The 144,179-nt window shown below is 38.7% G+C and overlaps 1 protein-coding gene across 4 annotated transcripts; it reads left to right on the plus strand.

Moving 5' to 3' along the window:
• The first annotated feature begins 5,364 nt into the window (after window positions 1-5,364).
• neurl4 (neuralized E3 ubiquitin protein ligase 4) lies at window positions 5,365-120,972 on the plus strand. Of its 4 annotated transcripts, none has more exons than XM_039747001.1 (29): window positions 5,365-5,535; window positions 53,524-53,941; window positions 54,113-54,178; window positions 54,548-54,885; window positions 65,295-65,406; window positions 75,937-76,025; window positions 78,589-78,661; window positions 78,752-79,025; window positions 83,247-83,428; window positions 83,833-83,918; window positions 84,290-84,452; window positions 86,136-86,337; window positions 86,750-86,826; window positions 86,972-87,050; window positions 96,627-96,802; window positions 97,357-97,485; window positions 97,908-98,053; window positions 104,742-104,957; window positions 107,235-107,333; window positions 107,898-108,044; window positions 109,486-109,650; window positions 110,057-110,215; window positions 112,300-112,479; window positions 112,888-112,981; window positions 113,834-113,941; window positions 114,131-114,275; window positions 114,651-114,763; window positions 115,231-115,390; window positions 117,957-120,972. In XM_039747001.1, exons 1-29 carry the CDS (start codon window positions 5,371-5,373, stop codon window positions 118,159-118,161), a joined length of 4,566 nt encoding a protein of 1,521 aa, XP_039602935.1. In that variant the 5' UTR covers window positions 5,365-5,370; the 3' UTR covers window positions 118,162-120,972. The 4 variants fall into 4 exon arrangements, with proteins under 4 accessions (XP_039602935.1, XP_039602936.1, XP_039602937.1 ...); XM_039747002.1 differs by having other exon boundaries at window positions 96,627-96,796; XM_039747003.1 differs by lacking the exon at window positions 97,357-97,485.
• The last annotated feature ends 23,207 nt before the right edge of the window (window positions 120,973-144,179 follow it).

Below are 144,179 nucleotides of genomic sequence, written 5' to 3' on the forward strand. Positions count from 1 at the left end.
CTTAAGCAGTCTTGAAATTTATAAAGGCACTTGATGTGGAACCTGGTGTATAAAAATACTGTTTTATAAATGCAATTTCTTGTGCATATGCTGTTCTTGCCTTTCCAATGTAAGCAAATTAGGAGAATGGAATCTATGCATGGCTTTATAAATGATGCCTCAGGATGTGAAGCAACCTGTGACAATGAAAAATGCATAATGAGTAATGAAATAATAGAACAAATAATAAAAACAGTCGAGTCACTGTGCAGCCACCTGTGATGCATGAATGAAGGCAAGTACCCCAGCTTTCCTACTGTGATGAATCCTTTGGGATAAAGCCTGGAATCAATGAGGAATGACTTAATGACATTCATGGTAGGTAAAATGTCCAGTGGGGGTTAGGCAGGCCTTTTGGCCTTGGAGACCCTGCAGATTTTTTTTTTCTCCAGCTTAACTGAAATTTTTATTTGTTTATTTGTTTTTTCTGCCCTCCCAGCCATCAGACCTTAAAATCTGACTCATCTTTAGAGTAGAATCTAATATATAATATAAGACAATATTATATATTAAACTCTACTTTTCTACTAATTATATACAGGGTGGTCCAGATCTAATTATGCAGATCCAGATCGTCTTTATGACTTTGATTTATGCGGGGGCGCCAGTTTGGCATGAAGACGATTCTTCATGTCATCAGTTCGCACACTTCTTGATGGTCTGGGATTTTTCAGGTGATTTTCTATGTAATAAACTTAATAAGTTATAACGTAATGAAAATTGCATAATTAGTTCTGCACCACCCTATATCTATGCTATGTAAGCTCATATTGATTTATTTTTAACTTATTTATTCATTATTTTTCATGCCTAATTTAATGTTTTTATTTTCTTGTAATTATTTCCCTGACATCTTGTAAAGCACTTTGCAAATTATGTTGATGCTATTATAATAAAAAATCATTAAAACAACAAAATGCAAAGTGTTTTTGGACAAAGATAAATTAAATATTGTCAGTCTGACATTCATTTTACAGTTTATTTTTCTTGTTTGCTTTAACCCAACCACAGGGGATGCACAAACCAGTGTGTTTCTTCATCCCAAGCCCAAATAAATGGGGAGGGTTATATCAGGAAGGGCATCCGGTGTAAAATTTTGCCAAATCAATATGCGGACAAAAATACAAATTTCCATACCGGATTGGTCGAGCCCCGGGTTAACAACGACATTTGGGCTACTGTTGGCTGAAGGAGAAGAAGAGGGGGGAGACGTGTCTGGAGGCAGGACGAGAGGAGGAAGGTAATGAGAGTGGAACAGAGGGTAGGAACTTTGAATGCTGGCAGTATGACTGGTAAGGGGAGAGAGTTAGCAGATATGATGGAGAGAAGGAAGGTTGATATATTGTGCGTGCAAGAGACTAAATGGAAGGAGAGTAAGGCCAGGTGGATTCAAATTGTTCTATCATGGTGTGGATGGGAGGAGAAATGGGGTAGGAGTTATTCTGAAGGAACAGTATGTCAAGAGTGTTTTGGAGGTGAAAAGAGTGTCAGACAGAGTAATGATTATGAAGCTGGAAATTGGAGGTGTGATGATGAATGTTGTTAGTGCATATGCACAGCAAGTTTGGTGTGCAATGGGTGAGAAAGAAGATTTCTGGAGTGAGTTGGGTGAAGTGACGGCAATGTACTCAAGGGACAGACAGAAAGTGGTGATTGGAGTGGATTTCAATGGACATGTTGGTGAAGGGAACTGTGGAGACAAGGAGGTGATGGGTAGGTATGGTGTTAAGGAGAGGAATGAAGAAAATCAGTTGATAGTGGGGTTTTTGTAAAGGATGGGCGTGGCTATGGTGAATACATGTTTTAAGAAGACATTCAAAAGTGGAGGAAGATGCACACAGGTAGATTATATCCTATGCATTAGAGTCAATCTTAAGGAGATTGAAGACCACAAAATGGTGGCAGGGGAAAGTGTAGTTAGACAGCATATGATGCTGGTCTGTAGGATGATGCTGGAGATCAAGAAGAGAAGGAGAGTAAGGATAAAATGGTGGAAAAATGAAGACTGCAAAGTTGAGTTTAGAGAGGAGGAGGTAAGTCATGCACTGGGTGGTAGTGAAGAGTTACCAGACAACTGGGCAATTACAGCAGAAGTAGTGAGAGTGACAGCAAGAAGGGTGCTTGGCATGACATCTGGAAAGAGGGGAAGGAGGAATAGGAAGCCTGGTGGTGGAATAGGGAAGTACAGGAGAGTATACAGAGGAAGAGGATGGTGAAGGAGAAGTGGGATAGTCAGAGAGATGCAGAAAGTAGACAAGAGTACAAGGAGATAAGAAGCAAGGTGAACAGAGAAGTGGCAAAGGTTAAAGAAAAGGCATATGATGAGTTGTATGAGAGGTTGGACACTAAGGAGGGAGAGAAGGACCTGTACTGATTGGCTAGACAGAGGGAACGAGCTGAGAAAGATGTGAAGCAGGTTAGGGTGATAAAAAGGATAAAGATGGAAACGTACTCACAAGTGAGGAGAGTGTGTTGAGCGGATGGAAAGAGTACTTTGAGAGGCTGATGAATGAAGAGAATGAGAAAGAGAAGAGGTTGGATGATGTGGAGATAGTAAATCAGGAAGTGGAACAGATTAGCAAGGAGGAAGTAAGGACAGCTATGAAGAGGATGAACAATGGAAAAGTCATTTTTAACCAGATTGTTTAATGGAATCTTGGAAAGTGAGAGGATGCCTGGGGAGTGGAGAAGAAGTGTACTGGTACCAATTTTTAAGAATAAGGGGGATGTGCAGAGCTGTAGTAACTACAGGGGAATAAAATTGATAAGTCACAGCATTAGGTTATGGGAAAGAGTAGTCGAAGCTAGGTTAAGAAGTGCAGTGATGATTAGTGAGCAGCAGTATGGTTTCATGCCAAGAAAGAGCACCACAGATGCGATGTTTTCTCTGAGGATGTTGATGGAGAAGTAAAAAGAAGACCAGAAGGAGTTGCATTGTGTCTTTGTGGACCTGGAGAAAGCATATGACAGGGTGCCTTGAGAGGAGCTGTGGTATTGTATGAGGAAGTCGGGAGTGGCAGAGAACTTTGTAAGAGTTGTACAGGATATTTACGAGGGAAGTGTGATAGTGGTGAGGTCTGTGGTAGGAGCGATGGATGCATTCAAGTTGGAGGTGGGATTACATCAGGGATCGGCTCTGAGCCCTTACTTATTTGCAATGGTGATGGACAGGTTGACAGACAAGATTAGACAGGAGTCCCTGTAGACTATGATGTTTGCTGATGACATTGTGATCTGTAGCGATACTAGGGAGCAGGTTGAGGAGACCCTGATGAGGTGGAGATATGCTCTATAGAGGAGAGGAATGAAGGTCAGTAGGAACAAGACAGAATACTTGTGTGTGAATGAGAAGGAGGTCAGTGGAATGGTGTGGATGCAAGGAGTAGAGTTGGCGAAGGTGGAGGAGTTTAAATACTTGGGATCAACAGTACAGAGTAATGGGGATTGTGGAAGAGAAGTGAAAAAGAGAGTGCAGGCAGGGTGGAATGTGTGGAGAAGAGCATCAGGAGTAATTTGTGATAGATATAGTACATGAAAAATCTTATATGCCAAGTACAAATTTGCATATAGACACTGTAACCAGTAGGGGGTGTTGCAGCACCCCAAACAACCTGCACCACCACACAAACAAACACAAGTCTCGAAAGCAAATAAGTAATTTGGTAACAATGATACCTTAATAAGGCTGCTTCCAAGACACACAATTCCTCTTTGTTTACCTATTTCCTCTCCTTCACAACTCCAGAGAAGCTTTGTACTCCTTCCACCTGATTCCAACTCGCCTGTATGAAGTTGAGTGGCTCCTTTTATCTTGGACCTGGGAGTACTTCCAGTGCCAGGGCATGGCCAGATGGAAGCACTTCTGGGTCAATCAGAAGTCCCAAAAACCAAAGAGCATATCTCCTAGTAAGCACCTCCTGGAGGTATTCAGGGACCCCAACAGAGTTGCTGTATGGCACTACAACTTCCAGCATGCCCTGCACATGTCCACTGGTGTGCCTAACTCAAGGGTTGCTGCAACCTAGCAGTTCAGGGGAGCATGTAGCTTGAGCAATTGAGCTTCCCCCGCCCTTCCTTCAAGCTGGCCTTCTAAGTGGGTAATGCTCCTCCATTTAATCCTGCAAGGCTGCTAGCATATTCAATCTTCAGATGGTCTCCTATGCCTAGATCATTGAGTAGGCAGGGAACCTCCTACCTGTTTTCATGCCTATTTGCCACCTGGACCTCCCGGCCAGGGATGGGAAGGTAGTCAATTCTGGCAGGGATGCCAGTATCTGCTTGCCATCCATTACAACACTGAAAAGCATAAGAAAAAAAAATGTTCTCAAAAGACTGAAACCAGAACACAAGTGTTGTGGGAATCTGGGAAACACCAATCAATTCATGTAGCTTAAGTAATAAACTTTAACATCCTTAAAAAACTATCTGGATGAGATATTGGGAGTTAGCTATTGGTACGAGGGAGTGACTTGTTTGTCAAATTTCAAAGTATTTTTATATTTGTATGCTGTTGGTGTCGGGCTGCATCAGTAGTGTACATGTCCAAAAGGGGAAAATAGATAAGGGTTATCTTCTCTATACTGAGAAATTTGAAAAACTGTTAGCAACACAAGACTTCAGCTATAAGACATTATAAATGGAGTCAAATAAATGTTCAAGAAGGGAAGTAGCATGAAAATTCATTTAACAATTACTAGACAAAACAAAATAATTTTAATTAAATTGTTGTTATTCCTTCCATTTCTTTGGCCTATGGTTTCTGTTCAGGGGTTTTGAACATGCATTCTGTGAAAAACTATTTAACAACACATTTAATAGTATTTATAATAACATGTTCTACAGAACATTTTCTCATACGCATGAATTTTGCCTTTTTGCTGTGCATGTTATGTATTTTTAAACTGAGGAATTTAATTCGTGTAAACACAAATGGACACCCGATCCCAAGAGTTCATGTATCGTCTAAAAACACTAAGCCGTTGTAGTAAATAATTCTATGCCCTGCTTGGAGTTTAGAAACAGAATGAACATCTACTTGGAAAACTGTTGCGCCCTCTGTATCTCTGCAAAAAACAAGCTAAGCCGCTGTATACTATAAAACAACGTACACTCCACCACCTTCTCCTCGCCCCGTTGCCAATTGTAGCATTTAGCACCTGCAATCGAACTAAGTCTGACACGCTATCGTAAAGTAGTTTACCTGTGACACCTCATTTCTCCATTTTGACCTTCTGCCGTCAAGCGCGGCGATTGCCATAACTGTCACTACGGCAACGAAAGGTAATTGTCGCAAATTCATAAAAGTGTCGCGAAGGGGGCGGTGGGGCGAAGATGGCGGCTGAGCTGCATCCGCGCAGCGGTAAGCTAATCGGTCTCTCAAACTCAAATCGGACTGCCCAACGGAACCAGCCGATACAGGAGTTTAACCATGGGCTAGTGTTGAGCCGGGAGCCACTGCGGGACCGAGATGTCTTTACGGTTCGAATTGACAAGAAGGTAAACATGGGGCAGGGGACAGAGGGAGGGGAACCGAGCCAAAGCGGGTGGGAATGGAGACGCGGGAGACCATGGGCAAGAGGTGAGCTTGTGAGGGGTGCGTAGCACGGGCCTGAAGGGTCAGTCGAAGCCGAAAACGGCGAAGGCTGGGCACGGGACATTACATCACGTAAAGCCAAGTTGCAGTGCGCATAAAGAGACAGGTGCTGAATTGAGAAAGTCACCATCCTGCCTTTACACGCTGCCTGTACAGCTTTGATACGCGTGCAAGGGGGTGCGAAGCTAATAAACTAGATGTACTGGAAACGTGGAATCCATCCCAAGTGTGCTTTACAAATGAACGAACAGATATGTGAAAGTGAATCGGGTTGTCGCACCCAGTTGTTATGGGAAACAAAGCGTCATTTGACTGGGTTAAATTCATTTTTGCAAGTGAAGATGAATAGGATGTTGGAATTGTCGGAGACTAATTTCTTCTTCTTGTCAGGCTTTGAGCAAGAAAGACCGTCCTTTTGTTGAAGCAGACTTGTCCATTTAATATGTCTTTATTATATACTGAACATTTCCTAATCCGTCTGTCCCCAGCACACTTCAAATTTACTGCACAATATAATTGTTGCGTAAAATGCTCATTTATGTATTATTCCAGTTATTGTGAATATTGAACATTAAGCTAATGATCGAAAAGAAACAATGTGTAAGAAATTGTTAAACTGAAAGCACCAAGAATGCAGTGCTCTAATCTTCAGTTTGTAAAGCAGTATGTAAAGCACTTTGAGCTACTGTTTGTATGAAAATGTGCTATATAAATAAATGTTGTTGTTGTTTTGGATTATAAAAGAAAAGATGAAGTCCTTTTAGGTACTCTTCCTGTAGAAAGAGGATTTTGAAAACTGAAACGTAGGCTCTCCAGATCCATTTCTTTAGTAACCTCTACTGCAGGACTTGCTTTGATAGTCTCTACTGAGGACATTATTTAAAGTCCAGTTGGACTTGCTTGCTTATTTTTTTCAAATGGGAAATCGAGAAATTGAGAAGAATAGTTCTTTGCATACTTATTTTCTACCAGCCACAGTACCTGTCGAAGAGAGGAAATTAAATAGTTACAAAATATTTGCTATCCCTTGTTCTATGTGTGCCTTTCTTCTGTATCTGCATGTGTGTGAACATCTCTTCACCATGTTCATATAAAGTCTGCTTCTCAGACTAATAACCTTGCCTTTAATGTGCCTCTCACCTCCTGTCCAGTTTTATACTTGCTGTCCTTGAAAGTGACACTTCTCAGTATGCCTTGTATGCCTTTACTCCTCCACGTGTGTCTCACACTTAAACTTCCTCATTCGATCGCATCACCAAAGCCAACCTAACCACTTCGACTGCTAAGAGAAATTGGACATACAAACCTTAGAATTTAATAATACATAGTAGGAAGATGCTTTGTCAATCTTTTTTCTGTTTTTTTTTTACTATCTAGTCTTTACAGGTCACATTTACAAGATTGTTTCTTAAAAGGCATTCAGTCTTTATTTTATTATTTTGCCCAGTACATATATTTCGGAATATATTTAGATGACTAAAATGGTCATTATGAAAAGAAACCCATAAAATTGGACCAACAAAATCTGTCAATTTGCGCACATGACAATAAGGTGTGTGGTGAAAGATAAAACACTCTCACAAAAATAGTTTTTTTCCATGTGCAGTTATTCCGACAAACCAGATCTGATTTTCCACTTTGTATCTATGTATTCCTACACACCTTGCAATTTATTCTCCTTCAGATTTTATCATATTTCAGTTTGTCTCATTATATTTGCGTTGCCCTTATGTACAGCATTATATTGTTTCTTTTTGAATTTTGTGCTGTCCTATAACACATCAATACTACCAAGACACATTCTTAGTACACATTAGTGTACCTGGCCAATAAAGTGAATTCTTATTCTGCAAAATTTGAACCTGAACTTCCTATCCTTTGGCAGATGTAGAAAGACACAAATTCTACATAACCATTACACTTAATATACAGCCTCAGGTCACGACTGTAATTAGTTCCAAAACTCTGGTCGCAACCCGATTTAGTTGTGACCTGAAGTAATTTCCCCCATAAGATTGTATGTAAATACAATTAATCTGTATGCATCCATCCATTTTCTAACCCGCTGAATCCGAATACAGGGTCACGGGGGTCTGCTGGAGCCAATCCCAGCCAACACAGGGCACAAGGCAGGAACCAATCCTGGGCAGGGTGCCAACCCACCGCAGGACACACACAAACACACCAAGCACACACCAGGACCAATTTAGAATCGCCAATCCACCTAACCTGCATGTCTTTGGATTGTGGGAGGAAACCGGAGTGCCCCCATGCAGACACGGGGAGAACATGCAAACTCCACGCAGGGAGGACCCAGGAAGCGAACCCTCCTAACTGCGAGGCAGCAGCGCTACCACTGCGCCACCGTGCCGCCCACAAACTGTATGTAAATATTTTTTTAAGATTTTTAAGCACAAAAATAGTTAATTATACCATAGAATGCACAGTGTAATGGTAAACTAAATGTAAAAACATTGAATAACACTGAGAAAACCTTGAACAGAGAAAACTAATATTGGAAGAGTTCACACTATAGCCTTACAAACCGCTTGCTGTAAACACTTTTTTTTAATGAGTTTTAAGCACAGGGAAAAAAATGAACATTTGAAAAATCCTTAATTTATACAAAAACTAACCACAACCAACCAAGAAAACTAACCTTGCATGAGTCGAGTTCTGGCATGAAGGAAGTGAGCAGGAAGCTGGGTGGAGAGGAGATTACAGTTTTGAGGTAAAGTCCCTCTGCACGATGCACGTCTGACCGAGAACAATGTACTGTACAAGGAGAGACTGAACTCGTGTGTAAATCACTGGCACGTACAAACTGGAAGGGAAACGAAATAGAGCACAAAGAGTTCACAGTGAATGCACAGGGAGAGACTGAACACATGCGGAAATCATCGCCACGTACGAACCACAGGGGAAACTCGCTTGTTCGTCACCCGAGTGTGTGGTCGTGAACAGATGCAAAGGTTTGGCGAACTTTTTGGTCGTAACCCGATTTGTACGTGCTCCGAGGCGTTCGTGACCCGAGGTTCCAATGTACTGCTACTTTGAATTTGACCTTTTTTTTCACATTCCCTGCTAAAAGAAAACTGCGCAGAATAAAGTCCAAATATCTCCTTAAGAATGGCCATAATAACTGATGAAGCTCAGAACTTTTACTGAAAACTCTCTCAAATCAAAATCATTCTTTTCAAAGTTTATTAAACTTTTTAATGTGTTGTTAGATTTTCAGCTTCTTATTCAGTTTTAAAATTATAAACTAAAAAAATATTAAGACCTCATGTCCCACGAGACGAGAGTTTATGCCAAGAGATTTAACCACACCAGGGGCCGGAAATAAGACAAAGAGTAGGACAGCTACTGTACAGGCTTTTAAATGTTTGAAGTGCCGTGCGAGATGCAGGTCACACGGCACGGCAGCAATCCAGCAGCTGATCGAGCAAAGAGGAGGATAAAAGGAGGGGGTGTTGGAAGAGCGTTCAGCCCCCCTCTTCACAACGCGAGCGGCAGAGATGTGAAGTGGCTGACGTGTAGCGCAGGCTGGGGGGTTAGTGAGAGAAGTGAGCAGAGAGGAAACCCCCTAGTTATTATTATAATTAACTATGGAAAGTATCTGCATGCCTACATTAAATCAAATCACAAACATATTTTCTTTTGGCATCACAGAATAACCGTCATTGACTGAATAATACTTTCTTTTCTAAATTGTTCATATCTGCTTAGTTGCTGTGCATGTATGAGCATTTTGCAGAAAACACATTAAATCTTCTTATGTAATACGCTACTGTGGCTGTCCATTTATCTTTCCAGGATTTTAAATCACCAGCTCGCAGACCGTTTGACCTATTGACCGGAAATTTGGTACAATAATACTATGTGAAGTCTGCTATTCACTTTCGGGGTGATGATTTTTATTACTATTTTTATTTTATTCTATCATAGAATTAACTCTCTGCAGCACGTAGCAGAGCCGCCGTACAGGTTCTGTTCTCATCCCTACCACCTTTTCCGTCACTTCCCCTACCTTTTCATATCTTAAATCATTCTTCAGGCAGAGTGAACACTTAAGTGCCAGCTTTAAAAAAAATTAAGAAAAACTTTCCAAATAATTGCAACACAAACATGGACTTAATTAGTTTTAACACGAAAAGATGCCGATGAAAGAAGACAAGAAGCCGGCTGCTAGGGTGGAGAAAAGAAGAGCTGCTCAGGAAACAGCAAGCGCATGAACCTCTGAGCAAACGAATGCTAAACTTACAGAGAAGAGTCTGAAGCTATAAGTCAAGTGTTTTCATTGCATGTTATCGTGCAGTGCGCCGTTATTGGTATGCAATAACTGCACATGAGGTTATACTGACCCCTTCAAAAATCAATAGTTTTAAGGTTTGAGGAAAAAAAATTGTCATCATATCATACAGCATACAAATTGTACTGCAACTGTCCGAGATACGGTGGAGGAAGGACTGACACACTGACATCAACAGCTGTTTAATAGTCCTTGAAAGGACTGTTTATTTTCCCTTTAAGAAAGGACCCTGATCAGCTCCCGCTGTTAACTTCTTTAGCAGCTGCCTCCTTTCCTTTGTGGAATCATAGTAAGACCATTCAAACTGCTGCGCTGCTCAAAGCACCTCCTTTTAAGCTCCATCAGTGTGCCTGGCATCACAGTATAGTAAGTTGAAGCCTGTGTGGACTGTCATCTCCACAGTTGTACCATCATATACAGAGCTGTCAGAAGGACGCATAACAAAGGTGTTTTCCTGATGTGTTCAGCTGCAGTAAAAATAATGTACATGAGTTTCTACCGGTTTAAAAAAAAAGTTAAACTGCGTGTGCTGTGCAGCACTAACCAGCAGTAACTGTTGCCTACCAGGGTCCAATTTTGAGACCCCTGTTGATGTACATTTTCCTGTAGCCCCACTTATGCTTACAAATCTGCGTTAACTTTTGTCTGTCATTGAAACACTTTTGTTTCATAATTTATTTTTTAAATCTGCTTACACCTTGTAGAGGTTCAAGGGATCTAGAGCCACATACTAAGGAGAAGTAGCATACACGGTATTCCAAGTGAATTTTTGAGTAACTGTTTCCTAACATCATGGTCTGCTGAAGACTTTAACAATAGAAAAGTTCCCTAATGCTAGGTAAATACCATGAAAATCATTACCAGGGCCCTTAAAAATGTGTGAAGCTCTCTCTCGTGCTTTGATAAATCAGATCAGCTTGCTACACAGACGATCTGTGAGTTAGTAGTTACTAGAATATCTTGCAAAAACTCCAGCCCTTCCCCAGACTTTATAATGGGATCTACAGTGATTGTTTATGTAACATGAATTGATTAAACTCGGCCGCTCAGGAGCATAATATTTTTGAAATTAAAGTAGGAAATGTATTGATAGACTGTTGAATACCTAGTTGAACTGCTACATAGAGCATTGTGGAATGTTTCCATATATTGATGGTACATTAACATTAATGCCAAATATTATTTGGCATTTCCCTGTCATGATATTTACTGCAGCAAACAAACATTAAATATTACATTTTGACCAAAACAAACTTTTTACCCTTTGTGACTTAGTAAACAGACCGATCTGAGGATGGCAAAAGAAAGGTTGGGGTGTGAACCAGGCAACCCTGTTTAATGTGAAGGGGGGAAAAATAAAAAATGTGCCCTTGATATTCTATTTGGTGGGCTTTCTTAATTTGTAGTTATGGCACTTCAGTCGGAGCTCTGCCTCCATTTAGGGCCTAGTCTAAACTGAACCAACTTCTGGGGACTACCTGTTTAAGTGTTTATGATGTCCTGGATAGAAGGGGTGGAGCCTTCTCTAGCAGTTGTGGGCGGGGATAGTCATCATCATCAGACACTTCATTAAAATTGTGGTGGAGAACGAAGTGGTTAGTGCCTGCGTCCCCCCGTGTCCCAAGGTGGTACTGCTTACCATCTCAAAGTCTTGAAGGTGCTCCCCTGGAACACATGCGTGACACCATGTAACTGTTACATTTTGCTATTTGTCATTCTCAAATACCAATTAATGTTCACTGTCTATGTGCTGCCCTCCAATGGAAACAGCATGTTAATAGAAATATGGGATGAATGTTTATATACATGTAAGCAATAATAGGTTCAATAAATTGGTCAAGTTGGAATGGTTCAGTTATTCACACACCCTGATAACTGACACATTATGCAATAACTTCATTTGTTTCTGGCGCACATTCTGGATGTAACACCACGCCTTAGCTCTGAGACAGCCCAGTACATATGAATAAACTGTGGAAGCATACATAAAGACAAACTTTGCAGATGTAACAAATTTCATTTAAATGTAACCTTGTGAAAAAGGTACGGTGATGTTATCTCTATGGATACTAGAACGTACTATTAGCTAAGTGAACTGAATTACTATTTTTACAGTCACTAATCGTGTAAAGAGAGGAAGTACCGGTATATGCAGACTTCCCCCTCCTTTGCGTATCGCCTTTGTAAAGTGAAGGTGTGATCAGAAATGCACAAAAAAAAAAAAAATCTTTCCTGTCATTTAACCCCAAACGTAACTCACTGGTATATGCGAAACACTACTGGAACTTTGATTTGAACCATGCTGTATGGTCAGACGAAGCAAAAATTCAGCCTTTTAACAGAAAACATTTGAAGTGGGATTGGCATAAAAAGGATGGCTATACAGAAAATAATCTGATCCTTGATATCATGTGTGGTAGAGGCTCTGTGATTATGTGGTGCCGTCTTTCCTCTAAAGGCTGTGGGAACCTTGTTAGGGTACGTGATAGATGGATACATAAATAAATCAAGGTAAATACCATTCGGTCTGGCTTTTATATATGTAACATATAAATGTTTTTATATAAAAGACATTCACAAAACATAATCACAAACTGGGCTTTGCACGATACGTTGGCAAGCTCTTTAAGCCCTGCTTTTTCTTTGAAGGACACATGTGGGTCAGACTGACTGGTAGGATGATGTCCGACCTGTTGCTGCAACCTAGCGGTGCCATCTTTTGCCTTTGCGTCTGGTGCAGCTGCATTGTTCTTATATGTGAGTGGACGTTTCTTGCCGGGAGGGCTTCTGTTCTCTTTCTCCGATGTAGAACCTTCATTGTCATCTGAGTTCACCTCAGTTATAGCACGTCTTTATTTGAAAATGGCAGTGTCAGAATGGGGGAGCGTTAACACGACTGAGAGAATAAAACTGAATAATAAAAAAAAAAGCTAACCTTTACAAGTACCATACATTTACACTGGCTGTTACAGACTCAAATCAGATGTATGGTTTTATTGTATAATAGTAACAATAAGAGCAGCTCACTACTCAAAATGTTTATTTTGTGATGTGGCATGGCTCGAACCTGTGATTGTGAGTTAGTAGTTCTTAGGGCTCATTTATACTTCACGATTAGAACGTGGACGGGCACGCATCATGGCTGCCACGCGTTTATTTGACGCGTCCTCTGGACAAGTCCTCAGAAATTAACATGATGCGTGCACGAGTTGCAGTCCCAACATAAAGTCGGGGGTGCAGTGTGATAAAAGTTGGAAAGTGTCGTCAAGAGCTTCTGTTTACTATCTACATGTTACAGAAAGCCGCTATGCGGATCCTACAGGATCGATGTAGCATGCAAATTCTGTCTTGGTGCTTTTATATTCAAGCGTCGCAAGTTTCCCATCATAATGACACGATACATTTTAAAAGTCTCACATACCATCTTCTGTGTCGTCTTTTTTTTATTTTTTTTGCACCTTTACAACAGCAACATAATGTACAGGGCTGTATTTGATCCACAGAGAAAAAAATTAAGGACGCAGTGAAAAGGTGTATTTTGTGATTAAAGTGGAAATTTCCGGTTTAGTCTTGAAATGGCCACTTTAATCTCGTAGTTTACTTTATCATTAAAGTAGACCGTCGTAAACAGAGTTGTTAATTGCTATGTGCTTCTGGGGCTTCTTCCGGACCTGACAGCAGTAGCAAGCAGCAATAGATCACCACACTGAACGCATTAAATGTATGATATTCCAGCTCTCTGCACATTTAGAATCCTTAGATTTATACTTGATACCAATTTCATGATGAAATGCATTAAAGTATGTATGTTACATTTTACAGATTAATCGTTAATTTCATTTAAATAATGAATATTGTTAATAATTACACACATGGGAGTGACACGGCGGTGGCACTGCTGTCTCACAGGGAGTTGCTGGTGTTCTCTGCCTGGAGTTTGCATGTTTTCCTGCTGGGTTTCCACAGTGTGGTCAGTTTTCCATCCAAAGACATGAAGGTTTTGGGATTTGGTGAAGCTACAGTGACGTCAGTGTATGTGAGTGCTTGTATTCACCTTGCGATGCGCTGATGCCCTGTCCAGGGACTGTTTCTGCCTCGTGCCCTATACTGGCTGTAATGGGCACGTCTCTGGACTGATGGATTTAATCATTAGACATCCTTTTCAGAGATATTGCGGCAAGGTGTTCTTGGAATTTAATTTATGTTTCAGACAGTTTACAGCACAGCAAAGCCGAACGTTTTCTCACCAGAATGATATCTCTCACTGCCACCTGGTGGAATCTTCCAGATTTACATAAGGTACATGCACAAGTATAAACAGTAAAGCGCTTGCGTAACAGGAGCATCTGCTGGAGAATGCGTCTCGTCAAGTATAGTATAAACCTGGCCTTACTGCAAAGCAGTCGTGATACCAAACTACTCTAACCTGATTTCTTTTTCTTCGGTTATAGTCTTGAATAAAAGCGTACTTGTTCTGTTATACTTGTACCTTTTGTGAAAGTGCTTATTTGATATTCGGACTTCAATCTTCACACATTATACACCTCATGTCAAAAATTTGTCATTAGTACTAAAACATGAAAAAAGTTTGTCTTTTAGGTATGTGTTCAACATTTCTGTCATGCCACACTTACACAGATCTTTGTAGACATGGAACATGTGTAAAATGCATGTGTTCCAAATGACGATATGTTCTTTACCCTATACAACTCCCGGTACCTGACTCCCCGATAAACAAGGCTTGAGCTGAGAGATTTTTTTGCTGCTTCTGCGGCGGTGTTGAGGATGGGATAGCAGGCTGCTTGATGCTTGCGCTTATCGACACATTCACAAAACAAAAGACACTGGGCCGGGTTTTCAAGTTTTTTCATAGGCTTTGGTAATTCTACTGTTAAGGTCTGGGGAGTTTCTTAGCCAGGGACCCAAAATGTTGATGTTTTGTTCCTGGGTCACTTAGTTATTACTTTTGCCTTATGGCCCGGTGTCCCTGGAATAGTCATTGTTTGTCACCAAACTGTTCTTGGATGGTTGGGAGAAGTTGCTCTCAGAGGATTTTTTGGTAGTATTCTTTATTCATGGCTGTGTTCTTAGGCAAAATTGTGAATGAGCCCACTCCCTTGGCTGAGAAGCAACCCCACACATTAATGTTCTCAGGATGCTTTACTGTTGGCAAGACACAAGACTGATGGTAGTACTCACCTTTTCTTCTCCAGACAATCTTTTTTCTAGATGCCCCAAACAATCGAAAATAGGATTCATCAGAGAAAATGACTTTACCCCAGTCATCAGCAGTCCAATCCCTGTACCTTTTTCAGAATATCAGTCTGTCCCTGATGTTCTTCTGGGAGAGAAGTGGCTTCTTTGCTGCCCTTCTTGACACCAGGCCATCCTTCAAAAGTCTTCGACTCACTGTGCATGCAGATGAACTCACACCTGCCTGCTGCCATTCCTGAGTGAGCTCTGCACTGGTGCTGCCCCGATCGCACAGCTGAATCAACTTTAGGAGACGGTCCTGGAGCTTGCTGGACTTTCTTGGGCACCCCGAAGCCTTATTCACAACAGCAGCTGAAATGTTTTTTTTGGGATTAAGTTAATTTTCATGCAAAAAAGGACTTTGCAGTTAATTGCAATTCATATGATCATTGTTCTGTGGTGGGCTGATGGGCTGGCGCCCTGCCTGTGGTTTGTTTCCTGCCTTGCGCCCTGTGTTGGCTGGGATTGGCTCCAGCAGACCCCCGTGACCCTGTAGTTAGGATATAGCAGGTTGGATAATGGATGGATGATCACTCTTCATAACATTCTGGAGTGCATGCAAATTGTCATCATAAAAACTTAGGCAGCAAACTTTTTGAAAATTAATATTTGTGTCATTCTCAAAACTTTTGACCATGACTGTAGACTGCCATATGTTGAGTATTGTTTATCCAGTTTAGGGTTACAGTGAGCTGGTGCCTATCCCAGTATTATTGAGTGCATAGCAATACTTGAGCAGCAAAAAAAATATTTACTGGCCAGTGAATAAAACTAGGACACCTTGCGGTAGCAGCATTCTGGCTTGAATTTTTTTATTATATATTAGGGATGCATAAAACCCCTCCACTATTTTTTCAGTTGAAGATAGCATTCCTGAATGTAATGTAATAGTGTGATTTGAGAGGATTGATATTAATGTCAAAGTGCTTTTTTAAATATAGCATTTCTCAATTAAAGGTTTTTTTGTGTGAAACAGTACATATACAGTACGTGTTATTACATTTACTTAATATTCTCCCTGGCTATTTATGTGTTGAGTTATAGCAGAATTCAATATGCTAAGAGAGAGCTTTCTTTTAACTTTATTACATATGACAATGCAAAGTTCCATCAAACTCCTTTAGGGGTGTGCGTCCATAGCTGACTTCTGTTTCCACTTTCAGTCAATTTTATTTTTCAGTATGGTTTCTTTTGTATGACAGGTGTGCTATTTGTTTTTAATATATTTTCATGTAAATAGTATAAAGTGACAAATGATGGGTTATTATTGTCTTTTGTGCTTTAGTTTGCAGTTTATAGAGAGATTAAAATGTACTTTATGCAGTGTTACAGCATCGAAATTCCTATCAACTGTAGTTAAACTTTAAACAACTATAAAGAATATACAAACTGTGAACAGTAAAATAAATGCCCTTAAGCAATTCATATTGACCGAGTGAGTGAGTGAATGAGCCTGTGATGGACTGGTATCCCAACCTCGAATTGGATTCAGTGGGTTTGAGATGTTATATTAATGTGGAAAATACATTGTTAAGACTTTAACTACACTTTATATTAATAACCATCTGTCATACTTTCTGGGATACTGTGGTAGAACTAGTCTTGTCTGGAAAGTGCTCTGCATGTCGACCAGGGTGTAATGCAAAAGGGAATAAAACAATTTTCATAATAGCTAGCAGCTTAGCTAAAATCTTTTTTGTATTCTTCTAAATCTAGAGGTTACAGGCTAGTCCTCAGAATTTTATTTCTGTACCGGCCAACATATCACTTTCTACACATTTGTAATCAAAGACTAAATGTTGATTTGGCACTTTATCTCCCATGGTTATTACACCCTAAATCATAATATTAATTGCTTGGTCTCATCTAACCTGTCAGCATTATAAGCAGGTGAGCTGAGATTTCCATATTCCAGCTCTTCCCTGGTGTTCCCAAGCCAGATGAGAGATTTAATCCCTCCAGTATATCCTGGGTCTGCCACAGTGTTTCCACCTAGTCGGTGGTTAGAGTAGGCCTGGTGTCATTATACAGTTGTGTTATTGTTTGAGTGGTGCTACAGTTTTATTCTTGTAAAGAAACTATTAAACTTTCTACAGAGAAGGAGGTGTAGCCAATATGACCTAAAGAATCTTTTGTTGAGAGGGCCTTGGCTTCAGGACACAGGGTGGGGCATGACCTGGGTCTGATATATATATGGAATTGGATTTTACAGATGTTACTGTACAAAACTAGGTGTTCACTGATTGACATGAAATAGGACACCTGATTATTAGCATTTAATGAGACCTATGCCTTTATTCTTGGGCAATAGGGGGAACTTCTCATATTTACTGCAGCGAGTGGTACTTGAAAAATCTGGAAAAGGATCTCATACTAGGTTAACTTGATGCCATACCAAATTTGCATAATCCAGCAGGCTACAAGCACATATTGCAGCGGAATTTTTTTTTTCTTGTTGCATTGCCTATTTTATTTATGTAGTTTAATTTGTTGTGTTCTGAATTCTGTTGCATTGCAGGCTTAATCAAATAAGTTTTTTTTTTTTTTTTTTAATTTTTTAAGGGTTTTAGAACAATTTTGATGTGACGAGTCCTTTTTTATTTAGTTGAAATACCTGAATATGCCATGCCTAGCATCAAAAAAACAGGAACGCAGAGCTGCCTGCTTGTGTTATACCAAATTGAACAGCCACTCAAAATCATTTTATAATTTAATTGATTCAGGTGGGCATTCCTGTTTTGCACCATCATCCATTTAATTAAAGCACTTTGTAGTGGATTTATTTGAACTGTAGTATTAACACTAGAATTACCAAAGCCTATGAAAAAACGTATAATTCCGATTAACTTTTTGGGATTGATACAAAAATAACACAAAATTGGGAAAAAAGCATTAACTTAATTACAGGAAGAGTCCAATTAAAATAAGATACAGTGGTGTGAAAAACTATTTGCCCCCTTCCTGATTTCTTATTCTTTTGCATGTTTGTCACACAAAATGTTTCTGATCATCAAACACATTTAACCATTAGTCAAATATAACACAAGTAAACACAAAATGCAGTTTTTAAATGATGGTTTTTATTATTTAGGGAGAAAAAAATCCAAACCTACATGGCCCTGTGTGAAAAAGTAATTGCCCCCTTGTTAAAAAATAACCTAACTGTGGTGTATCACACCTGAGTTCAATTTCCGTAGCCACCCCCAGGCCTGATTACTGCCACACCTGTTTCAATCAAGAAATCACTTAAATAGGAGCTGCCTGACACAGAGAAGTAGACCAAAAGCACCTCAAAAGCTAGACATCATGCCAAGAGCCAAAGAAATTCAGGAACAAATGAGAACAGAAGTAATTGAGATCTATCAGTCTGGTAAAGGTTATAAAGCCATTTCTAAAGCTTTGGGACTCCAGCGAACCACAGTGAGAGCCATTATCTACAAATGGCAAAAACATGGAACAGTGGTGAACCTTCCCAGGAGTGGCCGGCGACCAAAATTACCCCAAGAGCGCAGAGACGACTCATCCGAGAGGTCACAAAAGACCCCAGGACAACTTCTAAAGAACTGCAGGCCTCACTTGCCTCAATTAAGGTCAGTGTTCACGACTCCACCATAAGAGAGAGACTGGGCAAAAACGGCCTGCATGGCAGATTTCCAAGACGCAAACCACTGTTAAGCAAAAAGAACATTAGGGCTCGTCTCAATTTTGCTAAGAAACATCTCCATGATTACCAAGACTTTTGGGAAAATACCTTGTGGACTGATGAGACAAAAGTTGAACTTTTTGGAAGGCAAATGTCCCGTTACATCTGGCGTAAAAGGAACACAGCATTTCAGAAAAAGAACATCATACCAACAGTAAAATATGGTGGTGGTAGTGTGATGGTCTGGGGTTGTTTTGCTGCTTCAGGACCTGGAAGGCTTGCTGTGATAGATGGAACCATGAATTCTAATGTCTGCCAAAAAATCCTGAAGGAGAATGTCCGGCCATCTGTTCGTCAACTCAAGCTGAAGCGATCTTGGGTGCTGCAACAAGACAATGACCCAAAACACACCAGCAAATCTACCTCTGAATGGCTGAAGAAAAACAAAATGAAGACTTTGGAGTGGCCTAGTCAAAGTCCTGACCTGAATCCAATTGAGATGCTATGGCATGACCTTAAAAAGGTGGTTCATGCTAGAAAACCCTCAAATAAAGCTGAATTACAACAATTCTGCAAAGATGAGTGGGCCAAAATTCCTCCAGAGTGCTGTAAAAGACTCGTTGCAAGTTATCGCAAACGCTTGATTGCAGTTATTGCTGCTAAGGGTGGCCCAACCAGTTATTAGGTTCAGGGGGCAATGACTTTTTCACACAGGGCCATGTAGGTTTGGATTTTTTTTTCTCCCTAAATAATAAAAACCATCATTTAAAAACTGCATTTTGTGTTTACCTGTGTTATATTTGACTAATGGTTAAATGTGTTTGATGATCAGAAACATTTTGTGTTACAAACATGCAAAAGAATAAGAAATCAGGAAGGGGGCAAATAGTTTTTCACACCACTGTATTTGGTTGGGACAAAAATCTGCATGCATGTTTTTAGGGGCAGGACTGAACTTGGGAACCAGTGTGATACATGACTAGCAGAGGTAGTTACACAAAATATGCTGTTTTAAGATTTCACAAAAACTCAATACTAGAATTACCAAAGCCTACAAAAAAATCTTGTAATTCCAGCCCACCTTAAATCCCTTCACACTTCTCAGTCAGCTCTTTTGTCTTGTAAATGTATCGATCAACACAAGCAGCAAGCAGCCTGCTATACCATCCCTCTGCCACCGCATAAAGGAAAAGAAGTTCTCCTAGCTCAAACCTTGATTATCTTTGAGTGAAGTGCTGGAGTTGTAGAGGGTAAATAATATATTGTTATTTGGAACACATGCATTTCATGTGTGTTCCTTGTGTACAACAATCTATGTAAACACATCGTTAAAGCAGAAACGTTTTTCATGTTTTAGTAATAAATGACAAAATGTAGACATAAATTGTATAATGTATGAAGGCTGAAGTCCAAATATCAAATAAACATTTTTACAAGAGGTGCAAGTATAATTTGACAGCTTCCGCGGTGCAGCGGTAAGAACTGCTGTCTTATAATCAAGATGCTGCATGAATTTACTGTTTTGAGTGCTAAAATTCCAGCACTTCACTCAAAGATAATCAAGGCTTGAGCTTTGAGAACTTTTGCCTTTTCTGCGGCGGTGGGGAGGATAGTATAGCAGGCTGCTTGCTGCTTTTGTTGATTGACACATTTACAAGACAAAAGACTCTGACGGAGAGGTGCGAAAGGATTTAAGGTGGGCCGGAATTACGAGATTTTTCATAGGCTTTGGTAATTCTAGTGTTAATTGAGTTTTTGTGAAATCTTAAAATAGTATATTTTAACTAATATTTTAACTAATTTTGCTAGCCATGTACCACACTGGTTCTCAAGTTCAGTCCTACCCCTCCAACATGCATGCAGGTTTTTGTTCCAACCAAATATCTTATTTTAATTGGACACTTCCTACAATTAAGCTAATACTTATTTCTCAATTTGTGTTATTTTTGCATCAATCCCAAAACTGCACACTGGTTATGCAAAAGTTTTACAAAATTTAGCAAGAATTTTTATTTATTCTTTTTTAATGTTCTGGTCATTTATGGCATTATTTATTAACTAGTAACACTCAGGCCTCTTGTCCTTGAAAACCGATGGCTCATGAGTCTCTCACAAACCACAGTGTCCCAGGTCATTCTACCATGCTTGCAGCAAATCTGTTCACCATGCAAAGAACCATTGCACCTCCATTTTTTTGGTCTTATTTGACTTTCTGTTGAGCTCAGATAGGATTGTTGACACTTGCAGAAAACGATCAATTGGCCTATATAACGTGTTTCACTGTTAGTAGAGCACATAGTAGTTCTTTTCCTGTCAGCAGTGTTTTGTGCTGGCACCACTGTGCCTCTCCTTTCAGCCATGGCAAGTGGCTGCCATGAGAAGAGCCCAAAGCCTAATTTTGTGACTGTAGTTGCACACTCGTCCAATTAATGAGTTGCGTTATGTGTATCACAGCACAAACTCTCAACTGAGACCAAGATGGCCCAGTGCTTCACAACTAAAATAACATGATGAACCAGTCAACCAATGAGATCAATTAGAACTAAAATGATTTTGTAATTGTGAAACTAGTTGGAACCAAAAATTCAGAACTAAATTTGAGACCTCTTTTGCTGTAGGCTGTGTATGCTACTTGCATATCTATTGCAATCAGCCGACCAAAAGTATCAGGTTTAGAAGTGCATGATGGAAAAACTAGTCAGTCTAGTAATTTGCAAAATAATTTTTTTTTTATTTTGATTTTAGTGCTGCCAAATTATTCTTTTTTACTTTTGCTGTAGCTGACACAATCTTAGTGTTAGCATCCTTGTTTTGTTGATCTTTTTTTAAGCATCTTTTACAGGTTGAGTACATACTTTTTTTTTCCTGGGACACTCTTATAATCTTTTTTTTTTTTTTTTTTGGTTTTTGGTAGTTATATGCACCTTTTTTGCATGTGCATTCAACTCTATACTGCATATTGTCCTTCTACTAGGAGCAGAGAGAGTTTTTAAATAAATTAAGTAAGCCAGGACATCACTTCAGGCAAGCTTTCAGTTGCCATTTAAACCTAATGTCATTTTTTCCAGTTTTTATAGATATAGCCTGGCATGGAATTAGTTTCAGCCTCAGAGCATTTAAATTAGCTCTATATATAGCTGTAGCAAATTAATTGTAGCTTTTGATATATAGTCAAGTAATTTATATATACTGTATATATACTTGATTTCAATGCCTTTAGACAGATTACATACAAACCTTATATTTATGCTCAGTGTCCTGATGTACAGATTTCCTCTCTATTGTGTGAGTGCTTTCTCTGTTTATATATAACCTCGGTTCGCGAACGTCCCGGTACACGTACAACTCGGTTTACGACCAAAAAGTTTGCCAAACTTTTGCCTCGGTTCACGACCACACACTCGGTATACGAACAAGCCAGTTTCTCTTTCAGTTTGTACATGTTCAGTCTCTCCCTGTGCATTTCCTGTGCAGCGAGCAAGAGAGAGAGCGAGAGAGTGAGAGACACACACACACACAGGCAGCGAGAGAGGCGCACGTGCGCAGACACACAGGCAGTGCGAGAGACACACGTGCGCAGACACACAGGCAGTGCGAGAGACACACAGAGTCACGACAGAGAGAGCAGCGCACAATAGATTGCGACACACACAGGCAGCGCGAGAGAGAGCTGGACGCAGTTAAAGAATGCACTGGGCTTGATTTTGTTTTCACTTCTGTTTCCAGCGATCTGTTCGTAGCTTGCATTGTTGCAATGTTATTTTTCTTGGTGGTTTATTAAATTACAGATTTTTTCAAATGTTCATTTTTTTCCCTGCTCTTAAAACTCATTTAAAAAGTGCTTTTAGCCGGCAGTTGGTAGCGCTATAGCGCAAACTATTACAGTGTTAATTTTCTCAGTGTTATTCAATGTTTTTACATTTAGTTTACTATTATGCTGTGCATTCTATGGTTTAATTAACTATATTTGTGCTTAAAAACTTAAAAAAATATATATTTACATACAGTTCGTATGGTCTGGAACTGATTAATTGTATTTACATACAGTCCTATGGGGGCTTCGGTTCACGACAAAATCGGTTTACAACCAGAGTTTTGGAGCAATTATAGTGAACCGAGGTCCTACTGTATATAAGTATATATATATATATGTGTATGTATATATATATATATATATGTATGTATGTATGTATGTATGTGTGTATATATATATATATATATATATATATATATATATATATATATATATATATATATATATATATATATATATATATATATATATATATATACATACATACATACATACATACATATATATATATATATATATATATATATATATATATATACATACATACATATATATATATATATATATATACATATACATATATATATATATATATACACATACATACATATATATATATATATACATATATATGTATGTATATATATGTATGTGTATATATATATGTATGTATGTGTATATATATATGTATGTGTATATATATATATATGTATGTGTATATATATATATATGTATGTGTGTATATATATATATATGTATGTGTATATATATACAGTGGAGGAAATAATTATTTGACCCCTCACTGATTTTGTAAGTTTGTCCAATGACAAAGAAATGAAAAGTCTCAGAACAGTATCATTTCAATGGTAGGTTTATTTCAACAGTGGCAGATTGCACATCAAAAGGAAAATCGAAAAAATAACTTTAAATAAAAGATAGAAATTGATTTGCATTTCATTGAGGGAAATAAGTTTTGAACCCTCTAACAAAAAAAGACTTAATACTTAGTGGAAAAACCCTTGTTTGCAAGCACAGAGGTCAAACGTTTCTTGTAATTGATGACCAAGTTTGCGCACATTTTAGGAGGAATGTTGGTCCACTCCTCTTTGCAGATCATCTCTAAATCCCTAAGGTTTCGAGGCTGTCTCTGTGCTACTCTGAGCTTGAGCTCCCTCCATAGGTTTTCTATTGGATTAAGGTCCGGAGACTGACTAGGCCACTCCATGACCTTAATGTGCTTCTTCTTGAGCCACTCCTTTGTTGCCTTTGCTGTATGTTTTGGGTCATTGTCGGGCTGGAACACCCATCCACGACCCATTTTCAGTTTCCTGGCAGAGGGAAGGAGATTGTCGCTCAGGATTTCACGATACATGGCTCCGTCCATTTTCCGTTAATGCGATTAAGTTGTCCTGTGCCCTTAGCAGAAAAACACCCCCAAAGCAAAATGTTTCCACCCCCATGCTTGACGGTGGGGACGGTGTTTTGGGGTCATAGGCAGCATTTTCTTCCTCCAAACACAGCGAGTTGAGTTAATGCCAAAGAGCTCTATTTTGGTCTCATCAGACCACAGCACCTTCTCCCAGTCACTCTCTGAATCATTCAGGTGTTCATTGGCAAACTTCAGACGGGCCTGCACATGTGCCTTCTTGAGCAGGGGACCTTGCGAGCCCTGCAGGATTTTAATCCATTGCGGTGTAATGTGTTTCCAATGGTTTTCTTGGTGACTGTGGTCCCTGCTAATTTGAGGTCATTAACTAACTCCTCCCGTGTAGTTCTAGGATTCTTTTCACCTTTCTCAGAACCATTGACACCCACGAGGTGAGATCTTGCGTGGAGCCCCAGGCGAGGTCGATTGATGGTCATTTTGTGCTCCTTCCATTTTGAACAATCGCACCAACAGTTGTCACCTTCTCTCCCAGCTTCTTGCTAATGGTTTTGTAGCCCATTCCAGCCTTGTGCAGGTCTACAATTTTGTCTCTGACATCCTTGGACAGCTCTTTGGTCTTTCCCATGTTGTAGAGTGTGGAGTCTGCTTGATTGATTGATTCTGTGGACAGGTGTCTTTTATACAGGTGACTAGTTAAGACAGGTGTCCTTAATGAGGGTGACTAATTGAGTAGAAGTGTCTAACCACTCTGTGGGAGCCAGAACTCTTAATGGTTGGTAGGGGTTCAAAAACTTATTTCCCTCAATGAAATGCAAATCAATTTCTATCTTTTATTTAAAGTTATTTTTTCAATTTTCCTTTTGATGTGCAATCTGCCACTGTTGAAATAAACCTACCATTGAAATGATACTGTTCTGAGACTTTTCATTTCTTTGTCATTGGACAAACTTACAAAATCAGTGAGGGTCAAATAATTATTTCCTCCACTGTATATATGTATATATATATATATATATATATGTATATATATATATATATATATATATATATATATATATATATATATATATATATATATATATATATATATATATATATATATATATATATATATATATATATATATATATATATATGTATGTATATATATGTATATATATATATATATATATATATATATATATATGTATGTATATATATATGTATATATATATATATGTATGTATATATATATATATATGTATATATATGTATGTATGTGTATATATATATATATATATATGTATGTATGTGTATATATATATGTATATGTATGTATATATATATATATATATATATATATGTATGTATGTATGTATGTATGTATGTATGTATGTATGTATGTATATATATGTATGTATGTATGTATGTATGTGTATATATATGTATGTATGTATGTATGTATGTGTGTGTGTGTGTGTGTGTGTGTGTATATATATATATATATATATATATATATATATATATGTATACAGTGGTGTGAAAAACTATTTGCCCCCTTCCTGATTTCTTATTCTTTTGCATGTTTGTCACACAAAATGTTTCTGATCATCAAACACATTTAACCATTAGTCAAATATAACACAAGTAAACACAAAATGCAGTTTTAAAATGATGGTTTTTATTATTTAGGGAGAAAAAAAAAAGCCAACTTTGGCTCCCTGAAAAGAGGGAGGCAGCCCCTTTTATAGTGCACCCGGAAGTGCTCCAGGTGCTGCCCAATTAACCTCCGGCAGCACTTCTGGGTGTGGCAGAAGTGCTGCTCTTGAAACCAGCTCCTCTTCAGGCAGCATGCATGCCAAGGCTCCGGAGATGTCCAGGCGCCCCCTGGTGGTGGCCATGGACCCTGACAGGGATGACCCTCCAAGCTCCCAATCTGTGGCCCCTCTCCCGGTCCTTCCCTTCTCCAGGCATCCCGCTGGGGCAAGGTCCCTTTTCGTCTGCCACAATATTTATATCTATATATATCTCTATACATATCTATATACAGTGATGTGCTAGTCCCTGTATTGCACCCCAGAACACGAGGACGAATCTCAGTACTTTAGCAAAACCAACTTTATTCATCTTGAAACAGAAACAGCATGGTTATTTACTGTAGCAGGATCTACCATTCTCCTAAACACAGGCACAGCAATCAGGCAGGGTCATAGCCGGGTTAGTGGTCAAGTAATCATGTCCCCTGAATTTATAATGTTCCTTGCATCACCCATCGACAGCAAGTGCTTATACTGCGAACGGGATCGACTCAGATCTGCTTTAGCTGTGAGCTGCTTCCGTCTTGGGAGCCCGCGGTTGCCCCAGTAAATGATAAACTGTCTTCCATAGATTCAGCAATTGCACTTCAGGATGCTCTTTGGCAGGGAGTCCCAAATGAGTTTAGAAATCTTACTATATATATATATATATATATATATATATATATATATATATATATATATATATATATACATATATATACATACACATACATTGCTCTTTTGACAGGTTTGTGGGCAGATAATGTGCCCAATTTGAAGATTGTATATGTATTTTTAGTATGTTCATTTTACTATATAAGGAGAAGAATAACGTAACACAATTAGTAAGTTTATTTTTTAACTTCTGACATCATTTTGAGAACATTTCTGTGCCAATTCTGGTTGCCTCTGCATCATGTTTTTTTTCAAGTGCAACGTTTCTTTTTGCCAGAATTTCATTTTAAACTTAATGTTTATATCAGTTATCAGGAATAATAATAAACATGACATTTATTCATATATTTCGAGATTTCAGGTGAGTTTATTATTACAGTACAATCCCTCTTAACTGGCCTCGCATTAACTAGCTGATGGATTAACTGGCCTGTTAAAATAAAATACTTTTTTTTTTTTTTATTTATTTTGAGTTTTTCTTTATATTATATATTTTAATATAATAGTATTTTAAAACCAGCAAAAAACAAAACAGTGTTCAAATTATATAAATAAAGTACAGTGTATCAGGGTTGGATGATGAATGGATGGATGGATGGTATCAAAAGTCTTCTTTAAATAAATAATCCATTAAAATGAGTGAATTAGTGGAGGTTAAAATCCATTAGTATAAACAGCAAGTCCTTTAAAAACAAGCAAAACAAGGTTAAAACAATGGCTGGAAGCGGCCTCTTAAAATCCAAAGCACAGTGCCTTCTTCTTTCTACCTGGCGGCTCCCCTGCTTCTCCCATTGGGCTTCGCAACAGGGGAGTCGCCCTACCTGTAGGTGCAGCTGCCTTCCACACTGGTCCGGTAGCCCTCTAATCCCCAGCTACGTCGGGCTCCATGCGGACCGAGACTTGGGTTCTTTCCTCAGTGACCAGGGTGCTCATGCTGGGGCAAAACCTGCCCAAAGCCTCCATGACTGTCGCTGCTTTTCGACGCTGGAGTGACTGCTTTCTTCAGCTCCACCCAGTGTCGGCCAAACAATCATTTGCTAGGTGTTCACCACACAGCTGCCTGCCTCGAATCTGCTCTCCTGCACCGGCTTTCCTCTACCTGCTTCCTTTTCCATTAACTTCCTGTTCTTTCCTGTTCTCCCCTTAGCCGCCTCGCGCTTCTGTTTATCATGGGGACGTGGATCAGATGTGACAATTAGCAGCTCCCGGGAACAATTACGGATGCGGACGACTCCTCACCTGTGCACTTAAGCTAGGATTGCCCGCATCACGAATTCCCCAGGAACTGATTCCACACATACTCGCTAAGCCGTGAGTGCGGTGATTATTTATTTAAAAAGTGTTCATGTTGACTTGAGCTGTGGACCCACTACACCACACTGTCCAGTCGTTGTACGAGAAAAAAAACCAGTGTGTGAAATCGTGGATGAAGACTTGTGGATATGGTTTCTCCAGGAACGTCGAAGAGGTGCAGTACATACCTTAGAAATGTTTTTCTACATGAAAATAGGTATGCGTTGGATTAACCGGCCAAAACGGCAACCGGCCATGAGTCCAGTCCCGAGATGGCTGGTTAAGAGGGGTTGTACTGTACTGAGGAAAATGCTTGGTAATTCTTTTTGCCAGTGATCTAAATTCTGAAGCAACAATTAAAAACAAATAATAATAATAATAATAATAATAATAATAATGGTTTCTAAAATGTGTGTATGTCTGTATGCACAGTTGTCATTTATTTATGTGTGTGCGTTTTTTCCTTCTTTGGTTTATATGTGCTTGGAAACATGAACTTTTTCACTGACAGGCTTTTACAGCTTGAATGAAGAAGCAAACATGTCATTATTTCTTTGTTGCGGACATTAAATACATACAGTAACCATTTTGTAAGGTCTTGGAGTAGTTTTTGTTAATTTTTCAACTATTCTGCTGACTACCTTAATGTCTGGAACTTGGCAGATTTTTGAATGCAGTGAAAAATGTTGCACATCTATGCAGGTATCACTTCCTTTCTTACCCCAAACATCCCTGTTTCTTCTTCACCACAGTAAACACTCTTTCCTAATGTGGTGTAATTTGTCATGACATTTGAAATAAGATAAAGATTAAGATAGAAAGACAGAAACTGCACGGTAACAGTAGCAAGACAAAAGAGGTACAAATATACATATAACACGAATTACATAAAAGTAGATTATGTGTAGGCATTTAAAGTGATTACATTTAAAAGGCACTTAAAAGTTACAGTTTTATAGCACAGGATATCAGTCATTGGCACAGTGCACTCATCTCTTGCTATCCATGGGGAATTGGTTCCAGGACTCCCTGCAGATGCTCAAGTCCCTTGTAAAAATGGCTTTGTATTTGCTTAAAATCTATGCATGTCCTCCCATAAACTTCAAATCATCTTTAGATTACTTAGTGATGCTATTGCTATTATAACACTTCCACAAATTTCATCTTTATTGTGCAAATGCTTAATTCATTTGTACTGACCTTGTGGCCTACTTCAGCAAAAGACCTGGCACTTTTGTAAGATTTTTATTTTCTTGTTAAGAGACCGCATTTTTCGTGTCCTCTTAAGGCCAGTTTATACTCTGACGCAGTCAGCTGTTTAGCAGTCATGCACAGAGGATTTTTATCCTGGTCAGTTTATAGTTCAAGTGTTAGTTGTACAGAACAGAGCAATTCATAATCCCCCAGCTCCCCCTCACCCACAAATTTTTTCTTTACCTTTTATATATCGATCTGAGCAGATATTTCCATTTTTGCCTGAACAAACTTTCACATTTGCCCAAGGTCAGGGCAATTTCTCACCATGAATTGGTGGACATTGCCAATGTACTTTTAATGTTCAGTTTTTTATACGCGGGTAGTAACACTTCACACAACTATTCCTCCAACGAGTGCATGTTTTCTTGTCTAACACATGCATGGTTGACGCGCACTGGGCTGCGTGGTTAGAAAGTTCAGAAGGCAATTGGTTGCCATCATGAGGGTCCACATGCTAGGATCAATAATAATGTGTCAATTATGAAAGACACTTTAGCCTTTGAGTTTGCACTGATTAAGTCCCTGCACTATGTACACACTGGCCATCGCTATTACAGTAATCCCTCGCTATATCACGCTTCAACTTTCACGGCTTCGCTCTATGGCGGATTTTATATGTAAGCATATCTAAATATATATCACAGATTTTTCTCTGCTTCGCGGGTTTCTCCGGACAATGGGTCTTTTTACTTCTGGTACATGCTTTCTCAGTTGTTTTGCCCAGTTGATTTCATACAAGGGACGCTATTGGCAGATGGCTGAGAAACTACCCAACTAGAGCATGCAGTTACAGTAAGTTCCTGTGTGCTGATTGACTCAGCAACGGAGCGCTGAATTCAATTCTGCTGTGTTAACAAAGAAGTCTCGTCTCGCTCATTCAGCATCAACGTGTTTCACTGTGTAAAGAGTTAACTTTTGTGCTCTTTTGTGTTTATCTTTGTGCAAGCCCTTTGTTATGGCTCCAAAACGATCTGCTCCTGCTACTGCTTCAGGGGCCGTGCCCAGTCGCCAATGGAAGACGTTAACGATTGCCGAATAGGTAAAAGTTTTGGATATGTTGAAGGAAGGGAACAGCTACACCGCTGCAGGACGCCATTACGGCATCAATGAGTCCACGATTCTTTTTATTTAAAAAGGAAGAAAAGCATATAAGCTCTACGGCCGCAGTGTCCTTTAACCAGGGCGCAAAACGAGTTGTAAGTGGATGTAATAAGGCGGTAGTCCGGATGGAATCTGCTTTAGGGATTTGGATTGAAGACTGCCGGAAGAAGAATAACGGCGTTGCTACACAATCGCCTGAAGAGGCTCCTTTAGAAGAGCTGTAACGCTCTCCTTTGTTGTGCAGTAAAATTAAACTCATCGTTATTGGACAAGTCGTCGTGTCGTTGGTGAGTAACCATAATTTTCTACGTACAGTACTTAGTACATGTACAAACATTTAGTGTCCCTGTACACACATTTTACTGTATACAATTTTTCTTCCATTGTACGTATTTATTGCTGGTGTCCTGTCTGTCGTAATGGCTGTAACATATGTGATATCGGAGATGCTTGATATCTTTAAAATAATATTTAGGCTTTACTGTATATAAACAGTGTGTTTGCATACATAATTTCAATGAATCTTACCGATTATCTAAGAGAATACAAAGGGTTTATGCTATATAACTGTGTGGGAAATGTTTATAATAGTGTGGGAGAGTTTATAAGGGCTTAAAATATATAAAAATAACCATATGAACGTATGTTTTTTACTTCGCGGATTTTCACTTTTCGCGGCGGGTTCTGGAATGCAACCCCCGCGATCGTGGAGGGATTATTGTACCTATTAGGTAGTTTAATGAGGTCCTCAGACTTGCCCTACCACAGTCACTCCAGACCTTTGGTAGAATGCTAAGAAGATGTTCAAACTTGACGATAGAGGAAGTAAAAATCATAAGGTTTATGTAGGTGAAACAGTGAAAGGATCATTACATTGTGTACATCCTCTGTTTGGGTACTCCCCTCAGACCTGTCATTCAGATGCACCCTGAGGTCCTCGCCACTTCCACATCTTCACTCTCAATGAGAACAAGTGACAGAGTAAGCTTGACCCCCCTGAAGTCTACGATAGTCTCATTTGTCATACTAATGTTGAGGTGCAGGTGGTTCAATTTGCACCACTCAGTTGTCCAATTTTCATTCTCCTGCTCACCACTGATACTCCCAACTTTGGCTGTGTTGTTAGAAAATTTCATTAGATGACAATGATTCGGTATTGTATCTAAAGTCAGAGATGTACATGGTAAAGAGAAATGTAACTAGTATTGATCGAATAAAAATCTCATTTTATTTGTCACATACAATTTATACACACAGCACAATAAGTTGTGAAATGCTTAGTTGCTCAACTCTGATTGTTCCTCCAAGAAGAATATAAAGGGTCAATAACAATACATGACTTTAAATATTTAAAAAATTTTTAGAATTATAAATATGTGATAAATAATAAATAATAACTAAGTAAATAATGTTCGAGAGTTTGCAATAGGGCGTCTTATTCTAGATACTTATGTGGATGGACTGTGGGGGAAAACCTCCTTCTCTGCCTTCCTGAACTGGACTTTAGACAGCAGGAGTGTTTACCTGACTGCAGCACATAAGAGGTTATTGTTAAGATGGTTGGTATCATGGATCATTTTCTTTGCTCTTGTCTGATATTGTGTTAGGGAGCTTACACCCAGTGATGTGTCCAGCTGAGACAACCACTATTTGCAGAACCTTGTTGTCCTCCTGCATGCTGTTTCCAAACCAGTTGGTGATATTTCTAGTCAGAATACTTTTGATGGTGGATGTACTGTATTGATGTCCCTTAGTATCTGGGAGGGCAGTCTGAAATCTCTGAAGCATCTGAAATAGTGGAGATGCTCCCACGCCTTCTTCACAAAGGTGCCAGCATGCTTGGATCAGGTCATATCCTTCATGTTGTGGTCACCAAGGTATCTGAAACCGTATACCCTCTTGTGCAGTTAATACTGAGGTATTAGTAGTGCCTCTGCTGTTCTCTCGCAAAGTCTATAATCAGCTCCTGGAATAGGCAGAATTCAGGAAACAACGGTTGTCCTGCACCAATGTGACAGACTTCCCTGTGGAATACCTGTGCCTACTCATGAACATGTCAGATGCACAGCTCTTAAACCCCTCAAACTGTTGTCTAAAAGTAGTCCATTATCCAGGAATTAAACCTCATTGATTGGAAATGCTCCCCCAGCAGTTTGGGCTGTATGGTGTTAAATGCAATATAGAAGTCAATATCCTCATATGCTACCCTGTTTCTCCAGATGAGAGTAGGCTCTGTTCAGCCTTGTATACCCCATTTGGTCTTGTTAGTCATACTGCAGGGTGTCCAGTGCTGTTCTGTCCAGGGGTTGCAAGTGACCCAATATTCGCTTTTCCAAGGTCTTCATGATGTGCAAGATCACAGCCACCAGTCTAGTCTCTGCACAGTTGCATTGAGGTATTTCACAAGATGTTTTGCATTCAGCTGGAACCCATTGTAGGCTTAAGGTGGAAGGTTTTTATTTATTCATGTTTACACAGAAAGGTATTATGTTTCCCTTCTCAGTTGTATTCAATATCAGACAAATGTAGACAAGACAGGTTAAAACAACACAGAAATTGTGAAATATTTACATACACATAATTTGAAAAACAAAAATGATTATTATTTTTAGCAGTTGGGTAGTACGTATTTACTAAAATGGTTATGTGATGATACACATGAAATCTATACACTTCTGGAATTAAAAAAAAAATTTTATTTCTGATATACATTATTAAAAAGACATATGGCACTGGAAGAAAGGAATTTGTGTTAGTTTTTAAATTGACTGTCCTACCTCATTACTAAAGTTAGCTCTGCATTTAATGGGTGTCTGTTATCAGTTGAGATGATTTTCAGTTTTTTCAGCATTGCTCTCTGATGTGGAATTACCAAATCATCTACAGTATGTCAGCTCCAACTTTAGCTGAATATTTGGTAATCTGCTGCAGCTTTTTCAGATTTTGGTTAGTTAGACAACTAAACCAGGCCGTGAACCTGATGCTGATAATAAACTGGATGACACTGCAATAAACAGGACAACATGAGATTCTTCTCCACTTTAAATAGTCTGAGCTTACAGAGGAGAAATAAGACTCAATTGCATTTAGAGTGTATGTTTTTGTTATCTATATTATCTATAACAACACTTAAAAGCAGCAAACAGCTGCACCAAAGTGCTGTACAAATTCAAGCAGAAATAAAACTGCAACATGAACACAAAATAAGACTAAGACTAAACTAACGAAGACAATACAAATAAGGTCTCCATACCCCAAAGCATAAAATAAGTATTTATATTCACTATTCCTACATCCTCCCAGAGATCAATAATGGGTGAACATGCAGATGTCTGTCTCTTAAAATATCATTTCTTTGGTCGTTTTGACATTCAGATTAAGAGTTCTTATTGCACCAGTTTACCAAACAGTCCACTTGATTTATATAATAGCTTTCACTCTCCTGAGATATGTGTCCTCAGCATGTTGTCATCAGCATAATTGTTATTGGGACAGTTTTCATTGATCTCTCTTGGGTTACTTGTTTACAGTGTATTGAGTAATGGTGATCAAACACAGCCTTGTAGAGTCCCTGTATTTGAGTGAATGACATTTGAAATTAGGGCTGTTCGATATAACGATATATATCGGATGACAATATGAAAACGTCTATTGGTGCACAGTACGCTATCATTTGTTTCGTGGTGTCGCAAAATAAACTGTTTACGGCAATATTTTTTTCATTGTTTTGATGGCCACCACGTGGATGCAGACACACTAGCATGGCTGATGAAGACGAGGCAACACAAGGTAGCTCCACACAGAAGGACCTTGTTCCTAAACGAGGGGCTACCTCTGTAGTATGGAGATGGTTTGGATTTGAAGAGTCTGACACGGATCAGAAAATGGTACTGTGCAAATTATGCTGCAAACCGATCGCTACCACAGACTCCAACACGACAAACCTCTTCTACCACCTCCGCAAAAAGCACGTGAGCGAGCATGCAGAGAGTTTACAACTGAGAGGCAGGCCACGTAGGATATTACAGTTGTAAAGGTACTATTTAAACGAGCATGTTAAAAGCTTGGAAGATTAATTGCTACCAAAACAATTTGCTTAAGGCATAATTTTCCCTGCAGCGTTTGCTGTCAGCGTTAATCTTGTTAAAATTACGTTTACGCCACAACTGCATTAATCGACGGCAAATCTCTGTTAACGAGTTACGTGGATCGCCCGCTTGGGGCTGGACGGCATCAACACGTTAGCGCCGTCCAGTCCCACGCACGGGGCGATCAGCTGTAACTCATTAACGGAGATTTGCCACACTACGATGTGCAAATGAACATTTTACTAGAATGTAGCCTAAAAAATATTATATTTAATATATTTTTGTCGTAAGCCTTATTGCTGCTACAGTTTGAAGTACAATGTTTACATTTGGTTTTGACAGTTAATGTTAGACTTGTATTTATTTTGTTTAAAGGGTTTATTGGCCTTATATAGTTTAGTTGTTAGTGCTTTGATCCTTTTATATTTAATAAATGTTGTGAGAGTTATTGCTGCTACAGTTCACATTTTGTTTATGTCAGGCATTTTATATAGCAGTATTTTATATTGGGCCTTTAGTAATTTGTTTTTGAAAAGTGTTTTATATTTGATACATTAACATTTTATGTTTACATTCTGTGGGCGGCACGGTGGCGCAGTGGTAGCGCCGCTGCCTCGCAGTTAGGAGACCCGGGTTCGCTTCCCGGGTCCTCCCTGCGTGGAGTTTGTATGTTCTCCCCGTGTCTGCGTGGGTTACCTCCGGGCGCTCCGGTTTCCTCCCACAATCCTCCCACAAAGACATGCAGGTTAGGTGGATTGGCGATTCTAAATTGGCCCTAGTGTGTGCTTGGTGTGTGGGTGTGGGTGTGTTTGTGTGTGTCCTGTGGTGGGTTGGCACCCTGTGCCCTGTGTTGGCTGGGATTGGCTCCAGCAGACCCCCTGTATTCGGATTCAGCGGGTTAGAAGATGGTTGGTTGGTTGGTTGGTTGTTTACATTCTAAGTCAAACATTTGCTCAAATGTTCTAAATAAAAGAACAGAAATAATTACAAGTTGAGTACTTCTCATTTTTGATTTTTTTAATTTAAATGAAAAAAAAGGAGTGGTGATTATATAAACTATTCACTGAATACAAAGAAAATGTACTATATCGTGATATCGGGATATGAAATGAAATATCGGGATATAAGATTTTGGTCATATCGCACAGCCCTATTTGAAATGGTGTCTTATATTTTGAACTCTGTGAACAAGTTGAAAGACAAGTCCTGAATCCATAAAGTAATTAATGGGTTAACATTCATACTTCTCAATTTCTCAGTATGTGAGACTGGATGATATTCAGTGCTGAAGAAAAATCCAGAAGTAATGTTCTGACGTATGAACCAGGCTTAGTGAGAAAAGTGTAGATTTAATAATAATAATAATAATACTACTACATTTTATTTATTCATAGGTGCCTTTTTAAACACTCAAGAACACCGAACAATAGATAAAACACACATAATAAAACTAAAATACAAAAATTGAAAATCAGACAGAGCAATTGTAATTAAAGAGAAAAAGCAGTCTTAAACAAATGAGTTTTAATTTAGATTTGAAAAGTGAAAATGATTTAGTATTTATAAGCTCGGATGGTAGTGAGTTCCAGAGCTGGGGAGCAGAGCAGCTGAATGCTCTGCTCCCCACGATGGTAAGACAGACAAAATGGACAGTCAAGTGGATGGAGGAAGAGGATCTAAGGGTATGGGAGGGGATGGCAACATGGAGGAAGTCAGACAGATATGGAGGGGCAAGGTTGTGGATAGCCTTAAAAGTTAACAGAAGAATTTTGAATTGAACGCAGATCTTAACTGGAAGCCAGTGAAACTGCTGCAAGATGAGAGTGATATGCTGAATAGAGGGGTTTCTAGTAATGATACGGGCAGCTGAATTCTGGAACAGTTGAAGCTTATAAAGAGATTTGCAAGAAAGACCAAAGAAAAGGGAACTGCAATAATCCAGACAAAAAGTGACAAGGCTATGAATAAGGACAGCAGTGGTGTGGGGAGTGAGGGAGGGGCGAATACGATTAATGTTACGCAAGTAGAAATATGCAGACCAGGAGATGTTATTGATGTGGGACTGAAAGGATAAAGTGCTGTCCAGGATGACATCCAGACACTTAACCTTTGGGGAAGGGGAGACAGAGGAATTATCAATAACAAAGAAAAAATGATCAGTTTTGGATAATGTTGATTTTGTACCAATGAGAAGAACCTCAGTTTTACACTATTTAATTTAAGAAAATTTGAAGAAAACCAGGATTTCTGCTATGCAATCAATAAGCGAGGAGGGTGGAAAGGAAAAAGTAGGTTTGCTAGTGAGATAGAGCTGGGTGTCATCAGCATAACAGTGGAAGCTAATATTATATTTGCAATATTATATTTAATAATTTAATTTAATGTAGGGTAACCAGGAGAGCATCTTTTATGCTTCTGTTTGCTCTAAAAGTAAATTGGTAGTTATCTGGAAATGACTTTGTCTTTTGCAATAACATGCTTTTCACTAAGTGTTCAAAGTATTTGTTTGGAATAGACGCGAGTGACACTGGCCTATAGTCATTCAGACTGTTTGGCCTGGAAACCTTAGGCACTGAGGTAATTATTGACTGTTTACACAGCCCTAGCGTAATAGAACAGTTCAGGGACCTGATAAAGGACAAATTAAAAAATTGAGAGCTGTTGGAAACAGGGCTTCAGAAGCTGACTGGATATGCCATCCGGTCCCATCTCCCTATTGAATTTTATCCTGCTGCAAAGAGTTCTTCACTTAAGCTGTATAAAGCTCCATTCCAGCAGCATTTCTTGTATTTTTACAAAGCATCCTTACTCCTTACCAGTACATCTTGAGTACTAAAATCATTGGTTTCAAATCTCATAAAAAATTTAAGTTCATCTGCTTAAAGCTTGTGTTCCTTGTATATGTTCACACTTTTTTTTAGAATCCAGTCCTATGATTATATTCAAACCTTTCCAAAACCTGCTTTGGATTGTTCTCTATAAACCATCTTATCAACCAACCATTGATATTTTATTTTCCTATACATATATTTATTTTGTTTAATAACCCTGTTAGTCTATTAATGGAAAACTCAGTTTTCTTCTAACTTATTTTCCTGCTGACCATGTTGTATATCCAAAAGTACTGCTTTTATATCTTTAGTAGTCCAATGGCTTACTATTTGGGTACGCTTTGACGGTTCTTTCTTTAATGATCTTCATATGTTCACTAACAGTATAAGTGGCCTCATCAGTTGTCTGAGGGAATGTCAGCACAATCTAGTCAGTGCAATTCAGTGTTTTCCTTAAGGCTGTTTTTTTCTTGTTTCAGTTTCTGTAGTGCTTCGGTAGAAAATAACACAGCCAGAGCTGCTCTGCAACGGGATATGTACAGTAGGTGCCAAAGATGTTTCCATAGCACTTGTCCAGTGTGTTGTCCCCTCTAGTATTAATATTAACATACTGATGGTATTGTGGCAATACTGATACCAGAGTGCATAAATTGAAATCACCCATCTTGAATTTGAAAGAGTCAGGTGGTTCGTTTTACAGTTTCTGAAAAGTTTCAAAAATCGTTCCATCTGCAGCTCCCACATCAGCATGCAGCAGTACTTAAACTACTATAACAAATGTTTGATTAAACTCATGTGGTAGGTAATATGGATGAAGCCTGACAGTGATTAGTTCAATATTTAGCGTGTTTGTTTTGCTGTTCACATACAAATCCATCTATTTCAGTGTCTGTGTCTGAGTCGGTATTCTTGAACCAGATTTCAATAAAACACATTAGAAGGCTTTGGTGTAGCGGGTCCACAGCTCAAGTCAACTGGGCCACTTTTTAATTAAATAATCGGCGCACTCGCGGCTTAGAGAGAGGGGGCGTGTTAGTGTGGCCAGATGCGGTTCCCAGGGGAGTTTGTGATGTGGGCGGTCCTCGCTTAAGTGCACAGGTAAGGAGTTGTCTGCATCCATATTCGGTGCCGGAAGCTGTTAATTGCCACATTTGATCCACGTCCCTGTAATAAATAGAAGTGCGAGGCGGCTAGGGGGAATAAAGGAAAAGAAAAAACGGACGGAGGTTATGAGTGAGGAGGAGAAGGCTGGAAGCAGGTAGAGGAGGCTGGAAGCAGGTAGAGGAAAGCTGGTGCAAGAGAGCAAGAACGAGTGAGCATAGGCTCGCGGGCAGCTGAGTAGTGAGCCTAGGCATTTAGCTGGCTCCCCGGGAGCATTTTGTGAGGAGCAGGAGTGACCGGAAGGAGAATGGCTCGCCACATAAGGCCAAGAAGGCAGCGGGAGTTGGAACGCCCCAGTGACCAGGGCGTGAGTGCCCTGGTCACTGGGGAGCCCAAGTCACGGTTTGGTGAAACCTCCTGGAGCCAGGGATTGGTGAGGCAAACGAGTCAGCAGGAGAAGACGGAGAGAAGGTCAGCTGCAGGTAGGGTGGCTCCCCCGGTGCATAGCCTAGACGGGAGAAGCAGGGGAGTCACCAGTAGAAAGGCACCGGGCTGATTTTAAAAAGACAGCTTCCAGCCATTGTTTTAACCTTATTGTTTTTTAAAGGATTTTTTTCTAATGGATTTTAACCTCCACTTTTCACCTATTTTAATGGATTATTTATTTAATGACATATTTTTGAAACACTACACTTATTTATTTGAACACTGTTTTATTTGCTGGTTTTAATAAAAACACTTGGCACTTTTGCACCATCCCCTTGCTTTGTTGTGCCTCACTGTCTAGCTCATCGGTGACATTACTGACGGTGTCGTGTCCCAAGAAGCATCGTCACAAAGGCATTCAAGGAACTTGTGATGCTATCGTGCAGATGCCTTCAGTTTGTCAAGTTTATTCAGCAAGGAATGTGTGTTGCTCATAGTGATCATTGGCGATGGTGGTTTTGAACTTCTCTGTCTCAAACATAATTGAAGTTCACCTCCCTTTCCTCATTTTCTGTGTTTCAGAGCTTTTAATTTGTCTGGTGTATAGGTCAATAGGAACAAGACAGAATAGATGTGTGTAAATGAGAGGGAGGTCAGTGGAATGGTGAGGATGCAGGGACTAGAGATGGCGAAGGTGGAGGAGTTTAAATACTTGGGATCAACAGTACAGAGTAATGGGGAATGTGGAAGAGAGGTGAAGAAGAGAGTGCAGGCAGGGTGGAATGGGTGGAGAAGAGTGTCAGGAGTAATTTGTGATAGATGGGTATCAGCAAAGAGTGAAAGGAAAGGTCTACAGGACGGTAGTGAGACCAGTTATGTTATATGGGTTGGAGACGGTGGCACTGACCAGAAAGCAGGAGACAGAGCAGGAGGTGGCAGAGTTAAAGATGCTAAGATTTGCATTGGGTGCGACTAAGATGGACAGGATTAGAAATAAGTACATTAGAGAGACGGCTCTAGTTGGACGGTTGGGAGACAAGGTCAGAGAGGTGAGATTGCGTTTTTTTGGACGTGTGCAGAGGAGAAATGCTGGGTATATTGGGAAAAGGATGTTAATGATAGAGTTATCAGGCAAGAGGAAAAGTGGAAGGCCTAAATAAAGGTTTATGAATGTGGTGAGGAAGGACATGCAGGTGATGGGTGTAACAGAGCAAGATGTAGAGGACAGGAAAATGTGAAATCAAGATGATCCGTTGTGGCAACCCCTAAAGGAAGCAGCAAAAACAAGAAGAAGATTAACTGTACACGGGACATTCTGGGTAACAGGTTGATAGCATCATGTCCTGGAACAGAGCTGGTCAAGTACCTGGGATTTCCTGCGCAACCGTTGAATACCAAAGGTGATAACAGTCTTAATTAGAAATCTTTCCCAAACATTGTTAGTAGTGGTTCTTTTTTAAATGCTTTACAGACTGGTAATCGAAAACAAAAAAAAAAAAAACATGTGTAGAAAACATAAAAATGGGCACAGGGACAGGTGCTCTTAGAGGCCTGCTACAGTTCAGGCACCATCCTCTATCTTTACACCATACAGCCAGCTAAAATACACAGGTACAGCGTGGTAATGAGCAGTTCTGAAGTGTTTAAAATGGCTGGATGAAGTCCTCTACCGGCTGTTTGATTTTGTAATCATTGAACAACTGCTGTGTGTGCAGCTACAACTATGTGAGCTACTTTCTGACTTGAGCAAGTGACAAATTGCTGCAGAAGAATATCACAGAAGGTTCTTTAGTGCAGCTGGCAAAGTGAAGTAAGGGAGCAGCTAACAGCAGCTAGTGGTCATATCTGTAACACTGATGTAATGCTGGTTGCTTGTTGACAACATGTGATGACAGCATTGCTGTTTCTAATGATTGCGTGCAGGAAGCTCAAGGTATTGCTTGTGGCTATAGGCAATTATGCAACAGGAGCTTTGAAAATCTCTGTATGTATTGGTTTTAACAAGCAAAAACAATAAACAGTTTCATTGTTTATTGACAAGCTGAACGCTTCCCTGCATCCCTCATGCAGTGCTAAAATTAAATGCCAACATTCTTGTACTCAACTGACTATGTGTGAGATATCATCTCTGGACCTGCTTACAGTCAAGTCAGCTTTGCCCTTAAGTGATCTACAGAGTATGCCTGTCATTTTCTCTGGCAATGACTGCCATTGTGTGTGTGTGTGGTTCAGCTGTTTGTAGGTTGAATGAGGAGCACTTTTATAGTCCGTTAATCTGAAATAATAACATTATTTGTTCCACGATCAATTCACAACTAGGCTGATGTATTTTTAATTTTTGTCTGACAAAGAATTTGCATTTCGTAAATAACAGTGGTGCTGTTGATTATGTTCTGCCTATGGAAAAGATGATAAAGGTCCCGAGTGCACCATATTTACCATATTAGAAGTGTTCTGCATCACCTAATAGTTGAAACTTTTAACAGTTCATTAATGCACCAGTTACATCAACTGGCAGGCAGTATACACTTCCAAATGATGTGGGGAAATAAATCTGTGCATTGTTCAAACTCTTAATATACACATTGACTATTTTGACATAAAATACATATTTGAATTCACTGATCATCACCAGACAGAGAAGCAGCTTCAGTGACAGACTGCTGTCACTGTCCTGCTCCACTGACAGACTGAGGAGATAGTTCCTCCCCCACACTATGTGACTCTTCAATTCCACCCTTGGGTAAACGTTAACACTACACAAGATTATAGACTGTTATACCTGTCTCACATTCTCCACTTTGCATTTTTTTTAACTTGCACTGTGCTTTTATTGCTCTTTAATTTATATTGTCTTTATCAGTATGACGCTGCTGGAATATGTGAATTTCCCCTTGGGGATTAATAATAAAGTATCTGCCTGTCTGTCTGTCATTTTTACACTTGTACTACACAAGTTTTAGATTATACGTAGTATGCCCTTGTACTTTTCATTTCTCTTTGTAGTAAAACATGGCATGTTTGATACCTTAATAAATATATTGCATTTTCGAACTAGACCATACTCTTTCCCATGGTATAATTTTCTTTTATTGTAGACCATCAACTAGACCATCATGTTGGTTTGACTTTGTGTCGAATGAGCGGTTGCTCATGGAGTCCTGAATGAGGCACATTACCTGCATTGTGAGGGAGCGTCAGTTATGGCACTACAGCCATGTGGCGCATTTCCCTGAGGGTGATCTGGCTAATAAGATCCTCATTGTTGGAGAAATGAGTGGCTGGACCAGGCCAAAGGGTCGCCCATGTAACACCTGGCAGCGGCAGATAGAGGGTAATTTCCGGAGTTTGGGACTGGACCATGCATCCACCTGGGGGTTTGCAAACAGGGATCCCGAGTTGTTTCGTCGTGTAGTGGGTACAGCAACACGCTGTACCAGTGCATGCTTCCCGACTTGACTTGTAGACCATCATGCATGAGCAATATGCATTTGAAATATGCCTTATTATTGTAAAAGTTAAAGACGTCTCATACTAAAGAGCAATCCATGAAAAGTTTCATGCATATAGCAGTAACAGTCCAAAAGTTATGACTCCAAGAACATTATCATGTAGCACTCATTTCTGCAGTAAAATTATACTGCACCTCCTTTTTAAAACTTTCCTTTCTCATAAACTAATGAACATACAAGTCTAAAATTTGGCTCATTTAAAAGCCTGTACATCAGCTGTTCTACTCTCTTTTATTTCCAGCCCCGGGCATGGTTAAATCACTTGACACAAAGTCTCATCTCGTGGGATGTGAGTTCTTCAAATTTTTTTGTAGTATAATTTAAAAAATCTAACAACATCACATTAGAGTTCAATAAATTCTGAAAAGAACGATACCAAACATATATATGTAGGTTTTAATATAAGCCAGATTTAAAGCATGACAAAAACGTGACATAAAAAGTCACATAAAATCGTTGCACATATTTATTTATATATATATATATATATATATATATATATATATATATATATATATATATATATACCCACACATACAGAGAGAGAGAGAGAGTTCTCCCCGGAAATTTTTTCCAGCTGGGTGGGGCAGGGAAATTTGGTGGTGGGGAAAATTAAATGTGCACTATTTTTATTAGTTAATTATTATTAACTAGCGCGTATAATTATGCAATCCAGTAAATTGCGGTGAATGCTCGTAACAGTCAGTCTAGTGCCATTACAGAGACCTCTTGCTGGCATGAGGTTTCTGAGAAGCATGACGACTGAACCAATTTTAATTTTGAGTTTATGCAGAGGCATGCCAGTGGGAGTAAGACAGTTAAGAAATTTTTCGGGGAATGAAAGTTGATCTGCGGGATCGTCTGTGACGATGGAGTCAACGCTGGTGAAAGTTACTTCGTCAGTAGGGATAAGTTTCAGTACTTGTTCATTAAGGTGTAGCGAGTCTTCATTGGTGACGCTTAATATAGCTTGAATGCTGAGTTGTTCCAGAGTGACAGTTGAGAAGTCGATGTCGCCATATAGTTGTTGAACAGGATCAGAATTAAAAGGAAAAGAATATGAAGGTAATGTTACAGCTGTTCCGTTTTTCCCCATCTCCAACATCGAGGAGCCATTTTGCGAAATGTTCGTGAGGGAGAGCTCTCATATTTGTCGTAAGTTTAAGTACATGCTGTGGTGTTATGGGTCCACAGCTCGTTGAGCAAAAGGCCATTCATTTTAAATAAATAATCACCGCACCCGAGGCGGCTTCGTGAGGCGTTGTTTGTAGCGAGCAGCGGGGCAGTCGTCGATGTGGGCGTTTCTCACCGTGTGCACAGGTGAGGAACTGCCCACATTCGTGATTGCTCCCGTGGCTAATGCTACAGCTGTGATGGCCCCTCACGTTTTAAAAAGAAGCGAGTCGGTGTGGAGGGGGAAGAAAGAAACGTTCGGAGGGAAAAAGAAATGGAGAGAGAAAGAAGGAAAGGAGATTACGGAGGTTACCGGGAGCAGGAGAGGAAGCAGACGGTGCGTGAGTGTGGTGAGCGCGCGATCGAACGCTCGTGGACAGCTGCATGGAAGCTGGGTGTTAGGCCGACACCCTCGTGTTGGTGTTGATGTCGCTCCCGCTGAGCGATCAGGTAGCGGGAGTGACCAGGGAAGGCGACTGGCGCGGAGAGGCCATGGAAAGGCAGCGAAGTCGGGAGACTTGGTGGTGGGAATCCCCAACGTGAGCGACCTGGCCGTTGTGGGAAACCAAGTTCTCCGGGACTGGGATGAGTGCCATACCGAAGCCAGGGATCGGGAGGTCTCCAGTCTCGTGCGTGTGTTTCAGGAGGGCAGCTGCAGAGAGCGTCTTGCCTGCTGCGATGCCCAAACGGGATTAGCAGGTGAGACGCATACAGAAAATAGGCACCGGATTTTGTTAGTGTTTTAAGACTGCTTCCAAGAGAAGATTTTAACCTCCGATTTTTAAGGATGTGTTTTTTTTCTATTTATTGATTTTTAAACTCCTCGTTTTCATTTAATGGATTATTTATTTATTTATTGAAGAACTTGAAGATCTGCACTATTTATGGAACACTGTTTTTGATTTGTGGACTGTTTTAATAAAAGCACTGTTGCACTTTTTGTATACCTTCCCCTTGCTGGAATCATTTGCCTCCATTGACTAGCTCACTCGGCAACATTATCGACGGTGTTGGGTTCATGTGCTTCCAATATCAAAGGGAGTGTGGAGCCTGAACCCACATCGTCACACATGCATGTGACGCCACAAAGGTTGCTTGTTAATGCAACTGGCGACAGTAAGTGCTTGGGAGCCACACATAATGACGGGGAGTATTTGTTGGGAAATCTCCACCCAATAGTATTGTTTTTCCTCCAAATGGCTGCGTGTCACCCGTGAGGTCACGTAATAACCTGTCAACTGCCTGGAATGCGTATGCATGTGTCATTGGTTGGTAGTCAGCTTCAACGGTATTTTAAAAACGGAATGTGCAGTACGTCCACCCGGTAACAATGTTGCAGCTGTGGTTGTAGGAATGTCTCCCCTAGCTCTGATGGTATGAATCGGGGTTTTGTAGACAAAGGTTTTCCCTGTTCCTGCAGGACCATCTAAGAAGAAGCATGTTTGTCGCAGATGGGAATCGCTATATGCATCGTGTAAATATGTGTTTGGTGAGGTGTTGGGGGCGGGCACATGAGCAGGCAGCTGCGGGAGGAGGGTTAGAGTTGGAGGACGGGGCTCCGTCGTGCATACCCCATGGTCGTGCTTCCCATGGTTGGGCGACTTGATAAATTTTTTTATATATACTGTATATAGATTATTTTCCAAAGCTCAATATGACTTCCTTTTTTAAGGTTTGACACTTGTGCCAGAATATTTTTTATTACATTTAAGAAGTATCCAATTCAGGATCCTGCAACCCTAGCAAAAATTTTAAATAACAATTGTGATGACATAAACCAAGAGGCACAAGGATATTTTGAATTTCCGTTAAACCAGCCATCCTAACTGAAGAATTTTGAAAGAAATAGAATAACTGCCTTAAGATGTTCAGTTTTGTTAAGTAAGGTACAGCAGCTGCTGCTTTGGGCATTTATAAGGGCCAATCGGCGGTTTATACAGTGGCCGTTGACTTAGAGTCCAGGGGCCTCATGTATAAACGGTGCGTACGCACAGAAATGTTGCGTAAGAACTTTTCCACGTTCAAATCGCGATGTATAAAACCTACACTTGCCGTAAAGCCACGCACTTTTCCACGGTACCTCATGCCTTGTCGTACGCAAGTTCTCCGCTCGGTTTTGCGAACTGGCGGCACCCAGCGTCAAAGCAATGGTACTGTTCTTGTGTGATTACTCATTATTTTCATGACGCGGCTTTATAAATACACAGAAACTAACCGCATATTGTTTATTAGTGTAATGCATCTGATTGTAATCAGCCATAGTATTCCAAATACCATAACTGCTTTAGCGTTGTTACTCTCACTTCTTCTTCTTCTTCTTCTTTTTTCAGCTCCTCCTGTTAGGAGTTGCCACAGCGGATCATCTTTTCCCATATTGCTCTCACTGCACAACTCGGAGTATTTATATCACTGTATCTGAGTGTGAATCACAGCAGCAGCTGATCGGAAAGAGAATTATCGGTATACAGCTTTAAGGACACACTGTCTCAGCCACTGCAAAATGTTTTAAAGCCTTTCCTGTACAGACCTCGCGGTTCAGAAACAGTTTAATCCCAAGAACTTTAAATGCACTCAATCAATTGCTCCTTGTAGAACGGTTTTATCACCCCACTGTAAACTTGCACTACAGTTATAATATCTCACAACCTGGGCCACTTTATAAAGCGCGTATTTACATATGATGACGATATCATTTTAAGGTGAAATGCAGCAAAATATGTTTGTTAAATTATACAGATAAAACTTTAACTTCATTTAAATAATCTATATTCTTCACTGGGAGTGTCGTGAAGGATAGAATAATTAAACATGTACTACGAAGATATTTCAATGTTCTTTAAACGTTTTGAAGAATCGGCGCTAAGCTTACAGATGGCTTAACTTCTATTACAGAGCTTGTGTGGCGATCGGTTACTTGGGGAAAGAAAAGCAAGGACTCTTGGGGCGGCCACGGCAATATATATTGAATATAAAACAGAAAGAGAAAATAACAACACAGCTAAAAACACAGCGACAAATTTCGACAAAAGATAAATGCTTGTCATGAGCACGAGGCTCATGAAACACATGTTTAATAATGTGCTTTAGCTCCTATCATCATGAAAATGACATCACGTATACATCTCAGTATTTTAGTTATTCAGAGAGCTGTAATATCACAAATGTAATGGACTCTGTGTCCAGTTGGAGGAAGAGAGCCAGTTTAAGAAGCAAGTAGTGATTCACACACACAGATCACATACGAGTAGAAGATCAAATACAAAACAAAGCATTTAACGTGCTACTTTAATTACGATGTGATTTGAGAAACTGGTTAATTAAACGATTTTAAGATGAAGTTTATGATGTTCTATTTTAATGACAAAATAAACTACGTGATTAAAGTGGAAATGTCGAGATTAAAGTTGACATTTCGTGCTTTTTCCCTACCGTGTGCCTTTTTTCTCTGTACCCTAATAAGCTTTCATATGACACTCAGACAGTGGGCTACAACTCGCCTTTTCACGGCAACTTTGATATGTGACTTCTTTTTTATTTCCGGCACTGTGCAATTTTGTGAATGTGAGCTTTCAAGTTTCTCCAACACGCTATGTCACTCGATCAACTTCCTTTTGTTGATTAAACCACGGTTTATTTGAACACATAGTATGTTTTTCCTTTGCCTCCACTTGGTATTCGCTGAAATTCTTATATTTTCCCCGTGCTTTTCCCATTGTCTTTTCACAGAAGGCTGAGCTTAAGGGCGATTTATATTGATTTGCATATTCAAATAGGCGTAATTCTGGGAGGATTTGGGGCGTTACAAAATGCGCGTGCACGAGCGTTAGTTTTCACGCTGATCGGGATTTATGTAGCGGAAGAACGTGGAAGTTGGAGTACGCACAGATTCCTGCATCTGGATTTTTCTGTGCGTAAGCACATTTCGGCTTTTGTGCTTACGCCATGTTATAGTGCGAGTTCTACGCACGACGTTATACATGAGGCCCCAGATGTTTTATCTCTAAGCAGTTTTGCCACATCTTTCTGTTTCCCAATCATAACAGCCACTCCATCTAACCCTAGTCCAACCAGATTAGCAGTTTTCAAACCTAGAGTGTCCATAGTCTCACTCAGTGTGTTGGTTATAGTCTCCGCTTTGCCATCAATCATATTGCGGGGTGATACAAAACTAATTCTTACCTCTTTAGTGACCTGGCAAACATTTAATGTAAGTAATTAATTGTTTTACATCTGAGATATCTGCGGTTTCATCACACAGAATACTGAAAAACTTTTCTGTGTGTATATTTTTCAGTATGTTAGATTTTATTTCTGATGTTAAGACATCCATCAGCTCTTGCATTATTCTTTCAGAGGTGTAATGTGCATTTTTACCAATATTGAGATGGTGTAAAAAGGATCAACCTATTTCTTTACAGTGTTCCAACAGCTTTTCAAACAACGTATGTGGCAACTCATTTTTTGCCAAACAATGCATGGATCTTAAAGCTCCCACAAAGGCATCTCTCTGTAAGTTATTTAACACAGATACATATCTTTCAATTTGACCGGTTCCAGTTTGCTCTAGTACACGCTTTCCTAAAAGGTCAGCATTTTGCATGTTTTGAGCATATAGCTGGATATCTGATACATGGTTTATATGACATAATTAAGGTGTTTTGTATGGAAGCGTATTAGGGCCACGCTGAAGAAAAAAAAAAATATGGACAAAGTGAAGAAAAAAAACTATATGTCGAGAAGAAAGTCGAGATGTTGACTTTATTCTCAACATTTCCACTTTAATCTTGACGCTTGTGACGAGAAGTCGACATGTTGCTAGGTCTAAAATCATTAAACAGAACCTAATAATATCTGTCCATTAATATCATTGCTAAACTATGGAGTGTGCACATCCTTACCATTGCTATGGGGAGTGTTGCTCATTACGTTTACAAAGTTGATTAAATTACCATGATTGTTGAAACATTTTGATTTATTTTGATTATAATAAGTAGTATATGTTGACATATTTTCAGTAGAAAATGCATCGTTTATCTGCTATAAACTGGAATTACAACTTTCTAGGGTGTAGATGGTGTAGTAACACAGTCTGTTTCAACTCTTCTTTAAGACAGAGGGTTTTTAAGTAATCAACAGGGACACTTGTGCAGGTTGTTTGCTTCAAATTACAAGGCCTAATTTACTTTAATTGAAGCAGAACATCTGTAGTTTTTAACCTATTAGTTGTTCCCTGAAGAAGACCCATTTATAATATTCTGAAATTTCCTTTTTTCATTCAGATCATGCTCCCAACCTCCCCTTCCTCATTTTTTGCTAAGCTAAACTGTGATTAAAATCTCTGGTAGTTTATTCCTTACGTTTTCACCATTTTAGGTCATTCTTTGAATTTAAACTGATTAAATATGAATAAACACTGGAAAAACTGTGGTGTTTTTAAACTTTTGACAAGTAGTGTATACACACACGCACACAGTAGTCATCTGAAACTAGTTATTCATTTATAAAAAACATCCACAATAATCATGGCACTCAAGCAGTCAATTTTGTTTTAAATTATGCCTTTCACAGTGAGAACAATCTCAAGATAAAGTTCTAAATCAAGAAATACACTGTAATTAAACAAAATGTATTTTATTTATCTGATATAATGGAGTCCATTTGTATATTTAAAAAATCCTGTCTGCTTCTTTGAATTTACTAAAATGGTAAGTACCCACCACAATTTTTTTTTTTTATTACTTTGTCAAGTGTAAAAATATGTTGATTGCTCAGTCATGCTGGGTTATAAAAAGGTGCAAGGTGTTTATGTTTATTAGATTTGTAGAGCATTTAATTAGAAATAAATTGGTGCTCTTCACTAGGTTTAGGATCATGCTTAATAGGTATTGTTTAACCTTGGTGTGATAACAACAACATTTATTTATATAGCACATTTTCATACAAACAGTAGCTCAAAGTGCTTTACATAATAAAGAATAGAAAAATAAAACACACAATAAGAAAACAAAATAAATCAACATTAATTAACATCGAATACGAGTAAGGTCCAGTGGCCGGGGGGACAGAAAAAACAAAACAAAACTCCAGATGGCTGGAGAAAAAAATTAAATCTGTAGGGATTCCAGACCATGAGACCGCCCAGTCCCCTCTGGGCATTCTACCTAACATAAATGAAACAGTCCTCTTTGGATTTAGGGTTCTCACGGAAGGGCTTGATGATGATGGTAATGTAGAGTTCTGCCTTTTAATCCATCCATCATTGTTGGAGCATCATGAAGCTTTGAGTAGGTGGAGGTGGCGCAGGCCACCACCACAAAGAAACCGGAAAAAGAAACAGAAAAAGAGAGTAGGGGTCAGTACGGATTTTAGAGCCACCATGAGTAGTTATGAGGAAATTGAACATACAGAGTATCAGGATTAAGTTAAAAGGCCATGTTAAAGTAATGTGTTTTCAGCAGTGTTTTAAACTGCTCTACTGTATTAGCCTGGCGAATTCCTATTGGCAGGCTATTCCAGATTTTAGGTGCATAGCAGCAGAAGGCCGCCTCACCACTTTTTAAGTTTTGTTCTTGGAATTCTAAGGAGACACTCATTTGAGGATCTGAGGTTACGATTTGGAATATAAGGTGTCAGACATTCCGATATATAAGATGGGGCGAGATTATTTAAGGCTTTATAAACCATAAGCAGAATTTTAAAGTCAATCCTGAATGACACAGGTAACCAGTGTAGTGACATCAAAACTGGAGTAATGTGTTCAGATTTTCTTTTCCTAGTTAGGATTCTAGCTGCTGCATTCTGTACTAGTTGCAAACGATTTATGTCTTTCTTGGGTATTCCTGAGAGGAGTGCGTTACAGTAATCTAGTCGACTGAAAACAAATGCGTGAACTAATTTCTCAGCATCTTTCAGTGATATAAGAGGTCTAACTTTAGCTATGTTTCTTAAGTGAAAAAATGCTGTCCTAGTGATCTGATTAATATGCAATTTAAAATTAAGATTACAGTCAACAATTACCCCTAAGCTTTTTACCTCCGTCTTGACTTTTAATCCTAATGTATCCAGTTTATTTCTAATAGCCTCATTGTATCCATTATTGCTAATCACTAAGATTTCAATTTTCTCTTTATTTAACTTGAGAAAGTTACTATTCATCCATTCTGAGATACCAGTCAGACATTGTGTTAGTGAATCAAGAGAATCGGGGTCATCAGGTGCTATTGATAAGTACAGCTGTGTGTCATCAGCATAGCTGTGGTAGCTCACGATGTGCCCTGAGATAATCTGACCTAACGGAAGCATGTAGATAGAGAAGAGCAGCGGACCCAGGTTAGAGCCTTGTGGAACACCATATCGGATATCATGTGTCTTCGAGTTGTAATTACCACAACTAACAAAATATTTTCACCCTGTCTGATAGGATTCAAACCAATTTAAGACACTAACAGAGAGGCCCAGGATAAGATACTATTCTACTGCCTATGTTTGTTTTGTTTTTTTTTTAAATCTGAAGTTTATCACTTCACTGTAAGTCTTGTGAAATGTGCCCGTTTTGGTGTCAGTATAGTAGAAATCCAGTTTTTCTGGTCCATTTCAGAAACCTGCCTGCTCAAAATGAGAAAAGTGTAGCTTCAGCGATTTATACCATGAGTTTAGACTCTGCCATTACACTCAGGCAAAATTGCATTTTGCATTAAGATAATTCTGTAAAATAAAGCTATTCCTGGCGAAGACTACTGAAACATTACACACCTTGGATTAAGTGAATAATTGATAAGCTGATCCTTTCAGGTTAATGGTTGCATGCTCCCCAGAAAAAAAAATGTTTTCTTAGCCATTTGCAGGCAAGTTTTTGTAAAGGCTGTTTGGCTTTTGTATGAAGACATAAACTAACAGTTTAAACTCTTGTCCTAGCATCATTGGTTTCAGGGCAGGAACCAGCCCTTATGAGGTACATGCACATTCCTGGGCCAATTCACATGCACATTCACAAAGAGCCAATTCTGGAATTGCTTGTTAACCTAGCATATCTATCTTTGTGGATTTGGAAGAAAAATAAGAATACTGGGGTGGAACCCATGCTGACACAGGAAAAATTTACAAACTCCACACAGGAAGATCAGACCCATTGGATCCATGTGGCAGCAGTGTTAACCAGTGTACCTCCCTGCTCCCCATGAACACATGTGCCTCGTATCTTGCTGTAAAGGTTCTCTTACTATAAAGCTTTACAACTCCTTATGCGCTGTCATTGGGATTAAAAGAGCATGCAAATGACAGTCCAGGAGTCTGGCAGTTACTTATTGGTGCACAAAATCAAAATTAACTAATTGTGATTAAGTATCTCTGTTTTCCTGGGAAGCTGAACAGAGGTATTATGATTCATAGTAAAAATAGCTTTCTTATTGAAGCATAAGTAACCAAAGAGTCCAAACACAGACAAACCATGGTGTTTTATACGAAAGTGTACCCGCTAGTTTCATATTTTTCCCAGTAGACTTGGGTACTGTGAATCTGTTTGCTGCCATTTGAAAGCATTTTCCATTATTACATTTGATAGTGGAATGCTAAACCTCTTTTCTGCTGTGGTAGACATAATGAGATTTCAGATGTTCATTCTCTGTGTTCTTTACTTATGTTATAATATTATTGTGTAAAAATAGCAATAGTAGCAATATATTGTAGAAAATCGCTACTCATGTAGAGATGACCTCATCCGTGTAAGAAAATTGCACTGAGTACATTTACGTGCAGGCACAAAACCAGGATAAGATGAGTAACCTAGTTGAGTCAGAAACCGGGTTTCTTGAAAACCTTCATTTACATGCACAAGTATGATTCTGGAGAGGCAACAATGCTCCAATGTCATTAAACTGAGCAAAACAGAGTTAAATGTTAGTGGCCATGGTGAATCTGAAAACAAGCTTGAAGTCTGTGATCATTTTCTTGTGTTTTATAAATGAGTTTTGTCCATTATGTGCTATGCTGTAAATAACGTCCATCTCTTTTTCAAATCCTCGACCTGAGCCTTTGATGATTCTTGTTGTGAACACTGGTTGCTGTGATCACACCATATCAACACATTTATAGCAAATAGCTGGATTAAAACTAAACTAACACTGTTTTTAAATGTTCCTGTTACTTGATTGCAAGCAATACACTCTTTTCTGCTTGGCAGTGTGATTGAGCCCCGCAGAGGACCAGTATACCAGTATGTGTGCTTCTTGCCATACACCCAGTGCTGCTGAGATAATAATGATGCATGTTTTATTTTACTTCAATAAAACATGTACTGTATTGTGTGAAATTTCCCATTAATTTAAAAAGTAATGAGACTATATAACACATATTGCTTTTAATCTGATACCTCAAACACTCCCCCTGAGATTGTACCGCTTAGCTTAGCACTGTATGTTCAGCTCATCAAAATAAATTTAGGAATTAACTGTTAATAGCAAGACACTAGGTTATTGGTCTCTGAGAAACCAAGCTAGCACACACAGATTCTTCCTCAAGTAATCCAAATATTTGGCCATGTAAACCCTTCGCCTAGGTTACAATTAAGGATTGTTTAGTCTGCATGTGTTCGTTGCCCTCAGTTTGCTTGCACATGTGTTACCTTCGTACATGCTTTCAGCAGCCTCAGGTAGAAGTGTCCTCAAGATAAATTTCCTGAGGCAAATGCCTGGGCAATTACATTATTCCTTCTCTTGATTGAAATAATTTAGTTCATTATTTCAGAAATTGCTTTAGATGTATATATCAGAATGCAGAAGTCAGTGTTCATACCAAGAATCATCGTTGGCTCAGGTCAAGGATATGCAAAGCAGATTGATGTTCTTCACAGCACACGCAGGAATAAACATAGAGTGAAGCCTGTGATAATTTTCTTGTGTTTTATTAATGTTTTTTGGGTTCACAGAGGCCAATGATGAAATTTAACTCTTTTTTGCACAGTTTAATAAAATTCAAGTGTTTTGCCAAAGGAGAACTCCAGAGACGTTCTTGGGCATAAAAACAGAGGTTTGTAAGAAACCAGGTTTCTACTTTAACCAGATTACTGACCATATCCCGGTTTTAGTGTGTGCATGTAACCTCACTCATTGTTCTCAGTAAAAGAATCGCACGCTCTTCAGTATTGCTTTATTAAAACTATCTGTATTTCAAGGCTCAATGTTCTTCCATTGCATTGTCAGTGATGTAAAACAAGTATAGTTAACCATATGCTATTGTTTCCATTTTTCTAGGTAAACTCATGGAGTGGTTCAATAGAGATTGGGGTGACAGCACTGGACCCAGCTACACTGGATTTCCCAAGCAGTGCCACAGGGCTAAAAGGGGGCTCCTGGATTGTTTCAGGATACTCTGTCCTCCGTGATGGTCGATCAATTTTGGAGGAATACGGCAGAGACTTGGACCAGCTGGGCGAAGGGGACCTAGTTGGCATTCAGCGAGACACACAAGGCAACCTGCATCTCTGGGTTAATGGAGAAGACTGTGGTGTAGCTGCCACAGGACTTCCCCCACGACTCTGGGCAGTCATAGACTTATATGGAAAGTGCACACAAATCACAGTTGTATCTTCTGAACCACCTCCTTCAGACCAAGAAACTTGCGAGGACAGTGAAGAGCAGGCAGAAGCAGCAGCTCCTGTATCTCAGGAAGGTATAACACATCCATGACCTTAGAGTTTCTGTAACTTTAAAATGTTGTACTTGCTGTGTCTTTTTGTTGATACAGATATCGAAATATTCATGTCCTCTTAAATGTTAAAAACTGATGCATTGTTTTTTATATTCACAAATAGTCTTTTTATTACCATGTTCTGTCCTCTAGTTTCAGCTTTACCTCGAAGTCAAAGTCGGCCTGACAAGTTTCCAAACAGCCTTGGTACAGAGAATGGTGAGTTGACATTAGTCCTTGGTAGAATCTTGGTGTAAGTTGTGGCAGTAAACTTAAACTTGAACACCTGCAATAGGTAAGGTACACAGAATTATAGTAATCTACTATTTTAAGTTTGGCACTTAGATTTACTTTAGACTTTTGGATAAACTCATTTTAACTGTCATCTCATTCTTCTTAAATGATGTTTTTACACTAGAAATGAAGAATTTGGTAAGAATAGTTAAATATTCACTTTCAATTGTGATCTAGGAGCAGTTTAAGAAAATAGTCTTTGAGGCTATAATGAAGCCTTTATAAAAATAACCTTGATGTATAGTTTTATTTCTACCCTTTCCAAGCTAAAGGTTATCTACTTTTGCCCAACAGGTTTTGGTGAACAGGACCTCTCAGATTTTGTGAATAGTGCCATTTTATCTGCATATAGCAACAGTGTCAGTGAACCCATGGATGTACCCAGATGTTCTCAGGGAAGCAGCCCTCCAGAAGGTTTGGGTGCTTCACTTACAGTAGCAACCAATCTGGGTAGTGTCTCCCCAGTAGGTGGGGTTATGACAAACGATGCCCTGCTTTTTCATGAGAAATGTGGCACATTAATTAAGCTGAGCAACAACAACAAAACGGCTGAGAGACGAAGACCCCTTGATGAGTTCAACAATGGTGTAGTGATGACAAACCGACCACTGCGAGACAATGAAATGTTTGAGGTATTTCTTTGAACTACCTAATGATTATAACAAGCTGGTTCTGAATTTTTAAAAATATATGGTTATCTGGTCATTTTAAATTATTAATCTTTCTTATATTTTCTTCCATATTTTCAAGAATAAAATATTTTTGAGTTTGAAGCATATTAATTAGTTTAGCATTTTTGTATTAGTGTAATTCTTTCTTAACAGTAAAAGTTTTTTGGCCATCAGTAAAGTGGCCAACAGATTGCCACAACCTAAACTTTTTAAAATTTCCACAACATATCAGGCTGTATTCGGGATTACTTCTTGTTTCTCTGTGTGTGGCAGACGTCTGTCTGCTTATTCTTTCTCAGTCTTTGTCACTTAATAGTCTTCTGTGATGTGCTTATTGCACATTCATCTCTTTGTCATTCTTACATTCTGTATCCACACTTGACATCCTGCAGATGAAGTTGCTCTTCTTTTTTAGAACAACAAAAGACTAGATATAAGCAACAGTAAACTTCTTAGCCAGTTGTGTCTACATGTAAGAACTCGCACTTGCCTCTGAATTCTGAACACACATGTGACCATTGCATGCATTTCTTTGTCTTTCTCAGTCCTTCATCCTGTATTCCGCACTTAGCAGATGGTGTTGTTCTTGATGATCAGCACATGCTTTTGTTTTAGTTTTTTTTTTTGCCAAACCCTTTCAAATAATAAGCCCACAAGCACGGGTCATTTTCTAAGGATACTGTCTTCTCAATTTTTTTAAAATTCCAGTATGCGCCAGAGGCCTCATTTATAAAACTTTGTGTGAACTTGAGCATGAAATTATGTGCATTGCAAAAAAACAGAAAAATGCGTACACTATGGAAGAAAATCAGATTTATTCATCGTGACATAAATGCACATTTCTATGTAATTTACTCTTTATTAATCAGTCACCCTGTAAATGCTCGTACATCAATCAGTCTCAAATGCCTCCCTGAAATATCCGCATATTGGGCATGCTAATCAACCTCATGCATGTGCAATCAAGATGCTGCAGAACTTCATTGTCTGGTAGAGCAGCCTCCCACCTAATGCATCGAGACACTGCCACCTGTATTCAAGAGTATCTGGCTCCACTCCACACCTGTGAGCACAAGATCATGTATGGCATTTGTGGACCTCTAAGATGGGCACTGCCGCACCAACCCAGTACAAACAGACACAGAGGCACAACTCCAAGGCTCACACGGCTTTTATTTTCTTTTTCTCCCTTGAGGGAAACGTCTTTCCCGTCTCTCACAAGCACAACAACACAATTCCAAACACAACACTTTCTCTTTTCTTTCTTTTAATTTCTTCTTCTTCTCTCTTTTTCTCTCCTCTACTCCTCCCAGTCAAGCTTTGTCTTCCTCCTCCAAACTCTGGCTTACCGAGTAATGTCTGCTTGCCCCTCATATAAGGCACTTGGAAGTTCTCCAGGTGTTTGATGACCTACTTCCGGCCACACTCCTGGGTGTGGCGGAAGAACTGCCCATGAGAGCTCAGCAGTTGCTGCAGCACCCCCTGGCGGTGTCCACGGACCCCAACAGGGCTGTACCAATCTCCAAATCCCATGGAGCCCTGTTAGAGTCCTAGGCACCGCTGCAACCCAGGGGGGGCTGCCACCTAGTGCTCTGTGAAAGGTAAAACTCTGGCCACGCTTTCTCACCCGGTCCTCCCAGCCCCAGCCATCCACTACATGTTGTGACATTTCTCCACTGCACTCAGGTGTTATGAGAGTGTGGGGTACCCCTGGACACAGACAGGCAGACATGATGTTTTACCACATACACATTTATTTACAATTATAAGAAGTGCACAGACCCAGTGCCACAGCACCAATCACCCCTTTAAGTCCAGGCCTTCACACAATGCCTTTTTCTTCTCTGGTCCACCTCCACTCCTCTCCTCCGAGCTCTGTCCTCTTCCACCTGACTCCAGCCATCGAATTGGGTGAGGCGACCCCTTTTATGCAAGCCCGGATGGGCTCCAGGTGCTTCCCGACACTCCTCCGCGGACACTCCCCTATGTGGCGGAAGTGCCGGCTGTGCACCTGGAAACACTCCGGGTGTTCCCAGTCTTCTTCTCCCCAGCACTTCCGGGTGTGGCAGAAGTGCTGAGGTCCAGGGCTCCGAAGGCAGCGGGGTTCCCCCTGGCGACGACCACGTGCCCCTACAGGGTTGAGCTTCCAAGCTCCCTAACCATGGTCCCCAAAGCAACCAGGGAGGTCGCCCCCACATAGTCTGGGGAAGGTGCAAGCCCTCCTCCGGTCCTCCTGAGTGTCCCGGCCGGGTCGCCTCCCCAGACATCTTCGACAGGAGCGTGTAATTTGCCAGAGTATTTTCTGTTACTATAAAACCTACAGGCCATATGAAATACTGAGGGTTAAGCCAGTTACCTTACCAATAAGCCAGCAACCACATACAATACCATCATGTCTGTCAAAACTGCTTTCCCACAAAATAAATTAATCGTGAGCTGACCCATCCCAAGCCACAAAGTTTGTCAGTCTCATCTTGGCATCAAAGATGGCTTGAGCATTAATTAAATGTCAGTACTCATGGTTAACAAAGGCAGCTTCATTCTTGCAAGGTACCCTTATTACAATACTGTATGAGTGCTGGTTACATTAGGAGAAACAGACATTGCTGCAAATTTACTTTTTTGAGTTGTTTGATTTATATGCACATATGCCTTATGACTGGATGTAGCACCTCAGTTGTCAATTAGTGGCTTTCAGCTCTATGGACAAGACAAAGTTAAGCTTAGGTGAGATAGCCTTTACCTGTTAACCAGTTAGATTAGAAGTGACAACAGACAGCCTAGATAAACTGGCAAATTAAAAAAGGGGTTCTTCTGTGCAAATAGGCAGCAATGGTCCCCTTAAAAAGGGATCTAAAATGCACTTTGTACATCAGGCATGTCAAACTCACTACCATTGGTGGGCCGCTTCAACTGCCATACGTGCGTCAGCGGGCCGCACTGTAACAAATACTATTATACAAAGTTACTGTAGCTTTCTTTCCAATACTGAAAACTTTAAAAAATGTAACTTTAGAGAAAAGCAATTTATTTCCCTACAATCTCTGTATAACAGTGTACAATTAGAGTCTTAGCCTCTTAGCTAGGTCCTTATATTATTATATTATACTGTATTCATTATATTCATTGCTTATATAGAAGTCTTACAGTGTGAGATTTATTTCTTTTGTCCCGACACTTGGCACTTGATACTTGTTAGTAACCAGTTTGTCAATATCAGGCTTGAAATCTTGTGCAGCTGCAACTTTTATGAGGGATGACAGGTACTAGACAGTAAGTCTTGAGCGATGTAGGGTTTTGGTAGATTTCATTAACGAAAACAATTGCTCACAAAGGTAAGTGTTTCCAAACATAGACAGTACTCCCAATGCCAACTTATGGATCTGCACATACGAGGGTGGCAGGTAAGCATACAAGCCTGGCACACCAACTTCGTTGTATTTTGTCATCAGAATAGAATCTGACTGCAGTTCAATCAATTCCACTTGGATATCCTCAGGCTCATTCTTAACGTTTTAAGAGTATGGTGACATGAACAGCACAAAGTCCTGTTCGTGTGCACTGAAATCGCGAAAACGCTCACTGAATTCATTGCTCAGTAATACAAGTTGGAAAACAAATCCTCCAAAAATCTAATTTTACTTTACTAAGTTTACTTCAAAGTTTATATTGTAAAATAAGCCGATATGCAAAAAGCCCCCTGACCTACACTAATTATACAAACTCGAAATCACAAAAATCTGTTAATAAACAACTCACCAACCTCTTGCGTTCATTTCAGATCTTCACCTGTACAACAACAACAACAACATTTATTTATATAGCACATTTTCATACAAACAGTAGCTCAAAGTGCTTTACATATTAAAGAATAGAAAAATGAAAGACATAATTATAAAAAATAAATCAACATTAACATCAAATAAGAGTAAGAGTAGTCTGCACTATCTGTTTGTTACAATACTAGCACAAAATGACATAAAACTAGAGCAGAAAAATGTGAAAATATGCGAGCTATTACTAACTCGAGATGGTCAGTTCTGCCCAGTGGCCAGTCTCAGCAGCCCAGCCAGTAGTGTAGCCCAGTGGTCTGCAACCTGTTTGACACCAAGGACCGCTTTACTAGAAGCAAATTTTTCCGGGGATCGGTGGGTTGTTGGAGGTTGGAGTTTATGGGGTGATTATGGGCAGGTTCGTAGGGCAGTTTTATACACAATTTACATTACATTTCTATTATTGTTAAGTTATAATTTAGTATTAGAAATTATACAGCTTTCCATAATGCAGAATAAGTGAGAGCCCTGAGCTTGTTTTCCTGAAACCAGACAATCCCATCTGGGGAACATGGAAGACAGTGACATGCGAAGTGTGTTACTTATGTTCAGTATACTCCGTAATCTGACTTTGGCTGCTGTCACTGCAGAAAACGTGCATCACAAAGATAGGGTGTTGGACATGGAAGCAGCTTCAATAGCTTCTTTCGCGTTATTTTAATCTTCTCCTGTCTACAAGTTATGCTGACGAGAATTTTTCTCAGCATTTCCATGCGATTATAAATTTTCAGGGTGCAAATGATGCCCAAATCCAATGCCTGAAGCACTGCCGTGCAATTGGGCAGGAGGAATTCAATGTGAACATTATCTAAGTGCGGAAGCATGTTGTGGTCAGCACCGTTATCAGTAAGAAGCCAAATTATCCTTTTCTTCATTTTCATATTGTGAGGGTTCTGAACTCTTTTGGGATCCCCCCCACCCAACGAGAATGACACGCTGAAGTGCGTCCCGAAGCATATCTCTCTCTCTCTCTCCGTGTGAGATTGTTTGTCCTGGTCCCAAGGGAGTTTAAAAACCTCATATATTCTTGAATGAGTGCCGCATTAATATGAATGTTTCTTGAACAAGCATCACTGCAACCACATAAGAACGGCTTTTTCGGCATCTTCAAGTACAGCAGTTCGCATACGTTTGCAATCCGAGATTTTTCTTCTTTTTTGCATATAACAAGTGTGCCGTTTCTATAGGAGGGTGATAATGAGTTTAAGTCTAATGGATGTTTTTCAAATGTTGACGAGCAATAAAGAAAATGTATCACTTAAAACTACACAAAACAAAAACAGCAAAAAAACAGTACGAAGAGAGAACATTTTTTACAATGTTTCTGTTTAGTTATCGTTGTGCAAATGTCCACAACTGAGCTGTGACCGCAGAACTAACTGCTTTGTGGATGATTCATTCAAGCATTTCAAGGTCACTTCGTTGTAATGAAAGTATCTGCTGCTGAATGTACTTCGTAGTAACGAGATTTTTGTGGACTCGTGTCATATGGGGAAACTGTCAGAAACATAAAAATACTTTGTTATAATACTCTCTCACCGCGGTCTCTCCTCTTTCTGCGCCGCTGCAAAGCCCCGCCCGCCTAGCATTCTGAAAAGTGTCCTCAGTGAAGGGGGTAGTCTTTTTGCTGTAGCCCTTCACTGAGTGAGTCTCCGTTGCTGGCAGTTCTTTCGTTGCCCGATAGTGGGCCGCGGACCGCAGCCTAGCACTTCAGTTGCAGAATGATTCAATCACAAATGATAGTAATCATTTTGTACAAGTTTAGTGCTAACTAGGATTTGTCATGGGGGCCGCACAGATTTCTGTTGCGGGCCGCGTGTTTTTGAAATGCCTGTTGTACATCATATTCATAACTTTTAAAGTGTGATGTTTCTCACCTCAAGGTACATTATAATAATGGCTTTGTCATATAAATTATTATGCATGCAGGTTGTCATTTAGCTGGTTAAGGCTGCATTTCCCTGCTTGATCAAGGGTGTAGAAATTTCCCAGTATCTCCGAAATTACACGTGGGTTGGAGTTGCCGTAAATACACGCATGTTCCCCCGTCAAGTTTCTTTTCATAAATACTATTGTTTGTTTGGGTAATTATGTACAGTATACACATCTCAAGCCTCTCTTTGAGCATACGCAAGCTTTATAATTGATGCCCCAGGTTTTAAGATTCTATTCAAGAGCAATAGTTTGTGAGTAATTGTGTGACAGACAGATAGACTTTATATATATATATATATATATATATATATATATATATATATATATATATATTCACTAGACATTAAGCCCGTTACAATAATGGGTGCTAGAACAGTAGTGCATAAACATTAGTAGGAACAGTCTATATTAAATGGTATGTGTCTATAATATGCGTCCCTGTATTGTGTGCCTTTAATTTTCTCTCGCAGCAATACTGGTTTGTACTTCCATAAAATGCCTGTAATTTTGTCTGACAGTAATACAGTGGAACCTCGGTTCACGACCATAATTCGTTCCAAAACCCTGGTCGAAACCCGATTTGGTCGTGAACTGAAGTAATTTCCCCCATAGGATTGTATGTAAATACAATTAATCTGTTTCAGACCATACATACTGTATGTAAATATATATTTTTTAAGTTTTTAAGCACAAATATAGTTAATTATAAATGTAAAATTATGCTGCATCAATGCATGCCCCCAACCTATCTCTCACTCTCTTTGTTATATCCATTACATTGTCATTTTGTATAATGGTTGGCGTGAAGCTACAGGCTGCTATTATGCACAGTGTTTGAAATGTGTTAAAGGGTATCTGAACTATATTTATATAAAGGACAGATTCTGCTTGAGAAATCATTTATTTACTGAAATTTACTGAAATTCTTCAGATTGTAACTTCAGGTTTAGTGTTGCCTTTTAAATGACTTTGCTAACCTCTTTGTTTTAACTGTTATTTTACTACTTATTTTGGTTTGTCATCATATCTCTGCTGCTTTGATTTCAGGTCCAGATTGAATTGTTATGAGACTTCAGGGTTTAAGTGAGAAGTCTTGCTGTATACTTAATGCATGTTATACTCTTAGGCTGGGGATATACTTAACACTGTGCTACGTGACGCATGCACTTGAACACACTGCTGCTATGTAAGCAGTGTACTGACTAAAACTTACGTGCGTACTTTAAGTAAATCTGGAGGATTCCACCAGGTGTCAGTACGCAAAATCATCACAGTGAGAAAACAACATCCGTTTTCGCTGTGTTGTGAGTTGAGGCGAAGAAAGATTATTTGCATTCTGATGCTGTTGCGAAGGTGCAATAAAAAAAAAAGACGACACAGAATGTCGAGGCAGTATGTGATACCTTTAAATGTATCGCGTCATTGCAATGGGGAATATGCAATGCTTGTATTGCCTGTGGGAAAATCGATGAAGAAAAGCACCATGAAGACATTTGAATGTCAACATTTAAGATTGATTTGTTTCACTGCATTTGTTTCATTCAGCAAACATCAAAGCACCCAGATTAATCCTGTTGGAGCTGAAAACCTGCTGTCACATGTTGATTGTAAACAATAACACTTACGTCACATACCAGAACTTGCACACACATGCCACCCATATTTTTGCTGGTATTGCAACTCACGCATGCGTCATGTTAATTTCTGAGGACAGTTCAGAGGACGTGTCAAAAGAATGCTGCGAACATGTGATATGTACGCATACACGTTCTGAGTGTAAAATACAAACCTGATTTGGAAGTAATCAACACATCAGCCCCAATACCTATTTTTTTTTATTATCAATATCTGATATGATTCTTAGTTCACTGCATCCCCACTTGTTGCATTAGAAAAGTATAATGTATTTAATGTAGCTCATATTGACCCTGGAAGTTGGGTAAGTGGACGGTAAGCGTGCATATTGCTTTTTGGCACACAATCACTTTGGGTATTCATTTTTTTGTGTTTTTGTCATCTCTTCACTTGGATCCAAGTTTATATCAATTTTTTGACTGTCTTGTGTATGTAAAATACTGTATCGATAAAATAATTACATTACTTTTGGCCTAGCTATTTTAATTGATTTTGTGGGATTTTCTGAATTGTTTTATTAGTTTGCAAAATAAGAAAATGCGTTCATATGAAAAGAGAACTAATCTGTATGTATTTTTTTAGAGATATTAGCTTCTACTACAGTGCATGTTTGAGTTTAGTTTAGCTCTGGTGGTTTGTTTGACATATGTCTCAAGAAAAAAATGAATTCTTATTCACGCATTACCTTAGAAAAGTAACAAATGCATAGTACAGTATGGTAACTTACAAGAGTATGTTTCACAATAGCAGATCAACAAATGTAGAAACATTCAGGTAAGTTCTAAGAGCAATTTTCAGGCTCACTTGTGAATGTTAAAACCCTTTTTTGATTGAGATTGTCTGAGTGTGGACTGTAAAGCAGCCAGCCCACAATATCCATACAGATTAGAAGTATTTCAGAAGGATCTGAGAAAAATATGATTCATATTCACTTGATGAATGCTTTAAATATTGCATGCGCTTAATACTAAAATAAATTATCACATTATTTAGCATTATATTTTAAAACATATTTGGTCTCAATGCTTAACTGGGTTAGGTTGTAACGTAGGCTTTTCCCTGAAGGACAACTCTGAAGCCCTATTAGGTTCCTCAAGTCCACATATCAGAAGACTTCCAGGTATTAAGGCGTAGAAGTTGAATATGTGGTATGAACCCTAAGGTCCTGGCTGCTTTCATTTAACTCCTCCACCTGGGACGAAAGGGTCATATAATTCCCTGATTAATGGAGACAATCCATTAACAATTTCCTGACAAAACTGAGTAGAATGAAACCCATAAGTCACTGTGACATTCCAAGCCCAGGTATACCCACTGTTTTATTAAAGTACTGAAAAAAATCACTTCTCAGTTTAAAAGTATACTTCAAAGTACAGTAATCCCTCGCTATATCGCGCTTCGACTTTCGCGGATTCACTCTATCGCGGATTTTAAATGTAAGCATATCTAAATATATATCACGGATTTTCCGCTGGTTCGCGGATTTCTGCGGACAATGGGTCTTTTCATTTATGGTACATGCTTCCTCAGTTTGTTTGCCCAGTTGATTTCATACAAGGGACGCTATTGGCGGATGGCTTAGAAGCTGCCCAATCAGAGCATGTATTACATATTAACTAAAACTCCTAAATGCTGTAAGATATGCTTCCCGCACGGTGCTTGATTGTTTGCTTGTCTCTGCCTCTCTCTCACCCTCTCTGACATTCTCTGCACCTGACGGAGGGGGTGTGAGCAGAGGGGCTGTTTGCACAGAGGCTGTTTGACTAGTGGATACGGACGCTCCTCTAAGAAATGCCGCTTTATTGCGGTGCTTCTGCATACTTAAAAGCACAAAAGCACACGTATTGATTTTTTGATTGTTTGCTTTAATCTCGAGCTCTCTCTCTCTGACGTTCTCTGCGCCTGACGGAGGGGGTGTGAGCAGAGGGGCTGTTTGCACAGAGGCTGTTTGCTTAGAAGATACGGACGCTCCTCTAAAAAATACCGCTTTATTGCGGTGCTTCGGTATACTTAAAAGCACACGTATTGATTTTTTGATTGTTTGCTTTTCTTTGCGAGCGCTCTCTCTCTCTCTCTCTGAAATTCTCTGCTCCTGATGCGGGCACTCCTTTGAAGAGAAGATATATTTGCATTCTTTTAATTGTGAGAAAGAACTGTCATCTCTGTCTTGTCATGGAGCACAGTTTAAACTTTTGACTAAAGGGTGTTATTTCATGTCTAAAGGGCTCTAATAATGTTAACAGTGTGGGAGAATTTATAAGGGCTTAAAATATATAAAAATAACTATACAAACATATGGTTTCTACTTCACGGATTTTCATCTATCGCAGGGGGTTCTGGAACGCAACCCCGCGATCGAGGAGGGATTACTGTATATACATATATCAAGAAATGTACCTTTTTTTGCAAGTAATAGATTATTAATAAAAAGTAGTAAATTGTATTATTTATGAAGTACTGCCCAATCAGAGAGTCACCATCCTGGTTACTGGGAAACTAATTTAAAAGTCTTTGTATACTGAAACTAGCTTTGATAGGGTATTCATTTCTTTACATGTATTTTTTAGATGCTACTGTAACATACTGGTTATTGTTGCTGCCTCATGCTTCTGCTATCTTGCAACTGTCTTAGTGGGTTCATTGCCTTCTTTGCAAATATGACTCTTATGCGGTGAAAAAATAAAAATTCAGTGAACATTAGTAGACCAACATAGTTCAGTAGCCTAACATTTTTATGTAAGTTAATAGTAAATTATCCGAACTTCTTACTTTGATGACTGCATTACCTGTGCATTACAGATTGCTCCCACTAATGTTGGTGGTGGTCTTTTTCACATTGGATTTTAATGTGTGATATGCGGGTAGGATTTGTAGGTTAATTAGATAAGTAATTAAAATATTAAAATGCATGTGATATTTTAGTATTATTAAAATGCTGACGTGTCTTTTTTCCCCTTGTCATCTTAGATTCGTATTGATAAGCTTGTTGATAAGTGGTCCGGCTCAATTGAAATTGGAGTTACAACCCACAACCCAAATAATCTGGATTATCCTGCTACAATGACTAACCTTCGATCAGGTAAGGAGATACTAGTGAATGTATTTATGACAGAGAAAAGGATACGTCTCCAATCATTGGCTAATATCTGCAGTTTTCAAGTTTGAAGTTATTTTTTCACATTCCTATTATACAGGGAATTGCGTTCTTAAGTGAATATTTTTGTATAAATTAAAAAAAAATATGTATGGAGTCTGAGGGGAAACCTGTCCAAATATGAAAACAAAAGCTTTAAAACTTACAGAATATGTTCATTTGAAAGCAGCAAAGTTCTTGGTTTCAGAAAACGTGTCCTCCATGTTTTTGATGAATATTTATGCCAACAAAAGGAATTCAGGATTAATACATTTTATCACAGATCATTGCCACTATTTAAGGTTAGGGTACATGCATGGTCAATTAAGATCCTTGAGCATGAGAAAGTTGCTATGTAAATAAAATGTGTTGTTTTTATTACTTGTCTGTTCACAGCAACCATCTTTACGGAGTTCTCGTATAAATGTAAAAAAGAAAAATAAAATGAAGTGTGTACAGTTTCTGTTAAACTCCTTTTGGTAATTGTGTTAAATTTCCCTCTCTGGTTTGTCCAGAACTGCAGGTTACATATTTACCTCCTTTTGTCTTGCTTTTCCCCCCTTTTTTAATGTGTCTCAGACAGATGTATATTATGATGTCAGCAAGATAAAAAGAAGGTGTTGAGATTGAGAGATTACAATAAACAGAACAGGTAAAGTCAACGTAGCGTGCAGATGACTTGTGCTGGGAGGCAGGATAGTACAAATTGACTTTCTGAAAAACCATACCAAAGTCATAGTGAATGAAATGAGTAAGAGTCCTAGCACAAATGTTTTTTTGGAAGCTCCTTTTAGATATGTCTAAGGCTAAGGGAGGTGCCAAAAGGAAAAAAATGAGGAGAGATGAGATCAAGAACAAGCAAAATGGTCAGAATGCCAGAAAGAATTTAAAAATACCAATCATCAGAAGTACACAGAATCAAAAATTGAATTCCAAAAGAGTGATCAAAAGGTCCTTACACTATCTACACCTGTTTTACCCAAACTAAAGTGCACAGGTGAGAAAAGAGGATCCCAAAACGTACAAAACTGCAGTTTAACAATGAAGGTATATATAGTACATTGTCATATTCAGAGTCTGACATTTTTTTAATAAAATTGTTTATAATCCAGACATTTTGCTGCAAGTGCTCAAGTCACTCTCACAATAACAACAGCAACCATAGCACTAACAAAATTGGCTACAGGAAACCACATCCCTTAGGGTAAAATATTGCCATGGAGGAGAAACGGCCAATGAAATGAACAGCAAAAGCCAGAAATTCTTTTAAAATGGCAGAGTCATAAAAAAAAAATTCCCCAAGAACAAAATGGATATGCTGTTTTATAATGTGTATGCAACCACAACATGTGAATCAATATTCAAACTTTTAAACTGGAGCTTCATAAATGGCATTTAAACGTGTAATAACAAGTACCATATTTTTTAGTTTATTGAAAAAAAATGCTTCACTTATGAACTCAATTTTCCTTTGAAAATAATGTATATTATAATCTTTATTTAAGTACAGTTTACTTTTGTTATTCATCGGCTGAAATATATTATCAAAGAGGACATGCTCATGCACTGTTGTGACAATTCAATGGCTTTAAAGCGTAATTAATATATACGTAAAGTGCTGATAAATTGATGAAAAGCTGTTTCGGCTAGTAGATGGCAAGAAGGTCGTATGGCTTTCTGGAAGCACAAATACGGCTTAAATATCTAAAGTTTTGATTGGTTCTGGATTCTCTGTCATCTAGACTTTGACAGGGTCTTATATAAAGAAGTATATATTTCCTTGCGCACAGATCTGGCATGTCAAGCAGCATGGGATTTGTTGAGCTAACTCCTGAGCTTTATTTTACAACTAATATACAGAGCCTCCTTTTTAAAGAAATTTGTGCAAAGTTTTTCTTCTGTTTACAGTGTATAGATCTTGCATTCTCTCAAAAAATGTATTTTTGTTATCATTTCTGTAATAACATACCTTAGTTTCTACTAATGATCTGTCTGCTGTTGTCTATGTATTAATGCTCTTTGAAATTACGCAGTTGCCCCTTTTTAAAAATGTTAAAAATTTTGTTGTGTAATATGTGTAACCATTTATTGAGCTGCATTTAATTTCTCGTAGATGCTAAGTAATTCTTTTTATTGGTGTTGTTTGCATGTTGCTTTCAACACTTAAAACTGTGTTGTAAATGGTAATTGTGAATTGTTCTGATGCAGTAAATACCCCCATTATGTTTTTGATACTTTTAGTCATAGCATTCTACTTTACTTTTTCAATAATTTAGTTTGGAGAGTCAGACATTGTTCTTAATTTTTTTGCTTCGTACTTTAAAAGTAGTTTTCATTACATATAGAAGTCTATACACAGTGCTCCTTCATTTTACTCTGTAGTTAGAAAAAGGCTATTTGTGAAGGTGTTACAGGGATTATCATTTTTTTTTTCTTTCTACAACGCATTGCCATTAGGATACATAATTAACTTTCATTCATATGCTCATAACACATGGTTGCATTTATAGGTCAAACAAAATAATGTACTTTATGAACTGAGTACAATATCAAAGTAAAATTACCCATCAATCTATGCAGGCGTTAACATGCATGTTAGGGTAATTGGAATCTCTTAAATTTGTCCTATTTGTGTGGGTGTGCCCTCAGTGAGAGGCTGTTGCTCCAAATTGGATTGGTTACCATGTTAATCTCAGTGCTGCAGTGATGGACACCATCTCCCTTTTACTGGATTCTGTGTATGAATAAAAATTATTTGCTTAAATTCAGCAAAAAAAAAAAAATTGGTGGTAATTCTGCAGATAGACAATATTCCAGACGTTTTACCTCAAAATACTTGATCCCGTCATAGTTTAGGTGTTATTTTCTAAACTTGTAAATGGCTTTGCTTCTCCTAATCAAACTTAATGACTAATTTCTGTCCTCTAAAATGCTTTCTCAAAATGCAAACCTGTTTAAAAATCCCTTTTACATATAAAAGTGATGTTACAGGCAAAGCTTTTTTAAAAATAAAATTTTATACTTTTTGTACTCAGACCCCTTCTTCAGGCAAGATGGGCCTGTGTTGCCTCGAAAGCTTGCATATTGTAACCTTTTTAGTTAGCCAATAAAAGGTGTCCTTTTGCTTGGCTTTTCTTTACATTCATAATGGCTAACACGGTACAACACCCTAGTACTACTTTTTGTGGTAAGACTCTGTATATATTGGAGTAGAAATATCATTGTTGGGATGGACCCATGGTTAGGTTTTTGTGGTGTTCTGCTGTAGTTATTGTTCTTTGCTTTTGCTGTGATCCATTTATATATCAGCACCGCCCTTTAGTTATCTATCTAGTACTGACGACTGAGTGTGGAAGTCCTTGTCAGGACACCCAGTGATAAAAGCAACCATAAAAAGAAGCATGAAATCTTTACAAGCCACACACGCTGGCACCATGTTTCGCTAGATTATTATTATTAATATTTTTACTTTTTTTCGTCACAGTGCCTCTGCAACACATTAAGCTCTTATAATAATGTTGCGTCGGCCCTGTGTGCCGCACTCATCTGGTATCCTGTGCTACAGACATATTCTGTTGCTGCATGGACAGCTGTAAGGAATGAGATGGAGGATAGTGTGTTTGTGCCATACAGGCAGAGTGATTTAAGTTCAGGAGGATTATAGGTCTGTTAGTAAGATAGTGACCGTGTGAGAATAAATAAAGTAAAATAACTGGCGAGAAGCAGGCAGGTTGAAGACAAACTTGTTTAATTTGTTTTATCATTTTGGAGATGTCCAGCCGGCAGTGGCCTGGTACCGTCCGTATCATGGCACTGAGAATATAAAGTCCAATTGGCACCTATGGGCTCAACTTGGAAAAGCAGGACTTTAACAGTATGAAGCCATTGTCTGCACAATCTGTCTACTTTCTTCTCCTTTACAGATGCAGCATTATAAAAGTGGGCTGAATATTTTTAATTGCATCTTATTTTTTTAGGTATTGTGTGCCAAGCTAGCACCCTTGTGAGTGTTGGCTGACTCTAGTTTAAAGTTCAATTATGACAGTTATTTTCCATTTGCTTTAATAAAAAGTTCTTCACATTTAACAACAGTCCGAGATCTCAGGTTTAAGAGTGAATAGGACAAATTCAGAGAAAACTGCCCTGAGTACACCTGTAGGTCAAAGTGCAGTGTAGTAGGAGAAAAATAATAATAATTCTTTACATATATGTAATGCTTTAACAACAACAAAAACTACATTTTGAACGGACTGGCTGTTAATTTTAGTATTTAAGGTAGCAAGCTAATGAAAACAAGCTGATCATTCTAAATTATGAAAAGGCTATCATGAAAGTGATGTGCTAAAACAAATCTGCAAAATGTCACAGCACTGCACAGTGCCTGGAGTAACTTGATATCAACATTATTGTGGGTAAAACAAACAATTGCTCTTTTACAGTACAATCAAATGTCGGTTTTTATCTTTGAATGACACATTTGAAAATTAATGTGAATTATATTCAAATAGCGATGTTCGAGGTGACCGACCTAATACATAATATTAATTAATTGTCCACTTCTTATTCTTATATAGTGATTTTCTTGGCTGACTATACTAGGTAAATTACACAAATATATAAATTCAAAAGGGTAACAAGTAAAATGCAAAACACAATGCAAGATACACCGAGTGTCTACTTTATTAGGTTTACCTATCTACTAAACGAAAGAAATTACTATTCACGTTTTGTCTCAAGAACAGACTAAACTCTTTAAGGCATGGATTCAGAAAAGTGTTGGAACTATTATGCATGTTTGTCCATGTTGACTCAAACTTGCAGTAACTGCATAGTAATATTATCTGCCATACATTAATGCTACAAACTTCCTTTTCCACCACATCCCAAAGGCATTATGTGAGATTGATAGCTGGGGATTGTGCAGGCCATTGGAGTAATATGAAGTCATTTTCATGTTAATGGAACCATCCTTAGATGAAGTGAGCTTTATGACACATCATTCTACTGAAAGTAGCCTATTTGTCATAAAGGAATCTTAACAGGTCTAATGTGTGCCTGTAAGACACCCAGGCTGTATGTTTTGACACAAGGCATAATGTTTCAATTAAGTATTTGAGTACATTACACCAAATACAGATTGAAGCCTCAGAATGTTGCTAGTTGATTCTGCCCCTTCCCATTGTTGCCTCATTTTCCTTCTCTTAGCTGACAGAATTGGAACCTGGTGTATTCTTCTGCTTCTGTAGACCATCAGCTTCACTGTTTGAAGTATTATACATTAATACATACTGTCCTGCATAGCACTATTTTAAATAGCTTTTACATGAGCATATATTGTGTTCTTAAGAATTACTTATGAACACTTTGGAATCACTTCTGTTGTTTTTGTCTAGCACCTCCTCACTTCCCAGTATGATGATATAACGCATATGATATACCAGTACCACTCGACTCATCTCGATGTAGTCATGCAAGACATCAAGCTTTTTGGCCATCCACACCAACACTATTTTTGGCACAGTAGACCTGAAAATGCTCCTCTTTAGGCCATTTTTGAGAAACCGTAAAGCTGCTGCATTGAAGACTCCAAATAAATGCTCAGTTTGTGATATGTTAATTCTGAATGTGTACCATATTTTTGAAATAGAAAAAATGGCTGTAGAGTATCAGAGGATTAGACTAAGAGCTATGATTATTTTTAAAATGCCTATTGCTGTTATGTCAAGGTATCATGTCAGTTTTAGCTATAATTAGGATTAAAGCAAGATATTTAAGCAGAAGTGCTGTACGCTGAGACAAACGTGTCTTTATCACAGTTTATCAGTTGCTATGGACTACCCCTACATTACTAATAAGCAGAGCTTGCTATACCAAAAACTCATTGGCTGACCAAAACTGAAATATGAATGATAATAGAAAAGTCAAAAAAACAGATTCCTGAAATTCTGTATGCTTATTGTTGGTGGGGAACAACAGTGTGTGAACATTGTACCACATACATCATGTATAACTTAAAGGCTAATCTTTATGGAGGAATATTTTGGATATACATAAATAAAAGTACTATGAGATGTGCTCATAAATATGTCATGAAATGTGTCACAAAATGTGTTTTTGTTGCTTATGTAGTTTTTTTTTTAATTTTGTCCATAATATTCCTCCAAGAGCATCATGAAATATGACTTGAAATAAATCTGTCACTTTCACTCATCAAAGTTGAGAGGGTGGATTCTAGCACATACTGTGTTTTGATTAGTGAATCAAATAGATTATGTAGATTATGCCAATTCTATATATGTGTGTGCGAGAATTAGAGGTTTATGAAATAGCACAAGAATTCATTCTAAAAAATGCTTACTACTGCTAATGGAATGGATTCTGTTGAAGTTATTCATATTTTAGAGAGAAAATTTAAGATTTATCAGAGGAAATTACAATACTGCCGACCCTTTTAGACTACGATATCAAGGAAACTGTTTTTGGAAACATCAAAGAATTAGTACAGCGGATTAGGCTGCATGCCAGTTCAAATGATGAAGTTACCTGCCCTGGACACCCATCCTTTGACATTGCAGATGAGTCAATAGAATAATTTCTTTTATGCGGTTTAAAAGTTAGTCAGATTACAGTTCTATATGGTGTCCCAGAGAAGATGATTGCAAGGTGAATGATCCAGTGTGAGATACGGTGAGCTGCACCTGTATCAGTTAGACACTTTGACACAGAAAGCCCAAAGCAGCGCCAGCTATAAAGTTGTTTGAAAAAGTAGCTGCAAATATGCACATGACTTTAGACTCATAAAACAAGGGTCAAAACATTCAGTTCAGAATATTAGTTGGTGCAGCTTTGGACTTACCATGTTTGGAGAAATATTGCAGGAATATTACTGACAAAATTAAATAAGCAATAAAAAGCATATTTTATGACAAATTTATTTATGCTCACGTTTGATCACAGTTATTTATTTTTGCTCACATTTCACAGAACTTTAATATATTTGTACATTTATGTATTTAATTAATTTTGTCTGAAATATTCCTTCTTAAATCTGGGATTAATAAATTATTAACACAATGTAAGAAAAAAATGCTCTTAAAGGGAATTCCTTAAAACAACTTGATGCATAAGAACAACGTTTCAGGAATGTGAAAAATGGTCAAATGTTGCATTGTGAAAAGGCTGGTAGGATATTGCAGCTTTGGCTTAATTACGTGATTTCTAGTTGCGGTTAGTGTCAAACTAAATGACTCAAATTGCTGATTTCATCATTGGAGGATGTCTAGAAAACACGGGGGTGTGACATTGTAATGAATTTCCAGCACAATTTCACATTTCAAAGTATTGAAAGCGCATCCCTTTTTCTGACCATCAATAACAAGCTGCCTGAAGGAGTGGGTGCCCGAGCAAAGGTACCATCAGACAGACAAGTATCTCTTCTGTTTTTAGGTCCAAAAATACCCATGTTCCTTATTCTTTGTAGCTGCATTTATATGCATTGTACTTCTGGATGAGCACTCGTTGAATGTTAGCTCTCCTGTGCACACAAGCCCGCCCCTACGGCTTTATACAAAATTAGAGCTCATGGAGAGCCTCCAGTCCTGAACTAGCACATGTTCCTTGCAATAAACGATAAAGGAACATAAATTGCTAATAATAAATAAGTCTAAAGTATTAACTCGGTTTAGTTAATTTATTTCATGCATTTAGTTACCATTTCATACTTATGTTAAAAGATGTAGAATTTATAGGTTCCGTAAAACAGCTTCAGAGGAAAATGAATTTCTTTAATGTTTTTGAACTATTCAAGATATTTTTGACCTTTGAGGTAATAGAAAGAAACAGTGATTCAGTTGTTTAGTAAAGACCATAAACTATTTGTATATAATAGTTCTAAGCATTTTGCCTGAGTGAATTTTCCTCTGGGTTCTCTGAAATTTTTTAAATCTTGCTTTCCAAAGACTTGTATTTTAGGTTAATTGGTAACATTAAATTCACTCCATGACTGTGATAATAGATGTGTATGTGATGGAACCCGGTGTTAAAGTGGCATCACACCAGGGGATGCCTTCCACTTGAGTAAAGAGTTGGAAAGGTTGGCACTAGCACCCTCATGACCCTGAACTTGATAAGCAGGCAAAAATAATCGATGCATGGATTACTGTGTTTTGAAATTAGGCTTAGAACAGGGCCCAAGAATATTTGTTTGGGTGGTGAAAACGGATCAAGTGCATAGATAGAATAATGTCTGTAGTAGTTGGGTGTTAACACTGTGTTAGTTAGCCATTGTGGATACAATTAAAAGTCAAGCAAATTAACACTTTTTATTGGCTAACTAACCAGATTACAATATGCAAGCATCTCATTCACTGCCTCTCTGAAAGAGTTACTTAATTACTCCACTGAAATATTATTTGGTTTTGAAATAAATTAAGTGATTTTATTTTGCTTAATAATGTACAATATACAGGTATCTGTTTGTGATAAGTGGCAATTCTTATTAATCTTCTATTCATCTGGTATATAATTGCGGTCTTAACTCTGTGCTAGTCATGTAAAAATGTAATTCAATGAAACTTATTTGCCCACTTTCTAATTTCCTATATTTTTTAAGTTTTTGACACTGGATGTATTCATCAGAATGTATTAGGTGATAGGCAAATTATTCAAATTATGTAATTTATTAAATGAACAAAGTTATCTAGTACTAACTGGCATTGTGTTAAAAGTAATTGCCCACATGCCATCTTTAGCTGCAGTGACTCCAACCAGGACCAAACCGTAATTTAATATCTGTCTTCCACATTATTGTGGAGGAATTTTCACTCACTCTTGCTTACAGAACTCCTTTAATTTAGAAGTTTTAAGTTTTCAACCATAAACTACTCGTTTCAGGTCCTCCTACAATATCTATTGCGATGAGATCTGTCCTTTTAATAGATTCTACCTTGCTTTAGTTATTCATCTTTTCAGACATTCTGATGTGGACTTGCTTTTGTATTTGGATCAATGCCTTGCTTCGTGACCCTGCTCCAGCTTATGGATGTATAACTGGACATTCTCCTTAAGATGATTCTGATAAAGAGCAGAAGTCATAATTACTTCAGTTTGGGCAAGTTGCCCACATTATATGGCAGCAAAGCATTTCCACACAACTTTTATCTCTTCTCTCCATAGAACATTCTCCCAGATGGCTTGGGGGATTATCCAGATGCTTCCTGCAAAATGGGAGAAAAGCTTGTTTTTCTTAGTTGGGAGTAAATGGTAAATGGCCTGTATTTGATATAGCGCCTACTAGAGTCCAAGAACCTCCCTAGGCGCTTCACAACACAACAGTCATTCACCCATTCACACACACATTCCCACGCTGGTGATGATAAGCTACTTTGTAGCCACAGCTGCCCTGGGGCGCACTGACAGAGGCGAGGCTGCCGAACACTGGCGCCACCAATCCTTCCGACCACCACCAGCAGGCAAGGTAGGTTAAGTGTCTTGCCCAAGGACACAACAGCTGCATTCTCATGCCGGGAGCCAGGATCGAACCTGCGACCCTCCGATTGCTGGACAACCCGCTCTACCGACTGAGCTACTGCTGCCCCAGTGGCCCCAGGGAGTGGCTTCTGCTCCTTTTTATTCTCTAGTTAAGCTCATTTTTGCACATTTTCTTTCTGATCGTAGAGTCAGAAGCAACCTGCAGTTCTTTGGATTTTTTTTATTCTTTGTGACATCCTTAATTTTATGTTGCACTCTTAGAGTAATATTGGCAAGCTAGCCACTCTTGGTAAGATGCGCCATTGTTCTATGTGTTTTACTTTTCAAAATGATGGTTCGGGCACAGATGCAAAGTCTTGGATTGGTTTGTAGCATGTTCCAGACTGACAGATATCAACAACTTTTTTTCCAGTCCTTTCAAGAATTTCCTTTGATCGCAGCATTAAATCCTTGTTGAATCTTGTATAAGTTGGCTCTGATGGTAAGCATTAAATAAGTGAGGTTTATAAAGAGTGGAGCTGGCTGTAATCAAGCTCGGCTAGCTCTAATTATTCCTTTAATTGGGTTGATTTAACAATTTTTTCACACAGTACTGGCTGGTGTTAGATATCTTTGTTCATTAAATAAATAATTTTAAAAATGTGTTAATAATTTGTTTGAGTACCCTTTGTCTAATCATAGATTTTGATTAAAAACCCAAAAAAATCATTAATAGAGGAAATCAGGAAGGAGGAAAAATAATTTTCAAAACACACTTAATATTATTTAAAAAAAATGACAATATGAAACAGGTAGTGCATGTTTTTTACAATATTTAGTTTGCTGTGAAATTGGTTGTCCATTTTTCTTCCATTTTATCTTTTTTACAAACTTATGTGATTATCTTAAAAAAGGCAGAGAAAACAAGCATAACTATTTTGTGTGTAGCATAACATTTAAACTGAACTTCTAAAAAGGGTGTCACAGTGTTCTTGTGTCTAACTGTAGGTACCATCATGATGAGTGGCAGTGGCATTCTTACCAATGGAAAGGGAACACGCCGGGAGTACTGTGAGTTTAGCCTGGATGAGCTGCAGGTAAGGAGGGCAAATTCACTAATAAGAATCCTTTGTCATGCTTGCATACATTTTTCAAATTGCTCAGGTTGTTAAAAATATCAAGCTTGAAAAATTCAGGGGAAATGAAATTAAGGAAAATCTGACACAGTTTTGTACAGTTTAACAAAACTTAATTTCTGTATTTTACAGGTGTGTTTGACTACAAAATCTTGTTACAAGTATCTAGTTTTGTCTTCCAAATGCTGATGATATCTATTTTCAGATAAATACATAATAATTGCCTGGTTTATTCAGAACTAGCAAAATACCCACGCATCGCAGCGGAGAAGAAGTGTGTTAAAGAAGTTATGAAAAAGAAAAGGAAAGATTTTAAAAATAATGTAACATTGGCTTTCTATTTGTTTGCATAAGCACAGTCCTTCACCAGCAATTATTTAATGTTAGCTCAGACCCGGCACTTAAAAGTTTCTGTCGCACTTTTGCTGAGTTTGTGCCAAACACGTCCTCTCATTAAACTTGTATCTCGCAAATATCATATTCGTCTTAGGCATGACAAACACCAGCGGCAGCGTGTCTATGAACTTAATTTAAAGTTAAGCTTTACGCCTTGCTTTCCTATTCGTTTGCATAAGCACAGTCCTTCACCAGCAATTATTTAATGTTAGCTCAGACCAGGCACTTAAAAGTTTCTCTCGCACTTTTGCTGAGTTTGTGCCAAACACTATTCTATCTCTGATCATCTCATCTTCGTTTGCATAAGCACAGTCCTTCACCAGCAATTTTAACTTAATTACAAAGTGATCAAAAGTCTCATTTATACCCTGCATCCTCTCAGTAAACTTGTATCTCGCGAATATCGTATCCGTCTTAGGCATGACTAACGCCAGTGGCAGCGTGTCTATGAACTTAATTTAAAGTTGAGCTTTACACCTCGCTTTCCTATTCGTTTGCATAAGCACAGTCCTTCACCAGCAAGTTTAACTCCATTACAGCAATTTTAAATCCGTTACAAAGTGATGCAAAGTCTCGTTTATACCCCGCGTCTTCTCATTAAACTCGTATCTTGCGAATATCGTATTCGTCGTAGGCATGACAAACGCCAGCAGCAGCATGTCTATAAACTTAATTTAAACTTACGGTTTACAAAATGCTTTGTTTCCGCAGTAGCTGCACTTACGAATATGCTTGTATGCGCCACTCGCTTCATATTCTTTTGCTGCCTTCTCAATTGTGTAATGCGTTTTTTGTTCAGCGCTCTTTGGAGCTCTTCCTTGTCCTCTGCGTACTGCGTTCACAGTCAATTCACGTGAGCCGCTCGGAGTACATGCATCGAAGGTTCTCAGTTGTGCTTGTGCTATCTCGTGTGATGTCCACGGCTTTATTTAATGTTAGCTAAGACCCAGCACTTAAAAGTTTCTCTCGCACTTTCGCTGAGTTTGTGCCAAACACCGCCCTGACCATCTCATCTTCGTTTGCATAAGCACAGTCCTTCACCCACGAATATTTAGCAGCAGAGTGTTTCTATTGGATTGCCGCTGACGGACGGCCTTATATGGCCAGGCACTTAATTACGTGGGAGGCGTGACAATGAAGGACGCAACTCCGCCTCACACGGCGACCGAGCTGCAGGCTATGGCCGTATATATGTACATAAGTAGGTTCCAGTTATGACCGTTACACATAGAATTTTGAAATGAAACCTGCCTAACTTTTGTAAGTAAGCTGTAAGGAATGAGCCTGCCAAATTTCAGCCTTCTACCTACACAGGAAGTTGGAGAATTAGTGATGAGTGAGTCAGTCAGTCAGTGAGGGCTTTACCTTTTATTAGTATAGATGACTAACATAGTTTGATTTTTTTTTTTTGTAAACAAAAGTGCACATGATGTAATATCACTAAAAATCTAGAAATAAAATAAACCTACACCTCTTCAGCCTAAAATTGAACCTAAGTGCATTTACTATTTAATCTGTTAGGTCACAATATAACAGGTAGGTAGTAAGGTAATAACAACTGCAGGCAAACAAAATCAATAGGACACACTCTAATGAAAGCTCTCGTACTCCTAGCCTTGACCTTTTAAGTTTGATAAATGTAACACACATTCTAGTAATGCATGCTAGAAAGTGGTTGGAAACATGTTTACTTCGATAAAACAAATCATGACCTTGTGGGAGAAATCGCGAACAATTTTATCTTTTCATCCTCATTGGGCATTATTTAACATTTCCCTTATGTGGACAGTGAGTCACCAATCATCTTGAACCGTGCAGCCGCTATATACACTGTAACTTTTCTTTTGTTCATATCTTAAGTTCAACCTCCCTGTTTATTTTCTTGCTTTCTGCAGCTCTTCCTCATATCTGTGAGGCTCAGCTGTCAGAACAAAAATGTTGTTACTGCCAGTTTAGCAGTCATACCATATCAATGCTGTGACAAATTGTGTCTGAATCCTTGGAAAAATAAAATTAATGATCCAAGTAAAATTCAACCTTAAACAGTAAGGGAAGTAAGCAAGTGTTGGAGCAAAAGAAAACTTTATTGTGGCCTGTTGTTTAATGTGAAATTTGTTTCTGTTTGAAGGAGGGAGATCACATTGGACTAATGAGGAAATCAAATGGAGCACTGCATTTCTACATTAATGGCATTGACCAAGGTAAAGTGAGCATTGTAGTGCTGGATACAATGTAAAAGTGAATCCATGCTTCACATATTTATGAATTTTTTGCCTGTTGTCACCATTCAGGTGTTGCTGCCACGCAGACTCCCACCATAGTGTATGGGGTTGTTGATTTATATGGCATGGCTGTCAAGGTTACCATTGTCCACAATCATAATCATAGTGACCGCCTGAGACGAAACAATGCAATAATGAGGGCGTTATCCCCTGATGTGGGTCGGAGCCGTACTGCACTCCATCTGTCTACTGATTCGGATGTCCCTGAACGGCTCCTCTTCCATTCCAACTGTGGACAAAAGGCAGCCATTATCAATGATGGGAAGACTGCCTTGCGACCTCAGTGAGTACAAAGAGCAGTTATTTTTTTTCTTTCCATTTTAGCAGATGCAATAAAAGAAAAATTCTGAATAGAAAATTGCAAGAAATTTGAATGTGTTCATTAAATTTTAAGAAAATTGTTTATGGTTATTTGAAGACGTTTACATTATAGCATCATAAACAATTTGAAAAACCAAGAAGTGATTATTCAGTCCATCAATGTGTCTAATATAAGTTGTATCTCTTCTAGACACTGTACTTTTTAAAAGTTACCAAGGTTTAGCTTAAAGCTTTTTGCTTAAGCTAAATGTCTCATGGTAATTTGTTTCAGGCTCCCACAATGCTTTATGAGAAAAAAGTGTTTTCTGTTATCTGTCACAAATGAACTTGTTCTTACTTTACAGTGACGTCCCCATATCTAAGTTATATATTAAACAATTCTGTGAAAATATCTCGTTAAAGTCATTTAAATTGTGTCATGGAAAAATATGTTTTCTAAAAAAAAAAACCCACAAAGTACATGAAACAATCGGAAAAAATGAACCATAATGGGTTAACTACTGTTAAGAAACATTAAGAATTAACAGTTTGCAAATTACAAGTATAATGTTGCTGAATCCTGTGCAGCTAGGCTGCTTATATTTTATGTTTAGTTATTGTAAATACTTTGGTACTATCATTGGATTTCTTATAGTCAAGATAACAATTAGACTTTCAGTGGCTTATGATGCGTGTCTTACACTACTAAAAAGTTCAAGGTGTTCATCCTACAACTTAAGAGACTTGCAGACTGGTGGAATGCGTGTCTTAGGATTTTGAAGGTTGATCGGTAATGTGTGTGTGCTTAAAGGACATATAGATGATCCCACCTGTACAGGAAAGGACTGATTGATATCGGGCTGCATTGTGCTGGAAATGTCATATACAGTAATATACCAGGGTTTGTTCCTGCCTTGCACTGTGTGCTGGCTGAGGTAGGCGCCATTGTCCCTCCCCACCACCCTGTTCAGGACAAACACTGAAAATAACCGACTAAACACACTTATGTCACTATAGCGACAAATCCACACTTTGTGTTGACTTTTTAACAATACTAATCCGTGTAATTAAGCAGGCTTAATATTATGTTAAAGTTAATGAAATTACTGCTCTGAAAATAAGCACTGAACTCTTAAATTGTCCCTGCTGAAGTTATGCCCAAAAATCACTCTAAATAGTAAAAGCAGTGAAAGATGAGACAACACTACAGTTAAAAATGAGAGACAAAACTTTTAACTGTTTAAGACAAGTTAAATTTAGAATTTATCATACTTTAAAAGACATTTGCTACAGATCTTATAGAATAACAGTTGTCTTTTACCTGTGTTTTTGTAGTTCAATAATTTTTCTCTGAAATTTAAAATGATACATGTTGTTGGATAGTGCAAAGTATTTTTAATGATATTTGTGGAGAACTATTCAGAGGTCAATACAATCAATATAAGCTTAACAAGTATATATACTTAACAAGCTGAAAGGAAGCAGACTTGCACAGTACATCAGCTTTGCCATCCCACTTTCCGGTTGTGCTGATCTCCAATTATATAATCTTTTGGTTTTCAACTATGCCGCAAGACTTCAAGGCACAACTTGTGTATCTCTCATTAGCGTTCAGATGAGTAACGTAGCCATGGTGGGTGATCGCTCACCCACTCAGAGCCCCCGCCCAACCATTCAGTTTTCAATTTGCCTTTGTTTGGCCACTGATGGTCAAGTTCTATAAACCATCTTGTCTTGGTGAAATTTATTCACCCATTTAGTTTCATATATGCCCATCCACCAACAAATATTTGGCTATGCTTCTGGGTCAGATAGCATAACCTTACTGATAAGTACAAAATGCAGAGCCTGTCCAGCTTGAGTAATATTTAAATAATCTACCTTTAAAGATCAACTCGCATGAACAGATGTGCAAAGATATTTGTTTGGCAGGTTGCACGGGCACAACCAGTCCATCTTGTTTAAGCAGCAGCATATTAACAGTTTTTCCTTTCATTCATGCCTACAGCCTCTGAACTACAATGTGTTCAACATCAGCTGACTCTTTCAAACATAACATTCAACTGGCTTTCACCGATTTTAGAAAGTTATTTGACAAGAGAGCCCAGTCTGAAGTAGTTAATCTTATTTATTAAAGGATATGTTTGGTATTTTTAAATTCTGAGTTATTTATTCACAATAATAGTATACTTTAATTTGCTACATGAAATTGTGTTCTAAAGTAAAGCGTATTTTATGCAGTTGATAAAAATAATTCACCCGCTCTTGCCTTTTACGATGGGAGAGAAGACTATGCCATTGAGGTGGTTATAATAGATAACCTGGCACACTCCCATGTGGACGGCACAGGATTACATATTTAACAGGTACTGTGAAGGTTTAAAGGGGAAAAATGTCAACAAATTCGAAATGTAATATATGCCATTTTTTAGATTAAGCTTATACTGTATGACTGTCCTTTCAGCTGATCTGTAATAAAATTCAAAAGGGTGTCTTTTTTTCTTTTTCTCATCACTGTAAACATAACGTACATGGTAAGCTAGCCAGTTAACGTGTACCTGCGTTTGGCCTAAGCAATTATCACATGAAATTTACCTTGGGGATCCATCTGGTGAAAAACTTGTTAATAAAAACAGCCACAACACGATTTAATTGTCTGCTGTGCGCATACAATGATATTTGGTGCTCATTTGAATGTACATGCAATAATAGCTGGTGCAACCTGAAAGTAACTGGTGCGCAGGCTGTAGCAGGTGGTGGGTACATGATATATAAATAATGGGTACAAGATATATAAATGGTAGGCATGAGATAGTAAGTTGCATATGCACCAAATTGTTTCCCAGAAAGAAAAAATAGACCATATCCCCTCAAGGGCTCTGTATGAGTGTGCAGACTGATAACTGTAAACATAAAGCACATACCTAAACCATCCCGCACTCCTTTACTAAATAAAAGTCCACCAGTGTGCTTTTTACATTAACCACACTACAAGAGATGCAAGTGACGTCAAACTGGATTGCCATAGCCTTTGTAAAGTCGTATTTAGGTTGCCCCGAAGCTCACTTGAAATTTTTTAATCTAGCTGTATCTTGTATGTGCATGAAAGTATCTCACACATACATGAAAACATTTCGTACGAGATAAAGGTAGTACCGTACATTTTTTCACTGCAGTTCAGAGTTTCTGTAGCATTCAGAGTAAACCATCAACTGCCTTACATTACTCTCTGTTGCCAGTCTCCTTGGTGGGACACATCACAACATCTAGGGCAATTTGTAAAAAAAAAAAAAAAAAGAACAGTGCATGCTTTTCTGAGGCACCTGATAATAGGCACTACTTAAATTGATTGCAAATATTTATTATAGAGCATCTTAATGCAAATGGACAGTAATTCCGTTGTGTCATCTGCACACTAATTTGTAGAATTTAATTTAAACGTCGACATAAAGTGGTCTTCATCTAAATGCATAGATATGTAGTCAATCTTAACACGAAACTTCTTACCAGTATAGTCCAATAGAAGTTCTTACATTCTAAAGAAGATTTGCATGTTCTGGAGATGTTATTATTATTAAGCTACTACAGTTTGTTGCTTGAAAATGAAAATGCATTCTGTTTTGACAGCAGTTCTACATTACAAGTATACGGTTAATTTCTAAGTGTTGTACTTATTGCACTATATACAGCACATTGATATACAGTATACTGTTATATATTGTATTTAATCTCTTAGGTATAATAGTTAATTGTGTTTACTGTTATTACTTCTTTTCCATTTTTAAATTGTTAAATTCCTTTTTTAAAGTAATTTGCAAAAAAAAAAAAACTTAGAATTAGAATTTGTGTTTACTTTTTTAGAAAATATGTATAAAATTTTCTAATTTCTTTCTTGTACTTTCCTACTGGTTATCGTCTGCTACAGCAGATTGAGTGCCACAGGTTTGTTTAGTTTGAAATGCCTAAGGACCTTGTCCAATGCCAAAAGAGACAACCTGAATTTGATTTTAAATGAGCCGTTTTTATTTATTTAACAACTGCTGCTTTTTGTGTTTTTTGCACTCAGCTAGAAATGGTAATGGTTGGCAATTTGGTTAACATTTAATTAGTGGACATCTCACCTTTTATTGATCAGATGGTCATACCGTAATTTTAATATTTAAAACAAACAAAAACAAAAGGTATTTTGTTGTATTCTTCCCAGTGCCACAGATGATTTCAACCATGGCGTGGTTCTCAGTAGCCGCCCTTTGCGAAGTAATGAGGTATTCCAGGTACGCATTGACAAGATGGTGGATAAATGGGCTGGCTCAATTGAAATTGGTGTCACCACACACAATCCAGCCTATCTACAACTGCCTTCTACCATGACAAACCTCCGTTCTGGTGAGTAGCTAAAATAAGCATTATTTATCTTTAAAAAAAAAAAAATTCTGTCTTCCATGTTTTTAGGAGGTGACAGATTAAAATAATTTACAGTGAATTTAATAGCTAATAAAGTCCACACAGGACGTTACCCGAATAAAATAATAAAATTTATTCTGTGTGACAATCAGTGTTAACTTTTACCTGTTGCGATCCTTTGTGAAAAATTGGTTATTCATTAAATTTATGTATGTATGTATGTATGTAAGGCTACATTAATCACTTTCTTCTGTAAATGAAAAATAGTATTAAAAATATGTATGTAAAGATTTTTTCATGTGAGTTTTTGTGGCTTTTACTTTGGATATATGTAAATTAGGCTTATGAAAAAATGTCAGGGTATTTATGTGCGTATCTGGTGGCAGGAACCTGGATGATGACAGGCAATGGAGTCATGCACAATGGGACCACAATTCTGGATGAATATGGACATAATCTTGACCGTTTAAAGGCAAGTAGTGGGACATAGTCAAAACAAATATATTTTAGCTACATCACTCACTTTTACATGAAGAAATGGTGTAGCATCTCATTATTTTTATGTAGCAGTGTCTATTTTTTGTCAGTTTAGAAACACATTTATATTGGTTGTTGTGCTCCCCATAATTATTTTCTTCTGTGATAAATGCAGTAGTTATAGTTGTTAATTAAAAAGTGCTTTGTGTTATTGTACTGGGGTTCCTGAGTATTTTAAATTGTGCTTCTCAGAGTATTTTGTATATTCCTTTGATAGAAGACTTGTTCCAGTTTCTTTTGCTTATTTGCAGCATCATTTTCGTTTAGTTATCCTTAAGATTAATGTCATATAATTTACCCTTATAGGCCGGTGATACTGTTGGTGTGGTTAGGAAAGATGATGGCAGCCTACACTTTTTTGTGAATGGTGTGGCGCAGGGCCCAGCAGCATGGAATGTTCCTCCAAATGTCTATGCAGTAGTGGATCTTTATGGACAAGCAGCACAAGCCACCATCATGGATGACTTGGGTAAGCAACATTCAACTATATAAAGTGTTGGTCATATGTAAAACATTAGAATAGTGTTGACATTAGTAGACCATTCAGCCCAATAAAACTTGCCAATCCTCTCCTCCCAATTTCTCCAAATAAACATTGTCATGTTTTGATGGTCTCTGGGTCTACGGCTCTTGAGGCTGATCCTCCAATTAGTCACCCACTCTTACTGAGATTGTGCAGGTGGTGAACCAGCTGAGGGTAGGAAAGTCTGCAGGGATATGCAGTGTCCTGGGTGAACTTCTCCAGGCTTGTGGTAAGGCAGTCCTGCTGGCATTGTGAACAATCTTTGCTTCCATTTGGGCGATGGCGTTCATCCCAACTAGCTGGAAAACAGGACTAGTAATCCCTGTCTGCAAAGGGAAGGGTGATCGCCTTGATTATGGCAAGTACAAGGTGATAACACTGCTCTCTGTGGTGGATAAGGTCCTTGCTAGGGTCATCCTCAATAGGATCCATGATCATTTGCTCACCTTTCAGCGACTGGAGCAGTCTGGTTTTACACCTAAGAAGTCTATCATCGACTGCATCCTGGCACTGAGGGTTCTCATCAAGTGCTAGCATGAATAGCGGCAGAGTTTCATAAAGCCTTTGACGCGGTTGATTGAACTGCCCTGTAGGACATCCAGAGACTTTGTGGGATCCCCCCATAGTTGCTGGATGTCATGGCCGGCCTGTACAGTGGTACTGTGAGTGCGGGGCAGAGTGGAGGCAGAACCTTTGCATTTTTCCTAGTTGATTCTGAGGTTCGTCAGGGGTGTGTTCTTGCTCCTAACCTGTTCAATGCTTGCATGGACTGGGTGTTGGTGAAGAAATATTTGCTGATCTTTGCTTTGTCAACAATGCTATGATCTTCGCGGTGTCAATAGAGGCTCTGATTTGGGCTCTGGAGACACTGGCGAAACCTCACCCAGGGTGTTATAAAACTTAACACTAGAATTACCAAAGCCTATGAAAAAACTCATAAATCCGGCCCACCTTAAATCCGTCAGCGTCTTTTGTCCTGTAAATGTGCCGGTAAAGACAAGCAGCCTGCTATTCCATCCCCCCACCCCTGCAAAACATGCACAAGGTTCTCCCAGCTCATGCCTTGATTATCTGGGAGTGAAGTGCTGGAGTTTTAGAGTGGAAATAATAGATCGTTATTTGGAACACATGCATTTCATGTGTGTTCCGTTTCAACAATAATCTTTGTAAACACATTGTTAAAGCAGAAACATTTTTCATATTTTGGTAATAAATGACAAAATGTAGGCATAAACTATATAATTTGTGAAGCCTGAAGTCCAAAGATCAAATAAACACTTTCACAAAAGGTTCAAGGATGACACAACAGCTTCTGTGGTGTAGTGGTAGGAATTGCTGACTTGTAATCAGGAGTCCCCGGTTCAGATATCCCATTTTGTATTAAAATCTAAAATGTAATATTGTACATTTAATTATATTACATATATTACAGATTATAATATAATCTACCAAAGCCCATATGTTGCCCAATTCCCTCAGTGATTTTGTGATTGATTTCTAAATTATCGGCCATTCCACCTAGTTTTTGTATCGTCTGTAAAGTTAACCAGCTTTTTATTTATACACATTACTCTCATTACAACTGTGTGTTCCTGCCTAGACAAAATTCTTTGCATTTTCTTTCCATAGCTGATCTGCCTCCATTACCTGATGATGTCTCAGAGGGCAATAATCAACTTTCCCCTGTTAGCCCTTGTTCCGTAATGTCAGCCACTGACCTTCGTTTCCATCACCTGCATGGCAACAACGCAGTCATCACTAATGGTGGACGTACGGCCCTCAGACAGAATTGCCGAAGTGAATTTAATGATGCCATTGTCATTTCAAACAGGTGAGAGAGAATGTGATCATTTAATTACCAACAGCTAATATGGTGGAGTTTCTTGTTATAACCCAGCCTAGCAGAAAAAAAAACTCCTGCTGGAAACCTGTACTGTTTACATAGCATCTTTGTATTTACCCTTTGTCCTTATGACATATTTAGCTGTCTGTTAATGTTAATGGTTCTCCATTTTGTATGTTAGTGTATGTGGTATTATTCATTTAATGGAGATAGATGCTAGCTTAAGGCTTTTAAATTTATTTGGGGAGTTTTGAGCATGAGTGATCTTTTCTGAATTGAGTGAATGAAAAAATCCATGCTTGGCATTGTAGCTCCTATCATTTATCAAACCTGAAATAAGCTCTTATGCCTTGGCAAAAGAAACATAAAACATAACTGTTTTGAATTTTGTTTTCCTCAGGTGTCTGCGGGATGGAGAGCTATTTGAAATAGTTATTCAGAAAATGGTGGATCGCTGGTCAGGATCCATTGAAGCAGGTGTGTTTAGAAATGAAAAGCGTCTATGTTGCAAAATGCCCTTTAATTGCCTGGGAGAAAAGCATACGATCAACCAGGTGAAAATCTGTGTTATACTAACCTATCCTAATTACTAATGTTATGTGCATTATTTATTTGATATTAGGGGTGACTGCAATTCGCCCAGAAGACCTAGAGTTTCCCAACACAATGACTGATATTGACTATGATACCTGGATGCTCAGGTAAAACTTTGCACAAAAGGATTGTCATAGAAGAAGTGAAGGATAGTCTTGTCTATCTAAATCGAAACTCTCTATGGTGGTGGATGGGAGGTGCTAGCCTCCTAAAAATGTCTGACTTTACTGAAAATTTCAATAATTCCTAAAGTAGGTCATTTTGGTGAGATTTCAAAGTAACTGTCTATAACAAAACAGCAAATATTCTTAATTCTTTATATAATCATATATTAACTTTGTATGTCAAAGGGACAACAAGAAAAGAAGCATCTTGTCTTGACGTCATTATATAATAATGCCGACAGGATATAGTTCAGGGCAATTCAATTACAAATTCAATTGGGGCAGATTTTCAAACCAAGAAATTCAGCTGGTAATTAGCAGGAAGTAACACATTTTAAACCAACACAAATGAATGTATTGAAAAATAAGTAATGTTTATTCTTTGTTTCCCTTTTAAATTTGGTCACATCTTACACAGGCATATCAAAAAGTGTATAACAACAACATTTATTTATATAGAACATTTTCATAGAAATGATGTAGCTCAAAGTGCTTACCAAGATGAAAAAAGAAAAGTTTATTTAAAAAAAATACTTTTTAAAAACCACGCTTAAGTTAAAAAGTGTACTAAAAAGTTAAAAATAAGTTTCTCATACATCACTTGTAAAATAAAAGAGTGGGTGCTTTTCAACAATCAATAAAATCTTAGCAAAAGCACCCACGCTTTTATTTTACGAGTGTATATATATATATATGTGTGTGTGTATATAATTTTCAACTTTTTAGTCTTGGGTTTGTTTTAGTATGATTTTGTAATGAATATTTTAACACTTCCTTTAATGTTTCTATCCGTTAGTATCGCCATCTATTGGTGAAATCTTTTTTTATCTTTTTATCTATTTTTCATATGAAAATTTTATTTCTTCATTAACATGGATTAATTGATCAATTAGTGAAACTGATTAATGATTCATATATTGCCATCAGAAGTGAGTCAGTGTGCAACATTTCACGTCATTTGAACAGTAGGAAGTTGGTTAAATATTGATTACAAGATTTGTACTTGACAACAAACAGGTGAATTAAAAGAAGCGTGGTAAAAAATATAAAAATAAGATTAGGCAGTACTAAGTAACAAAGAATACAGTAAGGTCCAATTGCCTGGAGGACAGAAAAAAAAACAAATGGCTGGAGGAAATTAAACAAAATCTGCAGGGGTTCCAAGGCCATGAGACTGCCCAGCCCCCACAGAGCATTCTACCTAACATAAATGATCTAAATCAGCCCTCATGGTTTTCAGGCTTCACGTAGAAGAACTAGATGCAGATGGTCATGTGGACATGTGGCCTTCAATCCATCAATGTAGGGGCTGCATGGTGCCTTGATCAGGTGGTGGTGGCGGCACAGATCAGCAAAAAAAAATAGGAGTTAGTACAGATTGTGGAGCCATGATTAAAAACGGGAATTAAATGCATATACAGAATATCAGGGTTACACTAAAATGAAGCCATAAGAAAGCCATGTTAAAATAATGGGTTAAATTAAATAATGGGCATAAAAAACATTTTAAAAGCTATAATTAAACATAATTTGATGTACTGGCAATATTTTTTTCCACTTTTGAAATAAAAAAAGTATACGTCTCAAAGTGCATAAAAACAGAACCGTACACAGTACAATAACATTTGTTTACCTTTTGAAATAAAATAAATATTTTGGTCATGTATGACCCAGGGACATCACAAACTGCATTTAACAGAATATAAAAGAACTCTCAATGCTATCAATACTATTACTGCACAAATCTATAACAGTGACTAACACATATGAATACAAAATCTACTGCATACAAAGGGAACAGAGGTTTGTTTTTAATTATCACGTGTGATTAGTAGTGCCTTTTCTCATTAACAATACGTTGTATTGCATACGTTACGTTTGGTTCATGTTTGAGGTAATGTGAAGGTATGTGGCGGCAGAGAGTCCTAGCACTACATGTTTTATATGGTGAAAAAAACATATAACGTTTAAAATTTGAAACTGACATTGCCAAATATAATAATTCTTTACCTTTATAGCGTTTTACTCACTTCTCAAAGCACTCTGTAAACTCTAGGGAAGACCCAGAAAACAAACCTGTGATCTTATTGTGAGGCAGAGGCACTTCCTTTACGCCACCTGCACATGTGTACTGTACTGCATAATATTGTGCTTGTTAGTTTGAAATTAAAGATGTAGAATTTCTGAAATAGAAGAACATTAACAGCAGGTTAATAACAAGCTCTGCATTCTACAAAAAAGTTGGAATGCAGTCCCACATGCTTAATTTGAATGTTTTTTAAAAGAAAATTCCAAACTTTTTGCATTTTTCATCAAATGCAGTCATTTGAAGAGAAGTGGGATAATAGTGCTTGTCAGTAACAAGGCTCTCATTGGAGTAAGAGATTAATTTGCAAAAACCCACATTTACATGCACTTGATGAAATTGGAATACAAAAAAGAATTGCCATGTAATTTATTATAGAATCATTTAATGTGTAGTTGATGCCACGATAGCTGTCGTGGCCATGGTGCATACTGTCACAATAAAAAAAAATAAAAAAAAGACCACTGTATCATAGATTACTACCACTACTTCTACATATACAAAAACATACTGCATTGTGGGTTGAATGTTGCTAGGCTATGCAAAGTTTGCATTCATGATCTGTACTACTGTAGGAATTTCTGAAAGCTCCCAAAATGTGTTTTTCTCTTTTTTTTTCTCCATTTTTAACGGAACCACTGTTTGGGTCACTTGGAGTTTGCTTCTGTGTGGCATGTGACCCACAGACCGCCAACTGAATAGGCCAGATGTAGTATAAATAAGTTATTGGATGTTTAGTACCAGTCAGTAGAACAGAATAATTATTTAACAATGTAAACCAGCAAAAATTAAGTAAAAATTTTTTTAATTTAATTTCTAAATGTGAGAAAGTTCTAAGAGCAGAGTAATTTTATAAATGTGCATTAAATTGAGCATCATTTATGCTTTGAATTAGAATCATTAACAGATTTCCTCACTGAATGGGTAGGGAAATTAGAAAAAAAAAATTGAATAAAACGGTTGAAAGGAAAGAAATCTCAGCTGATAACTGTAGAATAATAATGTTTATAATTAAAGCCAGTAATTTAGCAGTATAAAAAGATAGTCTGCCACCACAATCATCACCAGGAGATGTGGTTTTAGATGATGAGATGAGAAAACTTTCAAACAGGGGGGGATCTGCGTTAAAAACAGCATTGGAGAGAACTACACTGCAAAAAAAAACAATTAAGGGAACACTTAAATCACACATCGGATCTCGATTAAAAAAATTTTCAAGTGGAATATCTTTACTGGATAATACTGTGTAATTGATTGAGAACAAAATTGATGCAACAATGGTCAATGGAAACCAAAATAACCAACCCACTGAGGGCTGGATTCAACATCACGCCAAAAAGTCTGATCCAGCTTGCATGAGTTTCAGCACAGCATCTCATAATGTGACTCGGTAGTGTGTATGGCCTCCACGTGCCTGTATTCACTCCTGACAACATCTGGGCAGGCTCCTGATGCGATGGTGGATGGTGTTCTGGGTTATCTCTTCCCAGACTTGGATCAGGGCATCAGTGAGCTCCTGGACAGTCTGTGACGCTACTTGGAGGCTTCGGATGCACTGATACATAATGTCCCAGAGGTTCTCAACTGGTGAATGTGCAGGCCTTGAGACTGTGCTGGGAGGTACAGCAAACTTTCTTGCAATGAAATGTATGGATTTGCCATCCTAGAGGAGCTGGATTACCTGTGCAACTTGACTCAGTTGCAGTTACCGCCTCATTCTACAAGTAGCAATAAGGACACTAGCAAAATGCAAAACTAGAGAAGAATCAGAGAGGGAGGATAAGGAGAGAGCAATTGTCTGTGACCACCTCTTCCAAATCCATTCCCTTTTTGGGGGTTGTCTTGCTGTTACATCTTCAGTGTACCTGTTGTCACTTTGATTTGCACCAAAGCAGGTGAAGTTGATTCACAATCACTTATGCTTCCTAACTGGACAGATTGATATCCCAGAAGGTTAATTGACTTGGTGTTAGACTGTGATGGTTAATTGTTCCCTTAATTTTTGTTCAGTGTAAAATATACTGAACAATGAAAAATGCCATATCTAATATTTGCTAAGGAATCAAGCTCTATTTAGTAGCCAAATCATTACAATATGATTCTCCAAGCTGTTGCAGCATAGTTTTGTGAAATATCTGAAACTTTGTTCATTCATTTGTATTACTGAGTGATGGCAAAAATATTTCTTATAATCATCACAACATTTCACATTAATCCACTTTAGACAAGTTGGTCATCATACTTTTTAGCCTTTGGTAATCTTTGCAAGATGTGAAATATATTATGAATTTCATAAACATTATGTTGGTTTAGCCAAACTTCAAGGCAAAGCAATTTCAAGGGGATTAGCTCATCACTATTGCTATCTTTTGTGAACTGTTAAAAAGAAAAAAAAAATTACAAACCAAGTGAAATTTGCTATCTGATCATCAAATTTTGAAGGGCTATAAAGTAAGAATATGTTTGATTTCAGAACATATAATTTAAAAAAAATCCTCATTTTATGTTGAGAAAGCCCTATTTTTTTAATCATTTAAATATTATTATTTCATCAGATGATCTTGAAAAGGCTATGAATGAACACATTGTGATGGCCACCTTCTTTGAAGTGGGCTAGTGAGGAGCAGGTGATGAAAAAAATTTAGATATTTTTTGTTATCAAGCAAACTCTATAAATAATCATTTTTTCAAAATCGTGTAGTCCACCACCTATGTACCTCCATAGAATGACCCAACCTATATTGTATGACTTGGTGCTTTGCAGAATAATAACTGTTGTATGTTAATCTATGGTTTTTTGGTGGAGCCACAAGCTGTGCTAGTGGTTACAGTTAAGACTATTTTTCTGCTAATATGCTTGATAATATGTGTGACTGTTTCACTTCAGTGAATTATCATTGAGTCTTTTCTGTGTCTGACCCTTAAATACCATTTTAGTACACATTTCTGTGGTTTTCTTAATATTTATTTTTGCACACATTGACACACCATTATACTCGTTCTAGTTACACTGCTTTTGCTTACACACATCAGCTCTTCCAGACCAACATCACTTGTGCCTTTAATTTATCAGCCTCTGACAGAACCCTTTATGTACATTAACCACATTACTGCAAAAACATTCCATCAAATTTCAGGAGTGACACCCTTCTCCTATGTGTAGTAACAATCGCCTCTCTTCTTTTTGGCAGTAATCTTAATATGTATTTTTTAATGCTTTTTTAATACTACTTTAAGTGCTAGATATTGTATCTTATATTGTGCTTATATGAGAAAGACAAGTATACCATCCATCCATCCATTTTCTAACCCGCTGATTCCGAACACAGGGTCACGGGGGTCTGCTGGAGCCAATCCCAGCCAACACAGGGCACAAGGCAGGAACCAATCCTGGGCAGGGTGCCAACCCAGAGGAAACCCACGCAGACACGGGGAGAACATGCAAACTCCACGCAGGGAGGACCCGGGAAGCGAACCCGGGTCACCTAACTGCAAGGCAGCAGCGCTACCACTGCGCCACCGTGCCGCCCACAAGTATACTCATCTCTCTGTTATAAAAAAAAAATTCTGTAGAATGAATGACTTAAGAGACGATACGTGATCTTCACGCTAAGATCACGAAAGACAAATAAAAGAACCACGAGACAAAAGAGAATGGGCAAAAAAAAAATCAGTAGTGTAAAGGGAAGTAGCACACATAGATACAGGTGTCTCAGTGCATATAAAGCGTATAAAGGACAATACATTATAAATAAAACATCAACGAATAAAAGATTAAAAAAAAAAAAGGAAATCGTGCTTTAAAAAGATTGAAGGGCATTGCGACAGCAGCGCTAGCCCCGGACCCCTGAGAACGCGAGCAGTGTTATACGTCCTGTATGAAAGAATTTAACCACACCCAGGGCCGGAATTAAAGGACAAGTATTGTTTTTACAACGTCACGCAAGACCAGGCAGTGAGCCATCATTTAAAACAAATTCACAGACATCTAACCTAACAGTAGTTAGATTGCATTTGGCAGACAAGCATCATGTGCTCCCAGCTCTTAAAACAACGACATGCGACAAGCAGAAGAAGCAGCTCGTAAGCACATATCCTTAGTGTGCGTTCAGCCGCACAACCCTTCAACACGAGCAGCATTATACGTCTGGCAAGAAAGAGATGTAACCACGCACGGGGCCGGAAATAAAGGACAAGTATTGTTTTTACAAATGTTTTTAAAGTAAAAGTGAAAATAATGCATATGTAACAATTCCCAAAAAAATAACAATCTCTTTAAATTGTATATTGCCTGCCAAAGGTAAAGTAATCCCAAATGGAGGATCACAGGAATCGTGGGAAAGAGGGGTGCTTTCATCGGATTAGCGCTATTTCAGATGTGGAATGCCCAAATGGGGGAGGCAGCTTAATGAATGAGGTCTCCAGGACTTAAAATAAATCCAAATCATATTATATGATATCATCTAATGTGAAATTCTACTCCGTACTTCTATAATTTTTGTATTTATACTATATTGAGGATTACTTGTGTTCTGTTCTGTGTATTGTACTGTATTGTATTGACCCCCTTCTTTTTGACACAAACTGCACGCCCAACCTACCTGGAAAGGGTTCTCTCTTTGAACTGCCGTTCCCAAGGTTTCTTTGATTTTTTGGGGGAGTTTTTTCTGGTCTTCTTATTGAGTCAAGGCTGGGGGGCTGTCAAGAGGCAGGGCCTGTTAAAGCCCATTGCAGCACTTCTTGTGAGATTTTGGGCTTTACAAAAAATAAATTGTATTATATTGTATATCCGGTAAATTATACACGGGAGTGAAGCGAGCATGGGGCGGAGCCCCCTAGTTTTTGTAAATTATTTTGTTGTTAAAATGTCAGTATCAGACCACTCCACCAGGAGTGTTCAACTCATATTACAGAGTTTGGAGAAGATGATTAGAAGACACATCAGCTTGATATGTGGAATATGCAGCATGAGTATTGTGAGATTTTTTTCATGTACACTTATGATGATAATTGCTGTTGTCCAGTATTGGTCAACATAGTCATGTATTATACCAGAAAGTTTATCTCCATTCTGCACAAAAACGTGTGATTAACAATTTTCTCTGCTTTCACAATATATAAAAGATTATATTCTATGAGTGGAATATTTCTATATGTGCATGTACGCTGAGACCACACTGTATTTGGTCATCATCCATTCATCACATTAAGATGTCCATTTTCAAAATGCCCACACATGATAATTACACAGCAGCAATTTTAAGATTTTTAAAAAAGGCCTTCTGGGATGTATTTCTCAGTATGCAATATATAAGAGAGGTTTTCTTTAAGTTGCATAATACACTTGTTAGGTCATGTAAGACAACCCTTGACATTCAGTTTGCTTCATTGTCTCAACATTTCAAAAATATTAAGACTTCTTTTCTCTCCGTGGTGCTAATTTAAGGTGTACTGTGTAATTTGTTCCTTTAGTCTTTTAATCTTTATATAGGTATTTACTAATCTTCTTCTTCTTTCGGCTGCTCCCGTTAGGGGTTACCACAGCGGATCATCTTGTCCACATATTTACTAATATTGCTGTAAAACTGATTTTAAAGTTAAAAACTAGTATATTGCCTCTTTGGTCATACCCTGATTCAGTAGAATAAGACATGTCCCTTGTCTCTGAGTGTTTGTATGTTGTTCTTATACTATGAAGACCAAAACTGCACACTGGGTTACATATGTGATCTCACAGTTGTATTAACATTTAAAAAATATCCTGTCTTGACTTGTATACCCTGCAGACTGTGTGCTATATAAGGGCCGGTTTATACTTCATGCTCAGAAGGCGCATGCATCATGGCTGCCACATGTTCCCAGTGTTCATTTGACGTGTCCTCTAAGCACGCCCTCAGAAATTAATGCGACGTGTGCGCGAGTTGGAGTACCAGTATATCGGGGGACACAGTTTGTTCAAGTTGAAACATGACATCAAGGTCTCTGTTTACTATCAACATGTGACAGAACAGAAAGCCGCTTTGCAGATCTTACAGGATCAATGTGCGTGCTTCGATGTTTGATGAATGATTTGATGTGGTAAAGCAAAATGCTGACATACAAATGCAGTGGGGTTGCTTTTATATTCAAGCGTCACATATTCCCCATCATAATGACGCGATTCATTACGGAAGCATATTTGAGCCACAAAGAAAAAAATTAGGGACACAGTGAAAAGGTCTGTTTTGTGATTGAAGTGGAAAGTTCAGCTATAATCTCGAAATTTCCATTTTAATCTCGCAGTTTATTTTGTCATTAAAGTAGACTGTCATAAACGTCATCTTAAAACCACCAGGTGTTACTTGCTACGTGCTTCTGGGACTTCCTCCTGAACTCACAGCAGCGGCAAGCAGCAATTGCCTAACGAAACACATTAAATGTATGATATTTCAGCTCTCTGCACATTTAGAATCTTTAGATTTATACTTGAGATCACTTTCATGATGAAATGTTTTAAAAGTATGTATATTATATTTTACAGATAAATTGTTAGTTTCATTTAAATAATGAATACTGTTAATAATTGTACATGTGGGAGCAGCAAGGCGGCAGAGTGGTAGCGCAGATGCCTTGCAGTAGGGAGTCACGTCCCAGGTGTTCCCTGCCTGGGGTTTGCATGTTTTCCTGGTGGGTTTCCACAGTGTGCTCCGGTTTCCTCCCAAGGGCATGCAGGTTTGGGGATTTTGTGATGCTAAAATAACACTAGTTTATGTGTATGCTTGTATTCACCTTAAGATGAGCTGATGCCCCATCGAGGGATTGTTTCTGCCGTGTGCCCAATGCTTGCTGGAATGGGTGCATCCCTGGATTGATGAATTATTAAACATCCATCCTTTTCAGCGATATTGTAGAAAGGTGTCCTGGGAATTTAATGGATGTTTCAGGCAATTCACAACTCGGGGAAGGTGAACGTTTTCTCACCATGACGATATCTCACACTGCCACCTGGTACAATCTTCCAGATTTATGTAAAATACACACGCAAGTATGTGTACAGTGCAGTACACTGCTTGCATAGCAGAAGCATCTGCAGGAGCATGTGTCTCATGAAGTATAAACCTGACCTAAGGCAACATTTGATTAGTCTTTTTAATCGCATGTGTACAGTGATGAGGTTGCTAGAATCTGAAAGTTGGTCCATTGTTATTTCTGTTACAACTCAGAGGCACAGATAAACCATAGTTAAGAGTAAATTTGCAAATGCTGCTTTTTTATATAAGTAAAAATATACTTTAAAGGCTATTAAGTAACATATTTAAAAATAATGCCTTAAAATCCTGTCATCATAAAATTTTCAACACATTAGTTGAATAATAACTGGTAAACACTCTTAGTCTGTATTACCTGTATTTCCCAAAATATTTCCTGTCTGCTAAACAAAATATTCCTTGTAGTGGCACTGCTATCATGCAGGATGGAAATACAATGAGAAATAACTATGGTTGTGACTTGGACTCTTTGACAACTGGTTCACGGATTGGAATGATGCGATCAGCCTCAGGAGACCTTCACTACTACATCAATGGTGTCGACCAAGGAGTGGCCTGTTCTGGGCTGCCACCAGGTAAAGGTGAATTGAACCAGTTTACTATCTCCCACCCAAATCCACTACCATCACCCCCACCCAAGCCACCTTACCTCTTCCTGTTGTTTCTCTCATGCATCTTTGAGGACGACCTTCAAGTGAAAGCAGATAAAACAAGGAAGGCTGCTATGATTAGGTGCAGGCTAAGTGACAAGACAGCACCATACTATTTATTCATCTGTTGCTACTCATATAATTAAGTTACTGCATAATTCCAACCACAGTCAGCTTTGCCTAAAAGTTAAAATTTTGATTAGCAAACTAGGTGGTAGCTAACAGTCCATAGTCACTACAGAACTCCAGTTTGGATATAATAGCTATGATCAGTTTCTTGTTAAGTGGAAGAAAAAACTTCAATTAAAATAGATAATGTTGTTGACTTACCCATCACTTCTCCTGGTGTGTGCGATACTATCTAGCATCTTCAGCTGTCCAGTTTAAATCATAGTACCACATTCTAATTAAGAGCTCGGCTTGTACTAGTTACAGCCATCCTCTTGACATGTTTGACAGGTTTTCTTTGTCTGTTCTTTGACCAGAGGTGTTTGCAGTGATTGATCTCTATGGTCAGTGTGTCCAGGTGTCCATCACTAGCTCCTCGGGCCCATTAGACAACAGCTTGTCTACCAGCAACAACACTGAGAAGAGCTTTCCAATCCAGTCACCAGGTAGTGTAATACTCTTCCCAGTCTGCCCCATCCAACCCCCGTATTCAATTATATTTTCAGATGAGAATCTGGCGTGCTTCCGTCAAAGTATAATTTGACAGAGGTGCATGGTGACCATCATCATTGTCTAATTATTGGCTTCATTATATTCCCTTTACTTTTATCTCTGTTCATCCAGGTGGTGTTATCTAGAATAAATCTAGTCATTTTGCCTTACCAAACTTTAATTATTCTCAGTTTTGTTCTAAGCATAGTAAATAATTTTATTTTTAAGATGAGACTTTCTTCTTTTTGTTCATTAATACATTAGGCTTGATGCTCTATACAAAAACTCTTCATTTGTAAATTTTGATCATTTTGAGTAACTGTTGTCTATGTGTGTTGTTTAGCCTTTCATATTGCTGATCATTTGTTATTTACAGTACCCGGAGTAGCGCATCGTTTTCATAGCAAGCATGGCAAGAACATATTGGTGCAGAATGATGGTTGCCAGGCCATTAGAGCTGGAGGCTTTTCTCATGGCATTGTTTTCAGCATGAAGGAGTTAAAATCAGATGAGCTTTTTGAAGTAAGTAATTTGTTTCTGTTCCATTTTCTGTCTGCTGCATCAAATAAAATGACTACCGCCTTTAGTTGAAAGCATTTATTTTTAGGAGGTGGAATCTGATAATGGGAAGCATAAACATTTTAACCATCACAAAGTTAGATAAAATAATGGTTCCTGTACTTTTAAATCTAGTTTAATCCCACTGTAAAGTATAGCTCTTACTAATTGGAAAGTACAAGCTCAGTAGTGTTATCGTTTATCAATATTCTGTACAGTGATCCCTCGCTATATCGCGCTTTGACTTTCGCGGCTTTACTCCATTGCAGATTTTATTTGTAAGCATATCTAAATATATATCACGGATTTTTTGCTGGTTCGCGAGAAGCTGAGAAGCTGCAAAATGAGCCAGACATTACCATCAGACCATTATTTAGAGAAAAAAAGTATATTTAAAGACTATTTCTCTTAATTATATATCAGCAGGGGCCCTTACCCTGTAGTCTGTGTGTGTATCCCAGTCCCCCAGGGCCAGAACGGAGACGTTGCGCTTTAAAAATAGCGTCGTCCTTCAAATGAGACATAAAACCAAGGTCTTTACTCTCTGTGGTCTTAAAAGATCCTTGGGCATCTTCAGAAAAGAGCAGGTGGTATCCTGATGTCCAGGCTGCATTGCCCTCCACGGCTTGGTCATTCTGGCCCCCTAATCATCCCTGTCTCTAACTGACTAACTATCTCTCACCCCTTCACCACCTAACAGCTAATGTGTGGTGAGTGTACTGGCACAAAAATGGCTGCTGTTTAATTATCCAGGTGGATGCTACACATTAGTGGTAGGTGAAGTGGCACCCCATTCACTATGAAAAGTGCTTTGAGTAGTGAGGAAAGCACTATGTAAATGTAAAGAATTATTATTATTAAGCCTGAATTTGCCACCACTTGTGATATAAACATTGAAGCGACTGGGATAAAAATAGGTTTAGTGTCTGACCTTTTGTGTCATAAGTGCAGCTGTCTAGCAAAAGACTATAGCACTGTGTTTCAGTAACATCAAGCGCATAGGCCCTGTTTACCTGAACTTGATACAAATTAATATTAAGGTGTTATGCTTCATATGTTCCTTTGTGTTTTAAAAAATGAGATCTTATTGATGTTCAAGGAATTCTACTTGGCAGCACTATGGACTATCTGGAAGTGCTCCTGCCTCACAGCTCCAGGAGAGTAAGTTTAAATACAGACCTGCGACCTCATGTATAATATACAGAAAAATCCAGATGCATAAATTTGCGCATACACTAACTTCCATGTTCTTCCACTACATAAATCCCAGTTTGCTTGGAATGTAGTGCACGTGCCTGCCGCACCAACCCGACTAATCCCAGAATTACACCTTTTTGAATTTGCAAATCAATATAATTGGCCCCTTAAGTTCAGCGTTGTGTGAAAAGATAATGGCAAAAGTACTGGGAAAATAGAAGAATTTCAGCGAATACCAAATAGAGGCAAAGAAAAACTTACTATTTGTTGCTTTATGCAGTGTTATAAACAACAAAAGGAAGTTGTTCGAGTGACATATAGTGGCAGAGAAACTTGAAAGTTCAAATTCAGAAAGTCACACAGTGCCTGAAATAAATAAGAATAAGAATAAAAATAAGTCGCCGTGAAAATGCGAGTTGTAGCGCACCAAAAGAGTGTCATATGGAAGTGTATTAGGATAGAGAGAAAAGAAAAATAATGGAGGAAAAAAAGGTTGAAATGTCAACTTAATTTAGAAATTTCCATTTTAATCATGTAGTTTATTTTGTCATTAAAGTCGAACGTCATAAACTTCATGTTAAAATGATTTCATTTACTAGATTCTCAAATCCCATTATAACTAAAGTAGCACGTTAAATTCTTCGTATTCTATGTGTTCTTCTATGTACTCTATGAGTGTAAATCACTACTTAAGCGAGTAAATCGCTTCTTAAACAGACTTTCTCTTATGCCGAAAGGACACAGAATACATTACATTCATGATATTACAGCTCTCTGAACAATTTAAATACTAACATGTATACTTGATACTTTCATGATGATAGGAATTAAAGCATGTATTAAACATGGGGGTGCAGTGATAGCGAGGACCTGGTGCCCTGTCCAGAGATTGATCCTACCTCCTGCAAAATGCTTGCTGTTCCTTGCACAGCCCTTGATGAGATAATTTATTGCAGCAGTACTCTCTTTCAAATGTACTAATCCCTAGTTCCTGTCCTTCCTTTTCTTTCTCTAAATAACCAGTCGCCACACAAGCACTGTAATAAATATCAAACCAACTGTAAACTTAGAATGCAGATTCTTCAAAGCTTTTAAAGGTCATTGAAATGTCTTTGTAGTACATGTTTAATTATTCCATCCATCTATCCATCCAGGGTCGCGCCAGTCCCAGCAAGCATATAGTGACAATCCCTGAACAGGGCACCAGCTCATCACTACTGCTGTGCCACAGTGCCTACACGTTTAATTATTAACAATATACATTATTTAAATGAAGTCCAACATTTCTTCTTATATAATACGCTACCATGGCTGTTTGTTTGTCTGTCCGGGATTTTAAATCACCTGTAGCTCACAAGCCGTTTAACTTATTGACCTGAAATTTGGAACAGATATACTACGTGATGTCTACTATCCGCTTTCAGGGTTATGATTGACCTCCAAGGTTATTCCTCTTTTTATTTTTAATTTATTGTAGAATCAACACTCTGCAGCGGCTAGCCGGGCGGCCATGCAGCACATGTTTACGGGTGCCCTTCTCATCATATCTTAAATCATTCTTAAGGCATATGAAGACTTAAGTGCCAGCTTAAGTTGTAAAGTAAAGAAAATGTACTAAGTAATTGTAAACAAACACTGACTTCATCAGTTTTAATGCAAAAAGATGCAGATGAAAGAAGAGAAGAAGCGGGCCGCCACAGTGGAGAAAAGAGGAGCTGCTCAGGAAGCAGCAAGCACATCAACCTCTGAGCAAACAAATGGTAAACGTACAGAGAAAGAAAGAGTCTGAAAACTAGGAATGCTCATGTCAAGTGTATTCACTGCATGTTATCGTGCATTGCGCCGGTAAATCTGTATAATGTAATATAATACTGCATTTCTTAAAAATGATATCAAGAGCTCCAAGAAGATAGCGCTTGGAAATCAAAATCAACTTAGAACTCAGTTGTCATCATCTGTAAATACACACTTTCTTCTATTGAATTGAATTCCTTTATTTTTTATTGTATGGTACAATGAGATTCAATATGCAAATCCTCCATAAACTTATTTTCCTATAAAATGATAAAATAACAGTAGTAATAATACTACGATAAAAAAACAATGAAAAATATACCATATAAAAGCACAAGTACAATATACATGTGCAGATCGTGAAATGGTTCATGACGTGACTCAGGTTGTGCAATATTACAACTGTATTGCATGTTTACAGTGAAGTAATTGTACTTGTATGTACAAACAATTCTACCAGGAGCACTTGATGTACTGATTAAGTGCATTTAGAGCTCTTGGAATGAAACTGTTGCTGAACCATGAGGTCTCTACAGGAAAGGCTCTGAAGCATTTGCTGTATGAGAGAAGTTCAAATAGATTGTGAGCTTGGCTGAGGCATTGTGTGCTAGATGCTCTATCCCAAAAATCCTCTTTCCAATTTCCTACTGTATATCTGCGATTCCACACTTAGATACAATGGGTTAAAATAGTCAAGAGTGGTGCAATGAGAGTAACAACGCTAAAGCAACTATGGTATTTGGAATAGTTTGGCCATTCTGTGGACAATTGTATTGTTACAGGTTAATTACAATCAGATGCCTTAAGCTAGTAAACAATATGCGATAAATCTCAGTGTATTTGATAAAGCGGACGTCAGGGATGTGAATCTAAATAAGAATAGGAAACCACACAGGAGCAGTAGCAGTGCTTTGACACTGGGTGCCGCCAGTTTGCAAAACTGAGCCGAAAACTTCCATACACAATGGATTGAGCTGCCGTTAAAATGTGTGTGGCTTTACACCAAGTTTAGTTTTTATATTTCGCAATGTGAGTGTGGAAACGGGTATACGCAACATTTTTGTGAGTATGCACCATTTATACATGAGGCCCCTGGTCATTGTCTATAAATATATTATGCATTTTCCTTCAACATCCCAAAGATTTTTTATGTGTTTAATTGATGATTCTAAATTGTTCCGTTATAGTTTTGTGTGTGAGTATACTCTACAATTTGCTGGCACCCTTCTGAATTCTGTGTTTTGTTGCTAGTGCTGTGTGCATATTCTTAGGCCCTCTGCCACTCGGTAATTTTGAATAGAGCTAGTTTGATAATGCATAGATGGATGTATCTTTCATTGCTGACACACAACCTTCAGGCTAATTTTTATTTTAGGATTCAGTGCTTGCAAATGTAGGAAAATATATACACATGCAGTTACCAGCAATGTAAGGAAAAGCAGGATGAGAAAACTGCACTTGGACATTTTATCATCTAAAATGTATTTTATATCTCTTTTTAAACCCACATGCCACAAAGTGGAAAGACTACTGCTTAATTTTACCATCCTGTATCCCTGGCCATTTTTTAAAAACTTACAAATTCAGTAAAAGTACGCTTTTGCAAAATCAGAGAAACATGCATATGTACACCCCTATAAATAGTTACAAGATTGATTTATAAACATTTGAAGTCGTTGCCTTGTATTGATTTGCACTGTTTTTTGTGTGCTTTGTAAAACACTTTGTAATGATGTCTTCTATGTAATGTGCTTTTTCAAAGTATTTCTGGGTCCTTTTACAAGGTGAGAGATTGTGTGTACTACCTATGGCTAACAGTTAATGCTTAGCAAATATCTTGTATTACAGTTACCACATTTATTTTATTAAATATATTAATATAAAAAGTCCTAACATTCATATGTAATGCTGCTTGATTATTTGTTGTTGTGTTTAGGTTTTGTCCATAATAGCAGGAGAGTACACAGATTAAATTTAAAAAAATATATGTCCAAATTAAGGAAGGACTAAAATTTTCCCACTTTTCTCTCACAAGGCTCGTAACTATATTTTATGGCACTGTATATGTTTTTAAGGGAGATTTTTATGTGAGCAAACAGTAGGCATGTTTGAAAACTGGTAAAGCTGGTTTACACGATAAACACAATGACTGACTCTTTAAAGGCCCACAAGTAATGCATGGATCACATGAAATAAAATTTGATTATGTCCTGGATGATGGTCAAAACAGGAACTAGAATTAGAACTAGAATTAGAACAATCTAGACGAGAACAGGCCATTCAGCCCAACAAAGCTCACCGGTCAGGAAGTCAGGTTGCAGTTATGCACGCCTAGATCTTTAAGAATATCTCAAAAAAGAAAAATTCACATGAAGTTTCAGCTCCCAGTAGATCTGTTCTGTATGAAATTTACAAAAAAGGCTGTTTCAAACTACATTTAGAGCTGAATGCATCAAGTGAGCAGGAATGCCACTGAAGTTCTGAAAAATCGTTTTTTGTATAAATATTTGAAATGTATTAAACACCTTCATATTTCTTACTGAGATCAACTGCAAGTAAATTTGTGATATGTCATTGGAAATCCCTTTAACTAAAGATTATAATGTTTGTATGTGTAGTAGTCATTCCTTTTTTGTGATTGAACTGCTTTAATGTTATCTGCATCCTCAAGATCTTTTTTAATTGGACCACTGTCCTCTCCTACAAGATTGCGTATAAGTGGTTTGTTTTATTTTGTTTTGGAGTTCCTGAAAACTGAAAAGACAGGTCAAATATGTTGTCTATATTTTTTGCATTTTGTGTGTGCTGTAATTTTCTTATGTGGGGAGTAGTTCTACAATGGCCTAGCAGATAATGAAACATAATATTTAATAATAAGCCGTGTTCATTCTTCCATGAGAAATCTTTATTACATTTCATTTTCTGAGAACGTCATCCATTTGTTTTGTGCTCTGGAACAGATTTGTACCTCTTGGTCCATTTCAAAACACTGTATTGACATGTTTAAATTGAAGCACCTTAGCCGGAGAGCTGCTGGTTTCTTTATTATTTGCACCTCATTATTAATTGATGGCTAGTTAAGAAATCAGGCAGCAATTAAAACCTTAACACATCTGTTTAAAATTAAAATAGGAAATTAAGGGTTCGGAATTCTAAGCCTCAAAAATCATATTGCTTTAGGAGTAAATAAATGGATTGTATTTAAAAATTTCAAAAGAAGGTGATTTTTTTTTTAACTTTGAAATATTTCACTTTCAGTAAATAAATAATTATCTTATTCTTTTGAGTAAAATATATTAACTTGAAATGTAATTTCAGACTATCCTAATATAGTAGTAGTGATAATGGTGTATATACAGTATATTTAGTAAATGTCTTGGTCTGGCTTGCTGCTGGAAGATGATTTGTGAAATAGTGGGTTGCTTTAGTTCTCCCCATTATAGTGGAAATGCACTTTTTGAATGCTCAGGAGTTTGTCTAAAATAATAAAGAAGATGATGATAATGGTGACATAGTATTACGCAACCTCATTCCACCTAGATTGAAATCCAGTGTCTCCAGGCACTGCCTATGTAAAGTTAGTATGTTTTTGCCACTGACATTTCTCAGATCCTGATTTTATTATTTTTATTATTTTGTTTTGTCTTTTCATTTACTACAGGTGAAAATTGACCAAGTGGATGACCAGTGGTCTGGGTCACTCCACATTGGTCTTACTACATTGCAGCCTTCTGACATTCCTTGCACTACTACTGGGCTCTCTGCCTCTCTGCTTGAACTGAGGTCAAAGGTTACCTGGCTAGTCACGGGTTCGGAGGTTAGGCGGAATGGTATTCTACAAAAACAGAACTATGGGTGCTCTCTTGATCGTCTTGGGGTATGTTTGACAAGATTTGTTTGAAAACTAATGTAATCTGTAAAAGAAATAACCATAGTCAAGCAAATTTTACTAGACGCTTTTAATTTAAAAATGAAGACTAAATGTGATGATTTTTTTCGATAATAAAATTACTTTAAAACTATAGTTATACTTTTTTTGTTGTGTGGACTAATTCGGTTGTTCTGTTATAGGCTTAGTTAATTTAAAATACAGTTTTATATAGTAGGGCTGTTCACATCTTTGTAAAGAATTGGGGTGTTTACTGTGTTTCCTTTGAGCTACAGTACAGTCATAGCCAAAACTTTTGAGAATGACACAAATGTTCATTTTTCACGAGTTTGCTGCCTCGGTTTTAATGATGGCAATTTGCATATACTCCAGAATGTTATAAAGAGTAATTAGATGAATTGCAATTAATTGCAAAGTCCCGTTTTGCCATGAAAAGGAACTTAATCCCAAAAAATCAATTTCCACTGCATTTCAGCCCTGCCACAAAAGGACCTGCTGACATCATTTCAGTGATCCTCTCGTTAACACAGGTGACAGTGTTGATGAGGACAAGGCTGGAGATGACTCTGTTATGCTGATTTGAGTTAGAATAAAGAGGTTCAGTTGTTGTGAAGAAGGTTTCAGGGCACCCAAGAAAGTCTAGCAAGCACCAGGACCATCTCCTAAAGTTGATTAAGCTGTGCGATCGGGGTAGCACCAGTGCAGAGCTTGCTCAGGAATGGCAGCAGGCAGGTGTAAGTGCATCTGTATGCACAGTGAGGCGAAGACTTTTGGAGGATGGCCTGGTGTCAAGTAGGGCAGCAAAGAAGCCATTCTCTCCAAGAAAAACATCAGGGACGGACTGATATTCTGCAAAAGATACAGGGATTGGACTGCTGAGGACTGGGGTGAAGTCGTTTTCTTTGATGAATCCCCTTTTCGATTGTTTGGAGCATCTGGAATAAAGATTGTCCAGAGAAGAAAAGGTGAGCACTACCATTAGTCCTGTGCCATGCCAATAGTAAAGCATCCTGAGAACATTCATGTGTGGTGTTGCTTCTCAGCCAAGGGAGGTGCTCACTCACATTTTGCCTAAGAACACAGCCTTGAATAAAGTACCAAAACATCCTCCAAGAGCAACTTCTCCCAACGATCCAAGAACAGTTTAGTAACGAACAATGCCTTTTCCAGCATGGTGGAGCACCATGCCATAAGGTAAAAGTGATAACTAAGTGGCTCGGGGAACAAAACATGAAAATTTTGTGTCCATGGCCAGGAAACACCCCAGACCTTAATCCCATTGAAAACTTGCAGTCAATCCTGAAGAGGCAGGTGGACAAACAAAAACCCACAAATTCTGACAAATTCCAAACATTGATTATGCAAGAATGGGCTGCCATTAGTCAGGATTTGGCCCAGAAGTTGATTGACAGCATGCCAGGGCAAATTGCAAATAAGTAATTGTCAAAAAAGCCTTTGAAATGCTTGTAATTATACTTCAGTATACCATAGAACATCTGACAAAAAGATCTAAAAACACTGAAGCAGCAAGCTTTGTGAAAACCAATACAAGGGGTCCTCATGTTACGACACAGTTCCGTTCCTACAACTGTGATGTAACCAGAATTTTTGTGTAAGTCGAAACACACCCTAGCCTAAGTCACTTACCTATCATAACACATTTGCAAAATCGTATTCTAGAGCATAAAAACACAGCTAAGCCACAGAAAAGGGCATAAATATACTGTACTGTACACTGTACTGCAGTAACAGAAAAAATGGCAAAACATGAGTGTAAAAAAATTCCTTACCTTTTATTTTTTTCTGATCTGTTTACAATGTCTAATTTTACTTCCATCGTGATGGCTTTCCTCTTCTTCAAAGCAATACCAGACTATGACTTTCGTTTAGGAGCCATGATAAGGGCCACTTCCTCCGCGCTCAACAAAACTAGTTTGCCAACTCCCTTACTCATACGCTGTGTTACTGCGTGTTCTTTCGCTGCTCGCAACCAAACTAGTTTACCCACGTAGTCTGTAAGTACGACGCTAATGACGTAAGCCAAAACACTCATATCTCAATTTTTTTTTTAAGTTTTTATGGGAGTAAGCATTGTAAACTTGAAGTGTTGTAACCCCAGGACTCCCTGTACTTGTGTCATTCTGAAAACTTGGATACGACTGTATATTAAGTTTTGGCAGCACTTCCTGGAGAATTTTGAGATATCTTTATGTTTACTGTAATTAAACAGAGAAGTCAGTCTCAGCGTAGTATTTGTGCCAGTAGGTTGGAAATCGTGTTGGGGTGAAGCGATGCAGTGATGACACAATGCACATCCTCATTGATGGAGAAGATATGGGACCAGCTGCCACCGCAGTTGCCAAGGTGCATATTGGTTTTTCATTTATTAGCACTTCATTAGCTTTTTAAGACATACTTGCTAATTATTTTGTAACATTTTACAGTTTTAACTAGTTCACTTTTTTTTTTATAAATTTCAAAATTTGTAGTTTAGAAACTGCATAATTATTTCAGCATACATTTAACAGATTTTACTTTTTTTCTCATAAATAAAGTCAAGAGAACCAAAAGCCTTAAAAAATGAAAGCTTGTGAACTGAGTACCTTGCTTCAGCATGGGTTAGTGTATAAACTTGCTATTATTCTTAGAAAACCTGGTTGACCTTCAAAGTATTCTTCAGAATAACTAAGTCATCATTTACGATTAGATAATTTAAGGATAGTTCAAAGTTTTTAAATAACAATTTGTGTTATTCACAGGACATCTGAGTCAACCATAAAAACATGTATTTTTAGACTGCCTTGTTTCACTTTTATTTGTGAAGAATATCCTCCAATATGTCAGTTTGTCATTATATAAGTGCAGAGAACAGGCCACACATACATCACCACTCTCTTAATACAATTGCATTTTTTTTCCCCCTTGTAGAATGTCTATGCCGTTCTGGACCTGTATGGTAAAATCACGTCCATATCTATTGTGAGCTCAACTGTTTTGGAGGAAACAGAAAGCACCAAAGCACCTTCTTTGTCATCTGACAGCTGCAGTGAAGAAGAGGAGGAGGAACCAACCCCAGTAAGACACGTGCAAATTCATTTTTGTATATTTTGGTTCTCTCTCCCCCACCACACACCTTATTATTAAAAGGCTTTATCTATAGTTTTCACGGATACTCCACCAAATATAAAATGAACAGTGTTTGACTTACAAGTCTTGTCACAATGCAGTGACAGCTTCCTGTGCGTCAAGCAAGTAATGGTAGTGAGGGTATGAAGGTTTGGTGTTAGTCCAACGTGGTGATTAATCCACTGGAGATGCAAAAGAAGAACCTGTCCTGTGTGTATGAATTTTAGTAGGAGCAAGTGTGACTTTCTTTGATACTAATATCAATGCATGCTGCTCGAGATACTGTTCTTCGTTAGCTCAACAAGTAACACTGCTTATGTTTATGCACAAAACTAATGTTACAACACAAGTCAAAGGTCAGTAAAGGAAAACAAATGATAAAATAATTTTAAGTTGAGGAGGAAAAACAAACTGCAAAAGACGTGATTTTTCTAAATTAGGCAATCTAGCTTTCCATATGTAGGCAAACAAACCTTTCATGCCATTTCAATTGCTGTAGGTGTAATATGTAATGCAGACACCTGATATCATTTGCTGTTAAGCCTTTTCATGCAGGTTTCCTGCTGTTAATGGAAAACTAGTAATTTAAAAAAAAATGGCAGTTACAAGTAGGATTTTACATTTTCTACAGTGGGCTGAAAAAACAAGAAAATATTGCAACCAAACTTTAAATGTAATCAGATATGCCTGACATCATATTACAGCATTAGAGTTTGCATAATTTGTAATTTATAATATTTTCTGTCCACCTTAATGCAGATGCTTTTTGTGAAGGGCATTATATATATATATATATATATATATATATATATGTTTGTTTACCTTAGAGAGCAAGTGGGAAGAAAAAAAACCCACTGTTTTTGTGACCCACAGCAGTAAAGAAACTTAACATTTGTAGGAATTTATTTTCCATATCCAGGCGTTTCTCCTTCCATAAAGTCCTCAACAAAATGTCTGTCTTGTCTTTTGCAGAGACTACAATAAAAATTATTTCATAGTTGGGTATGGTGGATAGAAACTTAAAGCTTTGCCACATTTTGAACCCTATTTGAGCAACTGAGTTGGGTCACTCCTAAAGATGGCATCCGTAATATGTATGGTGTATTTTAGTAGTCTGAAATACAGATTAGGACATAGGTGAATGTAGTTCAATTCATCATATTTAAAAACATCTTGTAATCTGTTGCTTGTTAAGTTTGTACTTTTTAATAGAAGGTTTCTGCTAACTAATGAATTGTAATTGTAAATTATTTGCTATTCAAATTCTCTGTAGTAATAAAACTGCTACATATAATGTTCAGTTCAGCTGCCTTTAAAGTGTTCTGTTTTGAATTTGAGTAAAGTAGAAATGTCTTGTGGGCAAATAGAAAGTTAATCTTTTTGTCTCTAGTGTGAGATGGAGTCCTCCTTGGCTGTAAAGACTATGGAATTTCTGGAGAACCATGGAAAGAATATCCTCCTCTCCAATCAAAACTTCACAGCCACCCGTGTCTCCAGTTATAATCAGGGCCTTTTAGTCACATCTCAGCCTCTTCCTCGACAGCACCTTTTCCAGGTTGGGTTTACATTGAAATATATGGAAATTGGCCAAGTGTCATCTCACTTTAAGCAGTTACAGCTTGCTTAAATCAATAAATGAATTTGAATTTCCTTTGTATTGTTTCTAATATGTACAGCACTGTGAGCTCATAAATGAGAAGTTCTTACAGAATCTTTCCATAGCCTTAGAATCTAATGAGTCAAATGAGCTTTACTTTATATAAAAAGTGGAGTATCACATTTTAAAACTGTCAAAGCTTTTTATTTTATATCTTTTCTGTTTGTAACATTATTTGAATTTCAGACCAAGTTGTAATTTACTTAGACAGAAACGGTTAAAAGAAGTTATCTTCTGAATTTTAATTTTGTCTTGCTTTACTTTGTTGGGTTTTGCTCATATCTCTACCAATTTAACCCAATAGGTGCAAATTGACCGTCTCAATCCAACCTGGACTTCTTCTCTGTCTCTTGGAGTAATTGGGAATTGTCCTGAGAGGTTTAATTTTCCTTCTACAGCTTGCTGTCTTAAGCGTTCCACCTGGCTGGTACAGCGGGATTCAGTTTTTCATAATTCTCTCAAGGTTTGTAAGATCTGCCACCTCAAATTTAGTTTGGCATTTTCATATACTCTTTGGGTTTTCTGAAGTACAGGTGGCAGACAAAATAACAAAAATGTCTAACAATACATTAATATCAACACCCTAATAAGAAGTAAGCCACCAGTAAGCCTTTAGATCAGCTTCAGTCCTTCTAGGAAAGTTGTTGTAAAAGTACTGAACTATGTGTAGAGAGTTAGCGAACAATTCCTTAATAAAAAAAGCTTTCTGTTCTTTGAGGGACTAGAAAGGTGGAAATGTACAGGTAGTCCCCAGGTTACGGACATCAGACCTACGACTTACAAACGAGGCCATAGCTGCAACACATGCGCCTCAGTAACTGCCGCTCCATCATCTTCGGCCTGGGGATGCTGCGAGCGGTGGCTGGAGGGGGCGATTTTGCTGTTCACGCAGTGTAGTGTCCCTCAGGCAGCTCCCAGCAGCAAGCGGTGACCTGTGGTCCATAGTCACCAGGGCCACAGCTATCGCTCGTGTGTAGGACGATAGTTCACTGCCTGCCCACTACGCCACCGCAGCTACTGCTCCTGACTGGACGTAGACTGGATGGAGCGGACGGGGGCATTTCACTGCCCGCCCAACACACACAGCTGGTAATGCTGCAAGCGTTGATCTGGTTGTGGCTGAACTGAGGCCATTGAGGGTGAACGGGGCGGCGGGGGTAGCATTGTAGTGTGTCTCGGATGGCTGTCTGTTGAATTGGGGTTGGGCGATTCACTACCTGCCTTTGGCCACACCGTGTTCGTTCTCGATGGGCGGACGCTGCAGGCAGCATACTGTAGTGGATGTGACTATGTGGTGGGCGAGTGATGAACCCCCCCTCGCTGCCCCAAGTCATTCTTAATAGCAAGCCTGCTTGTACTGTTACGCACATAGCAGGAAGTTATCTCTTGTCAGTACATCAGACGTGTCGATGGGTGCCTTCCTGCTGTGATAGTGTGGACAGTGCTGTGCAGAAGAGCTCATCTTAACCTTTTGTCTTCACCTTTCAAGAATGTCTCTGAAACACAAATCTGATGGAAGTGCTGTGGTGATACAGTAAAAAAGAGAAAAACCATCACCATTGAAAATAAAGTAGAAATAATGAAAAGGTCAAAGAGAGTGAAACTCGCATCATTCATTGGCAGAGCACTTGGTCACAGTCGGTCAACTTTAGCAGTTATTAAAATAATGTACCTGTTCTGACTTACATACAAATTCAACTTAAGTGCAAACCTACAGTCACTATCTCGTACATAACCCAGGGACTGCCTGTACTTCCCATTCTGCACTTCAGAACTTCCCATAAAGCTGTAGTGTTAAATGTGATGACTGGAGACGCCATTTGAGTTTAAGTATTGTTTTAATTTTCATTATGAAACAAGATGTAAGCTGAACTGTAACTTGTAACCTGACATACATTATTAACAATGAAATCTGTAAATCAATAATCCCCAAATTTCTCAGCATAAGGACTCATTTACATTTTTCTGTCTGTGTCACTGAGTTGTGCCCAGGAGATTAAATATTCTATTATTACTTGTCTTTAATTCTTTCCTGCCCTGTCTGTTTTTTTCCTCGTTTTTCTGAGTCATACTTTTCCAGTTTGTGTGTTTTTTTTAATCTTCATTTTATATCTTCTGAGGATGTTTGTAATAATTAATTTTTTGTCCATCTTTTGCATGCCATTTGTCAGATCATTCGCTAACTTACTGATTCCAAATTAGTAGATTCTGTTCTCTATGATCTCTCAAATATCTTCTCAGTATGCTATTATTCAGTTAGTTGAAATGCTCTACATTTGATGAGTATAGTCATGTTATTTCCTTTTCCATCTTTCAAACAATACAATAAAGAGAAATTGAGATGCTTTACTGAAGCAGACCAGGCTTTTGTAGACTACAGAGGGAAGGTTTTATGATGAAGAAATTTTAAGAGGGTAATTGCCAACAGTTCACCTTTAAATGGAGGATATAGCCTGTAGTGTTTCTTGCTTAATTCTGTTTCAGAATTTATATCTACTCTTTTCTGTCTTACTCAGTTCTTCTCAATGTGTGTGTATATATTTGCAGATCTGTGAAAATTATGGGCCCAATCTTGACACATGCCCAGAAGGAACATTGTTGGGGATATTGGTGGATGGAAATAACTGTTTGCACCTCTATGTCAATGGTATTGACCAAGGCCTGGCTGCACAAGACATTCCTAATCCATGCTTCCCTTTAGTGGACCTTTATGGCCAATGTGAGCAGGTAAGGTATTTACTTGTAAACATATTTTATTATGCCTCAGGATCTACTGTTGTTCATCCTCATCGTCAATAAATATTTGGTCTGTGTTGATGCTAAATATGCTCTGAAATGTGGACTTTCCAAAGCCAGTCAGGGACCACTTGGGTTTTTTGATTTAAACAATTAGCTTCTAAAACATTCATTATATAGTTCCTAAGACGTATTTAATTTAACATTAAGCTCGATGGTGTCCATTCTGAGACTTTTGCATACTGTAAGTGGCATTAGGTCATTTGGCATCCTCACATTTACTAAGTTGCTGGCTCGGGTTTGAGAGCCACTGATGAAAATAAATAAATAAAGTAAATAATTGACCCCAGTGATCATATTGATGTGAAACATACCTGTCTTCTATGTTCTGACACTCAGGTTACAATAATTACAAATCATGTGCAGGCTGTGGGAGCAGAACCTGTTGATACACGTTGCCAGGCAGACATGGAGAAAGCAGACATGGTGGATGGTATGTTTGTTTTGTATTCTGTGGAATAGCGGACAGTATTTCAAACTGTTTAAATGTGTGCATATGATTCTACAGACATACATGTATTCTAAAGCCGTATTTTAATGCTTTCAGTATATGTCTATAAAGGGCTCTGAGGCTTTTGTGCTCACTCATGGCTAAATGCTCTTCGTCTGTGTTTGTGCTTCTCACTGGTGATATCACAGGTTACTTGTGAAGAAAATTGGACACATCTGTGTAAAGTAGTCTAGAGCAGGCACAAACCACCAGAATGAAAATTGTAATCCATCTTTATATTGTACAAAACTGCCAAACATTACAAAAATTACACTTGATAAAAATGTTTTGAATAGAGTAACAGCTCTGTTCAAATGTAAAATGGTTGTTAAAGCTGGATATTTGCTGGCAAACTGAGGTGCTGTAAACTTCAATCTCTACAGTCTGTATGTCAGATCACTTCTATTACCATGTGTAGGGAAAATTGTACAGTGATCGTAGACCTATAATGCACTTAAGCTCCCTCCCCTCCATGTATCTACAACTATATTCTATTTTCATTTTCCAAAATCGTTGTTTGATAGCTACTCATGATCTGCATGCTATCTAATTCAGAAACTGTTTCAAATTGGAGGCTTTGTTCTTTATCCTAAACACATCCCCAGTTTTATACAACATGAAGGTACTCATATACTATACAAGGCCAGTTGTACAGTGGTTATTGTGATTGGAAATATGTTCCTGCGAGAAGTTCATTTAGACGGTAGAAAAAATTTCAGGTGCTATGTCAGCAGCTTGAAACAGTGGCACATCATTTTCTTGAATTGCTTGGAAATCTAAACTGTTATGTCACAGGCATCAAGGAAAGCGTGTGCTGGACTCCACCTCCAGAGGTGAACCCGATGAAAACTTGTGAATACCAAGCCCTGTGCACACGATTCAAAGACCTTCTCACCTTACCAGGTAAGAACTGAAAATGTGTTTTTTAATCTAAATGGTATGCTCTTACAACCAAGCACTAAACTACTGTAAATAGTCACATCTGCTCTAGGAGTTATTTATATAGTGGTATGCAGAGAGGAAATATGTTGCATTTTGGCATGAACTAGCGAGAGCTGAAAGCTAATGAATTGAGTCCTTTTCTTGGAATAGATGGATACTTCAATGAAGATGCCAAACTGAATCTCTGCTACTGTGAATCTTGCCATAAACTGCGTGGAGATGAGGCTTACTACAAACGTGGCGAACCACCACGTGATTATGCTCTGCCTTTTGGCTGGTGTCGATTTGCTTTGAGGTATGAAAATTTAAACTTTATATATATATATATATATATATATATATATATATATATAGATAGATAGATATAGACAGATAGATATAGATAGATATAGATAGATAGATATAGATATAGATAGATAGATATATATAGACATATATATATATATATATATATATATGTCTATATATATCTATATATATATATATATATATATATATAGACATACATTTAACATATCTGTTTCCTCTGTTTTTACTAGGTAATTCATATTTTAATGTTTTGGGGTTTTTTTCTTTAAGTTTTCTGCACCTTTGCCCAAGTGGCACAGGTGACCATCTGCTATTTAATAATAATCTTATATCCAGTGATGTAATCTGTTTGCCTCTCTAGGATCAATCCACGGAGCGACATGGCCAACACCTTTAAAAAATGGCATATTGCCTATCATGGCTGCTCTGTGGGAACACTGAGAACAACTCTAGATCAGGGTGAACTTGTCTCAGGTGAGGAATAAGTCATTTTTTGTTTTGGTGAATAAAAAAACTGATAGCTGTTAAGACAGGTCACAAACACACAAATATTACTGTCCAGCATTTCTGGTCTTGGTACCACTTATGAAAAAGTACTTTATAAATAGGATATCTTTATTTTGAATCAAAACCTATTCTCCTCCTTTTACAATAGCTATTTTTTGGCAGCCTGTAGAGCTTTAACCTGTAAAATAAGATGTTAAAATAGAATTTTTTTTCCCTCTCTCTTTTATTCTGCTAACAGTATGGCCCTCTACCTGTCAAGATACAGGACTGTTATCTGTAATTTTAAACCACTGACTCACTGTCTGACCCTAAACCAGTCACATCTATTTTTCAGTATTATACATGTATTACACATGTGAAGAAGGTTATAGATATATCAAGTAGTTTTGTACATTAAATTTTAGAAATGCATTTTCTTTGCTGCTTTTTTGCAGGTAGCTTGTCAATTTTCTCAGTGGCACCAACCAAAGTAGATGTCCAAAATGAGTACACAGAGACAGAGGAAAATAGCGCTCCTGAGAGAGAAGCTGTTAAAGTGAAACTATCTCCAACCATGCGCTATTCAGGCTTGGAAGCCTTTGCCCCAAAAGTGCAGTAAGTTTCAAGCATTTAAATTTACAATTGGCAAGTAAGCTCATATACCGCAGTAGCATGTTATTACTTACAAGTATTCTTCACTTCTGGCAACAGGGATTCAGCTTTTGTGAGCCCTTCTTTCAAACTTGCTTATCATGTGATTTGTTTTGAGCATTCACATTAAATAGTAAAACTGTATGTTAATAGTGGAGCTAAATAAATAAATAAATACACTAAATGAGCTGGGGAGTCTTCTACAGTGCATCTTCAATCTGTGCCTGGAGCAGAGGAGAGTCCCGAGGCTTTGGAAAACATCTTGCATCACCCCAGTCCCAAAGGTATCACGTGCTAGAGAGCTGAATGACTTCCGGCCTGTCACTCTGACGTCACATGTGATGAAGACCATGGAGCAGCTACTGCTTCACCACCTGAGGCCACAGGTCTGCCACACCCTCGACCCCCTGCAGTTTGCATACCAGGAGAAGATGGGAGCGGAAGATCCCATCATCTGTTTGCTACACCGATCCCTCTCCCACTTGGACAGAGGCAGTGGTGATGTAAAAATTATGTTTCTGGACTTCTCTAGCGCCTTCAACACCACCCAACCTCTGCTCCTTAGGGACAGGCTGACAGAGATGGGAGTAGATTCATACCTGGTGGCATGGATCATGAACTATCTTACAGACAGACCTCAGTATGTGCGTCTCAGGAACTGCAGGTCTGATATTGTGGTCAGCAACACAGGAGCGCCGCAGGGGACTATACTTTCTCCGGTCCTGTTCAGCCTATATACATTGGACTTCCAATACAACTCGGAGTCCTGCCATGTGCAAAAGTTCGCTGACAACATTGCTATTGTGGGCTGCGTTAGGAGTGGGCAGGAGGAGTATAGGAACCTAATCAAGGACTTTGTTAAATGGTGCGACTCAAACCACTTACACCAAGGTGTACTATGTGACTGTGAAGACAATTGAGAGTTAACACTAGTAGTGTGCATTTGAAAATCATGTCAGAGCTATTCAGTGTATACACGAAAATGTGTCTTCATGCTGACATAATACAAAAAAAGATATTAAAAACTAATGTTTACACAACTTTTGGAGCCTTTATTCTAAATAATGAGGAATTATTTGTCAATTGATTGTACTGTAGCCTTTGTAATGCTATGTTTACCCCTGGAAAAATTATCCAAAAGTATAGCATTTTTTCCAACATGAAAGAATGATATATGTGAATTTAGTGCATGTCCTTCGTGTGATATGTTTTGAAACAGTCACCACACACACCCCATTGTTGCAATCAGAACAGCAGAAGCATGTTTGTTTGCACACGTAAAACATTTTTTTTGTTACTTGTTCATGATAGGGAAGAATGTGTTATTCTAGGTTACCACACCGCAAGGCTTTGACTGCCACATTTCCCCTCAAATGAACATTTCCAGTTGCTACATTATGATGAATGCTTAGGATACTAACGTCTTGCTTGCAGACATTTGTCCTTTTTTGCTCCAAAGCTACTTGTGTCATTGTGATCCTTAACGGGACCAAATTCACCACACGTTTCATTATGGTTCAATTATACTGTGCCGTATGCATCAGTTCCACTATCCATGTCAACATCTGATGACTAATTCACATTGCCACCACTGTTGTTTGATTTAACTATTGATTCAGTTTCAGTTTTTGTTCTAAAACTGGCTTTACAGCTTCTCGTTTAAACAGCACTGTGATTTGGTTGAAGGCTCTGGCCTACTCATGAATATTGATGAGTTACCTTAGACTGGCAAAACGCATAGAAATAACCATGATTTTTTTGTAGCATAATTTTATTTTATCTTTATGATGGCAGCAGAATGCTGTCCTGAGAGTTATTTTGGGCGTTACACTGTAAAGGGAATCATATAAGCGTCACCCTGAGTTTGACACTGGTGAGTCGTGCTCAGAGATAATGCCAAGGAGGTTAATGATTAATTTTTTTCTTCATAGCACACGTCCAGCCTGAAACTTCAGGCAACTGGAACATACAGAAGAAGACACTTGGACATTAATCCAGTGTCTTCTGGGTTCTCATGATCTTGAAGTTGTGCTTTTTTTTCAGGCCTAGTGCACATGAGAGGGCACATATTTTGTAACCAAAAGTGTTCAATTTTGTTTCAGTCCAAATGCAGTGGCATGGTTGAAAAGACTAATTGCGATATCATATCGAACTGGGTTTAATATCCATTTTGTGCAGTCATTCCTGTATTTTCAAAGAGCAATGGGCTTGTATTAAATATCAACCAAAGGACATCATTTAAGTCTTATAGTATAGAGGCTACAGTTCTAATATCCATTAAAGGTTTTTTTATTTGTTTTACAAATGATGTGCTACAACTCAGAATAGTTTCCTGTTAGAGTATTAAGTTGGAAAACATTGAGAAATAATGTAGGTAGTAGGATGACATTTATAGTTAAGGCTGATGGTGTGATTAAGACTCATAGCAGCAGCAGGATAGTTGTTAAGACCTATGTGCTCAGAGTTGTTACACCCATATTTGTTTTCTGTAGTACTGATGCATAATTGTGTTCATATTCCTCTTTTTTAGATTTAGAGACCCTCGCTCACACCGCTGTCATCAGGCTCAAGTGGCATTCCAAGTGTGTGTTCATCCTGGTTCTTATAAGGTGGGATCGCAAAGCCTTGGAATAGTGGAAGCATTGGACCCTCGTTTCAGCAACAGTGAAATTGAGTGGATTACTAAGGAAAAAGGTGGCACTCTCCTATATGGACTTCTTATCCGAGTTGAGTGATAAATACAAATGCGACCTGTCCCACTTTGAGAGCGTTTGAAATTGTTGTTCTTTAATGGCACTTCTCATGTAGACTAAAATGTTGAAGTTAGCCAAGCTTTTCATCTAAGTTGTTAGAGCACAACTTGGCACATCTCTGGAGATATGGATGGAGGAAGCAAATCAGAATCCTTGGCTAAGTGCAAAAGCTTTGAGAAGTTGACCAAATTTTTTTTTTTTTTTGGTGGAAAGGACATAAGAGGCTGGCACAGAACACCTTGAAGGTGACCTGATATGGACAAAATAATTAATATTGAGATTTTCACACCTGCTTAGCAGATCCTTAAATTCTTAAGAGTTGAGGCAGCAAAAATATTTTTTTATTTTGTGTTACAATGTGAAATGTAGTATGGCAGAAATCTACACCAGATTTACATCTGTTTTCAATTGGTCTTCTGAATAGACCAGTTGGTCTGATTTCTCTCAGACATACCAGGTATGTTTTTTAAATAGTTACAAGAAGAATCCAAAGCACTTTATAATGGCATTTCTGGAGCCCAACATCCATAGCCTGCTTAAGACTGCTACGAAATGTAAACTGGGAAAAATTACTCCCCGGAGGATTTGTAGATGTCCTCAAGTTCGTATGCAGCTATCACTTCTAGAAAATCTTTTTCCCTGTAATCAACATCAATGTCTAGGTAAAGCAGAGAGAATAAAATCAAGCCATCTAGGTGTTACAGCTACTGCTTCCATCAAACTGGCAACCACATTTTTTCCCTTTAATTAAAAGTTTTTATTGGGACATCAGTGACTAACAATCAAAACTACTTTCTCTTCAATGGAACATTTTTTATATTTACTTTTTCCCTTTAAAATCAGTGTATATACAGATATGCTACCCTAGCTTCACAGATATTACTGCAGTTTAACCAGTTCACTTACATTCAGGATACTCTGTTACCTGCACTGTTTACACTACAAACTGACTTTTGTTCTTTGGGATTACTTCATACTGGAAATAAAAAAAAAAAAAAACAAAAGAAAAAGAAACATCAATGAGCATGATCAGTCCAACCAAATGGTGACTACAAAACTTGAAATGAAGGAGCACAATTGCAAAAGCTGAATGTGTTGTCTGAAACTTCTTGGTGACGATCTTTTCAGTTTTCTTTGTTCTCTTTGTTTTTTCCAGTGTTCACTTCCCTGAAGTACCTCAGTTTCTTGAGGTTGCCTTTCTGCTCATGTGAGGTATAATGATGTTAAAGGATTGTTGAACCACTGTCACACACATTGCTTTTTTGGGTTTGTTGAATACCTATGGTACAGAAGTTCTAAAGGAGTTTTGTGCTTAATGAAGAGTTTGCAGAAGGTTCCATAATTAATGTTGCATGATTCCGGTAGAAAGCAGGGTTGTGAACCTCATATCTCCATCATGTCCAAGAATGATGAGAGAACATTCTTAGTTATAGAATGTTTAGCAAGTTCACATCTGAGTGGTATGCTTGAAATAGTTACAAACAACTGGGTGACTGACTGTTCACCTGTTAGGCGCGTGAATCTTTGACAAAATCCTAGTTATCAGGAATTAATTTCAAAACACACCTTGTTCCTTGTTGAGGATTCTTGACAGATTTGTAGGTGATGCCACTTCTGAAGACTGCCCTTTGTCAAATTGAATACTAGGAGTTTACGCACCAATGTAAGCATTTTGCAGTAAATCTTCCTATGCTGTTGTAAAAGTGCACTCTCCTAACAATTACTAAAATTCCTCCCATCTGTCAAATACTTTGTTGGACATGCCCTCTTATTTACTGGTGTGTGAAATTCTAAAGCCTTACCTGCTACATGTAAAGCTGTTTGTTTAGACCACTAGAATAAGGGGGTACCAAGTAGATTTCTTTATTTAAAAAAAATTGAACTGGCCAGATTAGAATTAAAAAGTAAAATCTAATGGTAAAGGTGTTAAGATTTTGGATTTTACTTTACAGATGACACCATTATATTTTGACACTAGTGGTGTAGTCTGATAATATGCGTATATATTTGCATGAATGACCGCAAAGCTTCCTTTATGTGTTGCTGCGTTGCAGATAGCACATCTAACATTTGTCTTTACATCTATAACTACAGTTCATTTATTTGTGGGGAAAATATGCAAGATTTTTCTGTTAGTAGCCAGATTTAATTATACAATATGCAACGTCAATTGCATTTCCCGCCATACAGCTCCCATATAACTTGTCATCTTTATGTGCTGAATGGGGGACCCAACACCAGTTGCCATTCATTATGTAATCATTTTTATAAATGTAGGAGGCCTGCTGTGTTCTTTGGCAGTGATCAGCTAGCCTTCTCAATTTCTCCTTTTGTCTACTTAGAATACTACAGACTATTACAATGCACTGAAATATGTCTTTCTTTTTGTTTGTTTTTATTACCAAACCTTGAAGGAGTTTCTAGGAAATAAACTTTAATCTTTGTATGGCTTTTATATAGCACACAAGTCCATATGTCGTCCCTGGCAGCTTCAGACTCGCTGTGCTATATGAAATCCATCGTTGCCTTTTGAATGATGGAGTCCATTTTCTTTGAGGCTCCTGGGTAAAGGTGTTTGCCAATCAATGTCATTTATTTATTCAAAGAAGAAAAGACTTGTTTAAAAAAAATATATAATTAAAAAATGTGAATATTTGAGCTCTTCGGCCCTGAAGATGGCATTTTGTTTTACTTATTTATTTTTTCCATATATTTTGTTGTACAGACTGTTACATATATCATATCTTCCTGATTTGTACAGAACAAAAAATAATGCACATTGTATGAAACAAATTGCCTGCCTGTTTTGTTTTTTAAATCTTGCAAAAATGTATAACTGGTGGTCTGCAAATTGAAGCTATAATTTTTGTACCCTGACTCATTTTCAGGGCAAGAAAGTAGTATTGCCTTGATAAACCATGCCAGAAATGATTGTGCTGTGTTAAGCTGATGTCACATTACACGACTTCTAGTTGGAGGGCATGTCACACTTGACAACTGCAGTTGCTGATCTCATCAGCTGAATATGTCATATTGCAGAACTAGAAATCACAGGATATATCAAATTTGATAACTGCGTAATGGGTTTCTAGCAGAGTTTTGCATTCCAAAGTATCCTGAGCTTGCCCCTTTATCCTGACAGCCAATAGACGGCTTTACACATACAATGAGTTGAGTTCAGCCGCAATCTCTGCCTCTCTGCCCCCATTCTGCTGTGTGGAACATAAAACATGCAACATCACACAAAAAAAGTCTCTCTTCTGTTTGTCAGGTCCAAAACATCTGCGTTCCTGATTCTTCCAAGCTGCATTATATGCATTGTATGTACATAATGGGTGAGGTCTCGTTTGATTGTAAACTGTCATGCCCACAGAGCCCGCCTCTACAACTTAAGACAAAATCAACCATCTTGGAAAGCCTGTTTGATTTTGTTTCAGTGAGTAACCGACTGTTTTGGAGGAGTTGCTGGGTACGTCAAACTACATGGCTGGAGATCACAGAAGTGTGCCTCACTGCTCCCGACTCACTAAGATTATGTAAGTGAAGTCTACAACTGAAAATTGCTGGTAAAGTCGTGTAGTGTGACATAGACTTCACTGTAAGTTTTAAGCAGACAGGTTTTCAACAGTTAGTCAGATTTTGTTATGGAATGGCATACATGTAGCCGCATCTGTATATACTTTGTTAAATGAGAGCAAAACTCTGATAAGCGAGAGGAGATCATTCTGTTAATCTAGTATTAACCATGTACTTAATGTTAAACGTTAAACTTACAATGGGGAACATTTTTCCAACTTAAGCAAAAATTTCTCCTCCAAACTAATATTTTTTAAATGAATCTGCGAAACATTTAATTAAAAAAAAGTCATAGAAAGTGGTTTACAGGAAAAGTATACTGGCCTGGTTAAATTTAGTTAACATGCCATCATATATGTGGCTGGCTCCTGTTTTAAAAATCTGTTATCAGAATAAGCTTTTTAACAGGAAAGTGGGTAAAGAAATAGTAGTTGTCTGAAATACTGCACTTCTCTGAATCCAGTAAACAAGTGTTAACTGTAGCGTTGGAAGCCAGAGAATTGCGATAGACCACTTAAGTTGTGTGTGTGTGTACGTGTGCGTGCGCGTGCCCAGGTCTTCGATTTCACTTTTGCTCTTCACAATAAAGCGTAACTGGCCTGAATGGAGCTTTTCGTTTACTAAATATGTAGAATTATCAAAACAACAGCTAAAGATAGAAAAGTATCCAGTTAGCAGTTAATGTTTTCTGAGCCCCAGTGTAGGTGAGTCAGTTGTTTTCTAACCTGCTTTGTCTTTATCGGGATGTTTTGTGCTGATTCCTATCTCAGCCAGCAATGTAGCGCAAGGCAAGAACAATTCCTGAAAAGGGCACCAGTCCATCACAGTGTAAGCACACGCACACCCACCCACTAGAGCCAATTTAGTGTTGCCATTCCAACTAATCTGATTGTGGAAGGAAACCTACACAAACGCAGGGTGAACATGCAAATTCCATGCAGGGAAGACCCAGGATGCTACCACTGCGTCGCCGTGCTGCCCTCCCAATTTAGGTAGGTAAGTTTAATAAAGTATGAGTAGAACATTTTTGTTTTAGAGAAGTATTCCCTTAAAGCCACTGTGTCAAAAGCAGAAAATACTTCAACTTCTTATGAGATGTAGCATCATTGAAAATGAATCAGTCATAAAACCCATGGATGACAACATCTACTCGCCTGTGATTCCACTGAGAGTGTCTACCGAAGCATGTGTGTGAAACTTTAACTTTTGAAAAAACAGTCAGTCAGTCATTTTCCAACCTGCTATAACCTAACACAGGGTCGGGCGGGTGTCTGTGGCGGTCCTGCAGTCCTGCAAGGCAGGAACAAACCCTGGGCAGGGCGCCAGCCCACTGCAGGGCTCACACACCAAGCACAATTTAGGATTGCCAATCCACCTAACCTGCATGTCTTTGGACTGTAGGAGGAAACCCATGCAGACATGGAGAGAACATGCAAACTCCACACAGGGAGGACCTGGGAAGCGAACCCAGGTCTCCTAACTGCGAGGCAGCAGTTCTACCGCTGCACCACCATGCCACCCTTTGAAAAAACAGTTTATTTCAAAAAGAATACATAAAGGTCTGACAAATGGAGACACTTTTTTATTCTTGAACAGTAAAAGGTACAAAAAACAATGTTTAGCATGTCCAGTTTGGGTGGATTCTTTAACACACTTTATAATGGATTTTATACTAACAAACTATACATTTGGTGTATCTTTTAAGACATCTGCTTTGTGCTAGGCAAAAGTAATTTTTTTCCAAAAATGTTCACAGATTTCCGTTTTTAATGACTATATCACAATCCCAGTGAGTCACAAGTTTACATGCACTTTGTTAACTGCACCTTTAAACAGCTTGGAAAATTCCAGAAAATGTCCACCCTTTAGGCAATTAGACAATCACCTTCTGATAGCCAGTTATCCTAATTGGGAGTCAGCATATGGATGTATGTTAAGGCCTACCATCACACTCACTGCCCTTTGCTTGACATAATGTGAAAATCAAAAGGAAACACCATGGGATCACACAGCTGTGTTAGAAACAATCTGAAACTTCCCCCCAGCATTAGCATTTATTCACTGTTTAAACAATCTTGCATGATACCTGCACCTGGGGCTTTGACTTTATGAACTTTGTCCACCTGTAAAATTAAGGGATTCTTTTATAATGTTGGTCAGACGTGTGTAAGAAGTTCACTGTACTCTGTACTGGTGACACTAACTTTTTCCCCTTAAGATTTCAAGGATATAGTGACTTCATAAATCAAATATATATATAGTATAGTATATAGTGACTTCAAAATCAATTAATTGAATGGCAGTTTAATTTTAAAAAATGGAAACCGGGTAAGTTAAATGAAGCTATGTATATTAATATATTGTTATTTGTCATGGTGTTAGTGAATGGTGACATGTTGCATGTTGATCAGGATCATGTAAGAAAGAATTTCCGTGCACTCTGTACGTGTGACCTAACGACTACTCCTGCTACTTTTAAATGTGAACAAGGGAGTCCTGGACAATTCCTAGTAGAAGAAAAGTGATCCCAGTGTAAAAGACCTTCATGGTTAATATCAGTGTTATAGTAAATTATTTAATGCTTGAAAATGACAGATGACACCATTTATGGTTTAAAAAAATAGTTTGTGGTTGGAAAATTGTTTGTTACTTGGCCTGTGTTCGTATTTGTTATATTTGCACTTGAGAAGCTGACTCCAAAGTTGAACAGGGGATAACTGTGCACAAGAATTGTCAAGTGCCAAAGCCTATACTGTTTCTAAAATATAAATATTGATCTGTCAATTGCAGAACTATTTTAGACAGTGTGCTGCAGCATCTCTGACCTGATATGTGTACAGCATTTGTCCATAGTGAACCATACAGTGCTGTAGAATACTTTGCTATGCGTGTGAGGTATAATCCCATAGAGCAGTGCCAGTAATATAATACCAACAGTAGTCAATACATCATGTACAGAAATTGTTAGAAAAAAATTGATTATATGTGTTATCAGAATCTAATAAAGTTTCATCATCCTTAGTCCTGCAGGGACCATATGTGATTCTCCAATAAGAATACACATCTGGGGATGACCCACTAAAAGTGTGTCGTGAGTAACAGTGAAACCACGCACTGCAAAGTCTGCTCCCACACCCACAGCCCGTGAAGTCTGAACTGCTGCTACTGAGTTTCAGGTTGAGAGCAAAATATACTAAAGAACAGGCTTGACACTGAGAGAAAATAAAAAGCTAATATAATCGCTTTTTATCCAATCAGGGGCTCAGTAGCACAAGGTACCTGAAGATTAATAATTTGCAGGTTATAATGAGAACAGCAACAGCTGAGACAGACACACACATGGAGACTACCACAGCTACTGGACTTCTTGCTTTGAGAAGTGCCTCTGGCTGCTATGGTATCTTTCTGTCATTTTAACTATTGCATCACTATGTAATATAACAATAGCAAATACAGTTTAGGTAAGCATTGTGGTCTATGGATATACGTGTAGCAACGCTGCAGCTATTTTGTTATGGCATGTTTGTTAGACATTAATGTTAAATTTCTTTAGTTGTTCACTTGGACGTGCAATCAGAAGGTGAATGTTGTATAGCCTCATCTGTGCATGCATCCATCCATCCATCCATCCTCTTCCGCTTATCCGAGGTCGGGTCACGGGGGCAGCAGCTTAAGCAGAGAGGCCCAGACTTCCCTCTCCCCGGCCACTTCTTCCAGCTCTTCCGGAGAATCCCATGCTCCCAGGCCAGCCGGAGACATAGTCCCTCCAGCGTGTCCTGGGTCTTCCCCGGGGCCTCCTCCTGGTTGGACGTGCCCGGAACACCTCACCAGGGAGGCGTCCAGGAGGCATCCTGATCAGATGCCCGAGCCACCTCATCTGACTCCTCTCGATGCGGAGGAGCAGCGGCTCTACTCTGACCCCCTCCCAGATGACTGAGCTTCTCACCCTATCTTTAAGGAAAAGCCCAGACACCCTGCGGAGGAAACTCATTTCAGCCGCTTGTATTCACGATCTCGTTCTTTCGGTCACTACCCATAGCTCATGACCATAGGTGAGGGTAGGAGCGTAGATCGACTGGTAAATTGAGAGCTTTGCCTTACGGCTCAGCTCCTTTTCACCACGACAGACCGATGCAGAGCCCATCACTGCGGATGCCGCACCGATCCGCCTGTCGATCTCACGCTCCATTCTTCCCTCACTCGTGAACAAGACCCCGAGATACTTGAACTCCTCCACTTGGGGCAGGATCTCTCCCCCAACCCTGAGAGGGCACTCCACCCTTTTCCGCTGAGGACCATGCTCTCGGATTTGGAGGTGCTGATTCTCATCCCAGCCGCTTCACACTCAGCTGCGAACCGATCCAGAGAGAGCTGAAGATCACGGCCTGATGAAGCAAACAGGACAACATCATCTGCAAAAGCAGTGACCCAATCCTGAGTCCACCAAACCGACCCCTTCAACACCCTGGTTGCGCTTAGAAATTCTGTCCATAAAAGTTATGAACAGAATCGGTGACAAAGGGCAGCCCTGGCGGAGTCCAACTCTCACTGGAAACGGGCTCGACTTACTGCCGCAATGCGGACCAAGCTCTGACACCGGTTGTACAGAGACCAACAGCTCTTATCAGGGGTCCGTACCCCATACTCCCGAGCACCCCCACAGGATTCCCGAGGGACACGGTGAATGCCTTTTCCAAGTCCACAAAACACATGTAGACCGGTGGGCAAACTCCCATGCACCCTCCAGGACTCTGCTAAGGGTGAAGAGCTGGTCCACTGTTCCGCACCAGGACTAAAACCACACTGTTCCTCCTGAATCCGAGGTTCACTATCCGACGGACCCTCCTCTCCAGAACCCCGAATAGACTTTTCCAGGGAGGCTGAGGAGTGTGATCCCTCTATAGTTGGAACACACCCTCCGTCCCCTTTTAAAGAGGGGACCACCACCCCGGTCTGCCAATCCAGAGGCACTGTCCTCGATGTCCATGCGATGTTGCAGAGACGTGTCAACCAAGACAGTCCTACAACATCCAGAGCCTTAAGGAACTCCGGCGATCTCATCCACCCCGGGCCCTGCCACCAAGGAGTTTTTGACCACCTCGGTGACTTCAGTCCCAGAGATGGGAGAGCCCACCTCAGAGTCCCCAGGCTCTGCTTCCTCATTGGAAGGCATGTTAGTGGGATTGAGGAGGTCTTCAAGTACTCCTCCCACCACCCACAACGCCCCGAAGTCGAGGTCAGCAGCGCACCATCCCCACCATATACGGTGTTGACACTGCACTGCTTCCCTCCTGAGACGCCGGACGGTGGACCAGAATCTCCTCGAAGCCGTCCAAAGTCGCTCTCCATGGCCTCCAAACTCCTCCCATGCCCGAAGTTTTGCCTCAGCAACAACGAAGCCGCGTTCGCTTGGCCTGCCGGTACCTATCAGCTGCCTCCAGAGACCCACAGGACAAAAAGTCCTATAGGACTCCTTCTTCAGCTTGACGGCATCCTCACGCGGTGTCCACCAACGGGTTCGGGATTGCCGCCACGACAGGCACCACCACCTTTGGCCACAGCTCCGTCAGCCTCAACAATAGAGGCACGGAACATGGCCCATTCGACTCAATGTCCCCACCTCCCTCGGACGGGTTGAAGTTCTGCCGGAGGTGGGAGTTGAAGCTACTTCTGACAGGGGACTCTGCCAGCCGCTCCCAGCAGACCCTCACAACACGCTTGGGCCTACCAGGTCTGACCGCATCTTCCCCACCATCGGCCAACTCACCACCAGGTGGTGATCAGTTGACAGCTCCGCCTCTCTTCACCCGAAAGTGTCCAAGACATATGGCCGCAAGTCCGACGACACGACCACAAAGTCGATCATAGACCTGAGGCCTAGGGTGTCCTTGTGCCAAGTGCACATATGAAGACCCTTATGCTTGAACATGGTGTTCGTTATGGACAATCCATGACGAGCACAGAAGTCCAATAACAAAACACCGCTCGGGTTCAGATCGGGGCCATTCCTCCCAATCACGCCTTCCAGGTCTCACTGTCGTTGCCCACATGAGCATTGAAGTCTCCCAGCAAATCGAGGGAATCCCCAGAAGGTATGCCCTCTAGCAAACCCCTCCAGAGACTCCAAAAAGGGTGGATACTCCAAACTGCTGTTCGGGCGATACGCACAAACAACAGTCAGGACCCTTCCCCACCCAAAGGCGGAGGGAGGCCACCCTCTCGCCCACCGGGGTAAACCCCAATGCACAGGCTCCAGTCGGGGCAATAAGTATGCCCACACGTGCTCGGCGCCTCTCAACGGGGGCAACTCCAGAGTGGTAGAGAGTCCTGCCCCTCTCAAGGAGATTGGTTCCAGAGTCCAAGTTGTGCGTCGAGGTGAGTCCGACTATATCTAGCCAGAACCTCTCGACCTCGCGCACTAGCTCAGGCTCCTTCCTCTTCAGAGAGGTGACATTCCACGTCCCAAGAGCCAGTTTCTGTAGCCGAGGATCAGACCGCCAAGGTCCCCGCCTTCGGCCACCACCCAACTCACACTGCACCCAACCTCCTTGGCCCCTCCCATAGGTGGTGAGCCAATGTGCATCCATTGGTGTCATTAGGCAGATTTGTTGATTTGGGTGTTTTGAGCACTGAAATCTGCATCTCATGTGGCTCTTCACTACCAGCTCTCTTATTGGCAGTCCCTTTGACAGAGTGTGACACATTGTTTACTTCAGATTCATATTTTGCTGTGGCCTAGAATTACTGATTGATAGCAAACACGATAAAGTTTGAGCTTTTGACAAGAAGCATATCCAGATGGGAATCATGCTTCGCACAAAAGAGGTCTGAAGAGCTACAACTGAGAATTGTTCATCTACATAAGGCTGGAAAGGGTTACAAAGTCCTCTCAAAGATCTGAGATATTCATCAGTCTACTGTTAGGCAAGTTGTCTATAAATGGAGACATCGTGTTATTGTGGCTACTCTGCCCAGAAGTGGGCGCCCTGCCAAGATGATCACATGAGCACAATGCAAAGTCAGCAATGAGGTAAAGAAGAACCCTAGAGTGACAACAAAGGACTTGAAGAAGTCATTAGAACTGGCTAACATCTCTGTTCATGAGTCAGCTATACGCAAAACATTGAACAAGAAAGGAGTCCATGGCAGGACACCAAGAAGGAAGCCACTGCTCTCAAAAAAGAACACTGCTGAACGCCTGAAGTTTGCGAAAGAGCACTTGAACACCACAACAGCACTGGAAAAATGTTTTGTGGATGTGATGAAACCAAAATTGAACTATTTGGGAGGAACAAGCAGAACATCATTTGGCGTAAAAAGGACACTACATGTCAATATGAAAACATCATCCCTATGGTAAAGTATGGTGGAGGGAACATCATGATTTGGGCCTTCTTTGCTGCATCAGGGCCTGAACAGCTTGCAATCATTGAGGGGAAAACGTTAACATTATACAAAGTTATTGTTCTCTTTAATTTAATATTGTTTTTTATCAGTATGCTGCTGCTGGAGTATGTGAATTTCCCCTTGGGATTAATAAAGTATCTATCTATCTATCTATCTATCTATCTATCTATCTATCTATCTATCTATCTATCTATCTATCTATCTATCTATCTATCTATCTATCTATCTATCTATCTATCTATCTATCTATCTATCTATCTATCTATCTATCTATCTATCGATTCAAAAACCTAGAACTCTTTCAGACCTGAGGGATTCTCTTTTCCATTTGTGTTGTTTCTGTCAAAATGTTTTGTGTTCTGAAGCTCATTCTTCAGATCTTGGAAATTTGCCTAATGAGATTAATTTGATGGTAGGTCACATCAACAAGGTAAGGTGACAAATGCGCTGCTCCAGTAGCTAACGACGTAGACATCTGTTTTCCTCTAGGGGGCGATAGCTCCCCGGTTGGAATAAACTCTTTTTAATTGTGGCGTTTTTAGTAACCTGAACCTAAATAGATATATTATAACCAGCCAATATCCCTCCCATAATGATATGGTAGTAAGAAACCACATAAGAGAAAATAACTTAGCTTTCTTTAATGGGGGTTTACGCAGCATAACAGACGCGGAAGCCATGACAAGCCCATGGGTAGAGTTTGGCATTTTCGTCAATATGCTGGAAGGATTTTCTGGATCGGATGACGTTATCTTCCATCAGCCCTTCAGCTTCAAAGGTGCGCCGGGCAATGTTCCAAGGCTTTATACTCTTTCTCCATGTGCAGGCCCTTACTTGGGTAAATTATGCCATTCCAAACAAGGGAAAGGGAGGATTCAATTTCATGCTGACTTTAACACACAGAAATAGTGCACTTTGTCTATCTTGTCCTCTGCTTGGCCTAGCAGTTCTAAATGCTGAGCCCCTTTGTACTAAATCTGGCTCAGCTGTGCATGTAGAAAGAAAAGAAAAAGAGATTTAAAATATTTGCACAGTGACATTAAACTTATATTCTGATTACAGCATCAACCCCTGGAGGAAGAAATCCGTATATTCATAGCTTTGAAATATATAAATTGGCAGTAAAAACTAGTAGAAAAAAAAAAACAAATGCCATAATTTATCCATTACCGTTCTAGCAGGCAGGGCTGGTGACACCATTAATGCGTATCAGGTATTCTCTGAGGGAGCAAATCGTAATGATTGGGGGGGCGCGTGAGTTAACTGCACGGATTAGCTACCAAACAGTCACTTGGCGCACTAATAAGCTTGGTCTGTGGCTCAAAATAGTGTAGCACCGGCACTGCTGACACGTGACACAGTGTATCCATATTTGCATTGCCTGTGCATTGAGTAAGTACAATGTGCTTTTTAAAATTCATCTTTTAATATGCAAGCAACATAGAATATAAAAAGGAATGTAGGATACAGAAATGGTCAGGGATTTACACTCTTATGTAAGAGTAAATTACTGATGGTTTCACATTTTTCCACACATTTTTCCAGGCTCATGATGACTATTGAATTTCAAGGTTTGAAAATATTGAGTTTAATAGGCTTTCTACCCATGCTGATCAGTAAATTTGCTGGTATGACCATGAAGGTTTCCTAATAATGGTTAATAATGTATAAAGCATTATCACTTAAACTAAAAAGCACATGTGCATGTTCAGTTTTCAAACATTCGCTATATGGCCAAAGGTTTGTAGACACCTGACCATCACATCTGTGGGAGCTTGTTGGACATCCCATTCCAAAACCACCCAGGGGCAATCGTATGGAGTTGGGCCACTGACACGCATAAGAGCTTCCATTCTTCTGAATGGCTTTCCACAAGATTTTGGAGCATTTGTGAGGTCCAGTACTGATCCTGGATGAGAGGACCAGGCTCACGGTCAGCATTCCAATTCATCAATAGGGGTCAGGTCAGGGCTCTTGGTAGGCCACTCAAGTTCCTCCATGTCTTTATGGACTTGGCTTTGTTCACTGGGGCTGAAACAGAAAAGGTCCTACACCCAACTGTTGCCATGAAGTTCAAAGCACACCATTGTCTAAATTGACTTTGTATGTTCCAGCATTACCAGGACCCTTCACTGGAGCCAAGCCCAAAACATTGTGTAGGAGTCTAAACCAGTCAGGCCAGCAGACAGTGATCTATTCATGAAAACCTTGTTTAATGACTCATTTGAAGATGAGCTTATTGATTTTGATATGACATTCCATTAGAACTTGAGACAGGCCCTCCAGTTTGGCTACCAAGCACCTTAGATGTTGACTTATCTCTTAAGAGCCAAGAAATGAACCCAACTGATTAGTTAGTCTATTTGATGATGGACTCTGAGAATTTAACCTGTTTAATCTCAAGCAGAGGAGACTGCATGGGAACCTAATCTGGCTCCACAAAGTCATTGATAAAGTAGATCCAGTAGAATTCTTTCAACTTAGTGTTGAATCAGATACTGGAACACAGCAGTGGCAATTAAGGGGATGGACATTTAGGATGGAATGTAGAAAGGACTTCTTTTCTCAAAGGGTTGTGGGAATCTGAAACAAACTACTGAGTCATGTAGCTGAAGTAGACATCTTGATAAACTTTTAAGAAGAGTCTGGATGAGCGAGTAAGACAGCTTAGCTATTAGCTGAACCAACAAGCTTGATGGACTGAATGATCTCATCTCAGTTATCAAGTAGCTTATCTTATGATTTAATTAAAGGGTTAAATTATTCAAATCCTCCTCTTTTTGACTTTTAGTAAGATACAGCATGTGCATTTGTTTCTAGCAGGTGTATTTAAAACTATTGAATGCATGCACGTTTTAAAGTGAAATGTTGACATTTGTCAATATTTAAACACAGACTTGAGGCCAATGAGAACTGATTAATCGGCTCTATGGATTTTTTTTAACCTGCAACCTCTTTTTCAAAGAATAAATTGCTATTTTCTGCTAACTGACTGATAAAGTTCCACCTACAGCAGACCAATATTTCTGTGTAAAAGAAGAATTTGCATAACTAACAGGGTGAGTATAGTGTCATGGGGCGACTTCCTCTGTTTAATGTTGCAGACGTACCCCTGGATGTGTGTACAGTGTGTGAGCGTCTGAATGATGACATTTTGTAATTCTGCACACAAACACGTCTTCCCTTCATTCACCTATCATCTGCACACATTACTTTGTGTAGTACAATGGAAAGGGTGAAAGTACCAGTGCTGTAAAACGATTTACTGTATGTCGATCGGCCAACGTTTATGTTTAAAACTATTATGCCAAAAGACCACCCGGCCCCCACTGGCCATTCTACTTAACATTGATGTTCTAAATTAGTCCTTATGGTTTACAGACTTCACATGGAAGAATTTGATGGTGATGGTGGTGGTCATGTGGACATCTGGGACACCCAGCATTCAATCCGTAAATGCAGGGGGCAGCATGGTGCCTTGATCAGGTGGTGGTGGCACAGATCACCCGCACAGAGGAACCAGAAAAGTCAGCAGAGAATAGCACGGATAACTACGGAACTGCAAAATCCAGAGGAAAATGATAATTCAGTGCCCATAAGACTAATAGGGATACAACTAAAATGTAAAAGCCATCAAATCATCCTCCAACAATGGTTGCCTTTTCACTTCCTGCCTGAGTGCCTTACTGACCCATTAGCTGAGGGTCGTGACTGAAAGTATGAAGAACTTAACATTATGTTTCCTTTTAAGAAAAATTAGACAATCAATACTGCATGAAGCTCAGACCTCTCCAACTCACTGCCTAAAGACTTACTGTACATTTGACCAGACAGTCCAGCATTGGGAATTTGGCTGCCTTTTCTCTCCACTATGCTAGAGGACTGCACTTGAGAGCAATTCAAGATCCAATTCTGTGTAACACCACCCTCCTCTTACCTGTAATCTACCCTGATTTCTGAATCTGTATTAGTGAAAGGTGTAGCAATGATTCGAGCACTCGTTCTCCCATTTGTGGCTTGTGAGAGCTGCAGTAACTGCAACTTGCAGCTCCCAGTAGCCCTTGCGCATGTCATGAGCACTGTTTCACGTTAGAAGTTTGTAGATGATTTGAAAACAAGCCTGTGAATGCAGCGGTGCAGCGAGGATAACAGGACTCCACCAATCCCAGAGGTCAGCAACCTGTGGCTCTTCATTTTCATGTCTTAACCTATCATTGGATAATACTTTCGGAAAGATAATTTATTTATGGGTTATTATTATTATTATTTTTCATTTAGATATTTCTTTAGCTATATGCGAATCGGACGGTCCATCGCGCGTCTCTGTTGCTTTAAACTGTTAACTGCATCATCTACATTGCCTCTGTCATTTTGTTCAACGGTAAAATCATATGCTCTCTAGAGATTGAATGTACACTTCAATGTAATTCTTTTGTATACTTAATCATTACCATGCCTTCCCAGGTTTTCGTAAACATGATTATATTTTCTCCTATTTACATATTAGGGCAGGGGCGGACTGGGCATTAGGGCATTTGGGCAATGCCTAGTGGGCCACGGACTCTAGTCTGGTCATGGGCAGGCAGTTTCATGAAATAAATTTTATGTACTGGTTATTGTTTGACATTAAAATTAATTTTCTAAACTTCTAAACATTATCTGTCCAGTACTGTGATTTATGTAGTCCTATATAATATACCGTATTACGTCATCAAGTTGTTTTAGTTGTCAGCATAGACATATATAGATAGACGCCGCATTCACTGTGTTGCCCAGTCGACATGATACGTCAGCGCATCCGCCACATTGCGAATGGCATAAGTACCATTTAAACTAATACAGGTTGATATGAAGACTGGGTTTTCTGATGAAAATACAATAACGTCTTAAACAGTATCGTTTACATGCAATAGATTTTGGTGAATCGTTTATATGCAATTTTTATTTCCATTTATACACTAATAATGGCAATTATTAAATAATAATAATTATAATTATTATTAAACAATTCCTCCCATATAAGTAACATTTCTTGGGCTGCCTTCTTCCATCACCGAAAATTTTTAGATGTCGTCCTGTTCTTATGCAACACAGTACTGAAGTATCGATTAATGCCGAGTCACTTCTTCAAATTTCTGCTGCCAGGATAATAACCTGCTGTTCTAAATCCACTGAACATACTGTATTACACCTACTCTCTCTCTCAACTTCACTGGCTCCCTGTTAACTACTGTGGAAGTTGACCCGGACACAGACAGGCAGACACGTTCATGTCACCCACAAACACGTTTTATTTACAATATTTACAATATTTACAACAATTGGTCACTCAGACCCAATCCAAAGTGCACACAAACCCCAAAGTCACAGTCCTGGCCACAATGCCTTTCTTCGGGCCACCTCCACAGCTCTCCTGAGCTTCGTCCTTCCTCCTCCCGACTCCAGCCTCGAATGAATGGAGACGGCCCCTTTTATTCAGTACCCGGATGAGCACCAGGTGTTCCCAGCATTCCTCCTCTGGCCACGCCCCAGTGTGGCGGAAGTGCCGGCTGTCCTCCTGGCTGCTCTCCGGGCGCCGTCCTAAATCTTCCCCCCAGCACTTCCGCCACACCAGTAACAGGTCCCCAAGGCATTGGGGCGCCTCCTGGCGGTGACCACGGGCCCCTACAGGGTGGAGCTTCCATGCCCTGTACCCGTGGCCCCCAGAGCAACCCAGAAGGCAACCCCCACGTGATCCAGGGTGGGCACAGACCCACATCCGGTCCCTCATGACGTCCCGGCCGGGTCATGGCCCCTGGCATCCCTGACACTACAGAATACAATACACAATACTGCTCATAACATTTAAAGCTCTCCACAACCTCACTGATCTCCTATAGACTGGCAGTCCTCTTGCTCACTTAGATCCTCATCTGCAGCTCTACTTTCTGTACCACACATCAAACTCAGTGCTATGGGAACTTGAGCGTCTCTCATAGTGCTCCTCAACTCGGGAATTCTCTTCCCTCTCATAAATATCAGCTCAATTCAATAACACATTTTAAAGCTGCCCTCAAAACTTATCTTTTCAAACTGGTATACCAATTGTGAATTTTGCACTGTTGCTGCCAGTTATCTTTGTTTGTTTGCTAATTATTGCTTTTTGATTTATCATTCTCTTGTTTTAATTTTACTAATGTTGTTTCATTTTATTGTAAGGTGACTTTGAGTGCTAAGATTACAAAATGGGATTTTCTAATGGCCAAATATAACCAAAACAATTGTTCAGCCTTAGCTATGAAATGTAATCCCCGGGATCTGGTTTGGAGCGTACAGCGGTTTGTACAATCCCTAGCAGCACATGCGTGAGGCATCTTTATCCATTACTTCACTCCACAGCAGTGCCACTCGCAATATGGCGGCGATGTTAACATACAATGGTGCTGGTCACACACCATCTAGTAATTCTATGTCAATGAAGCGAAAAATTTGGTCAAAACCGGCTGTTGCCAATTTCTGTTTCAATACCGCTACATTTCGGTTAGCATATACATTATTGCAATTTATTTTTTCTCATATTTAAATTCTTCGGTACTAATAATTAGTTTAGATTATGTATTATGCATTTTATTGTTCTGTGGTCGTCGGCGTGAGCGATAATTAGTGGTTTTCAGTTGCGATTATTAATGTGATGTAATAAAGTTATAAAGCACAGGATAGGAATTTTTCATATTAGGACGAAACATTTAAGTTAATGGAACATTTCAATCATGTGAGGTTTCCATTATAACCTCGGATATAATTTATTCCATTGTAAATGAGCAGCTAGGGTACTGGTACTTGGACATGACATTTTAAAAGTCTCACATACCATCTTTTGTGTTGTCTTTTTTATTTTTTTATTTTTGCAACTTAACAACAGCAACATAATGTATAGCGTTATATTTCAGCCACTGAGAAAAAATAAAGGACACGGTGAAAACGTGTATTTTGTGATTAAAGTGGAAATTTCGGCTTTAATCTCAAATTGTCCACTTTAACCTCGTAGTTTACTTTATCATTAAAGCAGACCGTCAGAACGTCATCCCAGTTTTTAATCGCTACGAGCTTCTTGGACCTGACAGCTGCGGCAAGCAGCAAAAGATCACCTCACAGAACAAATTAAATGTATGATATTCCAACTCTCTGCACATTTAGAATCTTTAGATTCATACTTGATATCACTTTCATGATGAAATGCATTAAAGTGTGCATGTTACATTTTACATATAATTTCATTTAAATAATGAATACTGTTAATAATTACACACATGGGGGTGACACGGTGGCAGAGCAATAGCACTGCTGTCTCGCAGAGAGTTACGTTGCTGGTATTTCCTGCTTGTATTCCACACTGTGCTCCAGTATCCTTCCAAAGATAAGCAGATTTGGGGATTTGGTGCTGCTAAAATGACGCTAGTGTATGTGAGTGCTTGTATTCACCTTGCGATGAGCTGAGGCCTCGTCCAGGGACTGTTTCTCACTCATGCCCAATGCTTGCTGGAATGGGCACATCCCTGGATTGATGGAATTAATCAATAAACATCCTTTTCACAGATATTGCGGTAAGGTGTTATCGGAATTTAATAGGTGTTTTAGGCAATTCACAACACAGAAGCCAAACATGTTCTCACCGTGAAAATATCTCACACTGCCACCTGGTGGACTCCTCCAGCTTTACGTAAAGTATGCGCGCAAGTATAAACACTTCAACGCTTGCGTAGCAGGAGCGTCCGCTGCAGCATGCGTCGCGTCGCGTGAAGTATAAATGAGCCTTTACACTGTCGCACGTCCGAGTGATTTAAAACTGAGATGCGAAACTCTATGGGTCTGCTAACATGTCTAATTTGAAATGAAGAGTTATTCAATAACAAAAACTCAAAACTCAAATGTCACTTTTTAACAAAGCGCGACACATTTGCAAATAATAACAATTTGGAGAAGAAAGAAAAAAGCGGTGACAATTAAAGCATAATATGCAACAATCAGCAAATATTTGCTGTTTCTCGTTAGATTGCAAAGATGGAAAATATGTAAAAAAGTGATTTGGAGGAACATTTCTACTCAGAGTTCAAAATTAAAGAAAAGATTATTAAAAAATGAAACACACTCCACTATCTGCAAAATACTGTTCACGACAGAATCATTAAGAATGTGACAAATTAATGATATAAAATCGGCATCTGTATTTTTTTTGGCATGTGATGAGTCGTGACGTGAAGGAAATCGCACAAAAGAACTTCTGGGACGAGATGTTTCCAGTAAAGGCCTTCATGAAGAATTATTGGCTTTGATACCCCTTAAAGGACAAACTCGAAGTGAAGATATCTCTGCAGCAATCTTGGAATTTTCAATTGTTGTGGAAATTAACATCAATAAATTGGTTCAGATGGAGCACCCAGTAATGACAAGTAAAAAAATAATGGCTTTGTTACCCTCTTCAAACATAAGACTTGAAAAGTGGAAATCTGTTTATTTTGAAAACTACTGGAAGTGTCATTGGTAGCAAGTTCTTTCTGGCAGCTGCTGCAAAAATGCACAATTCATTTACTGGTCGCTTCAAAGATTTCAGAGATGAGAAGTCCACTCTTTTGATCTTGACAAAACCACTTGTGGCAAATGGCAATCAAATACATTTTTTGACGTTTCCAGAAGTTGATGGAGATCAATTTGAACTACAACTGTATTAAAGTGTTAAAGATTATACAAAGAGCAGAGGGAGCAAAAGAAGAGAGAGATTGTTAGCAACTGAGAGTAATAGAGAACCTTTTTTTAAAAAAAGTTCTCTATTTCATGTGTGCTAATAAATCAAAAGCCTTTTGTGAATTATTCACCTGCTTCACACTGAAATTCTTTACCAAAGCTTCCAGAGTGAACAAAGAATATACCACAACAAGTAACAGACTTGAAAAGCAAAGATTTATGGTCTTTAAAATTTACATCTTTACAAGTGGAACTAAAACCTTGAAAGAGAAAAGGTGACTTTAGCCATGAATTGCAAATGGACAGAACATTCCAAATGTGGAAAGGAGGATCAACTGATTTTGTCAACTCAAAATAGTATTGATTGGAAATTTGATGACTTTTGGGTCCACTTATTCTTGTAAGCCAGACGTTCTCTAGCATGAATGATATCAAATGCAAGCTAAGACGTCAGCCTAATGATGTAATCATGGAATCATATTTAAAACTGAAGACTATTCACCGAACATCAAACAACTCTGTGGAAATACAGAAGTCTCATTAATTTGTTTTTATTTGGTTCCTATAAGTACTTGAAGTTTTGTTCTTGTATTAAATGCATACCCATATTGCGTTAAAAATCATACCTCAATCCCCCTTCTCTACCCATTGCAGCTCTTTGTAAATCTTGAGTCAAACATTTACGTTAAAATGGCTCTTTGCTTTAAAAGGATTGCTGACCCCTGAACTAGCCAAAAATGTTGTAAGATTTTTTTGCAATCAACAAAAAATCAAGATACCAACCTTCGTAATCATTTTGCTTTTTGTTGATTTTGTCTGGCAGCCTGGGGCCTCGTGTGTAAATGGTGAATATGCACAAAAATGTTGCATATACCTGTTTCCACGCTCACTTTGAGATGTATAAAAACTAAAGGTGGTGTAACGCTACACACATTTTCATGGCAGCCTCAGACCATGCGTACGCACATTTCTGCTCGGCTTTGTAAATGGGTGCCTCCCAGTGTCAAAGCAGTGCTACTGTTTCTTTGTAACCTATAATGTGGGTTTTATCAAATACACTGAAATTAATTGCATATCATTTCCAAATTTAAAACACTTGATTGTAATTAATCTGTAACAATATAATGCTGTACGGAATGGCCTAACTATTCCAACTATCATGGCAGCTTTAGAATTGTTAGAAGACGTTGCAAATGGTAGAATTAGAAGAGAGCGCGTATTTACAGATCATACTGATTTCTTGTCCCATGATGACGACTGGCTTCTAAGTCGGTTTAGATTTCCCACAGTGATCCTGTTGAAGCTCTGTGCTGAACTGGCGCCGGCTTTACAAAGGCAGACTATGAGGAATTGTGCTCTACCTGCTCCTTTGCATGTTCTGTCCACTCTCGGGTTTTCAGCCTCAGGAGCTTTTCAGTGTGAACTGGCTGACCGATCGGGTACTCAACTGAGTCATGCCATGCCAGCTGTATAGGATGGTATTATCCTCTTGTCTTCCAGATATATAAGATTTCCTTACACTCTGGTTAAACAGGTAAACATCAAAGTGCAATTCATGGCAACATTTGCTTTTACAAATGTAATCGGTGTAGTTGACTGCATGCCCATTGTTATAAAGGCACCTTCAGAGAATGACTTTGATTATGTAAATAGAGAGCATTTCTACTCAATTAATGTGCAAACTATCTATGATGCGAGAATGCATCTCATTAATGATGTGGTGAGATATTTACTGTAAGTGTCTCACCAATAACTTCAGCAGCTCGCTGCTCAAACGATGTGAGCCCCAGAATTCCATTACCTCCTCCAGTGGGGTTGACACTCAGACGGTTGGCTGCGACTCACCTTTTCACATCCACATCGACTTTGATATCTGACCACTTCTTTTTTTATTTTTGGCACTGTTTGACTTTCTGACTTTTAAGTGCCATGCTGTCCACTTCCTTTTGTTGCTTATACCACTGCTTAAGCCACCAAAATGTATGTTTTTTTTTGCCTTCACTTCACTGAGCAAGACCTCCATTTCATATTCGTTGAAATTCTTTTTTACAGGTGCTTTTGCCATACTCTTAATAAAACAATTAACGTAAAAGGCTATTTATATTGATTTGCATATTCAAATAGGTAAGGGAGGAGTCAGAGTGGGACTGTAGGCTTGTGCGTGTGTGTTAAAATTCACATTGATTGGGATTTATAAAGGGAAAGTGCCCAGAACTTTGCTTATGCACAGTTTTATGCATTTGAATTTCTTTGTGCATACGCACATTTCTAGTTTAGTCCGTATGGCGTGTTTTGGTGTGAATTCTATACAAGACATTATAATTGAGGTCCCTGGTCTTCTGGCCCCTTTAGATTGACCAGAAAACAGGACACACTGCATACTCTTTATTTTCTAAATGGAATTTGTGTGTATTGTAGTTTTAAGTTTGGGGGCTGATATTATTTGAGCTACACTGAAATATTTTGATTTTCTTTTTGGCAGATTATCCGTTTCTGTTTTTGCGCACTGTTGGAGACAATGTTCAAGTGTTTTTTATTTATTTATTTTAATTTATTTATTTTCAGCTGAGGTCTAAGGAGGAGATCTATTGACAAGGAATTTTGCAAGATACAGTATGTTCTTTATATCTCTCTCTCGGAGACAACCATTCTTGTTACAGAAGAACCTGAAATGGTGTAAATTGCGTTTGTGTTGGTAAATTTAAATTGCAATACTAAACCATGCCTCTACTTTACAGTTTGTATCTTGTGTGTATTCAGCTAGCAGTTTGACAGCACAAAATGAGGGTCATATTAATGTAGAACTCCAAGTAGAACACCACTCCAAAGCGGAAATCTAAATGTATGTGTGTGACACTAGGGGTCGCTATTTCCCTGTGAAGCCCCGCAGACAAACGTCCAGACGAAGTATCAGAAATAATTTTAATTTCTTCTTTCTGATAGTGTGCCACAGTAGACACCACAATCACCACCATAAACAATAAATCAATAATAATAATAATAACAATAATGATCCTCCTCTCCTCCCAGCTGCTCCGTCACTCTACCACCCAACTCTGGCTCAGCTTGCTGGGTTTCCCATAGTCCTTTAAATAGTCCATGACCCGGAAGTGTTCCTGTCCTTCAGTCCATGTGATTCACTAGCACTTCCAGGTCAGTTGAAGATTCATATTTTTCTTCAGCCTGGAAGGACTTCTGTTCTTCCGTCCCTGTGACTTGGGAGTACTTCCAGACTATAGGGAAAATAGAAATCCCTGTGTCTCCCTGCAGCGTCACCCGATGGCACCCACGGCACCCAGCAGGGCTATGAAGCAGAACTACATCTCCCACAATGCCCTGCGGGAATCCAGGGTACTTCCATGCTGTAGGGAGGACTCCATCTAGTGGCCTGGATATGTTGGCCGGGATAAGCTGCAGGCCATCTCTCACAGTGCTAAAGTGCAAGTTCACCACATCTTCACAAAAGCATGGACTCTTGAAAGTCCTGAAGTTCTCTGTATACCAAGAAGAATTCTGAAGTAAAAGAAAATCTGTCGATGAGGGCCATTATGCATTTCTCTTCTGGAAAGCTGACAAATGCAGCTTTATCATAATTGCCTTGAAATGTAGTACTTGAGCTCCTGGACACTTGTACAGATATTTTCAGAAAAGGTTTTGTTTGTAAAACCTATACAAATATTAAAAGAAAAATTAGCCATGGAGTTTGGTTTTGCAGCAGGGCAAAGCAAAAGATTGCAAGTTCTTTTCAGCCCTCGGTCTGGTATGATTTTGCGACACAGCCTTTGTAATATGTGCAGAGCACAGTATTATTATGTGTCTCGTTTCTTAATTTGATGTCATGAGGACACTGTAGGTAGTGCAGTATGGTTTCCTTATTAAAAGTAAGTAGGACACCCTGCATCAAGGCCCAGCTCTAGTCAATTTCATGCTTCTGCTCTTTTAGTCTTGTGTATGTGGATAAATAATTGGGACATTTTGTGAGCGACGCTGTAATTCTTGATACTGTGCGGTCATCCTTCAGATCTTCCATAAACAGGGAGAGGAGTCTTCTGCTTGCTGTCACCTGGTAATGCCTTAATAATAATAAAAAAAAAATGTGTCCTGGTATTTTTTAGACAACCACCCCAGTAAGATCTAAGCAAAAGTTGACATTTCTTTTACAAAGACCCCAGAATCTGTAAGTATCTGTATCACTTTGTATGATGTTTTGTGTGGGAATCTGCTCCATCATTACACTATCATGAAAGTGCCTCACCACCTTTATTTCTGAGAAGATCACTTTGAGAACATCCTGCGTCTAACATTTGATATTTCCTGCAGCAGGTTCTATTGAGAGGTGAGTTGTCACTTTTGTAATAATTATTATAATAGTTACTGCTGAATCCCTGTCTAATTGCTTTAGCAGTTTTCACCCCTTTAATGTTGCTAGCATGTCTATCTCCTACTTGACATTTTGAATGCTTTCAAAAACTGCGCTTGAAGTACATATTATTTCAAAGACAAATATACCTTACCTTACGTGTTGGGAAGGGGCAGACGGAGCAGATGTTTCTTTCTGCTTGAGGATTCTTTAGCTCGCTGATATTTAAAAGCAATTGGACAGCAAGGGTTCAGCTCCCTAAACTTACTGTATAAAATATGAGTCCTGTCCTTTCTGATCTACAGCTAGTTTTTTTTTTTTTTTTTTATTTTATTTTTCATGTTATATAATAACCTTAGTGTCTTTGGAGCAGACATAATGTTTCACCACTCATGTTCAAGCTGTTTTTCTATTCCACTTAATCAGAGCTGGAATTTCCATTAATAATTGTTTCATCCTTTACTTTCACATTTTTCTGATCCTTCCTTTCTTCCGCGTTAGCATCCACAGTTAGAGCTGCCTTTGCATCTTTTAATGTCTCCAGCACGTTGCCTCTTAAATTCTTACCAGGAGCAGCAGTGGCCGTGTTCCTCAGGGTTGTACCCAATTAGGAACCCTACAGGGTGGCATGGAAGTTGGAGTCTGGAAACAATAGACCATGTTTTTCTCTCTGTCATCCTCACTAAATACTTTTTCTTTCCAGATATTGGAGCCCCAAGGAATATGTCTTTCCATGTAAGGTACAGACTGGAATTCTTTCACTTAATTATCAATGCCACAGTAATGTTATGAATAATCAGTAGTGTGCGTTAACAATGTGATTCTTTAATGTTCGCCATACAAACTCTAACATTTGTTTTTATTACACAGTTACAGATACTTAAGAAGTGACTAACATCCCCCTTCATTTATTATACATTACAATACAATACAATACAATTTATTTTTGTATAGCTCAAAATCACACAAGAAGTGCCGCAATGGGCTTTAACAGGCCCTGCCTCTTGACAGCCCCCCAGCCTTCACTCTCTAAGACGACAAGGAAAACTCCCAAAAAAGACCCTTGTAGGGAAAAATGGAAGAAACCTTGGGAAAGGCAGTTCAGAGAGAGACCCCTTTCCAGGTAGGTTGGGCGTACAGTGGGTGTCAAAAAGAAGGGGGTCAATACAATACAATACACAGATCAGAACAAATCCTCAGTAAAGTATAAAAATAAAAATTTTAGAAGTACGGAGCAGAATTTAACAGTAGACGATATCACATAATAAGATTTGGATTTGTTTAGAGTCCTGGAGACCTCAGCCATCAAGCTGCCTCCACCATTTGGCCATTCCACAGTGCATGAAACAGTGCTGGGCCAGCCTACCCGATGAAAGGACCCCTCTTTCCCACGATTCCTGCGATCCTCCATCAAGGATGACTTTAGCTTAGGCAGGCAAAACAACTTGGCAGGTGGCACTGAATTATCACATAACATCTCCCTCCTTAATTTTTTTTTTGTATTATCATTAAGTACATATACGAGCGATGTTCAAAAAGTTTCCGCACTTTTATATTTTCGTTGGAAATGGTGAAGTTGGGAGGAGTAGTAATTGGTTGTTTCTGAGAGTGTCGTGTGACTGGGAAAACTGCATCGCAAAGAAAAGTAGAAAAGTATTCTTAATAAATAGTTAAAAAAAGTGCGGAAACTCTTTGAACGTCCCTCATATATATATATATATATATATATATATATATATACCTTCACATTCATAACTGAAAGTATAATCAATATATTTACACGTTTAGTCCTTTTATCTGGCCGGAGTTTTAACTAGTTGGTCAGATCTAATAATCTAATCTTTGTTTAGCTGGATTTCTGAGTGTCCTGCTGTTCTGAGGCTGTTACTGTTATAGGTCGCTCTGATTAACTTCACTTTGTGTATTATTGCACAGT

The sequence above is a fragment of the Polypterus senegalus genome, chromosome 3 (assembly GCF_016835505.1).
Source record: "Polypterus senegalus isolate Bchr_013 chromosome 3, ASM1683550v1, whole genome shotgun sequence".
NCBI lineage: Eukaryota > Metazoa > Chordata > Cladistia > Polypteriformes > Polypteridae > Polypterus > Polypterus senegalus.

What these genes read in the sequence shown, in the direction of transcription:
- neurl4 (XM_039747001.1), top strand. Translation starts at nt 5,371, where the DNA reads ATGGCGGCTGAGCTGCATCCGCGCAGCGGTAAGCTAATCGGTCTCTCA. An exon ending in CAGCCTTGGTACAGAGAATG is followed by an intron (nt 54,179 to 54,547) that starts GTGAGTTGACAT and finishes TTTGCCCAACAG; the next exon opens with GTTTTGGTGAACAGGACCTC. An exon ending in ATAATCTTGACCGTTTAAAG is followed by an intron (nt 83,919 to 84,289) that starts GCAAGTAGTGGG and finishes TTACCCTTATAG; the next exon opens with GCCGGTGATACTGTTGGTGT.